General features: G+C 42.5%; 4 protein-coding genes across 7 annotated transcripts; 1 reads left to right on the top strand and 3 right to left on the bottom strand.

The window, feature by feature from the left end:
• Positions 1-45,262: 45,262 nt before the first annotated feature.
• rnf144aa (ring finger protein 144aa) lies at positions 45,263-98,577 on the bottom strand. 3 transcript variants are annotated; one of them, XM_036962722.1, is made up of 10 exons: positions 98,186-98,576; positions 97,854-98,045; positions 65,673-65,823; positions 60,067-60,171; positions 55,881-55,941; positions 51,975-52,194; positions 48,821-48,968; positions 48,081-48,179; positions 45,981-46,065; positions 45,263-45,830 (listed from the first exon to the last, which is right to left on the bottom strand). In XM_036962722.1, exons 3-10 carry the CDS (start codon positions 65,805-65,807, stop codon positions 45,754-45,756), a joined length of 930 nt encoding a protein of 309 aa, XP_036818617.1. In that variant the 5' UTR covers positions 65,808-65,823; positions 97,854-98,045; positions 98,186-98,576; the 3' UTR covers positions 45,263-45,753. The 3 variants fall into 3 exon arrangements, with proteins under 3 accessions (XP_036818617.1, XP_036818618.1, XP_036818619.1); XM_036962723.1 differs by having other exon boundaries at positions 48,090-48,179; XM_036962724.1 differs by lacking the exon at positions 60,067-60,171 and having other exon boundaries at positions 98,186-98,577.
• Positions 98,578-101,064: 2,487 nt separating this feature from the next.
• vig1 (viperin) lies at positions 101,065-106,446 on the bottom strand. 2 transcript variants are annotated; one of them, XM_021582972.2, is made up of 7 exons: positions 106,299-106,446; positions 103,731-104,037; positions 103,420-103,581; positions 102,789-103,018; positions 102,511-102,660; positions 102,170-102,202; positions 101,065-101,705 (listed from the first exon to the last, which is right to left on the bottom strand). In XM_021582972.2, the coding sequence occupies exons 1-7, from the start codon at positions 106,416-106,418 to the stop codon at positions 101,541-101,543; spliced, it is 1,167 nt and encodes a 388-aa protein (XP_021438647.2). In that variant the 5' UTR covers positions 106,419-106,446; the 3' UTR covers positions 101,065-101,540.
• A 5,215-nt stretch (positions 106,447-111,661) lies between these two features.
• Positions 111,662-113,241, bottom strand: LOC110504183 (radical S-adenosyl methionine domain-containing protein 2-like; the record flags this gene model as incomplete). Its single annotated transcript, XM_036962308.1, has 3 exons — positions 111,662-112,408; positions 112,700-112,837; positions 112,966-113,241. Coding segments are annotated over 3 exons (465 nt in total), but the record flags the coding sequence as incomplete, so codon positions are not given.
• Positions 113,242-114,838: 1,597 nt separating this feature from the next.
• Positions 114,839-127,315, top strand: cmpk2 (cytidine monophosphate (UMP-CMP) kinase 2, mitochondrial). Its single transcript, XM_021584478.2, has 5 exons — positions 114,839-115,473; positions 123,514-123,628; positions 123,813-124,014; positions 124,797-125,030; positions 126,543-127,315. Exons 1-5 carry the CDS (start codon positions 114,886-114,888, stop codon positions 126,661-126,663), a joined length of 1,260 nt encoding a protein of 419 aa, XP_021440153.2. The 5' UTR covers positions 114,839-114,885; the 3' UTR covers positions 126,664-127,315.
• Positions 127,316-144,179: the final 16,864 nt, after the last annotated feature.

The raw sequence follows: 144,179 nt of genomic DNA, 5'->3' as shown, positions 1-144,179 counted from the left end.
TTATAATCAATGTGATGAACAAAATATATTTTGAAATATGCTTAATTTTTACACCTAGCTTATAAAGAGTCATGACGAAAACTTTCTAGCCACCGCAAGTATAGATTGGGCTTGACAGTATTTTTAGGTCTCTCAAACATATTCTTTTTCTACATGTGCCAGAAGTCCTTTTCCATTCCTCATTGGACACTTGGTGCATGTATCCACTGCCCTGGCTCTTTCCCTTTAAACTGGCGTGCCAACTTCAGAGGACCCAGGTGTACCGGAGCCGTTATCAATTCCACTAACAAGCGTGCTTACTGGGATCACAGGACCCGTTGTGGGTAGCTTTAAAGTCCCCGTCTGGAGCCCAGGATGACCTGAATTGGAGACAAGCAACCCCCTACTGACACCAGCTAACCTCTGATGGGCACTCTTACTCAGAGACTTGGCCAGCGCTCTGCCTGGGAAAGAGAAAAAAATAACTCTTTGAAGATGAGTTCCATGAAGAATTGAGAAGCAGGACAAAAATCAAAAGGATTCTGATAGGGGGAAAAAAAGAAGGGAAAAAAGTGGGGTGTGAGGGGGAAAAAAAAGCATATGTCAGGTTGAGAATGTACTGTGAACAAAGAACGCATATACACTATTCCTGAACTATTGGTAGAAAGAAAACTTCTTGATCTCCATTTGACAAGTGTGTACTGTATAATATTCGTGCTTTTGAGGGAATGTGACGTCCCCCGTCCTTCTCACACCTCAAAGCAGACTAGGGTATGTATCGCATCAGGGTAACAACAACAAAATGGAGATGAAATTGCACACTGTCTCATCCTATGTGGTCGAGCCCTTTATCCCACCTGTACATGGTGGGTGTGCTACTCCTTGGTGTTCACATCAAAGCGACAGCAGAGGCCGGAGCTACCACACCGCCAGTACGCCTTTACCATTGAAATACCAGCGTCTGCTCTACCGGATGCTGAATCCATTTTGTGTCAGAAACAGATATCCTCGACGCCAGAGGTGGGGGCTTGAACAATGGCAGCGGTGCTTGGGAGATAAAAAAAAATAAAAAAAAGGGGGTTTAGAGGACTATTATGTCCAGGTGGCCAGGGTGATGCAAGAGGCTTCACTGAGAGCAACACAGCTGCCGGGACCCTCAGCATGTCAATTAGGAGGAAGAAGGGAGAAGTGTATTTGCAGCACACAAGGACATCCACAGCTCAAATGTATAATGCATGGATGTGGCATGGCAAGGTGGGATGGACTGTAAAGAAGCTTTACATTGGATCCAAAGCCTGCTGCAAAACGGTGTGCTGCAGTTCAAACCAGGAAACCGAGTACACACCATAGCTTTTCGTCACAGGCGGTGGATTCACAGTGAGGCTACTTGATACCATGATGTAATAATCTCTCTCTCATACACACACACACACACACACACACACACACACACACACACACACACACACACACACACACACACACACACACACACACACACACACACACACACACACACACACACACACAAACACACACACACACACAGCCTGACAAAGGGTAAACACTGAAATTGTTGTGACAGCCATTCATTCCCAATTGCTACCTCCAGTGCAATTCTCCTCAAACTAAAGCAATTTCTATGGTTTAATGGTGTGTCTGCAACGGTTCAGGCTGATAATGGAGACTTAAGCTGGTGAGCCAAGGTGCCCCGTCTATCTGCTTTTAATTCAGCCTAACTGGGAAACGTAAATTATAAACCTATATCCTTGCTAAACAGTGACATCAAGACAAAGTTTAGTTTCCTCAGTGCACAGCTAAGGTCAAAGTCACAGTGTATTGAGTTGCTAGGGCGGTAGTGGCATGTGCTGATTGCTCTCATGAAACTTGCATGTAGTGGGGTTGGGGGTCACGGGAGCTTAATTCTGTTTTCATGTAGCCTATCTCCCGAGCCAAGCTGTAGGCGTCTGCGTGCGAGCTGCCGCTCGCTATTGGCCTTGACAGCACACACTGTAATTGGCTCACTAAGGTGATACGGTAATCGTGTGAGTGGCATCTTCTCTGGGAAAGTTTGACACGGAAGGTGGAAGGGGATGTTCAGAGTTTTGTACCAAGGGGGCTGTAACCTTGTGCCAGGACTAAATTGAGTGCAGGTAGATATGGTGCACCACTTAATCCAATGCAAAATAACTGGAAGCCAATGAGACAAAGCATGTTTTCCCTGAAACAAAAGCATGTCCGCAAACACAATCCCGTGCATCCCTCTGAACCAGCGCTTTAGCATGCTTCAAGATCACACAGCATACTGTTGGCCCTAAGATGTCTTGCCTGAGAGCTGAGATTTGTGTGTGTGTGTGTGTTTATGGAAAGAGTCATCGTCCTCTCCTTCCCTGGCTTGTCCTCCCTGACTTGGCTCCTGGCGAGGAGGAAGGAGAGCTGTTCCTGTTCCTCAGGACTGTCCTCACGCCGCACACAGATGGTTATTATGGAGCTGCACATAAATTGATTATGTTGGAAATTAACTGTTGCTGTCAAAGGCAGCCGCCAACCTGTCCCAGTGTGTCCCTCTGCTTGCTGATGCATAGGATCCAGCTGATGAGCCAGATGTTGCACACCGCGCGGCTCATTTTAAGGTCAGCACAAAAGTGGTATGGGGGCTCCGACTCGCCGGCTTTGTAGTCAAGTGCGCCGCTCGCCCTCTTGCCATTTTGCGGGATGGTGATGTTTGATGTGTGTGAAGTTTTTTTGGTTTTATGCTGATGATTGGATGTTAGGGAGGGATGGCTGATGTCGTTTGTTCGATGAGGTCTTTCCTTTGTTGTCTTGACTGTTGCCAGCGCTTCGTGTTCAGGGTCAAGGGAAGATAATGGCTGTTGGAATCCCTTTTGACTTGACTTTCCTTATGATTCAGTTCCCCTCCGAGGGTCACCGAGGAAGGTTTTCTTGGGTCACTGGTGACTGTTTGCCTTGTCCATGTGCGTGGTCCAGAAAAAAACGTTTTCGCTAAATGACCTTTTCGCCCGTTGGAAAATGAAGCATTATTTTGTGACGTGCCAAACGACCATGTTGGAGTCCATTCCAGAATCTCATTATAGGTTTGCATGGATAAACATGGGTCGCTCCTGGTTCCTGTCTCTAGGGATAGGTGAGGAGATACCGATTCAGCACAAACTCAGGTCTTACGGGGGGATTGTACATTTTTATCCAGGACTACCTTGATTCCAGTCTCATCCCTGGATGTTTTCTTTATGCACGGCAGGGTAGGGGAGACAGGTTGGTTTTCACACTTTTTTTTTTTTTTTTTTTACTATCGTGGGTATTTCTCAGCACTAGTATATCTTACAAGACTCTTTTCAATATTAGGATAAATACCACATGTCTTGGGTTGAAATGGGGACCCACGTTTGGATGAGGTGTCCCTCTTCGAAGAGACATGCATCTGAATCAACAGCATGAATGCAACATGTCCAAATGACAGGAAATTCAAATACGAATGTTTGTGGAAAGCCCCGTTTTTTGGTGTCTTCGTTCGGCGTCGTTATTATTTTTGGTTACATCGTCCCCTACTTTTGCACGACACATATGCAGCATGTGAGTCCAACACGGGCCTTTAGTCAGAGCAAGCCGGTCAGATCCTGTTGCAGACATTAATATGAATGAGAGCAGGTGATAAAGTGTCGGTCTCTGGGATGTGTTGCTGACACATCCCCCTCACACCCCAGATGTACTGGAGCTAGGGAGGCTGTCACTCAATCTGGACACATCTGAGCAGCTAGAAGGGTCGCCGTCACAACACCGCCCAACTCTAACCAAGTGAGAGAGATGCGAAACGGAGGCAAATATGAATTCTTCAGCCTCCTTATGTGACAATGAAACTGCAACGCTGTTTTCAGATTTATTTCAATGTATGACCATTTATTTCAATGTATGACCATTTATTTCAATGTATGACCATTTATTTCAATGTATGACCATTTATTTCAATATATGACCATTTATTTCAATATATGACCATTTATTTCAATATATGACCATTTATTTCAATATATGACCATTTATTTCAATGTATGACTATTTATTTCAATGTATGACCATTTATTTCAATATATGACAATGCGGGTGTGTTTCAAATATTTCTGATTTCTGTGTATGTGCACATGTGTGCGGTGTGTATGTGTGAGAGAGGTGAGAGCACAGGGAGTCCTCTTTTGATATCTTACAAAGTCAACGAGGTATGGGTGTAAGCAATTCCACGCCCACTGATGCGATCAAAAACATGTATTTTTTTTCATTAACCCACATACTTTCACCTTAGCTTCCTGAAACATGTAATTATGGGAGGCATCAAAAGTAGGAAATGATCTGTTTATTGAATACACCATTGAGAATCATCTGCAATCTCTGTAATTAACATAAGAGTCAACCTTATTTACTTCACAGTGTCAAACCGTGCTTAGTCAACTGACATTATGTGATGTGACTATGTACTGTCGGTGCTTCTAAAAGGTGTTGTGTAAAGGGACGTGCACTTGTTTTGAAAAGCCGACAGCGGTTTTAAAAATGTCATGGTAATGACACCACACATGTTTGCAAAAGAACCGCATCGCTTTGCAAATGGAGTTGCACTGTTTATATTGGATGGTGAAGCCTCACACTCACAATATGTAAATGAGTTGCCTGCAACACAGAGAAAAAAATTAAGTAGAAGTAGATGATAGTTTGCATACCCAAAGGGGAATACTTTTCTTATTAAAAATGCTTGGGAATTTTAACATATTGAAGAATTACATGTTTATCTTCCTTTATAAAGGCTTTGCTTGAGAATATCTTTGAACATCCAGGCGGTGGGAAAAGAAAGCCAGGCAAAACAAGGTTTGTAGCAATGTGCGTTTATTGTTTCCCAATTTAGATTAAAAAAAAAAGAGAGGGGAGGATTTTTGGCGATTTACACACCTCCGTAAAATGGCAGAAATCTCTCTGCTGTTATATCAGGCTGGAACACCTTGGCAGATAGGGGCTCAGAGGTAGCACAGACCCAAATGAAATTTTCTGTGCTTAAAATGGGAAAAGGGGGGGGGGGGGGGGGGGATATTTTCCAATCACCGCTCCGCCGACTTCTCATTGTTCTGGGGAGCTGTTCTCCATTCTGCACGATTAACAGTATTATCTGTACCTGCCCGAGTCAGCCTGGCAGTCCCTGGGCCATTGTGTTCCCGTCAGGGGTGACTGCCTTGGGCCCGGCGTGTCACGCACGCTCCCCCCTTCACCCATCAGTGGGGACAGGCTTGGCTGGGTCCAGGTGGGACGTGCTGGCATTTGGGCTTTCGTCCGCAGCAGGAGGGAGTGGAAGGGACCGGGCCTCCACAACCTCCACAGCAGGCCGGTGCCACAGAGCAGGTTCTCTCTCCCCAGCCGTGGCAGCCCCAGACCAGGGGCGAGGCAGGGTGATGGGGGATGGGGGGTCCCCAGGGGCCACCTTTGCGTGCCCTGAGCACGGAGTCTCCATCTGGCCACTCTGCAGTGGAGAATGGCAGCGACATGGCATTCGCTCAAAAAATAAGTGTCTCTCTCTCTCTCGATTTTCTACTTTTGACTGTTTCTCTTTTTCGTTCTCTCTCACGCTCTCTCTCTGTCACACTCACAATGCAAGACACACTCACCATTACACCATCATCATGTGCATCTTTAAACATGTTTGACAGTGTACTCTATCATAAAACCATAATACATGCCACCCCTTAATGCTGTGGCCATGTATGAAAACAGCTGATAAATGCAATATGATGGTGGTACCATTTCACAAATAATCCCCTTCAAGCCTACATATTTGAATCATAGGTTTCAGGACACAGTTTGTTTGGGTTTTCCCCAATCCCCACAGAAGTAAATGGCAGATTAGCATGCCTGAGGTCCTATTTGATTAAAGATATTTCTCTCTCTCTCTCTCTCTCACACTCTCTCACACGCTCTCACACGCTCTCACACGCTCTCACACGCTCTCACACGCTCTCACACGCTCTCACACTCTCTCACACTCTCTCACACTCTTCTCCCCTCTTTCCGTCCATCCTCAATGCACCGGTGACCCAGGCCACCTCTGCCCCCAATGGAGGCTCCTTTGATGAAATCAAGAATTCATTGCCCAGGTGGCCAGCCCCTTCTATTCCTTTGGTCCTTTCTCTCCCTCTTCTGCCCCCTCACCCTTCTCCCCTATACTGAATAATTGACTCAGCTGCAGCCTTTGTGATATAATAACCCGTTTACTCCACAGAATGACATTTCACAGGCTCTGCGCCGGCATAAAGCTAATTGTTCTAGAGAGAGGGAGCAGTGTGTGTGCCGGCTAATGATAAGAGGAAGAGCGGGCGGCTGTGTCTGTGCTGCAGGCCTGCGGATAGGGTGGAAGTGACATTTATCTCCTGCACCGAGCCCCAGCCACAGTTAGGTCCTGTATCCAGCCTCACACACACACACACACACACACACACACACACACACACACACACACACACACACACACACACTGTGCTACACTGTTACTGTAGTTTTATTACTTTTCAATAACCAACCGTGTGTGTGTTTGTGTGTGTGTGTGTGTGTGTGTCTGGAGCTCAGTAGGCTGCCCTGCAGAGAACAGATAGGATGTTTAATTTCAGGGCGAAATTCCCATTTTCTCCTCTCTCTGTTCCTCACAATGAGAAAAAAAATAGGGAAAATGAGATATGGACAGATGAGGAGGAGGCAGTGGGGGTAGGGGGTGGGGGGTGTTTTTTTTTTTGTTTGATAAGTTTTGAGCTCTGTGTTGGTTACTTTTGTGTGTTGCTGTCTAGGCAACTTCTCCGTTTCTTTGTTTAAAGGACAATGTGGAAACATGTCGGATAAGATAGTCAGTCTAAAAAATATATATTCTCTTCTAAACAAGCAATAGCATGAATGAGATATTGGGGTTTTCTAGTGCAGAATCCACAAGATGATCCACTTAAAAATATTGATATTCTATATGTACTAATAAGATATACAATATACAATTATCATCAATTGTAGAAATGAAGCACAGCCTTCAGAAAAGCATAGACTTTTGACTGAGTATTGATTTAAACGTATCTCTGTTTGAATGACATTCCTAGATATTGATGTGGCCGGAGCCATACACACACTGAAGAAAAAATACAAACAACATGTAAAGTGTTGGTCCCATGTTTCACGAGCTGAAATAAAAGATCCCAGAAATGTTCCATACGCACAAAAAGCTTATCTGGGGAGGAGTAGTTGGCTTTGGGGATGACCAGTGAAATGTACCTGCTGGAGGGCGCGCTACAGGTGGGTGCTGCTATGGTGACCAGTGAGCTGAGATAAGGTGGGGCTTTACCTAGCAGAGACTTATAGATGACCTGGAGCCAGTGGGTTTGGCGACGGGTATGAAGCGAGGGCCAGCCAACGAGAGCATACAGGCCGCAGTGCTGAGTAGTATATGGAGGCTTTGGTGACAAAACGGATGACACTGTGATAGACTGCATCCAGTTTGCTGAGTAGAGTGTTGGAGGCTATTTTGTAAATGACATCGCCAAAGTCATGGATCGGTAGGATAGTCAGTTTTACGAGGGCATGTTTGGCAGCATGAGTGAAGGAGGCTCTGTTGCAAAATAGGAAGGCGATTCTTGATTTAATTTTGGATTGGAGATGCTTAATGTGAGTCTGGAAGGAGAGTTTACAGTCTATCCAGACTCCTAGGTATTTGTAGTTGTCCACATATTCTAAGTCAGAACTGTCCAGAGTAGTGATGCTAGACGGGCGGGCGGGTGCGGGCAGCGATCATTTGAAGAGCATGCATTTAATTTTACTTGCATTTAAGAGCAGACCATTGAAGACAGCCTGATCAACTCTATGCGAAGGAGATGTTTTAAGTTGCATGAGGTAAATGGTGATCACACCAGATACTGACTGGTTTTCTGATCCACACCCCTACTTTTTTTTAAAAGGTATCTCTGACCAACAGGTGCATATCTGTATAACCAGTCATGTGAAATCCATAGATTAGGCGCAGAATTTCCCAGACTCAGTTCTGGGGACCCGAAGGGGTGCACGTTTTGGTTTTTGCCCTAACACAACACAGCTGATTCAAATGATCAAAGCTTGAGGATTAGTTGATTCTTTGAATCAGCTGTGTAGTGCTAGGGCAAAAACCAAAACGTGCACCACGTGTTCCCGAGGACAGAGTTTGGGAAACCCTGGATTAGGGCCTATATGAACCATAACTCAGTAAAATCTTTGAGCATGTTGCATGTAGATTTTTGTTCAGTGTACATATTGTATGAGTACATGTATTTATTTTTGGGGTGGGTTTACATCTAAATATTGCTCCCAGCGTTGATCAAAGCTCAGAACACTTGATCTGACAGAGTTCTAATCGCGCCTGGCTCTTTGCGAATGAGCGGAATCATGAACAGTGGTTTGTTTGTTATGTTCGCCTCCGAGTCTTCTCAAGTAGGCAACTGCTGACAGTGTGTTTGCAAGACTCCGGACAAAAGGCCATTTTGAAACCGTCCCGAGACTACAGACATCCCCCCCAAACAAACAAAAAACAACTCTCTGTGAATGAGTGCACAACTCGTAAATAGTCGCTTATAGATATGTGCAGTAACGTTGAAGGGCTCTGGCTATTAGCCAGCTAGAAGGATGAAGTAAGAAGCTAATTTTAAAACAGAGCCTACCTCAGCAGGAGCAAAAAAAAAATATGCTACTAAATTCTCATAATAATGCTTTTCAGAGAGTAGGCTACTGAGACGGACCGTGATGTGGTGCTCAGTGGTGAGGTTAAAGCTGGTTGCAATGCACGCAGGAGGAAGCAGAGTGGATACATAGAGAGAGAGAGCGAGGAAGCAAGCGGAGAGAGAGGTTCGTACTGTGGTTCCCACACTTAGGGTCGGGGCCCCATGTGGGGTCCCCTGAGAAAATATGCACTAATCTTATCAAACAAGTTAGGAAGTAAATCAAATGAAGACACGTTTCAGTATGAACATCTCCACATGGCCCGTCTTCCCTATAGGCCTACATCACCATGCAAACAATACAGTTCAAAAAATGGCGTACGTATTCGTTTCTGTCGGCGGTTGTTCGCTCGTCTTATCTTGATCGCCCACTGGAGTTTATAGTTTACCCATTACAAGCTTATTTTTTTTTACTACTACGTTACTGATATTAATACAGAACCACAAGTAATATTCTAGTAATTAATGTGAATGGGATGATACGATCATCTGTGTGCTACATTGATGTCTGTTTGTGCGTAGCTTGATTAGTAATGCCTAACATGCTGACCAGACATGACGCGTGTGCGAGCGTCGCAAAATAAATGTAGAAATCCATGTTATTCAATTATTGCGCCAACGAGCGTCTGCGATGCCAAGGGCAAAAAGAAAAATAGAACTCCTTTCTATTTCTGACGCAGATCGCGCTGCAAGTCCTGCCTCTCCCATCTCCTCATTGGTTTATAGAAGCAGGTACCCACGTGCCATCTCCTCATTGGTTATACCCACGTGGGTGATTGAAAGACGAACTGTTTTGCCGGTAGTCGTGGTAATACAATGAAAGTTTAGATGCCGATCATCGTATAAGTTCAAAGATGAAAAAGCCTGGAAGGAGGAGAGATGACTAGAAACGATTGGGTTGGCCGTTTTATGTGTGGATTAATTGTCGGAGTACAGGACCTTGTGCATTTATATCCCAGGACAAATTAGCTAGCAACAGCAAGCTAGCTAAATAGGACAAATTAGCTAGCAAGTGCAAGCTAACTAGCTAAATTGCCATACATGTTTAATGCTTTTCGACCGGTCCCCAAATGAATGTCATTGGTTCAGAGTTTGCTTTGATATTTTAACCTGCGTGTCGTGATCGCGTTTAGTGTAGGGTTACAAAATAAATGTATGCACGATGGCGCACGTGCGCAGCCGGTTTGGGTCCCGTGTTAGAGAACGTATGTGAACGCAAATGTCATTTCAGAAATTAGATATCTATATAAAGAGTTGATGATTTTATGCAATTTCTCATTACAACCGACTGTCGCTGATACACTGACTGTACAACACATTAAGAACACCTGCTCTTACCATGACATGTAGACTGAGCAGGTGAATCCGGGTGAAGGCTATGATCTCTTATTGATGTAATTTGTTAAATCCACTTAAAAATCAGTGTAGATGAAGGGGATGAGTTAGGTTAAAGACGTATTTTTAAGCCTCGAGAATTGAGACATGGATTGTGTATGTGTGGAAGGAAACTGTTGAACCAGAACATTCATTGCATACTGCCTGTCTGGACATCTCAGTACAAGGTTAAGGTCTTTGAAGTCTCCCATCTTGTGATTGAATTACATTCTTTATATAGATCCAGATAACTCACTTAAGCAGGAGAAACTTTCTGCATGACATGTTTTCTATTGATCGCAGGTTTGTATAATTATAATGGTTCTGTCGAGAGCTTCAATCGAGAGGCTAGAGACGGGCAAAGGGAGGGAGGAGGGAAGGAGAAATAGAGGGAGGCAGAGAAAGAGCGAGGCAGCCTCAAAACAAGATCATGTATTGCTGATGGCTATGTCTTTCTTGTCGTCTCTGAAACACACTTAGACATTTAGAGAACGAGTGAAGGAATCTGTGAGCCGTCTTGAAATAGCTCGTGAGAAAATTACTTTAGTCTGGTGTCAATATTGCAGTTGATTTGAAACCCCAGGAAAAGGGTCGATTTGATTGAATACCATTTCAACTATATCCCCTGCCATTGGTAATGACATCAGAGGGAGAGAGCATGTCACTTCACCTTAGTCCTCTCAGATGTCAAAGTAGACATTAACAGACCAAGTCATGTGACCTCTATAGACACCATGAGAGGAGGTCTCGAAATGACCATATACGAAGGGACCATGAGTGTAATTTTAATGCATTTTGGTCTTAAAAATAATATAAATAGTTATAGTAACAGTATCTCCAAATACATTATCAATATCAACAAATGTTGAAATATTGTACATAAGGCCTATTAAATCAAATGTTGAAGATTTATGACAGTAATCTATGGTTTAATCAGCAGTATGTTGTCTGCAGCACCTTGCTCCTCCCAAGAGGCCCCGCAATCAAGAACCGACCAAGCAAGACCCTGCTTACTGTAGCCCCAGCTGGACTGTGTAGCAACAGACTTAAGAGCCTATTGCAATTTTAGCACCAATGAGTCTTTGGTATGATAAACAGTAGTAGAGTACTGACGAAAGCCTGCAAATGAGGGATTTACTGAGACCACAACCTTGCAACCTGAAACCCTGCTACCTACAAAAACACTTAAGAGAACAAATTAGTATGGGTAGAAAAAAAGTTCCAACTTTACCACGTTGAATAATTATGCCATCAGAAAAGAGCAGGCGTGAGGATAACCTCGGCGGTAAACCTCTGTGGAATTCTTATGACACTGCGCCTTGTATCTGTTTCTCATCCTAAATTGGTGTTTGAAGTGAGAACCGCACCTGCACATGAGCCCAGCAACAGCTGTGTACGGGGCGGTGCTTGCTCTGCAGTGTGGTGTGTCGCCACACACACACACACACACACAACCTTCCTTGAACAGGAAGGTTGGAATGCTAAACTGAAAGACACACCCACCGCACTTCTGAAGCCATCCACCTAGACAGGGAGAGATACAAAATCATGGGCATTAATATGGAGTTGGTCCCCCCTTTGCTGCTATAATAGCCTCCACTCTTCTGGGAAGGCTTTCCACCAGATGTTGGATCATTGCTGCGGGGACTTGATTCCATTTAGCCACAAGAGCATTAGTGAGGTCAGGCACTGATGTTGGGCGATTAGGCCTGGCTCACAGTCGGCGTTCCAATTCATCCCAAAAGTGTTTGATGGGGTTGAGATCAGGGCTCTGTGAAGGCCAGTCAAGTTCTTCCACACCTATCTTTACAAACCATTTCTGTATGGACCTCGCTTTGTGCATGGGGGCATTGTCATGCTGAAACAGGAAAGGGCCTTCCCCAAACTGTTGCCACAAAGATGGAAGCACAGAATCGGCTAGAATGTAATTGTATGCTGTAGTGTTAAGACTTCTCTTCCCTGGACCTCAGGGGCCTAGTCTGAACCATCAAAAACAGCCCCACATCATTATTCCTCCTCCACCAAACTTTACAGTTAGCACTATGCATTCGGGCAGGTAGTATTCTCCTGGCATCTGCCAAACCTAGATTAGTCCGTCTTACTGCCAGATGGTGAAGCATTATTCATCACTCCAGAGAACGTGTTTCCACTGCTCCAGAGTCCAATGGCGGCAAGCTTTACACCACTCCAGCAGACACTTGGCATTGTGTGTGGTGATCTTAGGCTTGTGTGCGGCTGCTCGGCCATGGAAACCCTTTTCTTGATGCTCCCGGCGAACAGTTCTTGTGCTGACATTGCTTCCAGAGGCAGTTTAGAAGTCAGTAGTGAGTGTTGCAACCGAGGACAGGCAATTTTTAAGTGCAAACGCGCCTCAGTACTCGCCGGTTCCGTTCTTTGAGTTTGTGTGGCCTACCACTTCGCGGCTGAGCCGTTGTTGCTCCTAGACGTTTCCACTTCACAATAACAACACTTACAGTTGACCGGGGTAGGTCTAGCAGGGCAGACATTTTATGAACTGACTTGTTTGGAAAGGTGGCATCCTATGACGTTGCCACATTGAAAGTCACTGAGCTCTTCAGTAAGGCCATTCTACTGCCAATGTTTGACTATGGAGATTAAACAGGCCTTGTTTCCGGCCTTGCCCTGAAAACTACACGTCACATCACTATGATCAGGTCTCAAAATCAAACCCCTGGTCACTTCACCATCAAGTGATACAGATTATTACACCACCTGTAAAACAAACTTCCTCTATGATTTTACGTGGGAGAGAACAGGAACAAGGGTTCTTGTACAAACACCACAGTCCACCTCGATCTGAAATGGCCTCTTTGTTTCCCACTCTGAAGTGGAGTGTTTCAGAGATGTATCAAGTCAAATGCCACCAAGCAGATGACTTGCATGTTATTACCATAATTTACCATGCTGCAGGCTGTTGTGTTGTACCATGGCCATGTATGCCTATGCTATTCTGTGAAACCTACAGTACTGACAGGCTTAAGAGCTCTCAGGCAGTTATGCACAGTAAAGTTTGTAGCAAGTCGTCAGCAAGGTTAGAGATTCGCACTAGCTCCACTTCTCTGGTGACAGCGGAGTTGATTTGAGTGGCGTGGCGTGCTGTGTGTGTGTCATTCTGTCCTCCTCCCATCATCCTCCCCGGCTGACAAGGCTTTCATGGGGCTGTAGAAAATCTGCTCGGCAGATGGGAGCTTCGCTTTTTACAGCTCACTTGAGGGACGCCCATGCGGGCGACGCAATCTGTGACCCACAATGCAGCACCCGTGGATCCAACGGAGAATCGATGCAGAGCCACGGCCCAGATTTCCTCAACAATCCCCTCTGTATCTCTAACCTGCCCGGCCCTGAAGAAGCGTCGCACTTTATTTATCTACTGGAAATAACGTGGGACCTTTCGAGCACACACATGCATAAACACAAAAACACACACACACAGAGCCTCCTTCTGTCTCTCAAAAGTCGACACTTATAGGGAGCGAGGGGAGGGACAATTGGGATTTGCATATGTCGTAGAGAAAGAACTACAAGTCCCAGCAGGCTCGGCGGTGGAAATGAACCAGCTGTCCATGGTTTGTAGATCAGATCCTATCCTCTTGGTTACGAAATCTTAAAATAATGAGGACCAAAGTGGTAGGCATGCCGTGTGTCTCTCCTTTGTTGTTTTCCTACGACAGAAGTTATTTTTCTTCCGTTGCCTCCGAGCTGGGTTCGGTTTGTGCCAATGTTTGCTGTGCTACATTTGCTCTCTCTCTCTCACACACACACACACACACACACACACACACACACACACACACACACACACACACAAACACACACACACACACACACACACACACACACACACACACAATAGTTGTGCCCTGCCCCTCTAAAGCTGTCATCCAACTCCCGCCATTTGTTTAATTTAGACTTGAGCGTGGTCCATAAATTGTCCTCACCAACTGGCTTTATCAAACATGCAAAGATCAGAGCGATCAGACACATATTGGGGTTTCAGGAACTTTTTTCCCATCCAAGTTTTGGTTGTGTGCTGACCCTATGGTTTGTTGGATTCCTTGATGTATCTTGCAGTGTACTCAATGTACTCCTAACAGGTAGGAAGTAGTTGAACTTCAATTTGATTATTGTTCCCACTCAACACTCAACACCACACTGGTACTTCTGAAATGTCATTAGAAAGAACATTCCATGCCAAATAGAGACTATTTTCAAAATACTACTACAAAAACACAGTGGGTATAGGAACACGTGTGCCTCACTTTCAGTGGGTTTAAACTAAAGGCCTGCTTGCTTTGTGTGTTTTGGTGAGAAGCATCTGTCTCCACAATTAAGAATAGCTCTCCTTGCAAAGACAAACATCTGTCAGGACTAAAAAAAATAAACACAAACAATGGCATAAAAGCTTAATTAAACAGATAAGGATTGAGGTTGTTATGGCAGCGGAGTCGAGTGGCAGGCAATGGGGATGGGAGGGGCCTCTAAATACACCAATACAGTGTGTGGGTTTGTGTATGATGTTGGGCTCAATATGTTTTATAGGCCCATGCTGAGGTGACTGTACACGTCTGTATACATCCAGCTGGCTGGTCATCTGTGAGGATGAAAACAGGTTATATTAGTGCATATGGGAAGTAATGTATTCTGCACCAATGATGGTGTCAATAGACTATAGGTCATTTTCACAGCCATATCTTTACCATATTCCTGGACTACATTGAACCTCTGAAAATGTTGACGTACAAACAGCGTGGGACATTTTGATAACATTTGGTAGAGAAGTTGATCAATTCGACTTGAACCTTCATTCACCCACTCAAAAAGACAGCCAGAGGTCCAGTCATCTAAATTCCAATGCAAAATGAATGTCTGATTATTGGTTTAGTTGTAATCTAAATGTGTTATCACTGAGCTTGCAACCATTTTGAACAATAACAACCGTCAAATGGGATTACAATGTCCGATATTTTGTATTTATTACAATTTAATGTGTTATCACTGTGCTTCATCTAATTGCACAACCAAATGACCTGGATTACAGTTGAGATTAGTGATCAATGCCGTTTAATCTGCCCAGATTACTATAGCAATGGTGAAGATCTCCACAGACCTGCGACCTTTGCAGGCCATCTTGAACATGCACGCTTTCTATCATTACATAAGAAGACATTTATAGTTACAGTCACCTCACAATGTAGTCATGGATGTGTTACTCATTTTAAGGTTGAATAAATACTGCTACATTAGTTTGATAGCCTTAACTTTAGGCTATTTTGTTTCATCTGATCGACTTGTTTAATTCTATTCTTTAACTTTTATTTTTGGTTAAGACGTGAATCCAACATATAATTGAAATTGTCGACAGGTTAATAGGCTATTTGCTGTATTTCAAAAGTGATATCCCACTGGGCACACACTGATAGAATCAACATTGTGGAATAGATGTTGGATTGACGTCTGTGCCCAGTGGGATTGAATGGTGTTTGGTTGTCAACACAACCAAATATCAACATTTGAAGGACATGTAACCTTTGTGCCACCATCTCGCTTTAATTCCAGTTTTTCTACAAATGAATGGTTGATTACATTGGATTCACATCACCATCTCAACCAAAATACTAGTTCAAGAATATAACTAAATGAAATCAAACTTTAAACGCACTTTAAATAAAGTTTGATTTGATTTAGTCCTACTCCTTCACTTAGATTTTTGGTTGAGATGGTGATGTGAATCCAACATATTTAATGATTAACTTGACGATTACATTTGAAAAATCAACCAGAGCTTGAAACCCTAGGCCTTTATGTATGGTCTAGTTTCAGTTGAACCCTGAGTTGAATTGAATCAATATCTGTTGATGACTTTGCAAATATACAGGCCTAAATACTCTCACTGATGATACATGACTTCGAAAGTGTGGATACATTTCATTTGCTCTGTTAAACCTACCCTTTGGAATGACTTTGATAGCAACTGTAAATATATTTAGTTATTAAGAGATCTCTCAATAAATCTTCCTCACCACAGTAGACCATGACAAAGCTAAGCAGGGCTGGGCTTGGTTAAAAACTCTGGACGGGAGACCAAATGAAGAGCTGTAGATGGATCCAATCTCCAGTAGAAAGTGTTGCATATCTCATTGTTGTTGTTTTTTTTGATAGTTGATATATCGTTGAAGATCTGACGTTGTTTAAAATAAGGTACAAATTGTAAAAAAAAAAGTACAAAAATAAAAATAGTCAAGGTCTGTCTATGTTGAAAATAGGTTACAATGAGGACATAACCCTGTGGTTGATTTAACCAGTTTATGCCCAATGGGTATTTATTCACAACGTCACAGCACCCCCTTCAGATTGTTTCTCTTTTTTCTCTCTGCATTGTTGGGAAGTGCCTGTAAGTAAACATTTCACTGTTAGTGAAACCTGTGCGTCGTAAACAACAGGTTTCACTAACAGTGAAATGTGACAAATAACATTTGATTTGACTTCACATTTGTTATGGCATTAGAGCTGGATAGAATGTTTTCAGATTGTTATTGTACTAGTAGCATGTTGTGGATAAAATCAAAGGGGAAGCCAAGACGGGGGGGGGGGGAGTAGCCATTTTACAACCTATGTATTGAGATAATTGCGTTGTTTGCTCTATAACCTGTTAGTTCATATGCCTTGCCACCGTGATATATAGGCCTAAACGGCAGAATAAATTCAACCACACCTTTGTTTCATCACGAAACCGGAGAGCAACATCTGCAAGTTAGCGTTTCTGACATTTTCGGAACACTAAACAACTATTGATTTAGAAGCACGAAGAGTTACCGCAAAGTCTCTAATAAAACAGGAGTCGCCTCCACTATTGCTCACCATTTCAATATCATCAAAACACCTCTGCCTAGTCCAATTCATTGTCAACTAAAAATACCCAAAAACGATTTAGTACAATCAACAGAAGCTAATATGATGTGGTTGTCCATAGTACTGATTTCTCTGTGTGTATGTGTGTGTGTGTGTGTGTGTAAGTAGAAAAAACATGTTGAATCACCCTACTCGTAGAGAAACGCCAATGCCATCCTCCTCTCTTTCATGTTGGTCAAACACTCTATGGGAATACGCCTTTCATATATGTTGGCCTAGGCTACCTGGCTAAAATGCTTGCTCGCTAGCCTAACTTCCTTTCATGGGCAATGATGTACCAGGCCAGCTAGTTAACATTAGCTTACGACATCTGGCTACACATTGAAATTCCACCCTCTCAGGCCAGGGGCATTGGCCTGTGCGTTGAAGTAAAACCACAAGTCCGAATCACCATCCATGACTAATTTAGAAAAGGGACAATTTTAGCTAGCTAGCTAGCCACCGGAGGATAGCGACACACAATTTAAGATTATTTCTGTATGATGTTTTGCTTCTGATGTGATTGGTGTGAAAAAAATTGACACTTTTTTTGGGGGTGTGACAGGACACAGTTGAGCTCACTCAGTTTAGCTCAAAGCTGATTGGCTATTATTGTATAAAAAAATTATTATCAAGGGAGGCCAATTGCTCGCTGGCTTCCCTGGCATTCAATGCTATGGGCAGCAACAATGTCATACTCTTTCTGACCAGACAGCATCAGATTGATGGGCTACACATACTGAGACAGAGGGGCGCTGTTTCGCTTACTCAGATGCTTTCTCTGGTGAGATACAGTGCATACAGAAAGTATTCAGACCCCTTGTTACGTTACACCGTTATTGTTAAAATTGTAGAATATATATTGATTTTTCAATCAATCTGCACACAATATCCCATAATGACAAAGCGAAAACATATATTTTTTTTTTAATGAAATAAAAAATACCTTATTTACATTAGCATTCAAACCCTTTTCTATCAGACTCAAAATTGAGCTCAGGTACATCCTGATTCCATTGATCATCCTTGAGATGTTTCTACAACTTGATTGGAGTCCACCTGTGGTAAATTCAAATGATTGGACATGATGTGGAAAGGCACACACGTCTATATAAGGTCCCACAGTTGACAGAGCATGTCAAAGCAAAAACAAAGCGAGGAGGTCGAAGGTATTGTCCGTAGATCTCTGAGACAGGATTGCGTAAAGGCACAGATCTGGGGAAGGCTACCAAAACATTTCTGCAACATTGAAAGTACCAAAGAACACAGTGGCCTCCATCATTCTTTAATAGAAAAATGGGAGAAACTCCCCAAATACAGGTGTGTCAAGCTTGTAGTGTCATACCCAAGAAGACTCGAGGCTGTAATCACTGCCAAAGGTGCTTCAACAAAGTACTGAGTAAAGTGTTTGAATACATATGTAAATGTGATCGTTTGTATTTTTAATACATTTACAAAAATTTCTAAAAACCTGTTTTTGCTTTTCCATTGTGGGGTATTGTGTGTAGATTGATGTAGGGGAAAAAAACGATTTACTCAATTTTAGAATAAGACTAGTGTAACAAAATGTGAAAAAAGTCAAGGGGTCTGAATACTTTCCGAATGCACTGTACATTTAGCCTCTTGTGAACTGAAGGACAATTATGAAACACATATCTATGTTTTTTTCTTGCAATTTTTTTGGGGAAGCCTGGCTTCTCTTGGCATACGTGAATACACATCACTATACAGGAATTAACTTGGACCAAGTTATGACTTTGGCAAGTTCAAGGTTGATATTATCATCAAATGATGCTTTTATTTTCCTGACATTCCATTTCACACATTCTATTTTCATACAACTGTGAGATGTACTGTATGATAATCATCAAAAATCAAACTTCTACCATCTTTCCATATTATGAGGAACACAAAATGAGCAAACTGCAAAATGTGGTTTGAATGTGCTGCAGGTGGGGGGAAAAAAACATGGAAAAAGCTGACACGTTAATACAGGATCCAAAAGGAGAGCGCAACCTGGCAGTCACTCAAATTCTGCACCTGCACCTATCCAAAACAAGCTCTCCTGTGTGATTCTCTGGCTCCCTTTCCCATTTCCATTCGCTTCCGTGTTCGGAGGCTAGGGAAATTGTCATATTTTTTGTGTGTTTTTTTGGGGGCGTTGCACTCCATGTGTGTTAATTGTGCCCTCCCTTATGAAGAGGACATGTTCGAGAGCAGTCGTGCCAGGTTCTATCGATGACACAGCATGGAGCTACAGACACCTGGTCTGCCTGAAGGGCAAGCGGAAGACTTCCTCCCTCTCCTCTCCTGCTCTCTATTCTCTCTCTTTCTCACTCCTGCTCTCTTTCACTCTTTTCGCTTGGAGAAAACAGCTGCTGTTCAGCCGCTCACACACAGCTATACCACCATACCAGCCTAACCCATCCCATCAATCACCACACCGCTGTGTAGAATGGGTGTGTGTGAGAGAGAGTATGTGTACCCCGCACTTTGTGTCAGATCAAATAAAACTTGGGTGAAAAGTCAATGCATTAACTAATATACAGAGAACTATTCCAGTACATTCAATTATTTTTGTGATTGAAGTTGAAAAGCCATGAGCAGATAGGTACAGTGATGAGTATTCATGGATGCCAAGGGAATCCAGGCTACCCCCAAAAATTGACCAAGAAAAAAAAAAACATACTAAATTTGTCATCTCTCTGTGTTTCATACATTCAGCCTTTTGCGAACTCAAGGAAATGTATCTCTTGTATATTGCCTCATTATTGTTATGTTATTGTGTTACTATTTTCCTTTAGTTTATTGAGCACGTTTGTATTACTTTTTGAAACTCTTCATTGTTGGCTATGGGCTCTTAAGTAAGCATTTCACAGTAAGGTTTACACCTGTTGTATTCGGTGCACGTGACAAATCAAATGTGATTTTATTTGATTGATTTGATCTCACCGGAGAAAGTATCCAAGAGAACTAAACAGCGCCCCCCTGTCTCAGAATGTGCGGTGTATCTATCTGATGCTATCTGGTCAAAAAGCACATTACATTGTTTTTGCCCGTAGCATTGAATGCAAGGGAAGCCAGCCAGCTTTGGCCTTCCTTTAATTAAAAAATAAATAAATAAAACAGTAGCCAATAAGCATTGAGCTAAACTGAGTGAGCTCAGCTGTGAATGGTCCTGGGTGCACTGAAAAAAAAAAAAAATCTAAAGGGAAGCCAGTTTGGATTTGGCTTAAGACCAATCACATCAGAAGCTAAACGTCATTGACATACTTTTTAAAATTGTTGCTTCTCGTTGTGTCATTGTCCTCTGGTGGCTAGCTATCTAGCTAAAATCAGCCCTTTCCTAGATTAGCCATAGATGGAGATGGAGATAGAGATTTGGACTTCTGGTTTTACGTAATTTTCCATACTGGCCAGTGATTATAATGGGGATTCGGATTCAACCTTAAATTCATACATTGTTTCCCTGGCCTGAGAGGATGGAAGTTCAACATGTAGCTAGATGTAGTAGGCTAATGTTAACTAGCTGGCCTGGCGCATCATAGCCCATGAAAAGAACTTAGGCTAGCAAGCAAGCATTTTACCAGGTAGCCTAGGACAACAAAAACTGTACTGAATGACAGAGTCCTAGGCCATTTAGGTAACGTGAAAAAAGAGGAGGATGGCATTGGTGTTTCTCTACAAGCGGTATGATTCAACATGTTTTTTTCTACTTGCGCGCGCACACACACACACACACACACACACACATCAGTACCATGGACAGCCACATCACACTTAGTTCACGTTGATTGGACTAAATACATTTTTGGTATCGTTTCGTTGTAACCGTATTAGACTAATCCTAGGTGATTTGGTGATGTTGACTGTTTTAAGATGAAATGGTGCTGGAAGAGTGGAGGGATGTGGTTCAAACGCAATAGTTGTTTAGTGGTCCGGAGATATTGGAAACATTTCCATGTTTGACCATGCTGTAGGTCATGCAACTGTTTGTTACATGCAATATGTTTTGTGGACTTCACATGGACGGATGTTGCTCTCCTGTTTTGTAATGAAACAAAAGGAGTGGTTGAATTTATTCTGCCACCGTCTACTTTTTTTTTTTATTTTTTTTATTTCACCTTTATTTAACCAGGTAGGCTAGTTGAGAACAAGTTCTCATTTGCAACTGCGACCTGGCCAAGATAAGGCATAGCAGTGTGAACAGACAACACAGAGTTACACATGGAGTAAACAATTAACAAGTCAATAACACAGTAGAAAAAAGGGGAGTCTATATATACATTGTGTGCAAAAGGCATGAGAAGGTAGGCAAATAATTACAATTATGCAGATTAACACTGGAGTGATAAATGATCAGATGGTTATGTACAGGTAGAGATTGGTGTGCAAAAGAGCAGAAAAATAAAAATAAATAAATAAAAACAGTATGGGGATGAGGTAGGTGAAAATGGGTGGGCTATTTACCAATAGACTATGTACAGCTGCAGCGATCGGTTAGCTGCTCGGATAGCAGATGTTTGAAGTTGGTGAGGGAGATAAAAGTCTCCAACTTCAGCGATTTTTGCAATTCGTTCCAGTCACAGGCAGCAGAGAACTGGAACGAAAGGCGGCCAAATGAGGTGTTGGCTTTAGGGATGATCAGTGAGATACACCTGCTGGAGCGCGTGCTACGGATGGGTGTTGCCATCGTAACCAGTGAACTGAGATAAGGCGGAGCTTTACCTAGCATGGACTTGTAGATGACCTGGAGCCAGTGGGTCTGGCGACGAATATGTAGCGAGGGCCAGCCGACTAGAGCATACAAGTCGCAGTGGTGGGTGGTATAAGGTGCTTTGGTGACAAAACGGATGGCACTGTGATAAACTGCATCCAGTTTGCTGAGTAGAGTGTTGGAAGCAATTTTGTAGATGACGTCGCCGAAGTCGAGGATCGGTAGGATAGTCAGTTTTACTAGGGTAAGTTTGGCGGCGTGAGTGAAGGAGGCTTTGTTGCGGAATAGAAAGCCGACTCTTGATTTGATTTTCGATTGGAGATGTTTGATATGGGTCTGGAAGGAGAGTTTAGAGTCTAGCCAGACACCTAGGTACTTATAGATGTCCACATATTCAAGGTCGGAACCATCCAGGGTGGTGATGCTGGTCAGGCGTGCGGGTGCAGGCAGCGAACGGTTGAAAAGCATGCATTTGGTTTTACTAGCGTTTAAGAGCAGTTGGAGGCCACGGAAGGAGTGCTGTATGGCATTGAAGCTCGTTTGGAGGTTAGATAGCACAGTGTCCAAGGACGGGCCGGAAGTATATAGAATGGTGTCGTCTGCGTAGAGGTGGATCAGGGAATCGCCCGCAGCATGAGAAACATCATTGATATATACAGAGAAAAGAGTCGGCCCGAGAATTGAACCCTGTGGCACCCCCATAGAGACTGCCAGAGGACCGGACAGCATGCCCTCCGATTTGACACACTGAACTCTGTCTGCAAAGTAATTGGTGAACCAGGCAAGGCAGTCATCCGAAAAACCGACTCTTACTGTCTCGGCCTTAGGCCTATACAGATATCACAGTATGAACTAACAGGTTATGGAGCAAACAAAGTAATTATCAAAACAAATACAGTATGGTAGATTGTAATATGGCTTATTTTTCTGGCCCTTGCTTCCCCGGTGATTTCAAATCTAATTTTACTGGTCACATACACATGATTAGCAGATGTTCTTGCAGGTGTAGCGAAATGCTTGTGCTCCTAGCTCCGACAGTGCAGTAATATCTAACAAGTAATATCCAACAAATTACACAACATATACCCAAAACACACAAATCTAAGTAGGAATGAATTAAGACTATATACTTATGGACGAGTGATGTCAGAGCGGAACGGACTAAGATACAGTAGAATAGTATAGAAAAACAGTATATACAGTGCCTTGCGAAAGTATTCGGCCCCCTTGAACTTTGCGACCTTTTGCCACATTTCAGGCTTCAAACAAAGATATAAAACTGTATTTTTTTGTGAAGAATCAACAACAAGTGGGACACAATCATGAAGTGGAACAACATTTATTGGATATTTCAAACTTTTTTAACAAATCAAAAACTGAAAAATTGGGCGTGCAAAATTATTCAGCCCCTTTACTTTCAGTGCAGCAAACTCTCTCCAGAAGTTCAGTGAGGATCTCTGAATGATCCAATGTTGACCTAAATGACTAATGATGATAAATACAATCCACCTGTGTGAAATCAAGTCTCCGTATAAATGCACCTGCACTGTGATAGTCTCAGAGGTCCGTTAAAAGCGCAGAGAGCATCATGAAGAACAAGGAACACACCAGGCAGGTCCGAGATACTGTTGTGAAGAAGTTTAAAGCCGGATTTGGATACAAAAAGATTTCCGAAGCTTTAAACATCCCAAGGAGCACTGTGCAAGCGATAATATACTCCTTCCATTTCAATCAGACCACTGCAAATCTACCAAGACCTGGCCGTCCCTCTAAACCTTCAGCTCATACAAGGAGAAGACTGATCAGAGATGCAGCCAAGAGGCCCATGATCACTCTGGATGAACTGCAGAGATCTACAGCTGAGGTGGGAGACTCTGTCCATAGGACAACAATCAGTCGTATATTGCACAAATCTGGCCTTTATGGAAAAGTGGCAAGAAGAAAGCCATTTCTTAAAGATATCCATAAAAAGTGTTGTTTAAAGTTTGCCACAAGCCACCTGGGAGACACACCAAACATGTGGAAGAAGGTGCTCTGGTCAGATGAAACCAAAATGGAACTTTTTGGCAACAATGCAAAACGTTATGTTTGGCGTAAAAGCAACACAGCTGAACACACCATCCCCACTGTCAAACATGGTGGTGGCAGCATCATGGTTTGGGCCTGCTTTTCTTCAGCAGGGACAGGGAAGATGGTTAAAATTGATGGGAAGATGGATGGAGCCAAATACAGGACCATTCTGGAAGAAAACCTGATGGAGTCTGCAAAAGACCTGAGACTGGGACGGAGATTTGTCTTCCAACAAGACAATGATCCAAAACATAAAGCAAAATCTACAATGGAATGGTTCAAAAATAAACATATCCAGGTGTTAGAATGGCCAAGTCAAAGTCCAGACCTGAATCCAATCGAGAATCTGTGGAAAGAACTGAAAACTGCTGTTCACAAATGCTCTCCATCCAACCTCACTGAGCTCGAGCTGTTTTGCAAGGAGGAATGGGAAAAAATTTCAGTCTCTCGATTTGCAAAACTGATAGAGACATACCCCAAGCGACATACAGCTGTAATCGCAGCAAAAGGTGGCGCTACAAAGTATTAACTTAAGGGGGCTGAATAATTTTGCACGCCCAATTTTTCAGTTTTTGATTTGTTAAAAAAGTTTGAAATATCCAATAAATGTCATTCCACTTAATGATTGTGTCCCACTTGTTGTTGATTCTTCATAAAAAAATACAGTTTTATATCTTTATGTTTGAAGCCTGAAATGTGGCAAAAGGTCGCAAAGTTCAAGGGGGCCGAATACTTTCGCAAGGCACTGTACATATGATATGAGTAACGCAAGATATGTAAGCATTATAAAGTGAATGAGATACTGTAAAATAGTATAGAAAAGAGTACATACACATGAGAGGAGTAATGCCAGATATGTAAACATTAAGTGACTAAGATACCGTAGAATAGTATAGAATACAGTATAAACAGTTGATGTCGGAAGTTTACATACACCTTAGCCAAATACATTTAAACTCAGTTTTCACATTTCCTGACATTTAACCCTAATGAAAATTCCCTGTTTTAGGTCAGTTAGGATCACCACTTTATTTTAAGAATGTGAAATGTCAGAATAATAGTAGAGAGAATGATTTATTTCACATTCCCAGTGGGTCATTCTGACCCATTCCCAGTAGGTCAGAAGTTTGCATACACTCAATTAGTATTTCGTAGCATTGCCTTACAATTGTTTAACTTGGGTCAAACGTTTTGGGAAGCCTTCCACAATACCCACAATAACTTGGGTGAATATTGGCACATTCCTCCTGACAGAACTGGTGTAACTGAGTCAGGTTTGTAGGCCTCCTTGCTCGCACACGCTTTTCAGTTCTGCCCACACATTTTCTATAGGATTGAGGTCAGGGCTTTGTGATGGCCACTCCAATACCTTGACTTTGTTGTCCTTAAGCCATTTTGCCATAACTTTGGAAGTATGCTTGGGGTCATTGTTCATTTGGGCCAAGCTTTAACTTCCCAACTGATGTCTTGAGATGTTGCTTCAATATATCCACATGATATTCCCCCCTCATGATGCCATCTATTTTGTGAAGTGCACCAGTCCCTCCTGCAGCAAAACACCCCCACAACATGATGATGCCACCCCCGTGCTTCACGGTTGGGATGGTAATTATTTGGCTTGCAAGCCTCCCCCTTTTTCCTCCAAACATAACGATGGTCATTATGGCCAAACAGTTATATTTTTGTTTCATCAGACCAGAGGACATTTCTCCAAAAAGTACGATCTTTGTCCCCATGTGCAGTTGCAAACCATAGTCTGACTTTTTTATGGCGGTTTTGGAGCAGTGGCTTGTTTCTTGCTAAGTGGTCGATATAAGACTCATTTTTACTGTGGATATAGATACTTTTGTACCCGTTTCCTCCAGCCTCTTCACAAGGTCCTTTGCTGTTGTTCTGGGATTGATTTGCACTTTTCGCACCAAAGTATGTTCATCTCTAGGAGACAGAACGTGTCTCCTTCCTGAGCGGTATGATGACTGCGTGGTCCCATGGTGTTTATACTTGTTCATCTGTACAAACAATAGTACACATGGTACCTTCAGGTGTTTGGAAATTGCTCCCAAGGATGAACCAGACTTGTGGAGGTCTGGAGACTTGTCTGAGTCCTTGAAATACATCCACAGGTACACCTCCAATTGACTCAAATTATGTCAATTAGCTTATCAGAAGCTTCTAAAGCCATTACATAATTTTCAGGAATTTTCCAAGCTGTTTAAAGGCACAGTCAACTTAGTGCATGTAAACTTTTAACCCACTGGAATTGTGATACAGTGAATTAAAAGTGAAATAATCTCTGTAAACAGTTGTTGGAAAAATTCCTTGTCATGCACAAAGTAGATGTTTTAACCGACTAACAAGAAATGTGTTGAGTGGTTGATAAACGAGTTAATGACTCCAACCCAATTGTATGTAAACTTCTGACTTCAACTGTACATACGAGATGAGTAATGCAAGATATGTAAACATTATTAAAATGGGGTGGCAGGTAGCCTAGTGGTTCGAGTATTGAGCCAGTAACCAAAAGGTTGCTAGATCGAATCCCTGAGCTGACAAGGTAAAAATCTGTCATTCTGCCCCTGAACAAGGCAGTTAACCCACAGTTCCTAGTTTGTCATTGTAAATAAGAATTTGTTCTTAACTGACTGGTCCAGTTAAATAAAGGACAAAACAAATGTAAGTGACTAGTCTTCCATTCCTTAAAGTGGCCAGTGATGCCTAGTCTATGCCTATAGGCAGCAGCCTCTAATGTGCTAGTGATGGCTGTTTAACCTCTTAGAGCTCTAGGGGCGCTATTTCATTTTTGGATAAAAAACGTTCCCGTTTTAAGCGCGATATTTTGTCACGAAAAGATGCTCGACTATGCATATTCTGACAGTTTTGGAAAGAAAACACTCTGAAGTTTCAGAATCTGCAAAGATTTTGTCTGTAAGTGCCCCAGAACTCATTCTACAGGCGAAACCAAGATGATGCATCACCCAGGAATTAGCAGAATTTCTGAAGCTCTGTTTTCCATTCTCTCCTTATATGGCTGTGATTGCGCAAGGAATGAGCCTACACTTTCTGTCGTTCGCCCAAGGTCTTAGCAGCATTGTGACGTATTTGTAGGCATATCATTGGAAGATTGGCCATAAGAGACTACATTTTCCAGAGGTCCGCCCGGTGTCCTTTGTCTAAATTTGTGCGTAATCTTCAGGTGCAGGCATTTTCTCCTGGGATTCAGGAGAGAAAGCATGTTTCCAAGAACGATGTATCAATGAAGAGATATGTGAAAAACACCTTGAGGATTGATTCTAAACAACGTTTGCCATGTTTTCAGTCGATATTATGGAGTTAATTTGGAAAAAAGTTTGCGTTTTGAGGACTGAATTTATGGATTTTTTTTGGTAGCCAAATGTGATGTATAAAACGGAGCTATTTCTAATACACAAGGAATCTTTTTGGAAAAACTGAGCATCTGCTATCTAACTGAGAGTATCCTCATTGAAAACATCAGAAGTTCTTCAAAGGTAAATGATTTTATTTGAAGGCTTTTATGTTTTTGTTAATGTTGCGTGCTGGATGCTAACGCTAATGCTAACGCTAAATGCTAACGCGAAATGCTAACTCTAGCTAGCTACTTTTACACAAATTATTGTTTTCCTATGGTTGAGAAGCATATTTTGAAAATCTGAGATGACAGTGTTGTTTACAAAAGGCTAAGCTTGAGAGATGGCATATTTATTTCATTTCATTTGCGATTTTCATAAATAGTTAACGTTGTGTTATGCTAATGAGCTTGCTGATAGATTTACACAATCCTGGATACAGGGGTTTTTTCATAGCTAAACGTGACGCAGAAAACGGAGCGATTTGTCCTAAACAAATAATCTTTCAGGAAAAACTGAACATTTGCTATCTGAGAGTCTCCTCATTGAAAACATCTGAAGTTCTTCAAAGGTAAATGATTTTTTTGAATGCTTTTCTGTTTTTTTGTGTAAATGTTGCCAGCTGAATGCTAATGCTAAATGCTACGTTAGCCATCAATACTGTTACACAAATGCTTGTTTTGCAATGGTTGAGAAGCATATTTTGAAAATCTGAGATGACAGTGTTGTTAACAAAAGGCTAAGCTTGAGAGCTAGCATATTTATTTCATTTCATTTGCGATTTTCATGAATAGTTAACGTTGCGTTATGGTAATGAGCTTGAGTCTGTATTCACGAACCCGGATCCGGGATGGGGAGATCAGAAAGGTTAACAGTCTGATGGCCTTGAGATAGAAGCTGTTTTTCAGTCTCTCGGTCCCTGCTTGGGTGCTTGATGTCCTTGATGTTCTTTTTGGCGGTAGGTGCTGTAGGTATCCTGTAGGGTGGGTAGTTTGCCCCCTGTAATGCGTTGTGCAGACCGGACCACCCTCTGGAGAGCCTCGCGGTTGCGGGCGGTGCAGTTGCTATACCAGGCGGTGATACAGCCGGACAGGATGCTTTTAATTGTGCATCTGTAAAAATGTGTGACGGGTTCAGGTGACAGGCCAAATTTCTTTAGCCTCCTGAGGTTGAAGAGGCTCTGTTGTGCCTTCTTCACCACACTGTCTGTGTGGGTGGTCCATTTCAGTTTGTCAGTGATTTGTACGCCACGGGAACTTGAAGCTTTCCATCTTCTTCACTTCGGTCCCGTCGATGTAGATAGACGGGTGCACCCTCTGCTGTTTCCCGAAGTCCACGATCATCTCCTTTGTTTTGTTGACGTTGAGTGAGTGGTTGTTTTCCAGGCACCACACTCCCAGAGCCCTCACCTCCACCCTGTATGCTGTCTCGTCATCGTTGGTATTGAAGTCTACTACTGCTGTGTCGTCTGCAAACTTGATGAGAGGTAGTGTAGAGGTAGTGGCGGAAGGACAGTGCACAGTCGTCATAACAGTCTCATCTGAACAGGTGTCAGGCAGGTGTGTCTCTTCCCATCATCCCAGATCACCGAATCTAGGATCAGCCATCCTTCCCCATATCCCAACCACAACCATTAGGTGAAAAATACCCTAAACTGACCTAAGATCAGTGTCTCAAGGCAACTTCATCCAACCTCATCAGACAAACATTCAGACTCAAGTCAAAACGCAACAGCTTGTCTCCTACTTTCAACTCCTACCTATTTTCCTCCAAAGCACATGGCCTTTCTAGATCAACTCCCGCCCATATGCGCACACGGAGGTTGAGCTCTGAGGAAAGTTGGACGTTACATATTCTGACATATTGAATAATGAAAAGTTGCTTGTGGAGTACTTGTGGGCAGAGCCAGTGACATACGGGCACAGGCACGTACACACACACACAACTTGGTCAGCACAGATGAGTTCTGGGAAAACAAGCAGCTGCAGGAGGAAGAATGGACCATAAGGCTGGACCGCTTGCCAAATTCCATCATCTATTATGGATTGCCTGAGAAGCACACTCCTCTGCGACCGGGGGCCATGTTTCTGAATCACATGCAATCTCAAATTTGCATACTTCACGCAGACACCAAACCTTTTTGGAACAAAATAATGCATTTTATTGTATTGCATTTCATATCGTGTTGTTTTATAAAGGAAGTGGACTATATTATGATGGATAAGTGGATTGCCAATGAAAAATAAATGACAGGGTATTAAACTGTGATGAAATTCTACCATTATAATCATAATGGATATTGAATCACAAATGTCAATTGGAGTGTATCATATTGAAAAAATAACAATCATAATGAAACCACGAATTCCCAACACAGATCACTTACAACACAATGCCAATTTCACATGAACGCCATTTCCGAGCCTAATATCAGGAGAAAGTTCATGGTAGACTTAGCGATAGGCGGAAAGTAAAAACGGCAGAGTGCGTCAATTACGGCGAGGCTCAACTTCTCCGTTTTGGTGACCTGGCTACAACGCTGTGAATAGCGTGACGCGAACCCGTGCACACGAGCAGATACTCTGTGTGTGCGCCTGTGTGATGGTGGTCTTTGTACTGGGTGTACCTTCACGATGGAAAAAGAAGTCGAAAAGTAGGTCCCAGGTAAGAAAAACACCAGAAGTGATACCTCTTATGTCCAGGATGAGGACACTCCAGCTATGATGCTGTAGATTCAAAGCATTCTTCTGAATAGGAGTAGAAGACAAACCCCAGTGTTTCTTGGGTTTGTAACATGTTTTCGGAGGAGAGCCTCTTTGGCAGGCACCATTACCACTCAATTGCCTTGTAAATTACAGGGCCCGGGTAATAAAACCAGATTTGTACATCACCAGGAGTGGAGACTGTGTCTGTCTTGTAAATTTAATTAAACAGCAGGTGCAAAAATCAGGTCATATGGCTTTGATGTGCCCCATGTGAGAATGACAAGCAGACAAAGATTCTAATATGGGCAGCATTTACATATTTTTGCATGCGCACGCTTGTACGTGGGGAGCTGCTATCACCTTGTAGAGTATTCAATTGCACCCAAATTAAAAGATGATTCAAATTAGCTGTCACCTTCAATTTTAATAGATTGGCGCCAAAATAAACGGTTAAGCTCTTCAAAAACAACCCCTGCTCGTTTAATGTGGCGTAAACGCCCCTATTACCAACAGCTCGTGGAGACGGGAAGGTTTGCACTAATTGCGTCTTAGCAATGTGCCCGTCTACTGTACATGGCAAAACCTACCTCTAAAATGCATTCAGAGTACTCCTTCAAAGTCCCGTAGACAACACTTGTCAACTAATGCCTACAGTACAGTATAATCCCATTCTATATTTTCCAAGCTATTACAGTCAGCCCTTAATATAGACTTCCACTGGGGAAGGAAGTGATGCGCAGTGAAGCTAGAAATCATCCTCTTACCGACGCGCATGACCTGTGACACCATTCGCTCGACCATCTCCGCGCGGCAGAAGGCCGCCATCGATTGGAGTTGACTAGCGAAATGTGTCAACCACCTGACCTGATGGCAACACCTTCACTTGTTTTTGGAAGGAAGTGGTTGATAATTACCACCTAGGATGTAGCCATCTGTGCTGCTCTTTCACGGCCTGTTAAACTTGCTTTTCAAAAAGTTTACTGGCGACAGAGGGTACGCCGTCGAAAAAAAGAGTGTACACTCAAGCATTATTAAAGCCAGAGCTAAGGAGCTCGTAGAAACATGGAATTACTGTGGTGGCTATAATACAGTAGACTGCTCTGAGAAACGTGAAATTACTCATAGGGAAATAGGAAGGCTGAAGAGAAAACATGTTATTTCTTAAAAAGGTGGATATTAATTTTGAGTAAAATGCTTACAAGTATAAGTATCTAATTTGCTTGAACAGAACAAAGTCCTCACCCAAAGCCAACAACCTAGTGTCACCATGACATGACAACAAGAATTCATCATCGTTTCCTTCATACATCTCCCACGCGTTGCCATTAGATTGACATCTACCCTGATTCCAGAAAAACAGTCAGTGACTATCAGCATTGTCAATTTACATCTGGGTTTTGTCCCTAGCCTGAGACACCGGTGTTTTCACAATAAGGCACCAGCTACCAACAACAAGCTGCTGGATGTCATCTGTCTGTCAGTTTGAGAGTCTTTGTGGGAAGCGTCACTCGTCGGGAACTATTTCGGTCAACTTTCGTCAGAGTTTTTAATGAGAAGCGCCAAGCCAAATCCACAAGCAACACGAGAGCAGGAGGAAGGAACAGGTGCATGGCTGGGAGCGCTGGTATAACTGAACATCCATCGGAGAGCTGTGCTACACATCTCTTCTGATTACTGCCACATCCAATCACACTAATCAAACACACATAAAAGAGAAGAAGTGATACAGATGTAGGATCTTACTTTGAGCCAGCTCGCTACAGCAGGAAAATAATCATCGCAGCAACAGGAAATGTGAATTATCATGTGGGTTATAATTATTGGACATTTTTGTAGGGGTTGATACATTTTTCGTAACGGGAAAATCAAGACATTTCAAAGTGGGAATGACAAACTTTAGAAGCCTTTTCAAACCTCAAATAAACCACAAGTTTCATATTTCCTGCATTCCACGAGAAATTCTCCTGCAACAGGGTGATCCTACAACTGCAGAGAGATGACTGAGTGACACAACTTAAAGACTGGTGCGGTGCAAAATCTGCCAAGTCTAGCCCTGGTGGTTTCAAAACAACGTGCCAAACTCATGTGAATCCAGGTTCTCTCTACTGCCCAAGGCTGTGCAGCAGTTTGAAGTCTAAAGACAAAATGTACACTTTGAACACTGGCAAATTCTTGGCAAACTGGAGGCCAATCTACTTAGATCCATAACCAGGGGTGGGGTATTGTGGAGTTCAGGGAAAGTGAAAGGCAGATAAATCCAATTAGCTTTTTTGTGTCTATGAACCTCAATATGTAATTGAGCTCTAAACTGTCATTTGACACCTATAAGGAAAACTATACAAAGAATGAGAACTTAAGTCACACAAAATTCTCATAATTTCAGTCATTTCCCTTATGACACATCCCGTCTCGTGTCCTGTGTTCTTATATAATCAATCTTCCCAAGACATAGATACGGGCGTTTGCAGATTGACTCGGTGATCTCCATTTCAAACATGTTTGTGCATCTGCATTTGCCTGCATTCACCACCAACAAATTCCTCTGGCATGCTCAGATCTGAGGGCGTGTCAGAACAGACACAGAGAAACAGGGTTTTTTGCCCGTGCGGCAGGGAACAACATTTCCACGGAAGCCGGCAGATATGTCAAAGAGAGAGAACGGCTGAGAAGTCTCAGGTGAATGACTGCAGGCGGCCTCAGAGGGAGAGGAGGAGGGTGGAGCCATGAGACATGTCAACACTATTGGCAGTTGTTACATAACAGCTTCTACTGTACTGTAGGTCCTACCTTTGGTATCATACCATTCACTGGAATGGTTCATCAATAAACACACTGTAGAACAATACTTACTGTATGTTGATATGAGGTTATTTGGGTTTAGCAAAAAGGGTTCCAAAAGGGTTATGCGGCTGAGAACCCTTTTCGGAGTCAGGTAGAACCCTTTTTGTTTCCAGCTCTTTTGGGTTCCCTCTATGGAAAGGGTTCTATATTGAACCCAAAAGAGTTCTATGTGGAACCAAAAGGAGTTATTCAAAGGGTTCTCCTATGGGGACAGAGTGTACATAAAGCAATGACTTGGAATGAAATGTATTCTGCCCGGGCATCCGAATGTTTATGGTCATCAATCAATCAATCAAATGGATTTATAAAGCCCTTCTCACATCAGCTGATGTCACAAAGCGCTGTAAAAGAAACTCAGCCTAAAACCCCAAACAGCAAGCAATGCAGGTGTAGAAGCACAGTGGCTAGGAAAATCTACTTAGAAAGGCCAGAACCTAGGAAGAAACCTAGAGAGGAACCAGGCTATGAGGGGTGACCAGTCCTCTTCTGGCTGTGCCGTCAGGAATATGGTGAGTTTAGAATTACTTCCATCTGTCAGAATTACTTCCATAGGAGTATGATGGTAATTTGCCTTATGCTATTCATTGATTTCAGAATGGATTTTATTGCCTCCCATATGTGTGTGACATCATGGGCAGAAAATCTTGTCAAAGGCGCGAGAAGACCTTTGGAAAGCCACCAATAAGGGAATCCTTTGTTGGTCGGAGGCCAACAAGCCTTTTCTTCTTCTGCTAATGTCACACAGCGCGAGAGGACCAAGGCCACGCCGAACCACAGGAAGTTAATAGGTGTCATGGGTGACATGGACAAAGAGCAGCACTGTAGCATGCTGGGAGAAAACTGATCAACATGTCATCTGATGGCAGTCACATGGCCTCCGGTCACAGCTTGAGTCACATCACCCTGCTCATTATTAACCTTTGACCTTTCGGGGGCGTGCCCAATGGCAACCTGTGTTTACTCCATTCATCTGTGTGTGGGAAACAAACAACCCCTGTCAACAGATCATAGCAGGCATGTGTGCCTTCACTGACCTCACAACAATCAACACTGTCAGCTATGGATATGATGCAATATATGGGCTACATTCAGGAAGGTTGAAGCGTTACATAATGTTTAAGAAAAAGAGGAATATGGTATAGAAAAGACAGCCCTCTGTCATGCAACCTATACGTTCCTGGTCCACATGCAACACTACATGTTGTTAAACTCTACTAAATAATTAACTTGAAGCACAACTTGTCATCATGTTGTGGCCAGAAGGTGACATACTCTAGGTTAGGTTAGCTCTATATTCAGGTTATCAGTCACATAATGTGTGTGTGTGTGTGTGTGGGGGGGGGGGGGGGGGGGGGGGGGGGGGCATGCCGTCTGTGTTGTAGATGTTAGCACTCTAGTTCCCTCTTCTGGCAAACTGATCTATAGCATTCACCTTGGCATTCTACATGGCATCCCTTACATTGCTCATATCCCTTGAATTAAGCCCCCTCATAGAAGCAAAGTTAACATCCTAGCACATTTATGAGGACCAGTGAGTTAAAGGAAATAACAGGAGATTAATATCGCACATTTAAATCCAGGTAGATAAAAACAACCAGGTCACTGGGCCAGTAAAATTGTGAAATTCAACACCATACATTTTCCAGATGATTGCGCGACACAGTTGATCAACAGGAAGTGATAATCATATTCTATTCATGTTGTATGCATTCCTTACAAATTCCTGCTGTGAATCTAATGTGTTGTAGGTGGTGGTGGAAAGAAGAACAGATACATGCTAACTGAAGCGAATTAGTTAGTGATAATGATACTATTCAAAGTTGAATACTTTAACTAAAAGGACTTTTAATTGCCACAGTGCTGCACTCCTTACATGTTTTTAAGTAAAAGTAGGAAGGACCAAAATAACCGCTTGCTACGTGTTAATCATATTATCATCTCAATTCAACACACATTATTGACAATTAACAAAAATTAAGAGCCAAAAATGGATCACCACCGACACCTTAAAAAGTTCGAACTTTTCAATATGGGCTAATTCATCTAACCATATGTGCCGTGTATATGAGGTGTGTGAAATGATTAACTACTTACATTGCAAAAGGTTAAGTCGAGCTTTACTGACACTGAAACCATTACATGAAGTTAAGGCATGAGTAAGTAATGAACCAATAAACTGTGGTCTGTGCCACTCATCACTGAAATACATTGTGTGACACTGGGGTGAACTGGCATTTGTCAATAACAATGCCACACCCTTATCTCAAGTTCCAACACAACTCCCCCACTGATGGACCAAAAGGAGCTCTTCGCTTGCAGCATTATCAAAGCAAATATGTGCATTTTCCCATAACGCGAATCAACGAAGCCCCGCTCATTTTCAATGGAGGGGAGTGAAGTGGGCGGGGGGGGGGGACGGGGACGACGACGGGGGGACGGGGACGACGACGACCAAACTTGGGGAAAACTGAACTTTATGCAAGTACACAGCAATATCGCGACGCTACTGACCAGTCGAAGCTCACTATAGCTCACTGGATTAGCTGTTGATACAGAGCCCTTCCTAGCCTGCTTGCTATCTCGCTAGCACCCACATGAGGGAAAAGGTGCGTGGCTATCCAAATGATTGTGTTATGTGGATAGGATCGGTCCAATACCGGCTGGGCCGCACCTGGGGCCTATTTTACAGTACCAAATCGCTTTGAGACAATTTATGGGCTATCCATCAAGTTGCCACTTAGAGATGATGAGAAATTCCAACCACATACCATCACCAGTCCAGTCCAGCCCAGTCTCTCCACAGCCAAGTTTACAGCTGCCTCCCTGCTCCTAGCAGCTTGTTACAAACCACAGAGACAGGAAGAGGACCTCTGAAAGAACAGGCAGGGTCTGCAGATATAGAACAGAGCAGAGTCCTATCTAAGGTAATATATAATTGTGACATTTTATATACAGTACCAGTCTAAAGTTTGGACACACCTACTCATTTCAGGGTTTTTCTTCATTAAAAAAAAAACAAAAAAAAACGATTTTCTACATTGTAGAATAATACTGAAGACATCAAAACTATGAGATAACCCATGGTATCATGTAACCAAAAAAGTGATCAACAAATTCAAATATATTTTATATTCTTCAAAGTAGCCACCCTTTGCCTTGATGACAGCTTTGCACACTGGAATGCATTTCAATTAACAGGTGTGCCTTGATACTTTGTGGAATTTCTTTCCTTCTTAAAGCATTTGAGCCAATCACTTGTGTTGTGACAAGGTAGGGTTGGTATACAGAAGATAGCCCTATTTGGTAAGAGACCAAGTCCATATTATGGCAAGAACAGCTCAAATAATCAAAGCGAAATGACAGTCCATCATTACTTTAAGACATGAAGGTCAGTCAATACGGAAAATATCAAGAACTTTGAAAGTTTCGTCAAGGGCAGTCGCAAAAACCATGAAGCGCTATGATGAAACTGGCTCTCATGAGGACCGCCACAGGAAAGGAAGACCCAGACCTCTGCTGCAGAGGATAAGTTCATTATCCTCTGCACCTCAGATTGCAGCCCAAATAAATGCTTCACAGAGTTCAAGTAACAGACACATCTCAACATCAACTGTTCAGAGGAGACAACGTGAAGCAGGCCTTCAGGGTCGAATTGCTGCAAAGAAACCACGACTAAAGGACACCAATGATAATAAGAGACTTGCTTGGGCCAAGAAACACGAGCAATAGACATTAGGCTGGTGGAAATCTGTCCTTTGGTCTAATGAGTCCAAATTTGAGATTTTTGGTTCTAACCGCTGTGTCTTTGTGAGACAAAGAGTAGGTGAACGGATAATCTCTACATGTGTGGTTCTCACGTGAAGCATGGAGGAAGAGGTGTGATGGTGCTTTGCTGGTGACACTGATTTATTTAGAATTCAAGGCACACTTAACCAGCATGGTTACCACAGCATTCTGCAGTGATACTCCATCCCATCTGGTTTGCACTTAATGAGACTATGATTTGTTTTTCAACAGGACAATGACCCCAAAGCACACCTCCAGGCTGTGTAAGGGCCATTTGACCAAGAAGGAGAGTAATGGAGTGCTGTATCAGATGACCTGGCCTCCTCAATCAGTCAACCTCAACACAATTAAGACGGTTTGGGATGAGTTGGAACGTAGAGTGAAGGAAAAGCAGACAACAAATGCTCAGCATATATGGAAACTCCTTCAAGACTGTTGGAAAAGCATTCCTCATGAAGCTGGTTGAGAGAATGTCAAGAGTGTGCAAAACTGTCACCAAGGCAAAGGGTGGCTACTTTGAAGAAACTAAAATATATTTTGATGTTTAACACTTTTTTGTTTAATACATGATTCCGTATTATTTCATAGTTTTAATGTCTTCACTATTATTGTACATTGTAGAAAATAGTACAAAATAAAGAAAAACCCTTGAATGAGTAGGTGTGTCCAAACTTTTGACTGGTACTGTGTGTATATCATGCGTATGAAGAGGGTGTGTTTGGGTAAGTACAGATAGAACTAAATCTTGTGTGTACATGAAAGATCAACCTAAAAGAAATGATGACCTACTCATGAACCTGTATATTTGCACAATCCAATTACTATGCAGGTCCACTCTAGAGACAGTACAGCAATTAGTGTGTGTAACATTTCACAGAAATACACCCTGGAAGACACAAGGAGAAAGAAGTAACCAAAGTATAAAGTACACTCTTTACCCCAATGGGTAAAGTACACGAGAGAGCAAAGGAAGGATTTGGCAGAGCAGTGGGTAAACCCAGCCCTGCGGCCGGGCACCCACACACGTGTGATTTCAGGACTTTGTGTACCCTACAGTGCAGGTGTGAGGGCCTGGTGCTGGCTTCCTATCCACTCTCCTTGCTTAATTCGCTCCAGATAACCCATCAGCCTCAGCACCCGCAACCCTGTCGCCATGGCGCCCACAGATGGCGCTTTCTGCGGCCGGGCCCTGCGATTGGTGGGGGCCTTCCAAACAGAGAACAGCTGCTGGGGGATGATATATCACGGAGTTGTTATTTGGCGTTAGCAATTGCATTTCAGGCTCGTCTGCTTGACACTTCCAGACCCACATCTGGCAGGAAATAGAAGCACAATGAAAGAAAGAGGGAGAGAAAAGAGAGAGTGATTAACAAAGGGCTGAAGAGCAGGTGTTGGTTTGACAGGGCCACACAGGACTACAATGTATGAGGAGAAATGGAGGTTGCTCGCAGAAGGCTTTTCAATAGCTTTAGTGAGCATGTATTCTATAGCTTCTTGATGCTCAAAAATTACTAGAGCTGCACCAGAGAGCAACCTGAACGGTTGCATCACCGCCTGGTATGGCAACTGCTCGGCATCTGACCAGAAGGCGCTACAGAGGGTGGTGCGTACGGCCCAGTACATCACTGGGGCCAAGCTTCCTACCATCCAGGACCTATATACTAGGCGGTGTCAGAGGAAGGCCCAAAACATTGTCAAAGACTCCAGTCACCCAAGTCATAGACTGTTCTCTCTGCTACCACACTGGAAGCGGTCCCGGAGCACCAAGTCTAGGACCAAAAGAGTCCTTAACAGCTTCTACCCCCAAGCCATAAAACTGTTGAACAATTAATCAAATGCGCTGATTTTGTACATTTGCCCACTGACAAAGAAATTAACAGTCTATAATTTTAATGGTAGGTTTATTTGAAGTGAGAGACAGAATAACAAAAAAATCCAGAAAAACTAATGTCAAAAATGTTATAAATTGATTTGCATTTTAATGAGGGAAATAAGTATTTGACCCCTCTGCAAAACATGACTTAGTACTTGATGACAAAGCCCTTGTTGGCAATCAGAGGTCAGAAGTTTCTTGAAGTTGGCCACCAGGTTTGCACACATCTCAGGAGGGATTTTGTCCCACTCCTCTTTGCAGATCTTCTCCAAGTCATTCAGGTTTCGAGGCTGATGTTTGGCAACTCGAACCTTCAGCTCCCTCCACAGATTTTCTATGGGATTAAGGTCTGGAGACTGGCTAGGCCACTCCAGGACCTTAATGTGCTTCTTCTTGAGCTACTCCTTTGATGCCTTGGCTGTGTGTTTTGGGTCATTGTCATGCTGGAATACCCATCACGACCCATTTTCAATGCCCTGGCTGAGGGAAGGAGGTTCTCACTCAAGATTTGACGGTACATGGCCCCGTCCATCGTCCCTTTGATGCGGTGAAGTTGTCCTGTCCCCTTAGCAGAAAAACACCCTTAAAGCATAATGTTTCCACCTCCATGTTTGACCTTGGGGATGGTGTTCATAGGCAGCATTCCTCCTCCTCCAAACACGGCGAGTTGAGTTGATGCCAAAGACCTCCATGTTGGTCTCATCTGACCGCAACACTTTCACCCAGTTGTCCTATGAATCATTCAGATGTTCATTGGCAAACTTCAGACGGGCATGTATATGTGCTTTCTTGAGCAGGGGGACCTTGCGGGCGCTGCAGGATTTCAGTCCTTCATGGCGTAGTGTGTTACCAATTGTTTTCTTGGTGACGATGGTCTCAGCTGCCTTGAGATCATTGACAAGATCCTCTCGTGTAGTTCTGGGCTGATTCCTCACCGTTCTCATGATCATTGCAACTCCACGAGGTGAGATCTTGCATGGAGCCCAGGCCGAGGGAGAGTGACGGTTCTTTTGTGTTTCTTTCATTTGCAAATAAATCACACCAACTGTTGTCACCTTCTCACCAAGCTGCCTGGCAATGGTCTTGTAGCCCATTCCAACCTTGTGTAGGTCTACAATATTGTCCCTGACATCCTTGGAGAGCTCTTTGGTCTTGACCATGTTGGAGAGTTTGGAATCTGATTGATTGATTGCTTCTGTGGACAGGTTTCTTTTATACAGGTAACAAACTGAGATTAGGAGCACTCCCTTTTCCCCCTCACGGTATATATTCACTTTACCCCTACCTACATGTACAAAATACTGTAACTTGACTAACCAGTACCCCCGCACATTGACTCAGTACCAGTACCACCTGTATATAACCTTGTTATTTCTATTTTTACTTTAGTTTATTTAGTAAATAAATAAAAATATTGTAACTCTTTCTTGAACTGCATTGTTGGTTAAGGGCTTCAACTCGGTATGTACAGTACTGAACCCCAAAGCTGTGCGAAAATAGTTTGAGACCAAAACAACACTGAATGGTACCACACAAACATATTACATTTATATGAATGTACTGCATTTATTTATTAAATATACCAGGAAATGAATGTTGACTATTCTTAATTCTCAGTAAGTCTTTGCTTATTCTGTTTCTGTGCAAAGATGATAACAGGAAGAAAAGAAAGGTCATCAGCTACACTATGAATAGACTTGAATGTCTCCCTCTCTTTCGCTCTCTCAAAAATAGAAGCGTAGCAACATTTGATTAGAGCCCGACCGATATGATCTTCCTATATATTGGCCTTTTAACGCTACATCGGTATCGGCCGATAACTCCACTGGGAATTATTCTCATGGTGTCATTGTCACAATGTAGGAAATCAACATTTGAAGCAACTTATGAGAATTCAGTGTGGAAAAATGTCACTTTAGCGATTTCCCTTCTGTAAAACGTCAGACCCCCCCCAAAAAAACATATTGGTAGGCATGCCTTCAAATAAGACAAGTACATTGATGGCTCTTGCTCACCTACTCAAAACGAATCTATATTCAGTGGCCTTTACATGACCCGAGCGCTGACTGGAAAGACAATGTCCCATCAAGTGTTGGCTGAGATATGAACATACCATCTTCCAACACCAGAGGGCACACTTGAACACGAGACTGCCAATGTGTTTGGAACTGATGACGGGGACCAGTGAGACATGTATTCCCTTATTCACGCCATACGGCCAAAACAGAGCCAAGCTGTACTGGTCTGGTTACACATCCACCACAGTTGCTGGGAAACGTGCCGGAGAGGACAAAGCAAAAAGAAAACCTGCGCCAGCACGGTACGATTCAGCTCGACCGATAGCGTGAACTAATGTCAATATGCTTGCAGCGTTTATGTCCAGAGGAGAGGCAAGTCACAAAAAAAACAACCACATTTATTCAATTTCACAGTGTCAGTGGAACAGTAGATACATGGGAGAAGCACAATGGCTGTCCACACATGCCCATTTACAAGGTTACATCTTTTGAAAAGTTGGAAATAGGAATCCTTCCACAGGTAACACAAATACAAGTCATTACAGTTTGCTTTACGGCATCAACGCCAACAGAACAAGTATAACACAAAGGCAAGTACGGTAGGCGTGACAGTCAAACTTAAAATCCAGGATAAAGGGTACGTCATGACCGAAACCGTCCAACGTTCTGTGTACACAATGTTGTTTCGGACTCCCTAAAATAAAGAGGCAGAGTTTGACCTCTTTAAAAAAAAAAATATATATATATATATATATATATATATATATATATATATAGCAAATGGTAGAGAGCAGAACATGCAATGTTAAAAACAAGAGCAGTGTCATCATCTGATATAACAGGTTGAAATATAGTTTAGAAGCCCAAAAGTGTGAACGAAGAGCAAAATAGGTTTGAAGCCATAGAATATAATTGTGCAACAGGCTTTGGTCTCACCTCGAGGTGAATGGGATTTATTCAAATGTTTTGTGTCCCCTTTGCTGCATAATGCCGAAAGAAACCAGATGATTGGCATACTGGAGAAATCAGTTGAGTCAGAGGACTTTGTGACAAGCCTTCAAGATTCTCTCAGCTCAAAGCCCCTCTAAGCCAAATGGATGACGATAACTTGTTTCCACTTCTCTTGAATGTACATTCCCCTATACTCACGCAATGCCATCCTCCACAAGTTTCGCAGTTATGAGGAAGCCTGAAAATAGAGGCTATATTTCTTAAAATTACAATCCGCGAACGAACCCCTTTAATAAGGACAACAAAAAGTGTCTGTGACAGCTTTACACATTTCTAGAGAGAATGGCAATATTTAATGAGCATACTGCATCTTGAAAACAAAAAACAATAGTACACCGTCATACTGTACAGTATTCAAAAACTTCCAACATTAACATCCCCCTGCCATCGGCAGGGACGGCTCTAGCCTTTTGGGGCCCTAAGCGAGATTTGGTTGAGGGACCAAATCCAACTAGCGGAAAAAAAACAATTTTAGTGGCCCCCATCTTGACGATGGGAAATTTCCTGCAGTTCTATACATTTTTCCAAGGGGTGTAGAATTGCCCAGTGCTGTCAACAAAAAAAATCCTCTCTGCACGCAGCTTTGAGTAACAATTGAAGGAAAACGTACAGAAAGTTGAACTATACACACATCCCCAGGCGTTTTTCTTTTAGATAACAGTTATTCTAGTTATGCTAATGTTAGCTAGCAAGCTGAACGCCTGTGACTGAATACCTCGATATAACTGCCGATTAATCACAATTCATTATTTTCATTGTTTGACAGACCTAATTTCCACACTATGGAGGTTAGAATAATACTGTGAAATTGTGAACATGATAATTCCCTTTTAGTGTTTAAGCTGTTTGAAAAGACTGACTGAAATGTCATCCTGTTTTCATGGAATGTTGTTTTGGCCTTCCATGGTGACAACACCATGCGGTAAATGAGTTAATAGACCAACAAGAAAGAGAGTTCCAAACCTTTTTTGCCAATAACAGCTACTTTTCAGTTTCCCCTTCCCCACTCAGACCACTCCCCAACAAAAGTGTTGCCTGAGAAATTGCTCTTAGCTAAGCCATCTTTGTTTATTTTTTACCATTTTAATTTAAAACAAATCACAGAAATTATTTGATATTCAGATAAAAATGGCTGCATTGGACCTTTAAAGCATGTTTTTTCCCTTCAATTCTACATACTTTGCCAAGAGTTGGAGAGAAAACATTTGAGTTTTACAGCCAATTTACTGCAATTCTACACATTTTCTAATGATGCCATGTTTATCTGATATCGGATTGAGAATGACCAACAAAATCTAAAACGGGGGCCCCCTGGAGGTCAGGGCCCCTGGGCACGTGCCATGCATGCCCGGTCGGTATGCGGCCATGATTACTAGGAGTTCAGATAGATGGCTAGACTAACTACCACTCTGAAAATTGTTAACTGACATTGCTAATTGACTGTCAGTGAGTGACAAAGAGAAAAACTGCTAATGCACAACCAAATTCCAAAATGGCACCTTGGTGTACTCTACTATTCTTACTCTCAATAGTAAGTTGAGACCCTGATTGGATTATGCCTGCAACTGGCACTGGCCATACAGACATAAGATCTCCACTTTTACTTTACAAACCTTAAAATGCTTGAAACTAGTCACTTACTCTCTAATCGCCACCCACAAGACTTGCTTGACATGATTGTCACACAAAGACACGGTCAGCTCAGTGGTCCACATGTTCAGTTGGGACCTTCGTATTCCCTACTGCCAGAAAATGAGGGTAAATTAGCTCAACTTTTTTTTTTTTAACTCGAGTCTTTGACAACTTGCATGCATCAAGGGTTAGCAGAAAAGGATGGGGCTAAAATGTACGAGGTACTTACAAGTTAAGGCTAATGTTTTCTTTGTGTGTGGTGGCTACCATGAGCTAGAGGTGAATGGCTAATGCTAGTTCCAGTAACTGCCATACCCACTCTTTGAATGCTACGTGGAGCCCAATACGGAAGAGCAACATTTTTTAAAAAATCAGGGATTTCTGAGAAGAGTATCTCAGTATTCTGTATGTAGTCTACAGTAGTCCCGGATTTGTTTGTGCTTTCCCCTAATCCATTGTCAAGACAGTTTTGCATGACAATTTCATACGGAGTTGGCAAGAGAGCAGAAACAGACTGGCACCCAGGATTTCCTGTATGTGTTCCAAAGTGGCTTATTGATGGCGGAACGCCAATGACTGATCTCTTGAGTTTAAATGCGTTTCAGAGTGAGAAATGGTGTAGCTACAGTAAATGCCCCCTCACCACAAGTTCTGAGGGAACAACTTAAGGGAAAATAATGATAGATAAAAAAGAAAAAAGAAAAAAAAAAAAAGAAACTATCTGTCTGATGTAAGTCAACCACCCTTTTGTGAAATTCTACTGTGTGACGTGATAATGGCACATGGAATCTGGTATAACATACTGGACCACTTGATATGACCACACTGTTAGCAAGACTAAGGTACTAAGATAGGAAATGTACAAACTTGCATAGATACAGTCATGTGTAGAGCAGTCTTCAGATGTGTCTAAAACAGTCCAGTGAAGTTCTTGACATTTTATATCCCTGCAAAGGTTGCAGTAGCTGCATGTAGTGAGAGCTCTCGACTGGCTCCCAACAAAAACGCTGACAACAATACCACTAACATTATGCAAGTTTGCCACGGACTCACACCATTAAAAAAAAAAAACATTATATAGGATTATTGTTCATTACAGAGGTTGGATATATGACCAACATCAGTGTAACATAGATCATATGAAGGGACATCTTTGTATCAGAGAGACAATTTCATTTCCTATGTTCCACCTGAAAATAGACAGGTTTTAATGAATGACTGACGCATTGAACAAATTCATTATTTAAGTGTGCTTTCACGAGGACGGAATTGGACAATGGCCATGTGTTTTTGTAGACAGTTTTTTTCCCCCTTCATCAGAATACTGGGAGGTGGCTTTTTTTGGCTTCGTTTCTTATTCATTTAAGGCCATTTGTTGCTATGTGGCTAAATATGATTCATATTTTAGTTGAGAGGAACTCAGAATGAACCCCATGACATCTATATTAAAGTATTCCATTCGACAACACAAGTCAGAACCAGTTCCAGACGGTTTGTTCACGTCTGTGTGGATGGGGAGACGAATGTTCAGGGCCCATGTTCACAAAGTGTCTTGAAGTAGGAGTACTGATATTGGATCAGTTTTGTCTCTGAGACTCTTTGTAAACACAGGACCAGGAGTCCTCTTTTTGGGCTGTGAGAAGGAGTTTGGGACACCCTCTCAAAAAGACACATAGACCTCCCGGGTGACACAGTGGTCTAAGGTCACCAGAGACTGTGGGTTCGAGCCCAGGCTCTGTCGCAGCAGGCCGCGACCGGGAGGTCCATCGGGTTAGGTAGGGTGTGGTCGGTAGGGATATCCTTGTCTCAGTAGCGACTCCTGTGGCAGCCCGGGCACAGTGCACACTGATCAGGTCACTGGGTGTACGGTGTTTCCTCCGACACATTGGTGCGGCTGGCTTCCAGGGTCGGATGCGCGCTGTGTTAAAGAAGCAGTGCGGCTTGGTTGAGTTGTGTTTCGGAGGACGCATGGCTCTCGACCTTCGTCTCTCCCGAGTCCGTACGGGGAGTTGTAGCGATGAGACAAGACAGTAACTACTAACAATTGGATACTACGAAATTGGGGAGTAAAAGGGGGTAAGAATATATATATATATACTTTTTTTAAAGACAGAAATAGGAGTTCAAATCCATTTTGTAAAAACAATAACTTCTTGCTGATAGTGGGAACAGAGCAAAAGATGACAGAAACACAGACATCACCAAGAGAACGTGCTGTACAGGGGAGTGAGAGACAGAAAACCTCCCGACTCCCGCCCTGGTACTTAAAGCGACAAACTGAGTGTCTTTAATGTGCAAACAGAGTAAACACAAAACACCAACTCCAGTGGTATTTCCTGTATGTTGAGAGATAAAAAGCGAGAGTAGAGGGGTGGGGGGAAAGCTTTGTGTTTTACAAACCAACAAAAACAAGAAACTCGACTTGAAACGAGTTAAGGTGAAGGTCCTCCAATAGTAGCAGCTCCTGCATGAAACTGTCTCCAACAAGAGGATTCAGACATCACATCTTTATCCCCCTTCTCTTGATAAAACATCCTCTTCGGTTCTGTACTACACCACTGCCTGTAGCTCACCTCAAGGCCTCAGCATGGCCCTGCTACAGTAAACGGACACATGGCCCCCAAGCCCACAGAGAGGCGCGTCGTTGTCGTCCACAAAGTCTGACCTCTGTGAACCCATCTTCCACCAGGCCAGGGAGCACAGGGTCAACACAACTCCTCCTCTCCCACCATGACACTGCGAGCGAGATGGATCGGGATGCGGCTGGGCCGAGACGGTGCAGCTTGGCCCCAGACCCGTTAAATGAAGCACCGCCAGAAGCGGAGGGAGAAAACGGAAGAAAGGGACGAAAAATAAATATGGCCGCCTGCTTAGCGAGGCGGGGTTTAGGTGGGCAGGGGGTCGTCGTCCCCTTTGCTGCACTTGCACTTACAGCAGAGGACAAAGGGCGTGGCCAGGAGGAGAAAGGGAGAGGCCACCAGCAGGAGAAGGCCGAAGCCAGCGAAGATCCCCACCACCTTGGAGAAAGAGAGAGAGGAGAGAAAGTAAGAGACTGCAAACAAGGCAGAGGCACAAGCTAATAAGACACCGTTTGTTTAGCTACACTGCAAAAATATCAGGAAGGACACAATTGGCACTATATAGAAAATACTTTAAAAAAAAACAGGACTAGCGTATGAGAGATCCCTTAACAAGATAATACACACCAAATAATTTCCACTTCCCTTCTCAAAACTTGCTCTCTTGTTTGACGTGGTCATAACCCACCATGCAAGTTATTTTCAATCTTTGTAGTGCAAGTCTCCCATCTCACCACATGGGGGCATCAGCTACAAGCAGAAACATCTCCTCAGCTACAAAACGGCCTTCGAAAGTAGCAATTACACGCAAACCTGCCTTAGAATAACCTAATGGACTTCTGCCGGTGTCAGAGTAGGAGAGTCATTTTGAGGATCACCCAGGGCGGGCCAATGAAGGACAAGACAGCAGAGAGTGGCAGCCTATGACAAAGACCTTTCGATAAAATAGCTCCATGCATGTATATACACATTGCTGATGCGATCCCTTCTCGTGTATTTCTGTCCACTTCCCTCTTTTCGGAGGTCTCCGTAATCACATTATTTACCCAGACGAGCACCCCATGAACCTTTAGTTACACCGGCATACCGGGGTTATCATGATATCCTATTCGCTCAGATCAACCAAACCCTTGACAAAGCTACCGTATAAAATAGACCATGTCTGGTCTGAGAACAGTAAGCGTCGAGAGAGGTGACCTTCATTCCTTCTACGGCGTCCCTAGCGGATGCAACCCCCTCAGCTCAAATCTCAAAACGGATTTGAAAATCAGATACAGAGGCGAAAACAGAAAACAGAGAGGCTGAGCTTTCTTTATCAAAAGGCAGGATATATTAGGGCCTTAATTCGGAAAATGTCTGAGTAGGAGTGCTGATCTAGGATCTGTTTTTGCCATAATGAATAAGATGACATTGACAGGCAGGACCTCATCCTAGATCAGCACTTCCTTTGTGAATAAGGGCCCCGGTGTCCTTTCTGTATGTGTTACGCGTTCATGAGGAGCTAAAGAGAGAGACTGGGCTTGGGGAGCAGTGAGGTTGCATGGGCTGGGTAAAGGAGGTGCAGTACCACAAGCTGTAATCATGCTCAAATGACTCAGCCTGTCCTACTGGGCAACAGATGTCAGTGTGTACGCTAGCGTTCACAACGCTCTGTTAAACCCGGGAAATGTGCTCGTCTATGACTAGATATGTGCTGGATGATAGCGAGAGCTGAACGTCGACTGGGTGAACAGGAAAATATAGAACGTCTACTCAATATTCTCATTCGATATTAGAATCAGAATTCTAAAAAGGATGTGTTGACTTTTATTACATAACGTGTGGCAAGCATTATGTGTGTTGCAACTGAACAGCTTAACAGTACCATCAAATAACATTGAGCAACCAGTGTTACATTTTACCAGGGGCGCAACTTTGGTTTTCATGAATATCATTCTTTATCCAGTCAACTCGGAGGCGTCCGCATGGTCCTAAAGCACACCGTTGCCTCGTTTTGGATCACATTCCAATGATAAAAGATGAAGAAAAAAAAAATGAAATTTCAGAATGTGCAGTGAAAGTTGCGCCCCTGCTTTTTACTTTAGAGACTGTGCCAGAGTAAAAGCATTACTCTAACCCATAAGTGACGTGCAAATGTCCACATATTATACGCAGAAAAAAAATCTGCTGTAAGAAAGCAATGCTGGAGACATGTTGACACAAACAACAACGGGCCAACACACAGAGCACAACGACCAAGCTGTGCTCTCCTACCGACTAGTGTTTTCACAGAGCACCATCCATGATTATTCACGTTAAACATGTGTGCGCGTGGAAGTGTTTGTGTGAGGGGAAAAGTGTGTTGCATGTGCCCTGCCACATGCTGCAGACATAGGGGAAGTCCAGTGTGTGTGTGTGTGTGTGTGTGTGTGAGAGACAGAGAGAGACAAAAGGAGGAAAGTGGGCGCACTAACTTTACTCACCTGTGTTCTGTGCCAGATGACAGACGCCCTGGAGTGGCCCAGTTTGTTTCGACAGGGCCCTTTGTCATAGTGGATCAGGAGGAAGTCATCCTGTGTGTCACACACACACAGACACACACACACACACACACACACAGACCCAGACACAGACAGACAGAGAGAAAGAGGAGAAAAGAATGATCTATGATTAGTACTGAGAGGTAGGGGCAGCTGCTTGGAGAAAATTGCTTTTAAATTACCAGTGTCGTGTAAAATCGCCTGTGGTCTGCAATTAGAATTGACTTAAGCCACTGCCAAAGTAAAGCCTCCTACAAGCCCAGATAAAATCCCTCCGTTTCAGTTCCATTGTCTTGTATCAAACGTCATAAAAACGGGTTTTGGATTTGGAAATCCATCCGCCTGCAGCCTTATCACACCTCCTGCAGTGCTGTTATTCCCTGATAACACATTGGATCACTGCTCACACCAGACATGCGAAATCTACACAGAGTGAATTCTATGCACATTTCAGACTGCTGTACTGAAGTCAGGACCAACATGCTGAAAAGGGAAATTAAAACTCATTTGCAAAGATACGTGTGTATTATTCTATGCGAACATGTTGCAGCAGCACAGATGTGGGGAGGTGTTTTGGGGAAACATTGGGACAAGGTTCTACTCATATCCAGGGGCTCCAGAATGTACCACTAGAAAGGGGTGTGTGTTCGCGTGCGACAAGGTTCTCTACTCACGTCCAGTGACTCCAGACAGTACCAGCAGAAGGCGTGTTTGCAGTTCTTGCACATCATCTGGGCACAGCCCTCGTCCCTCTCGATGTACACCTTACACTTGGGACAGCGCTTGATGGGACCATCGTCATCGTCACTCTTGTAGAAGGAGCTGAGGAGACACGGTGAGCGCGCGAGAGAGAGAGAGAGAGAGCGAGAGCAATGTTCAGTGTGTTACGTTTCTTAAACAAATGTTGGTTGAAACAATTGTTTTTGCTGAATGACGCTAAAGAACAAAGACCATGATATATCAGAGATCCAGAATGCCACGAGAGATTACCCACTCATACAGTTTATCATGCCACAGATCTTGAACAGCCTTTGTTAATGTACAATAGATCTAAGCTTGCAATAAACATCAACAGAATTTTCTCCTAACACCTGAAATGCAAACGAAATGAGAGAATGTAAAGTGTGCTCGTCACAGCCTTTTTTTCCGCACTCCTTTCAGGCTTTTCTTTCTTCTATTCATCTTAAAGGCAGGTCTTTTGTGTCCTTTTCCCACCTGAGTGCTGCTGACTCTTGAAGGCCAGAAAGGAGAGCAGGTGATGCTGTCGGCTGTCCTCTCAAGTGTCAGAGAGGCGGACAGGGAACAAGCACATTCATTTTTCTGAGCCAATTCTCCGGCTATTGATCGCATCTGGCCAGAGTGAATTAATGCACACCTTTCATGTCCTACTTCATTTGACACCCTGGCAGTCATTTTGTAACTCTTCAGGACTTTCGGATTCTAGCTTTTACTCTGGAAGGAACGGGATTCCATTCCTGAATGTAATGGAATACAGGCTAAAGATCGGAAGGTAAAATACCTGGATCAGTGTGAGGATTAAGGAGAGAGTGTCTTTCTCCTGAATGCTGGCTGTTATGTCAGAGGAATGTCATGGGAGAAATGTGAAAAAAAAAAATGGTATCAGCAAAAGGCAGCAAGATCCAGGCAAAATGGGAATGGTCCACAGAGTAATACATTTGCCCTTTGCGGTAATTGCTGCATATGTCAGCTGGGCGCAGATCGGGCTAATAGTGTACGTGGAGTCCATTCGAATTAGGACACTAATTTCCCACACTCTTGAAAGGCGAGAGAGGAGAAGAACGTACTCCAGAGCTCATTGTTTAGATAAGTGCAGTATGTACAGTAATCACAGTAAGAGCCATACAAGCCATACTTGGAGTCCTGACAGGGGGTAGAGAGAGTGAGAGGAGGCGGCAGAGTTTAAAGGGGAAGTTCAGGATTTTACAACTTGATGTTAGATGGTTGCGCAAGCTAAAAATAGTCTATGGGCCTGGAAAAACTGTAATCCATGGCTCAAGTTAGATGAAGTTTGTTGTGGCTGTTTAGAGAAAACAACTATGGATTACAGTTTCTTCTGGCCCATAGACTTCTTTTTCAGGGTGAGGAACCATCTAACATTAAGTTGTAAAGTCCAAAACCTTCCCTTTAAACCACTGTGGCCTTTCGTGACATCTGTGGACAACTCCACAACCCTCTCGCTTGATTTTTTGTTATACTATATATACACACACAACACACACACAAACATATCTGTACACCCCTTCAAATGAGTGGATTTGGCTATTTCAGCCACACCCGTGGCTGACAGGTGTATAAAATCGAGCACAAAGTCATGCAATCTCCATAGACAAACACTGACAGTAGAATGGCCTTACTGAAGAGCTCAGGGACTTTCAACGTGGCACCGTCATAGGATGCCACCTTTCCAACAAGTCAGTTTGTCAAACTTCTGCTGTTATTGTGAAGTGGAAACGTCTAGGAGCAACAACAGCTCAGCCACCAAGTGGTAGGCCATTCACAGAACGGGACTGCGGAGTGCTAAAGCGCATGGCGCATAAAAACAGTCTGTCCTTGGTTGCAACACTCACTACCGAGTTCCAAATTGCCTCTGGAAGCAACGTCAGCACAAGAACTGTCCATCGGGAGCTTCATGAAATGGGTTTCCGTGGCCGAGCAGCCGCACACTAGCCTAAGATCGCCATGCGCGATGCCAAACGTCTGCTGGAGTGGTGTAAAGCTCGGCGCCATTGGACTCTGGAGTCGACAGACAAATCTCGGTTTGACTCGTGGCTAAATGGAAGCCAGTCCCCGCAGCAATGTTTCAACATCTAGTGGAAAGTCTTCCCAGAAGAGTGGAGGCTGTTGTAGCAGCAGAGCCCATGATTTATGAATGAGACGTTCAACGAGCAGATGTCCACATACTTTTGGTCATGTAGTGTATCCTTGCCACTGGGCCACCACATTCGAGTTTTAAGTAGACAAATAGTCCAAATGCAGGTTGGCTAAGAGTTGCAGCCTTGACTTCTATTGGCTCCTTATATTGACACATTATGACTTCCTCTGTGACCTTGGTCAACCCCGGCTAGCCTTATCTGAGCCCATGGGTCCCAGCACTATCACCAGGCAACCTGCTCCATCCAATGCACTCAGTCATATTAAATATGCACTAGAAGGCACTAGATGACTAGCGCCTGGATGGTTATGCATGAGAGCAGCTGGCTTCATGGAGACATCAACACAGCGGTAGCTAGGCTGGTATCCAGGGTGGTAAATACAGGTTCCCACGGGGACCAGAGGCTGTGTCCTCACAGTGTCCTCAGTAGAGGGGTGAGAGCAGGTGAGGGCAGATCATCAACCACATTAGGAGAAAACAACTACGAGCCGTTTGTGTGTGTGTGTGTGTGTGTGTGTGTGTGTGTGTGTGTGTCGGCGCGCGAGCGTGTGAGTGTACGTGTGTGCGGATAATGGGACCAGGGTTTCCGGGATAAGGACATTATTCCTGTCAAACGTGCGACTTTACGGTCTCAACAACGCCGTGTTTACAGTGTGGCTCATTGCGGAAAGCCAGTTACAATGACTGATAGAATGAGAACCTATGCTTCTTGGGACGAAATGTCATTCAACGGTCACGGAGTCTAACCTCTGTCAACTAGCTCGCGGAGGTGATGGGGAGGAGAGTGCGATTGAGATGGTGAAGACAAGAGGAGGAAGAAGAGGAAAAACCCCAGCTCCATCTATACCTGGTCTCTACGGATATCAAAGATATTGATGAGGTGGAGAGGAAGTGATTGATACGATGAAGGAAGAAGAGACGGTTCAGTTCCATACCTGGTCTCTCCGGGGAGGAAAGCGGTGATGGGCAGGTTGTTCTCCTGGGGTGGGCAGACCTGCCCGGGGTGCCAGTTAGCCTTGCAGGCCGAGCAGAACTCCAGGGTGCACACGGCACACTTCACCAGCTGGGGCTGCGCCACCTCCATCTCCTTCAGCTGGCACACTGCCTGGCACAACGACGATGGGCACCACGTCCGGCACGGGTCCATAAGCACCTCTGTGGTGGCACAAAACCAGGTGTCACCACCAACAGTACTGCATACAGTGACTGCTTCCAAAGCATGGTGACAGGTCATGAGGAGACAGGAGGTCACGAGGTGATTGTCTCTGTGTTCAAACACACTTTCAGATGGATATCCATCTGTAATCTGTGCAAAAAGCCAAATCAGAAATAGTGAATGTGTGTTAACACAGAGACATAGGTGTGCCAGATGTGGTTTACTACTTTACTGTTGATTGTTGTCTTGTTTCCTGTCTATTAATAAAACATATTTTTATTTCATGTTTTTGACCTATGCACAAGTACACACACAGTGCCTTGCGAAAGTATTCGGCCCCCTTGAACTTTGCGACCTTTTGCCACATTTCAGGCTTCAAACATAAAGATATAAAACTGTATTTTTTTGTGAAGAATCAACAACAAGTGGGACACAATCATGAAGTGGAACAACATTTATTGGATATTTCAAACTTTTTTAACAAATCAAAAACTGAAAAATTGGGCGTGCAATATTATTCAGCCCCTTTACTTTCAGAGCAGCAAACTCTCTCCAGAAGTTCAGTGAGGATCTCTGAATGATCCAATGTTGACCTAAATGACTAATGATGATAAATACAATCCACCTGTGTGTAATCAAGTCTCCGTATAAATGCACCTGCACTGTGATAGTTTCAGTGGTCCGTTAAAAGCGCAGAGAGCATCATGAAGAACAAGGAACACACCAGGCAGGTCCGAGATACTGTTGTGAAGAAGTTTAAAGCCGGATTTGGATACAAAAATATTTCCCAAGCTTTAAACATCCCAAGGAGCACTGTGCAAGCGATAATATTGAAATGGAAGGAGTATCAGACCACTGCAAATCTACCAATACCTGGCCGTCCCTCTAAACTTTCAGCTCATACAAGGAGAAGACTGATCAGAGATGCAGCCAAGAGGCCCATGATCACTCTGGATGAACTGCAGAGATCTACAGCTGAGGTGGGAGACTCTGTCCATAGGACAACAATCAGTCGTATATTGCACAAATCTGGCCTTTATGGAAGAGTGGCAAGAAGAAAGCCATTTCTTAAAGATATCCATAAAAAGTGTCGTTTAAAGTTTGCCACAAGCCACCTGGGAGACACACCAAACATGTGGAAGAAGGTGCTCTGGTCAGATGAAACCAAAATTGAACTTTTTGGCAACAATGCAAAACCTTATGTTTGGCGTAAAAGCAACACAGCTGAACACACCATCCCCACTGTCAAACATGGTGGTGGCAGCATCATGATTTGGGCCTGCTTTTCTTCAGCAGGGACAGGGAAGATGGTTAAAATTGATTGGAAGATGGAAGGAGCCAAATACAGAACCATTCTGGAAGAAAACCTGATGGAGTCTGCAAAAGACCTGAGACTGGGACGGAGAGTTGTCTTCCAACAAGACAATGATCCAAAACATAAAGCAAAATCTACAATGGAATGGTTCAAAAATAAACATATCCAGGTGTTAGAATGGCCAAGTCCAGACCTGAATCCAATCGAGAATCTGTGGAAAGAACTGAAAACTGCTGTTCACAAATGCTCTCCATCCAACCTCACTGAGCTCGAGCTGTTTTGCAAGGAGGAATGGGAAAAAATGTCAGTCTCGATGTGCAAAACTGATAGAGACATACCCCAAGCGACTTACAGCTGTAATCGCAGCAAAAGGTGGCGCTACAAAGTATTAACTTAAGGGGGCTGAATAATTTTGCACGCCCAATTTTTCAGTTTTTGATTTGTTAAAAAAGTTTGAAATATCCAATAAATGTCGTTCCACTTCATGATTGTGTCCCACTTGTTGTTGATTCTTCACAAAAAAATACAGTTTTATATCTTTATGTTTGAAGCCTGAAATGTGGCAAAAGGTCGCAAAGTTCAAGGGGGCCGAATACTTTCGCAAGGCACTGTACTCTCGCAAGCACAAGTATCATTTGACATATGCACACACAGATCAGTTGGTGCTCCCTAACACAGCAGCTAAATCAACATCTATTTTTCTCCAATCACCCTATTTAAATGTGCTTCTACCAAACTAAAACAAAGTTGGCAGACGCTCAATATTTGGTCTGTGGCTACAAAACAAGTCCAACCATCCAGTCCCAATGACTAACACACACTGCTTGCCACCACATGGCTCTGTTCTGTTGACTCTCGCATGTTCCTCAGTCTGTTGCTGTTGAACCAAAATGGCAGCCCCCTGCCTCCCTGTCTGTGCGACTCTCCATCCCTGTGTGTCCACAATGTGTGTCTGTGTTTGTGCCTTTGGGTGGGTGGAGTACCTTCGAGGCACATGCCATATAGAGTGGGTGTTCAAGTCTGGCTGAGGTTAGCGTGGGAACCCCATGTCACAGATTAGCACATATCATAATCACAATATTATTCACATTTTTGATGGTATTTGAGGTTTGTTAATAATAAAAGTTATAAATGTGCTTTATGAGTAGCGTATGACCCTAGGGTGGCAACACATACATTCTAAGTGTTGTTGTTGTTGTTTTTTTAAATGGGGCTTTGTCCATTCTGATTGTTTTATACTGTTCAATGAAACTTCAAACAAAAGTTGGAATATAATAGGCACTTTGAATAGTGAAAAAAAACAAAGCTATTGGGACAGGGAAGGAACCAAAGTGTTGGTCAGTGTTTCCCAGTCGACCATAATGAATGCTACATAAAATAAATGGTATCTTACTGTTGCTTTGATGTAGCTAAAATGTCCATGCTTTGCCTATTCCTCTCTTATTTAGAATATACCATTGTGCAAACATGCTGATGTAGGTCTACAACGGCACTGGTATCATTGCTCTGACTAAGTACATTTAGCTAGCTGACTAGCCAGATCTGCAGCATTGACCATGAAGACTGACTGCGAGTGGTTGTTGCGACTCGTGGTAGCGCAAAAACTGCTCTCCTTGAATGACAGGGGGCGGGGAATGGTGTGTGTGGAAGGAAAGAGACGACTCAAGTAGCAAACGGAGGAAACAACAAAAACGGACATTATTTCACCATCGAAGAGCCGGGCGTTAAAACATTTAACAAACCAAACATTGAAATATCGTTATACAAGATAAAGTAAAAACACAAACCGGTTCGTGCATCAATACCGGTCTACAGTACATTTAGGTATACCGCCCAGCCATGCGCCATTCACAGCAGAAAGGCACCCCCTAACACTCCTCAGTGAGACTTTTACGACCTTATTAAATATACAGACAGACAACCACAGATGATGAATTCATAACTGAACACAGGGACTGAATATTAAAGGCTTTGAATTAGGACATTTAGACAGACATACTGTACATTCCCCAGCCAGACACAGTGTAGGTCATGATATAGCACTACCTATCCAATTAACATCACTTTAAATGTACCTGAAAAGGCTTTCCCCTCATGCATCTTTGATGGTGGCCGTGTTAAACTTTGATACAGAATGTAGGCTAAATCAGAACACAATAAGAAAAGGTAGAGGGCTGTCATTGTCCTCCAGGTCAAATTGATATTGGACCCCAGGAAGAGTAGTTTCTGCCCTGGCAGCAGCTAATGGGGATCCCTAATAAATACTAAATGGTGTGGGGAGACAAGGGAGCCAGGTGGGAGCTCAATTACCTACACTCCCCACACGTCTATGAGCAGTGATGCAGTCAGTGCGGTTACTCTCCCACTTACCCCTCTCAAACTGCAGCTTCTTGTATCTCTGCATAATCGCTGTAGCCACTATGCACTCAATCTGCAGGAGAAAGAAGAGGGAGAGTTAGGAACATAATGCCCTTGTGATAGCTTACCAAACGAATACAGGACATGATGCTTTCAGCCACACTACAGTCTGAAGATGATCAATTACAAAACCCCACTCAATTTCAGCATAATTAGGACTAGCCGACCGGTTTTATTCACATGTTCCGTGAGAGGTATATTTGCATACTGGCTACATATACTAAAAGGTTAAATGTAGTCATTATGCAATGATGAAAATAACATTCGGGGGGGGGGGGGGTTGAGTGTGAGAACTGTCAATTATGAGTCAAAGACTTATCTGTCGCAGCGGCTGGATGAGAGACGCCTCGTCTCTGACTGGTGTGACAAACCGGGTCCCAGTAAAAGGCCAGTGACTTTGATTGATTGGAAACATACGGCCATGCCGCAAGCCTCCGAAACAGAGAGTGAGAGGTGACGCGCAGTGACCTCGGATTGACCTCAAATCGGGGACGGACACAGACGAGCGGGGCCGTCCACTCTGTATAAAACACGCCGACACGTCTCGAAGGTGGGCCAGAGCTGAGACGGAGCTAAGCCAGACTGGTTTGTGCAGGTGGTTTTGGAAAAGACGGAGAGCGATATTCACAGAGAGGGCTAATGTCTGCTCGGCAAGGGACCCCAATTAAAAACACGGTCCTTCTGCAGCCTCAGAGGCCTCTGGAATGGATGTGGAGGTCTTTGAGGCCGTGTTAGGAGATTTCTTTCATCTAAATAAAGCACATTACCTATATGTTCATAGTCACATTATCTATATGTTCATAGTCACATTACCTATATGTTCATAGTCATTTAATATGTTCAAAATGTCCTAAATATCAATAAAAAGTAAATAAAGTATATAGGGCCAGGAAAGACACTAATCCCTGATATATTTTTTTTATGTCTTTCAAATCCACGACGGCCACTTGAAATTCATTGGTTTTGGTCATCAATGCTAATATTAGCAGTTGATAGCAGCGGCTTAGTAAATAAATCTGAAGAGTGGATTAATCTAAATTAATCTTGGCCCATACAAGTTTAAAGGTAAGGAGACTATTTCTGTAACTATCCCTTTAAAGTGGAACTTTCCACTTCCCCCGCATGTGTAAATAACTACCGTACTAACTGTAAATATGGAGGAAAAGAAAATACTTAAATATGTATTATTTTTACCTAAAGTACATTCGGAGAGTATTCACACCCCTTGACTTTTTCCCCCATTATATAACGTTACAGCTGTATTCTAAAACAAATCAAATGGAAACAAAAATATCAATCTACACACGATACCTCATAATGACAGTGAAAAAAATACATTTTTAGAAATACATTATTGACATAGGTATTCAAACTCTTTGCTATGAGACTGAAACTTGAGCTCCGGTGTGTCCTGTTTCCATTGATCATCCTTGAGAGGTTTCTACAACATGATTGGAGTCCACCTGTGGTAAATTCAATTGATTGAACATGATTTGGAAAGGCACACACCTGCCTATACAAGGTCCCATAGTTGACAGTGCATGTCAGGGGAAAAAAACAAGGTCGAAGGAATTGTCCGTAGAGCTGTCTGCAGAAATGAAGGTCCCCAAGAATACAGTGGCCTCCATCATTCTTAAATAGAAGAAGTATGCAACCACCAAGACTATTCCTAGAGCTGGCCGCCCAGCCAAACTGAGCAATGGCATTGGTCAGGGAAGTGACCAAGAACCCAAATGGTCACTCAGACAGAGCTCCAGAGTTCCTCTTTTGAGATGGGAGAACCTTCCAGAAGAACCATCTCTGCAGCACTCCACCAATCAGGCCTTTATGGTAGAGTGACCAGACGGAAGCCACTCCTCAGTAAAAGGCAAGACAGCCCGCTTGGAGTTTGCCAAAAGGCACCTAAAATAGTCTCAGATCATGAGAAACAAGATTCTCTGGGTCTCATGAAACCAAGATTAAACTCATTGGCCTGAATGCTAAGGGTCGCGTCTGGAGGAAACCTGGCATTATCCCTACAGTGAAGCATGGTGGTGGCAGCATCATGCTGTGGGGGTGTTTTTCAGCGGCAGGTACTGGGAGACTAGTCAGGATTGAGGGAAAGATAAATTGAGCAAAGTACTAAGAGATCCTAGATGAAAACCTGCTCCAGAATGCTCAAGACCTCAGAATGGGGCAAAGGTTCACCTTCCAACAGGACAACAACCCTAAGCACACAGCTAAGACAACGCAGGAGTGGCTTCGGGACAAGTCTCTGAATGTCCTTGAGTGGTCAGAGCCCGAACTTGAACCCGATCGAACATCTATGGAGAGACCTGAAAATAACTGTTAAGCGACGCTCCCCATCCAACCTGACAGAGCTTGAGATGATCTGCAGAGAAGACTGGGAGAAATTCCCCAAACACAAGCTTGTGCCAAGCTTGTAACGTAATACCCAAGATGACTCAAGGCTGTAATCTCTGCCAAAGGTGCTTCAACAACGTAGTAGTAAAGGGTCTGAGTACTTATGCAAATGTGATATTTAATTGGACTTTTTCTAAAATAACAGTTTTTGCTTTGTCATTATGGGGTATTGTCTGTAGATTGAAGAGGATCATCTGTCTGTGCTGAACAAGGGGGGAGCCCCATACGCACTGAGCCTGGCCAACCATCTGTAAGGAGAGCAGTCTTATCAGTTTGCTGAGGCTTTCCTCAGTGAAAGCAAGAAGTACTACGGTGCTGAGTTGGAGGCCCAGTGCAGAGGCTGCAAAGGGGGGGTAGGTATGAAGCTGGGTGGAGAAATAGAGTGTAAAATGAATTACCTGACGCGAGGGGACTTTCAACTACTTCAACAAAACTAGAGTTGGTGACTGCAATCTACTTCAAGGGCAAGTGGAGAGAGGCATTTGAGGAGTCCAATGACGGAGAAGATCAGGTTCAAAGTGAGCAAGATTTAGAAACTGCCTGTGGAAAATACGAAAATGACAATCAACGTCCACTTTCAGATTCTGGAGATGCCCTATGAAGGAACCAAGGTGAAAATGCTCATTATGCTCCCTGACGAGGGCTGGAGAAGCTGGACTTCACCACTGGGCTGGAGAAGCAGCTCACATGAGAGAACTTTGCGACGCGGACGGGGCCAGTAAGGATCCAGTACATGGAGGCACGAGCGTAACATCCACAATGAAAGTTGGATGAGACCTACAACCTGAATGACATTTTGTCTAAGACGGGCATAGTTGACACCTTAGACTGGTCTAGCGACTTCTCAGGCACGTCGCCCGATGACGACCTGCAGTTGGCTGGAGTGGTGAAAAAGGCCTTTGTAGACGTGAACGAGCAGTGCAGAAAGGCCCGCTGCCATCACCGCTAGCTTGTTTGAATAGTATGACTTATTTTCTTCTTTTTGGAAACCTAAAGTACACACCTTCAAAGCCGACCGCCCCTTTTTGTTCTTCATCCGCCACAACGACACACAGAAAAAATCCTCTTCTGTGGTGACTAGTGTTCCCTTAAGGCTTTACCAAAGAATGGAGAAGTTGAGGGGCTTTGGTCACATGGTTTTCCTTGATGATCTGATGGTATACATGCAATGCATTGTGCCTCACTATGAACTAGTCAGAGCCAGGTCCCGGATCTGTTTGTTCTTGCCAACTCCATTGCTCAATGTCAAGCCGATCAATGGCATGACAATGAATGACAAGAAGTTAATGTGATAGCACAAACCAGACTGGCCCTCAGGCTAGTTTCCCCATCCTCGATCATGACTGTTGTGTTGTGTCTGTGTAACCTCCCTGTTGTCGTCTTGATACGAACACATTTTATGAAAGAAACGTCTGTCGATTCTGCATGGATTCTGTTTTGTTGCTGTAAAACGCAAGCATCAAGTCCAGTAAAATCATATGCAATTATCCTCCAACTTGCCACAACTTTGTGTATTGTGATCACACTCACATGAATTATGAAGATGTGTATGTGCGTGTTCTGTGTAAGAGAGGTTTTACTACAATTAAGCAACTGTTCACTGGAAATAAGCGCCAGCTGAAGTGTGAGGGTACAATAACGTGACTTTTTCTCGTTCAATGTATCAATATCATAATTGTATCTTCCCCTCAAATCAAAGGATTAACAGTAAAATACAAATAGTTGGAAATAATACCTCATTTTCCAACAAGTGTCCTCGTTTTGGACAGGCAGAGTCTGGACAGCTAATTGCAGTTTCAAGGCCCTCTTTGATCAGGAGTTCCACATACTGCTTCAGGCACTGAAAGGAAAAGGGGGGGGGGGCATAACATTGACCTCATTCTATGGCCATGCAGTCAATCAGAAAATGTGTAGGCATATTGTGTGGTGCGATGACAAACTCCACTGTGCCTCTCCCTCTCTGAAACCCGTAGTAGATGTTCTCTGCTTTTGGCATTGACTATTCATTCTGCTATCCATTTCTTTATTTACAACAGTGTCTGCTTAGCTGAAGAGAAGCATGCTAACCACATAACATCCTAATGAAAGTATTTTTAAATGAATGAGATAACGATAGAGGGACTTCTAAACTAAGGCTCCTCTCAGCTACAAGATGTACGCTTGCATTGTGGTACAAATTCTGTCCATTCCCTATAAGCAACTGCAGTGAACATTAGTTTACTCCCAAACTAAAAGCCATTGCTCTTTTCATAGCTATGATTGAGCTCCAGTGAACAGGAACGGTATAATCAGAATTTGTTAATGGCGCGATGCTTCACTGTTCAAATAGGCCATTGTCGTAAAACAAGTACAGCACACCTGATATTTATCACTGAGTTATTGACTTTTTATGCCTCATTATTTTTATGGTTCGGAAAACAAAATGGTTTTTCATGTTTTGTATTTCTCCCACTCTCCAAACAACTGAGTGGCGAGAAAAATAGCATGATTCATATTAAGGCGGAGGATAAGAGGGGCTGAGTTTTCAAGCATGTTTAGACATTTCCCATGCTGGCAGAGTCATGGCTGTGGTACCAGCTTGTTTGTCAGGTCAAATGTCCATTTGCCTCTCTGAACTCATGCAACCGGACATCAGTCCAGATTGACTGCAGGAGAAATGGTAGTTCAGTGTAGTTTAATGGCATGTAAACACTGGAAGATACAAGTTATATTTCTGTACATGCAATGCAAACAAAATAGCAGGATCAGGAAGTCGAGAAGGGATTTAAAGTTGCAGTGAGATTTCAGATTTACCCTGGTAGGCGGACCATGCACTTACGTGTGTAGGAGTTGCTCACTCCCAATAGGTCCTAGATCTAAGTATTAACTAAGTATGTGAGGTACAGTGGGGTCCGGAATGATTGGATCCTTTGTTAAAGATGAGCAAAAAAGAATGCATAAAATAAATAATACTAATACTGAGATGCATTGTATTGTATGCACATTATTTTATATTAATACAATTGCTCAGAGAAAGAGATTGGTTAAAAAGTATTATCAAAATGATTGGATCGCCTGTTTCTAATACTCCAGCAGCCTCACCCTGTGAGGATAAAGACACTGAGCCTTGAATATATTTTATATGACATACATGATTTTTGTTAACTAGTAAATAGTAGCCTACAGCAAAGTGTGTTTAAATCATTTCTAACTTGTTAACAATGTCTGCTAATTATTTTTTGCTACCATGTGGGTTTTAGCTTGCTTGAGCCTGCTAACTGAGGAGTGTTAATTGGACCTGTTTCCATAAATGTTTTTTTTCTAATCTTAACATGAAAATGCCACGGGCACCATCTGATGTGTGGAGACATTTCACTGCAGCTAATGTAGAAGGAAAAGCTTTGTACATTTGCAAATACTGTGCCAAATCATATGAAGAATGGAACAAAGCTGCAGAATCATCTGGCCAAGTGCATAAAGTTGCCTCAGCGGTCACAACTAGCAACCTCTGACAAAAGTCCATCTACTTCTATTCGAGGTGAAAAGGATGAATCAGACACCTTTTCGACAGCAACAGCTCATGGTCCTCCTGGAATCAGAAGTTATTTTGACTCAATGGAGGAACGCAGTCAGAGAAATGCTGATGAATGTCTTACTCGAGCTGTGTATGCAACTGGTTCACCTCTGATGCTCACAGGCAATGTGTATTGGTAGAGATTTCTGAATGTTCTTCGCTCAGCATAAACCCCTCCAACCAGACATGCTTTATCTACTCATTTGCTGGATGCAGAGTTCAAGTAAAGGTCAAGAAAATCATAGAGAAAGTAGACTATTGCAGTCATCTCTGATGGGTGGGCAAGGAATAATTAACTACATAATTTCCACCCCTCAACCAGTATTCTACAAGAGCACAGTCACAAGGGACAACAGACACACCAGTCTCTACATTGCAGATGAGCTGAAGGCAGTCATCAATGACCTTGGACCACAGAAGGTATTTGTACTGGTGACAGACAATGCTGCGAACATGAAGGCTGCTTGGTCTCAAGTGGAAGAGTCCTACCCTCACATCACACCCATTGGCTGTGCTGTTCATGCATTGAATCTGCTCCTCTTGGACATCGTGGTACTGAAAACAATGGCTACACTCTACAAGAGAGCCAAGGAAATGGTTAGGTATGTGAAGGGTCATCAAGTTATAGCAGCAATCTACCCCACCAAGCAAAGTGAGAAGAATAAGAGCACCACATTGAAGCTGCCCAGCAACACCCGTCGGGATGGTGTTGTCGTCATCATGTTTGACAGTCTCCTGGAGGGGAAGGAGTCTCTCCTAGAAATGGCCATATAACAGTCTGCCGATATGGACAGCCCCATCAAGAGGATCCTCCTGGATGATGTATTATGGGAGAGTGGTAAGCAGCCTGAAACCTATAGCAGTAGCCATTGCATGGACTGAGGGAGACAATGCTATCCTGTCTGATGTTCAGACTCTGCTTGGAGATGTAAGAGAAGAAATCCATACTGCCCTGCCCACTCCACTGTTGCTCCAAGCAGAGGAAACTGCAGTTCTGAAATACATCAAAAAGCGTGAAGACTTCTGCCTGAAGCCCATATAAGCCACAATGTACATGTTGGACCCCAAGTATGCTGGCAAGAGCATCCTGTCTGGTGCAGAGATCAACAAGGCATATGGTGTCATTACTACCGTGTCTCTCCACCTAGGCCTGGAAGAGGGCAAGGTTCTTGGCAGTCTGGCAAAGTACACTTCCAAGCAAAGGCTTTGGGATGGAGATGTAATATGGCAGTCATGCCAACATATCTCATCAGCCACCTGATGGAAGGGACTGTGTGGATCTGAGGCTCTTTCCCCTGTTACCTCCATCATCCTCCAAATCCCACCAACGTCAGCCACCTCAGAGCGCAACTGGTCCTTGTTTGGGAACACACACACCAAAGCACGCAACAGGTTGACAACAGGGTTTAAAAATTGGTGGCCATCCGGGCAAATTTATGGCTTTTTGAGCCTGACAACGAGCCATCCTCAACTAGGTTGGAAAGTGACAGTGAAGATGAGGCCTCAGAGTCTGATGTTCAAGGAGGTGGACATTGAGGAGGTCCAGGGAGAAGACATGGAAGCCTGAGAGGAAGACAACCAAAGTATCATTTTACAGATGTATGTTGAAAACGTTTTGGGGAGATGCGACGGATCTTTGGGGATCATTCAATATACACTTTCTTTTGTTGTTCAGTGAAATCATCTCATGTGAAGAGTCAACTCATTGAATTAAAGTTCAATTCGTCACTAAATTGTTTAAAAATATATATATTGGAAGGATTTAATCATTTGCAATTATGTCTACTTAAGGTAAAAAGGTTTATGTTTCTGTCTCCATATGATATGGTAAATATATCTAATGCAAAAACATAATATTTACTAACTTAATATTAATTTGCATATATTTCCATGGAAAGTTTACACCTCTGAATATTCCCCAAAATGTGCAACCTGAGCTGCATGTGGGACATAACTCCACCAGTCATATTTATGATATAAATTATGAAGATTAAACCGTTTTTTATTATTTTTTTTTTCATTTTTTTTCTTCAATTAGTACATTTGAGTTTAACCACAATATATATTGTATTATTTGTTCGGTCCTTTCTCGTTGATTAAATTGAAATCTCAACAAACTGTCTATGGCTTGTTTTAAAAATAGCGATATTTGGGAGATTATTTCCTTTTCAAATAACTGAAAGTGAGAGGTTGTAATCTGAATAAAGGGGAAAAAGCCATTCTTGAACATGGGGTGAGATATTCTTACTAATTTGCTATACAGAATCTTTCCAGATCCTTGATATCCTTCATCTGTGTTAATGGAGTGCCCTCTTCAACATTTTTTATTTTAAAAACAGGTTTTCAATGGGGTTCAAGTCCAGAGACTGATTTTGTGGTCAATTAACCATTTCTTTGTGGATTTTGATGTGTGCTTTGAGTTAATGTCTTGCGGCCAAGCTTCAGCCCACCCACCCACCCACACAGTGCATTGGGAAAGTATTCAGACCCCTTGATTTTTTCCACGTTACAGCCTTATTCTAAAATTTATAAAATTATGATTTTTTTCCCTTCAATCTACACATAATACCTCATAATGAAAAAAGCAAAAACAGGTTTTTAGAAATACCTAGTATTCAGACCCTTTGCTATGAGACTTGAAATTGAGCTCAGGTGCATCCTGTTTCCATTGATCAGCCTTGAGAGGTTTCTACAACATGATTGGAGTCCACCTGTGGTAAACTCAATTGATTGGACATGACATGGAAAGACACACCTGTCTATATAAGGTCCCACAGTTGACAGTGCATGTCAGAGAAAAAGCCAAGCCATGAGGTTGATGGAATTGTCCGTTGAGCTCTGAGACAGGATTGTGTCAAGGCACAGATCTGCAGAAGGCTACCAAAAATGTATGCAGCACTGAAGGTTCCCAAGAACAATGATTGTTCCCAAGAATAATCATTATTAAATGGAAGAAGTTTAGAAACGCCAAAACTTGTCCTAAAGCTGGCCTTGGTCAGGGAGGTGACCAAGAACCCAATGGTCACTCTGAATTCCTCTGTGGAGATGAGAACCTTCCAGAAGGACAACCATCTCTGCAGCACTCCACCAAATCAGGCCTTGGTAGAGTGGCCAGACAGAAGCCACTCCTCAGTAAAAGGCAAACGACAGCCCGCTTGGAGTTTGTCAAAAGGCATGTAGAGGACTCTCAAACCATGGAAAACAAGATTCTCTGGTCTGATGAAACCAAGATTGAACTCTTTGGCCTGAATGCCAAGCATCACATTTGGTGGAAACCTGGCACCAGCCCTATGGTGAAGCATGGTGGTGGCAGTATCATGCTGTGGGGATGTTTTTCAGCGGCAAATAAACTCCCTAAATACAGGTGCGCCAAGCTTGTAGCATCATCCCAAAGAAGATTTGTGGCTGTAATTGCTGCCAAAGGTGCTTCAACAAAGTACTGAGTAGAGGGTCTGAATACTTGTGTAAATGTGATCAGTTTTTCTTTTTAATACATTTGCAAAATGTCTAAAAACCTGTTTTTGCTTTGTGACTAGTTAACTGACTAGTTTTGCAACTCTGCATCCTTATATGGGTTGATGGATGTAAACCAGGCTCACTTTTTTTACTCCGTTTGTTGACTTTTACATTTTTTTTTATGACATTTTCTAATCCATAAAAACAGTTCTGGCGATTATTTAATTTTGATGACGGTCTTCATCCATAAATCGGCGGTTACACGATTACTGAGCCAGACCTAATGCATACATTTTGACAAGATGGGTAAAAGACGATGAAAGGGCACTCACTAGTGTACAGAAGACACACTGGCACTGAGTAATGGTGGTCATCTGCTCCAGCGGGAACTCTCCAAGGCAGAGTTTGCAGGAGACCAGCGGGTCCAGTGCCAGGTCCCAGGTGGGCCGATACCTGGCTGTGGTCATCTTGCCTGGCACAGAGCTGACAGAGAGAGAGAGAGAGAGAGAGAGAGAGAGAGCGAGAGAGAGAGAGAGAGAGAGCGAGAACGAAGGGAGTTAAAGATGTAGGTTGGCTAATGTTTGTTGTTTCACAGACAACAAAAAGGACACGGACATGATATTCACGAGGTGTGAATGAAGCTAGCTCAATATGAGCATGTATACATGATCTGTCCCTAATCCAAGTCATGCACATATTTTGCTGTGATAATATGCATTGGCCAAAAAGGCTTACTGAGTTGTGTCCAAGTGAGGACACATTAGAGACCCAGGTCAATGCAGAGTGACACAAGCTCTTTGCCTAAATGTCCCTGGTGAGTAACTATCATTTCCGTTCTGTTCTGGTTGCTCAGACAGAGAATCCATTTAGGGCCCTTTAAAATGTGTGATGCGGAGAACACGGACAGAATCACGGAATCCAGACATTAAAACGGAATTCAACAATAGCATTGAACTTAGTAGGGAATCAACTAAATGCATTGAAAATGTAGGGAAACAGGGATACCTAGTCAGTTGTACAACTGAACGCATTCAACTGAAATGTGTTTCCGCAAAAATGTATTACATTTGCCCAAGTTTATCATAAAATATGAACAGTGATTCAAATTTCCTGCAACTTTCTGAAGAGGCAACGAGAATCCCCCCTCGGGGGCAGTGTATGTAAGAGCGCACATCTACCACTTTGTGTAGCCGTTAGCGATGATGCTAATGAAAATTCTTCTGGTAGATGGAAAGGCTTTCCCAAAAAACCTTCTTAATTGAATGTTAACTATAAAGTAGACTATGCCTACCTGGCATAATAATATCATGATTATTTGCCTCAATCCAATGGGTATTTTGTTTTGAAAAGTCTACCATCACATACAAAACATCAAAACAACAGCCCCTTGCTAGGGAATTAAAGGGTAACTACACCCAAAAATCTAAATTTCTCAGTTCTCCCAGACCTCAAAAGTGTTCTCCTGAAGTGGTTTAAGCTTGGTTGTAGACTTAGAACATCCAATTTAAATCAATTTTCTATTAAAAATGGTGATTTTCAGGAAACAGAAACCTGGGAAAACGAAACGGAGAAATTTGAATTTTGGGAAAAACTAAACGTAATTAGTAAAAAAAAAAAAAGCATTTTATAGAGCTTTAAATAAATACATCTCAAAACAAACAGTCCTGCAGCAAGCGTCTTGTTCCCCCATACGATAAAAGCATTCATATTAAAATAACACTTTCCCTTTCCAGTCATGTCCTTTCTATTTGGAGAAAGGGGTTTATTTTGGGCCACCTCAACTCTGACTCCCACTGCCTTTCTTCCACCGTGGATGAGAGCGGAGGCGGCGAGATAGAGAGACACAGAAAGAGAGGGAGAGCGAGCACAGAGTGGCTTAATGTCTCTGAGTGTTTACAGGAAGTGCCCCCATGCAGGCAACGTCAACACTGTCAAACTCTCCCATTGCTGCTAGGCAACTGGGGGGAGAGACGAGGGAGATTAGGAGGGGCCGACCAAATAAATAGTAGTTACTGCTTAGGCAAGTGAAAGCTATCAGAATAGTGTCCCTCTCAGAAACCTAAAAGGGGAAGGAGGTGGAGTAGGAGGGAAAGGGGGAGGGGCTGCTGTGGGGGATGGGAATGAGTAAAGCCAGCCCAACGCTGTCTACATGTGCTGCGGGGAGATAACTTGTCCTGACCTGTGCTAGGGGCTGACTGACAACACACTGGCCAGTGTGAGTTGCCCACAGGAACAGTGTGCTGGTATTGTAGGTGTGTGTCAACAAGGTCAACACGCTGCATGGGAAGTCACCAAAACCACCCTGTTTCTACTAGGCAAAAACATGGAGACAACACAGACAATATGAAGAGTTGTGGGAATCATTATGTGATAAATTATTATACTAATGATATAGCAAGCAACTGAAATGGGCACTTCCTAATTAAAAAGTGATTCCCCTTGATTTGTGGACTCTGGTCTTCCCTTCAGCTCAGTGGAGGCAACCAGGTTGTGTGTGCGTGTGTGTGAGAGAGAGAGTGTGAGTGTGTGAGAGGGAAAGAGAGCTTGAGGAGAGCCTCCCCTCTATCCATTAGCGTAGTACACTGGGCCTGCTTTCATCAGGACAGGCAGCGAGGCTAGCCAGGAGCTCTAAAAGCCAGTACTCTACACAGAATCAGACCGGCGGTGTCAAGAGAAGACCCACTGGCTGCTCAGTGAATACCTGCCAGGGCCAGCTGAGACGGCAGCAAGTGGGAGCGGAATCCCATTAGCACTATAGATAGCCATATCATTGACGAAATGCTACATGCATTATACGGCAGTCTTTACAGCGAGAGCCTCACTGAAGAGGTTGTGTGGTCTGTTACGGTAGTACCAGGTAGATGGACGGCCATAATACAGTACCATAAATCACAGTACTATAAAGCTTCCTCCTCCTTTGTTTCCTCCACCATCTCTGTATTGCTTAGGCTTAGGTTCACAAGGAGAGTCAAGAAGGACAAAGGAGCGTTTCCTAAGGCGAGCCAGACGAGTGGAAAAGAGCAGAATTTTCTTGACAAAAAGGTGGTGCAATGCGAAAGGGAGCACTCCCACCGCTGCATTATTTACAAGGAGGTCCATTATCGCTCAGTAAGAAGAAAAACACACACACACCAAATTCATGATCTCGGCTCCCTGTTTTATGAAACGCATGTCTGGCAGGTCACATGTCGGCACCAAATCAATGGTGCCATAAGTGAACCACTGCTAGACGAGGAAGTTACCAGTCTTATCATATAGATGAACTAAACAGAGTGGGAGTGAAGAGTCTGGTGTAGCAGTCTAAGCTTCCAATCACATCTGCCCCCTGGCAACAGGGGTTAGCGCCTGCAAAAAAATACACAAAGGGGGGGGGGGAGTGGTCAGAATTCTGACAACAGAGTGTGATTTTGTGCGTGTGTCTCTACATTTTGTAGTGTCCCAGGGGGGTTTGAGGGAAGTTCTATCATTCTGTTACTATTACTGCACAGAATGTGTATCTCTGTCTCTGTCAGCGTTAAACTCTTCCATAACATATTACGTGAGCAGCCTAGATAGTGAATGTATACAGTAGAGAGTAGGGCTGTATGGAAAGTGGAGCAGTGGGCCTTTCTGAGATGAGCGAGCCAAGTAGGCCATCTATAAGTGGACGTATCCTGTACAGTTTATAATGAGCTACAGTATCCCTACGGTCTCTACACAATTCACCTTCAGTCAGAGGAAAATGGGTCATCTTCAAAATGGATAGTCCATGACCCGAGTTATGATATGTAGAAACACCTGACACTTCATCATATAGGCCTCGTCGAACCTTCCTTTCGTTCTCAACCCGTCTGTCACTGCCCTCTGCCATTGAGACCACGGAATAGCCGAGCTCTGCATTAGAATCGATGCGATACGGCGCTGTCATCGCTCGTTAATATCAATATTAAAACGCCAACTCGGCCGCGATGCAGACGGAGACTGGTCAAGAACGGCTCTCATGTGAACCTAGCAGCTTTCTCTGTAATTACATAATGTCATATCAAACTGGGTTGCATAAGGTCTATTTATACTCTACCTAGGCTAATGTGAGAGAATGCTTATGACTGCAGCCTCCCAGAGCGGATGCACTCTGTGTTCCACACTCCAAACGCAGGTTCACTTTTGTGAAATGGCCAAGCCACAAGCCGTCGTTGTGCATTTGTGCAAAATGCAGGGGCTTCGATGGTGGATAGGGGTACTTTCTCAAAGAGACCAAAGCGCTGTTAAACAACTGATGACCTGCCCCTGGTCAATTCAACATTTGAAGGACAAAAATAAATAAAACAAAAATTGAAAAAAAACACATGCAAAAATGTCTTAGAGATGGAATCAAATTATTTGTCACATGCACTGAATACAACAGGTGTAGACCCTATATGAAATGCTTACTTACCAACAATGCAGTTACGAAAAATAAGAGTTTGGAAAATATTTACTAAATAAAGTTAAAAATATATATATTTTTAAAATCACAAATAAGTAACACAATGAGGCTATATACAGGGAGTACAGGTTAGTCTAAGTAATTGAGTTAATATGTACATGTAGGTAGAGGTAAAGCAACAATGCATAGATGTTAAAATGCGAGTAGCAGTAGCATAAAAAAAATCTATATAGTCTGGGTAGCCATTTGATTACCTGTTCAGTTCAGCAGGCTTATGGCTTGGGGGTAGAAGCTGTTAAGGAGCATTTTGGACCTAGACTTGACACTCTGGTACCGCTTGCCGTGTGGTAGCAGAGAGAACAGTCTATGACTAAGGTGGCTGAATATGGTGGCCATATTTAGGGCCTTCCTCTGACACTGCTTGGCATAGAGGTCCTGGATGGTCCAGGAAGCTTGGCCCCAGTGATGTACTGGACCGTACAACCTACCCTCTGTAGCACCTTTCGGCCGAGCAGGTGCCATACCAGGAGATGATGCAACCAGTCAGTATGCTCTCAATGGTGGAGTTGAAGAACTTTGAGGATCTGAGGACCCATGTCAAATATGTTCAGTCTCCTGAGGGGGAATAGGTGTTGTCGTGCCTTCTTCATAACTGTCTTGGTGTATGATAGTTTGATGGTGATGTGGACACCAAGGAACTTGAAGCTCTCAACCTGCTCCACTACAGCCCCGTCAATGTGAATGGGGATGTGCTCAGCAATCCTTTTCCTGTAGTCCACGATCAGCTCTTTTGTCTTCATCACGTTGAGGGAGAGGATGTTGTCCTGGCAACACACTGCCAGCTCTCTGACCTCCTCCCCATAGGCGGTCTCATTGTTGTCAGTGATCAGGACTACCAACGTTGTGTCATCTGCAAACTTGATGGTGTTGGATTCGTGCTTGGTCACACAGTTGTGGGTGAACAAGGAGTATAGGAGGGGACTAAGTACACACGCCTGAGAGGCCACCATGTTGAGGATCAGCCTGGCAGACGTGTTGTTGCCTACCCTTACCAGCTGGGGGCAGCCCGTCAGGAAGTTCAGGATCACGTTGCAGAGGGAGGTATTTAGTCCCAGGGTCCTTAGCTTAGTGATGAGCTTTGAGGGCACTATGGTGTTGAACGCTGAGCTTTAGTCAAAGAACAGCATTCTCACGCAGGTGTTCCTTTTGTCCAGGTAGGAAAGGGCAGTGTGGAGTGCAATAAAGATTGCATCATCTGTGGATCTGTTGGAGCGGTATGCGAATTGGCGTACACGTCCTGGTAATCCGTCTGGTGAATGTTGACCTGTTTAAATGTTCTTACTCACATAGGGTACGGAGAGTATGATCACACAGTTGTCCGGAACAGCTGGTTCTCTGATGCATGCTTCAGTGTTGCATGCCTCGAAGCACGTATAGAAGTAATTTAGCTCGTCTAGTAGGCTCGTGTCACTGGGCAGCTTGCGTCTGGGCTTCCCTTTTTAGTCCATAATAGTTTGCAAGCCCTGCCACATCCGACGAGCATCAGAGCCGGTTTAGTAGGATTCAATCTTAGTCCTGTATTGACGCTTTGCCTGTTTGATGGTTCATCGGAGGGCATAGTGAAATTTCTTAAACGTCCGGGTTAGTGTCCCACTCCATGAAAGCGGCAGCTCTACCCTTTAGCTCAATGCCGATTTTGCCTGTAATTCATGGCTTCTGGTTGGGGTATGCATGTGCGGACACTCTGGGGACGACGTCATCGATGCACTTATTGATGAAGCTGGTGACCGATGTGGTGTACTCCTCAATGCCATCAGATGAATCCAGGAACATATTCCAGTCTGTGCTAGCAAAACAGTCCTTAGCTTAGAATCTGCCCAGTTCCGTATTGAACGAGTCACTGGTACTTCCTTCTTTAGTTTTTGCCTGTAAGTAGGAATCAGGAGGATAGAATTATGGTCAGATTTGCCAAATGGAGGGCGAGGGAGAGCTTTGTACGGGTCTCAGTTTTTTCCTTTGGTTGCACGTGACATGCTGGTAGAAATGAGGTCAAACGGATGTAAATTGTCCTGTATTAAAGACCCTAGCCACTAGGAGTGCCACCTCTGGATGAGCATTTTCTAGTTTGCTTATGATCTACAGCTCATTGAGTGTAGTCTTAGTGCCAACATCGGTTTGTTGTGGTAGACAGCTACAAAAAATATATAGATGTGATACAATTACTGCTGAAAGTGCTCGTTTCCTACTGAAGTGAACACTCTGGAGCAGTGCATAAAAGGAAAGCTGTCATTCTGAGGAGAGTTATCCATTGTCTTCCACTGCGGAGGGAATGTGAAAAGAAACAACAAGGTTGGTGTGCATTCTGCCAGAGGGGGAATGAATGGCAGTTGAGATGGTTGGAACCATGCTTATGATGTAACCTTCAGGGAAATGGATTCTGGGTTTATCACGCAGTGAAATGAAAAGTATTTTTTTGCTCTCGCAAATGGCTGTATCAATGAAGTGCAGATAGGAACATAGAGGCTGCCACTAAGAGCTGCCACTAATCTCATTGAACATTTAGCCTCTGTAAGCTCCCACTTACTGGAAGTTCCTCAACACCAAACACATATTAGGTCGTGATCATAGTGAGAGTCCTAAACTCGTTAGAGTCCAAACCACAAAACTAAAATGACAAACAGGCTAGGTTCATTCTTAAAAGTCTAAACTGACATATGGAATTGTTTTAAGATGGTCATACTATGGATCACTTAGTAATTTCATGTAGAATTTTAGGACCCCTTTAGGTATCAAAAAGGTTTCATCAGTCGCTATCGACAAAGGTCAGTAGGGAAAAAGTTGTGATGGTGTCACGACTTCGACCGAAGGGGGCTCCCCTTCCCGTTCGAATGGCGCTCGTCGTCGCCGGCCTACAAGCTGCCACTGATTCTTTCCTCCCCCTCCTTATGTGTTTATTGGTATCACCTGTTTTAGTTTGTTGTAATTAGTTGGGCTTTATTAGTCAGCCGGCACGCCCGTTTCTTTGTGCGGGATTAATTATTGTAACCTTTGTGTTTGGTGTAGACGATCGTGTTGGTTTATGTTTGTGGAGTTTGCTGGACAGTTTTCGTCCCCCGTGTCTGGGGCATTTGTTATGAGCACCCAGTGTTTCATGGGGTGGCCGTTGTTCACCGTGTGTGCATCAAAAGAGCACTATATTGAACTCTCGGTTTCCTGCGCCTGACTTCCCACTCACGACACCCAGAATGATACAGAATCCCGCACCGGTAAATGGAGTCAGTAGGAGCAGCGGCCAACCCTCTCCCATCGATGGAGGAACGGGTTCTCCACCATACCACCGTCCTCCATCGGATCGGCTATGGATCAAATGATGGCGAGAATGGACCGATGGGAGAGGAGTGGTCTCCTCGTCCTTGCGCCTCGTCCTCCGGGTCGACCTCGAGGCCGGTGTCGGCGCGCTGCTGGAGGGGGGGGGGGGGGGGTACTGTCACGACTTCGACCGAAGGTGGCTCCCCTTCCCGTTCGGGTGGCGCTCAGCGGTCGTCGTTGCCGGCCTACTAGCTGCCACTGATTATTTCCTCCCCCTCCTTATGTGTTTATTGGTATCACCTGTTTTAGTTTGTTGTAATTAGTTGGGCTTTATTAGTCAGCCGGCCCGCCCGTTTCTTTGTGCAGGATTCATTATTGTAACCTTTGTGTTTGGTGTAGACGATCGTGTTGGTTTATGTTTGTGGAGTTTGCTGGACAGTTTTCGTCCCCAGTGTCTGGGGCATTTGTTATGAGCACCCAGTGTTTCATGGGGTGGCCGTTGTTCACTATGTGTGCATTAAAAGAGGACTATATTGAACTCTCTGTTTCCTGCGCCTGACTTCCCACTCACGACACCCAGAACGCTACAGATGGACAACTTTCAGGAGGACGATCGTACCATGCTGACTCTCTGACTCTGAAAATGAGGAAATCCCTGATTTTGGTAAAAACATTTTAATTGAAGAAGACATTGTAGAGTCTTCTGATGACAGTGATGGGGAAGAAACAGCGATAAACATCATTGTCACAGAAGAAATTGATAGAGTTTGGAAATCAGTGGAATGTCTGGTAGAAGCATAATATGGAGATTAATTCAATTCTGGCATTTGACTGCAAATGCAGAGGGATTCGAAAAGGGAACACAGAAGGCTGTTGTATAAAACACCTGTCTCCAGATTACATCTTCAAACTATGGGCAACCATGGCATCCATGACAGAGAGGGAGAAATATTTTATGATTCTTATGGCATTGCACACAATCAGTGTGAACCAGAGTGACTTGGCACAACGGGCCAAGCAAGCTGTACAAACAAAATGGAACACAGGACGTCTTATTTAATGAAAGGGGTTGCGGTTTGCCGTGAAGCATTCATCCATGTCTACGGGTAAGAGTCGAGCTACAGTTTCAGATATTATACAATTCAAATTTTGTCAGAAAGTTGTTTTCATTTCAAGTTAAATCTTACTGTTAGCTAGCTAGCTGATGTTGAGTGGCTGGCTCACTAGCTAACATTAGCGTTAAGTGTATGATCTGTGTAGTAATATTGTCTCAGAAAGTCATTTGCATTGCTAGTAAAAGCCTAATGTTAGCTAGCTAACATTGAACCTATTTGGTTAACTTTAGCTAGCTATGACAATCAGTTTGTTTTGCTAGTACTCCATGGATTGGGATTATGGTTCATTGTTACATGTTCATTTCTTACTGTTAGCGAGCTAGCTACATGTCTAAACAAAAATACCAAGTTAAAGCACACTGTTAGCTAGCTAGCTGACATTAGATGGCTGGCTCGCTAGCTAACATTATGTGTATGACCTGTAGTTATATTATAACAGCAAACCATTTGCATTGCTAATTATAGCCTAATGTTAGCTGGGGGAAGTTCAGTCATCAGCACTATCTGCAGTGCCTCTATGCACATTCACATAACTCACATAACTCTCTCCTAACATTCGTTACCGCTACCATAAATTTTTATATCCTAATGTGGGTATGGACAAAAGAGCTCTCCAGTGGGTGTACCAAAACATTCAATGGTCATTTTCTCAAAGTGGTGTTACAAGTTTATCATCAACTTTCAAAGCAGAATTACTTTCCCATTGTTCCTCAAATGCAGTGCATGATATATAATTTTATCCAATGTAAAAACAGTCAAAAAAGAAACCATTAGAAACAAGGTTTTAAAGTGTTTGTCCTTTATCTAGGAGATATAAGAAAAGGTCAGGAAATATTTAACCCCTTTTTTGGGTAAGCGCAAAACAATTTTCATACTTCCATTCATTTTTAAAACCGGAAACATGTTACCTTCAGATGGGTCCCGTGACACTTTTGGGGGTCGTAAAGAAAAACGCATTTGTGAGAATCTCCCCTTTCCATAGAGTGGTCATAATAGCTTTGTAGGTCAAACCGTTCGGACGCTACAGACGTTTAGTGAGAATAGCTATTTTTCAGGATGTCTCATGGTCTGACAAACACCGCTCCGGTAGCGGTGCACTGAGGAAGCCAGAGGGGGAAACCGGTGTGTGATAGTTCATATGCCTTGCCAATGTGATATATAGGTCTAAAGGCCCAGACAATAAGACAGAGTGGCAGTATAAATTCAATCACACCTTTGTTTCATCACAAAACCTGAGAGCAACCTCTGTCTGGTGAAGTCCACAAAGCATTTAGCATGTAACAACCAGTTACATGACCTACAGCATGGTCAAGCAGGCTAATGCCTCCGATATTTTCGGACCACTAAACAACCATTGATTTAGAACCACGGAGAGTTCAGAACCATGTATGCTCTCGATGCAAAGTGATTGGAGTTGGCGTCACTCCAAACTGGCTTCCCTTGACACTTTTTTTTATTTAGGTGCGCCAGGACCAATCACAGATGAGCTCACTCAGTTTAGCGCAACGCTGATGGGCTATTGCTTTATACTTTTTTTTTGTTATCAAGGGAGGTCTAATGCTCGCTGGATCCCCTTACATTCAATGCTACGGGTGGCAACAATGTCAATATTTTTGAGCAGACAGCATCAGATAGATGGCCTACACATACAAAGACAGAGTGGCGGTGTTTCTCTTGCTTGGATGCTGTCACCGGTGAGATATATAACTTTCAATTCAATTCCCCCTTTGGTAGGTCCCCGGATCAATTCCAACCCCCCCCCCCCCCCCCCGCCCCAATAACTCCGTTGGGTATTTAAATACTGTGTTAGAATATACAAGATGCAATTTCGAAATTTGGTTTAGCAGTAGAGATATTACTCTTGTTATGTCAGTCAGTCAACGAGCCAACGTCAGCTAAGTATTTTTAGATTGGTAAGTTAGCTGGCTAGACTCTAAAATTGTAGTAATCATGGTCGAATTTAAAACTGGGGGGGCCAGATTGATTTTGTTAGTCAGTCACTCTCACCAATACACTACATGGCCGGAAGTACGTGGACACCTGCTAGATGAATATCTCACTCCAAAATCATGAGCATTAATATGGAGATGGGTCCCACCTTTTCTGCTATAACAGCCTCCACTCTTCTGGAAAGGCTTTCCATGAGAGATGTTGGGAAATTGTTGCGGGTACTGATGTTGGGCAATTAGGCCAGGTCGCAGTCTGCGTTCCAATTCATCCAAAGGTGTTCCATGGGGTTGAGGTTAAGGCTCTGTGCAGGCCAGTCAAGTTCTTTCATACACCGATCTCGACAAACCATTTCTGTATGGACCTCGCTTTGTGCACAGGGGCATTGTCATGTTGAAACAGGAAAGGTTATTCTCCAAACTGTTGCCACAAAGTTGGAAGCACAGAATCATCTAGAATGTCATTGTATACTGTAGCGTTAAGACTTCCCTTCACCGGAACTAAGGGGCCATAGCCCAAAACATGAGAACAGTCCCAGCCTGAACAGTCCCAGACCCTTATTCCTCCCCCACCAAATGTTATAATTGGAACTACGCAGGTAGCGTTCTCCTGGCAAACACAGATTAGTCTGTCGGACTGCCAGCTGGTGGAACGTGATTCATCACTCCAGAGAAGGCATTTCCACTGCTCAAGTCCAACGGCGGCGAGCTTTACACCACTCCAGCCGATGCTTGGCATTGCTCATGCTGAGCTTGTGTGGCCTATGACTTTTCTGCTCCTAGATGTTCACACTTCACAATAACAGCACTTTCAATTGACCGGGGCAGCTCTAGCAGGGCAGACATTTGACGAACATGCCATGTAGTGTATCATATAAAAAACTGCAAACATTTTGTCTGGCAAAATCTGCTGTAAAACCTGAGTATTTCTTTCTCCGTCCAATGGCAAAATGAGTAGAATTGCAGCAAACTTGCTTTAAAACTGCAAAATGTTCTCTACGCTCCATGGCAAAATGTGTAGAATTGCAGGAAATTTACAATAAAATCAGTCTGCTTTCAAGACGGGGTGGGCCACTAACATTTTTTGTCTCGCAAGGTATGGCCCCCACTTATGGCCCCAAAAGAACTAGGGCTGGCTCTAACTGCATGTGTGCTTATGGATGTGGGTATGCAGACCCACGAGCCACTGCAGCCCCTAATGAGGAGTTCAGATTTTTGTGGCCCCCACCCCATCAAAGTTGCCCATTCCTGCTCTAGACAGATAAGGAGAAACTGTGGTGCTCATGTGTGTCAAATTGTCCTCTAAAATCATCTTTGATTGACCTTATTTTAAATCAACACTCCCACGTCGTTTTAATGCTTCTGTTGGTTTTGCTAATTATACAAGTGATCACTATGCAGTTTCTTGTGTAAGGGATGGTACAATTCCTAAACTACCTCCACGTACCATCATGAAGAGAAACTGGAGGCACTTTGATATTCATTTCCTTGAATGGAGTTGAATTCATCCCTGATGTTGAATTAGCATTTTCTTACTTCCATAAAGCATTCCAGGATATATGCACAAGCATGCCCCTTTCAAACAACACAGAGTTAAGGGCAGCGACAACACTTAACATGCTGTCTAGACTGGACACGTGCATGTTGATTTTTGTACATCCACACCAGAAGGCAATGCAAGACAGACACGCAGGTTGAAATATCAAAACGAACTCTGAACCAACTATATTACATTTGGGGACAGGTCAAAACACATGAAACATTCATGGACATTTAGCTAGCTTGCTGTTGCTAGCTAATTTGTCCTGGGATATAAAACATTGGGTTGTTATTTTTAGCTGAACTGCACAAGGTCATTTCTTTCTGGATCTTGGAGGAATTTTGTTCTCTACTCTGACATTTAATCCACAGATAACAGGGGGAGCTTAGTTAGTTTCTAGTACTGTAATCTCTCCTTCAGTAGTAGTCGTCGTCTTCTTCTGTAGACTTTATATGTCGGTTGGCAACCAATTTTAAGGTGCATTACCACTACGAACTGGACTGGAGTGTGGACCTCAGTTCATCTTTCAATCACCCACATGGGTATATGCTCATAAAAACCAATGAGATGGGAGAGTCGGGACTTGCAACACGCCAAGCATTCAAAATACAACTATGTTTTACTTTAGTGCCTGGCTATACAGACGCTCGTTGACCCACGAGAGCAGTTTAGATTAAATGATTGAATAACATTTGTCAATGTATTTAGCAACGCAAGCTGTGTGATCAGCACGTCATTCTCAGATGAACTAGCTGAAGTCATAAGGAAACAGAATGCTACGTGGGCTAAAGCAGCAAGGTCTGACTCAGCTGGTGATTGGATGGAATCATGGTGTGGCTATGACCCGAAAGCAGACCACTACCTCAAATCAAATTGTATGTATCACATGCGCCGAATACAACAGGTGTACACTTTACAGTGAAACGCTTGCACACAAACCTTTCCCAACAATGCCGTTAAAAATAACACAAAATAGTAACTAACACAAGAGGAATACAATAAAATACACAAGAACGGAGCTTTAATACAGGGAGTACCAGTACCAGACCTCGAATCTTCTGCTGATAATCTGAATAATCCTTCAACATTTTGGCAAGTAAACCCACACGTAGAGCCCAAAACATATGCACAGCTCCCTAAACAACTGTGGGTTGACTTCAGGTGGCAACTGAGAAACCTCTATTCTGAACATCTTTAACCTTACCATAGAATCAAATGAGATCCCCATGTGGTAGAAATCATCATTTGCCCTACTATACCCCTTTTGAAAGGAAGTACTCTACTGAATAACTAAAATCGGCCAAACTAAGTGGTCTATCCTGGCAAAGGCATTGGAGTCCCTAGTCAATAAGCAGGGCCTACCTCCAGGAAAACAATATTTTGAGTGGTATACAATTAGGTTTCAGGTCAGCACTGTCACAGCAACTTTAAAAAGGTTTTGAATGATGTTGACTGAGCCCTGGACAGGAAGCTGCATCGTGTATCTGTTTTCATGGACACGTCAAAGGCGTTTGACACGGTCTTGGTGCAGAGATTGAAGTGTGTTGGGAATACTGGTCATGCTCTGGGGTGGTTTGTGTGAATTACCTGTGTGAATTACCTGTCAAATCGAACGTAGTGTGTTAAAGCAGCTGGGTGCCTCGAGGATACATTTTATGCCCCCTGTTGATTATTATCTATATCAACAACATTGGGAGACAAGAGTGAGACAGCTGATGTACATTTTTATGTACATTTTAATGTCATTCAACAGAATCTGTATGATTTGAAGCCTGTTCAGAATTCCTCTAAAAACAAAATGCATGGTCTTTTCCAATCTTAAAACACTCTGAAAACCATGTAATTAGTACATTGGAAAATGTACAAATATATCTTGGAGTTTGGGTGGATGACAAGTTGAGCTTCACCACCCGTGTAGAGAACCTTATCAAGAAACGCAAGCCTGCGTATTGGGTTTTATTACCGGCACAAAGCTCGTTTTTTCTTTGCCGCCAGAAAATAGTTCATTCATTGTACTTATCTCTATTGGACTATAGTGATACTACATACAGTATGTGCAAGCGACAAGCTCTACATTGAAGGTTCTTGTCTCTACATCACGCAGCCCTTCGTTTTGTCACCAATCAGATGTGTAACCGACCATTTATCTCCACAGTGCTGTCAGGTAGATATCCCTAGCAACACGCAGGCTCAAACACTGGTACAGCGTTATTTATAAAGCCATTTTTAGGAAAACTGGCATTTTATATCCATCTTCTCTTCTAGCTCAAAATGAAAACATATACACGCTCAGATCTCAAGGTTGTTTTATGCTACGAGTCCTGAAAATTAAAACGGAGCATGGAAAAAGGACCTTTCATTTTGTCTCTTCCCGTCATTGTAAATACAAATTTGTTCTTAATTGACTCTTTCCTGGTTAAATAACATTTTAAGAATTCATCCTTAGCGTCCAGTTTTTATGTCTAGTCCTGGCCATCTGCCAATACCCTCAGTCTCCCGGGTCACCTGGTTTTCGGCAGCGTTGCCTGTTTTCCCGGGACACCTTGCTGTGTAGCTCTCACTGGGCATACGTTGTACAACACGAGCACAGACATACCTCTGTTTGCGGTCAAGCCCTTCAAGCAAGGGGAGGGGGGTCTATCTAGTTATGAAGTCAGACAGTGTATCTATGTACAAATTAATTAAACCAACAGAGGATTTGAAGCCTGCATGTACTTCAACGTGTGGCTGTGAACATTTCCTGAGAGTTTTCCTGTTGTTTATAAAAAACGAAATTGCCATAAATGACATATTGTATTGTATAGAGGTATTGGAATAGGGAAAGGATACAACAAGTCACTGCAATCTCTTGGAATCATAAAAGAGAACAAGATGACAACAGCGTTGACATGTTGAAGTGGAACGACGCCGTCTCTGAGAGGCAGTCGGAGTACGACATCCTTGATGTTGCAAGCCAGACAAAGGACAAGTCAATGCTATTTCATTGTCTTTGCCAAGGGTTGTATTATATGCAGAGATCGGGGATTTAAAGCATAATCCCAACGGAACATGAGAAACTTGTCTCTTCATTTCAAGCCTGGTTGTACTCCAAAAGAAAATATGGAATCTTCGCTCAACTACATCAACCGCAATACATTTTGACAGGAACCACAAGTTGCACCACAAACAAAAGAAAGGACACAGTATATTTCCAGATGGTGATCTGGTGCATCCCACTTGTGCTTACCGTGCTCCATGCTATCTTAACTCGTTCACCAGTACAAGCAGATAAAGATGAACTCAAATCCGGAGAGCATTCAATCAAATGCACCACAACATAGAGGCCTTATTCCCATCCAGCCTGCATGTTTGGCTGTGTGTGTGTGTGTGTGTGTGTGTGTGTCAGGCTGGTCTGAGGGCCGCCGATATGGTGGACTCGGTGTGGAGTCAACCTGCTCCTAATTTGTCCGTCTCTGTAAAAAGGTCACCCCTGGCCCTGTGCCAAGAACACGACGACTCATTAACTTCTGGTTGCCATGGAAGTCATGCTTTCATCGTTTCAGAAGGAGTGGAAGACTGTGGGTAGGAGCAGGTGCACGTTGCAATGTGCGACAGTAACACCGCTGTGACAGTTTCGGTTCTAAATGCAGCTGGGCTTTAGATAGACGTTCTCATTATTCCTGAAGCGGTCATTGATTTGCGAATTGAGGAAAATAGGTGCTGTGGTTGTAAGTCAATCCCTCGACCCATCTCACCCTCCCCTAAACATAGGCTCAAGGCACACACAAATGGCACACATTATTCAACACAGAACATTATGAAAACAATAAGAGAATTCAAAGAATAGAACACTGTTTTTGCTATAGCGATATATGAATTCAGCATAATACATTTGAATGTGCTGGGCCTGGCCATTATCGTAAGAAAATGCTGTGACTGAGATGTTTCAAGCCGCATACTTAATGTCTCTCACACACACACACACACACACACACACTTCGCCCCTTTCCACCACCCTCCAGCCCCAGCCAACTGACCCAAATGTATTACCCAGAGGGATCCAGTGGTCCTTTATTTTGGTTTCTCTTTTTTCCCTTAATGAGGATCTCGGAGTTGACATGACATGCATGCAGAGTGTAGTATAGTACCGGGCGGGCCCAGACATTGAACAATTGGCTTTCTGTCCTTGATGAGGTGGGGGGACTGAACCAACTTAGTTGAGTGTGACAGTAGAGGTCTATTTATTCCATAGCTGGAGGAGTTAGGTACACATCAGAGTTGTAGATTTGATGGAAGGGTATATACAGTGTTGTACTGTTTGGGATTGAGGTAATCATTCAGACAGGCCAATGGACAGACAGTGGCCATGCCCTGGTAACTAGGACACAACCATTCTCATGCCTATTGGGCACGTCACCATCCCAGTGCAGGCCTTGTGCTGCTTTCTCTAATTCTGAGGAGAGGAGGGAGGGATGGCAGGAGGAAAAGGGGTGGCGGTAATGAATGCTGCCGTAGGCCCCAGTCCACTTTCTACACCTTGATAAGTCTCCTAATGTGCCATTAGCCAAACGACCCAGGGTTTAGGTAGAGCTTAATGAATCAGCGTAAATATTCATGAGATTTTGTGCTGCTTTAAGTGGGTCTCCATTTATTCCTTTCCGATCCCCAAAAACACAGAGGCAGGGACAAGACCCATCTTTCATCTGCTGTGTCTGATTGAAATCCCTCTTGGTTTTGGTTGGCAGTGTGCAATTGTGGCTCAAAACGCATCCATCCCCCCCCCCTTACTAAGCGCACACACACAAACTAGAAGGCACTGTTACCGTCAGTGCTAGTCTTGAACTCATCCATACTACTATGTCAACAACAGTCAGCTTGACAACAGTGTTGTTGCCACAGAGGCATTTTGAATGCTGTACACATACAGCATTGGACATAAAGAATTCTAAATGGCTTCACACAGCCCAAAAGAGAATGACAACCACAGACTAAACAAAAGCCTGGGTTGTTTTGATTTTGAGTAGGACGAGGTCACCCTAAGACGAGATGACTCATTCCAAAGCAACGTTTGAAGAGCCACAATGACGAATTGGCTTGAAAGAAAAAAAGTGATCTGGCTTACTACAGTTTCTTCATTGTGTCGACCCAAACACAGTAACACACTGACATTGGTCCACACTGAGTAGCAATGGTCATGAAAATGGATTAACAAAAAAAAAAGTACAAAATAGAGTTCAGATAAATGTAACAGCTGGATAATGGAGTAATATACTCAACTCTTTTAGAATTTTTAATCCACCAAATATACTGCATACTATAGCACAAACCATGAGACAGAAAAACAACAGAATCCAGACATTTTGGAAGAACTTCTGGTGGAAGTTCAATGGGAATGTCAAATTTGTTTTTCTTTAAAAATACATATGCCAAGCATGTTAATCCACATATGCCCTTGTTATATTTTTTGTTATTATGTTGCAGAACAAATAACATTAATTAGCATTTAAATACATTTACATTAAAATATTCTATCCAACCAGCTCTTTCTAAGGTACCGCCAAGTGATGAGGGAAAACATCAATAGTTACATAGAGATATTATTTTTGACGATACATCGTATTGACAATATCGCAATAGTATTTTTGCGCTAGTTGGCTGTACCTGCAACAAAACTCCAGCATTCTTCTTTTAAATGGGGCGGCAGGGTAGCCTAGTGGTTAGAGCGTTGGACTAGTAACCGGAAGGTTGTGAGTTCAAACCCCCGAGCTGACAAGGTACAAATCTGTCGTTCTGCCCCGAACAGGCAGTTAACCCACTGTTCCCAGGCCGTCATTGAAAATAAGAATTTGTTCTTAACTGACTTGCCTGGTTAAATAAAATAAAAAATTAAAAAAAATAGGGAGCCAATTTGTTTAGAGCACTTTTATTTCCATGATTGATCAAAATTTGTTCTCACAGGGGTTCCCCCTCACAATCTCCAGTCAACTTTCACCATGGCTTTTACTCAAACACCTGCGGCATTACTTATTCATGATTGATGTCATCTGGAATATAAAACACGAGGTGGAAATGTTCCGTACCAAATTAGCATAGACCTGTTGTGAACATCGATATACACTGCTCAAAAAAATAAAGGGAACACTAAAATAACACATCCTAGATCTGAATGAATTAAATATTCTTATTAAATACTTTTTTCTTTACATAGTTGAATGTGCTGACAACAAAATCACACAAAAATGATCAATGGAAATCAAATGTATCAACCCATGGAGGTCTGGATTTGGAGTCACACCCAAAATTAAAAGTGGAAAACCACACTACAGGCTGATCCAACTTTGATGTAATGTCCTTAAAACAAGTAAAAATGAGGCTCAGTAGTGTGTGTGGCCTCCACGTGCCTGTATAACCTCCCTACAATGCCTGGGCATGCTCCTGATGAGGTGGCGGATGGTGTCCTGAGGGATCTCCTCCCAGACCTGGACTAAAGCATCCGCCAACTCCTGGACAGTCTGTGGTGCAATGTGGCGTTGGTGGATGGAGCGAGACATGATGTCCCAGATGTGCTCAATTGGATTCAGGTCTGGGGAACGGGCGGGCCAGTCCATAGCATCAATGCCTTCCTCTTCCAGGAACTGCTGACACACTCCAGCCACATGAGGTCTAGCATTGTCTTGCATTAGGAGGAACCCAGGGCTAACCGCACCAGCATAGGGTCTCACAAGGGGTCTGAGGATCTCATCTCGGTACCTAATGGCAGTCAGGCTACCTCTGGCGAGCACATGGAGGGCTGTGTGGCCCCCCAAAGAAATGTCACCCCACACCATGACTGACCCACCGCCAAACCGGTCATGCTGGAGGATGTTGCAGGCAGCAGAACGTTCTCCACGGCGTCTCCAGACTGTCACGTCTGTCACATGTGCTCAGTGTGAACCTGCTTTCATCTGTGAAGAGCACAGGGCGCCAGTGGCGAATTTGCCAATCTTGGTGTCCTGCACGGTGTTGGGCTGTAAGCACAACCCCCACCTTGGGACGTCGGGCCCTCGTACCACCCTCATGGAGTCTGTTTCTGACCGTTTGAGCAGACACATGCACATTTGTGGCCTGCTGGAGGTCAATTTGCAGGGCTCTGACAGTGCTCCTCCTGCTCCTCCTTGCACAAAGGCGGAGGTAGCGGTCCTGCTGCTGGGTTGTTGCCCTCCTACGGCCGCCTCCACGTCTCCTGATGTACTGGCCTGTCTCCTGGTAGCGCCTCCATGCTCTGGACACTACGCTGACAGACACAGCAAACCTTCTTGCCACAGCTCACATTGATGTGCTATCCTGGATGAGCTGCACTACCTGAGCCACTTGTGTGGGTTGTAGACTCCGTCTCATACTACCACTAGAGTGAAAGCACCGCCAGCATTCAAAAGTGACCAAAACATCAGCCAGGAAGCATAGGAACTGAGAAGTGGTCTGTGGTTATCACCTGCAGAACCACTCCTTTATTGGAGGTGTCTTGCTAATTGCTTATAATTTCCACCTGTTGTCTATTCCATTTGCACAACAGCATTAGTAACGGACTTGCCTATTTAAATAAATAAAAAAGGAAAATCATGTAGTTGACGTGTCAGTGCGTTTAAAAATCTGTAACAATTTACTTGACACAGGAATAGCCACGTCAAAATACTGACCCATATATTTACACTGGTTGTGACAAATTGCATTATTTTATGGCTGGTTAAAACATCTACATAAGTGTCAAAACCCACTTTTATACAAATGAGTTATTTCCCTGCCAGGAAATTTCCTTTCTTTTGAAAGTTTGTTTCTTAAGTAAATTGTTGTAAAAAATTCTTTAGTCATCTTTTTTTCATATTTTAAATAACATCGTCAAGAAGCATTATGACCATCCTGTGTCACTCCTCTCACTCTCGTCCTCTCACTGTCAACTGCGTTTATTTTCAGCAAACTTAACATGTAACCATTTGAATGAACATAAGATTCAACAGACATAAACTGAACAAGTTCTACAGACATGTGACGAACAGAAATTGAATAATGTGTCCCTGAACAGGGGTGGGGGGTCAAAAGTATACAGTCAGTATCTGGTGTGGCCACCAGCTGCGTTAAAGCACTGCAGTGCATCTCCACCTCATGGGCTGAACCAGACTTGCCAGTTCTTTCTGTGAGATGTTACCCCACTCTTCCACCAAGGCACCTGCAAGTTCCCGGACATTTCTGGGGGGAATGGCCCTAGCCCTCACCCGCCGATCCAACAGGTTACAGATGTGCTCAATGGGAGCAGACGGGCCTTATTCTGACATTTCACATTCTTAAAATAAAGTGGTGATCCTAACTGACCTAAGACAGGGAATTTTTACTAAGATTAAATGTCAGGAATTGTGAAAAACTGAGTTTAAATGTATTTGGCTAAGGTGTATGTAAACTTCCGACGTCAACTGCACATACAAGCATACTGTTGACATGTAGGCTATGGTGTAGAGGTCGACCGATTAATCGGAATGGCCGATTAATTAGGGCCGATTTCACGTTTTCATTACAATCGGAAATCAGTATTTTGGGGCGCCGATTTCCGATTATATATAAAAAAAAAAAATGTATACCTTTTATTTAACTAGGCAGGTCAGTTAAGAACACATTCTTATTTTCAATGACTGCCTAGGAACTGTGGGTTAACTGCTTTGTTCAGGGGCAGAACGACAGATTTTCACCTTGTCAGCTCAGGGGTTCCAATCTTGCAACCGCACAGTTAACTAGTCCAATGCTCTAACCATTGCAGTCCACGAGTAGCCTGCCTATTACGCGAATGTAGTAGAAGCCAAGGTAAATTGCTAGCTAGTATTAAACTTATCTTATAAAAAACAATCAATCATAATCACTAGTTATAACTACTGATCCAGTTAAGCAGGCAATATTAACCATTTCCGTTCATTGCACGCAGAGTCAGGGTATATGCAACAGTTTGGGATGCCTGGCTCATTGCGAACTAATTTGCCAGAATTTTACATAATTAGGACACACATTGAAGGTTGTGCAATGTAACAAGAATATTTAGACTTAGGGATGCCACCCGTTAGATAAAATACCGAACGGTTCCGTATTTCACTGAAATGAAACATGTGAAATGGCTAGCTAGTTAGCTGGGTGTGCGCTAATACTGTTTCAAACGTCACTCGCTTTTAGATTTGGAGTAGTTATTCCCCTAGCGCTGCAAGGGCCGCGACTTTTGTGGAGCGATGGGTAACGATGCTTCGAGTGTGGCTGTTGTCTATGTCTTCCTGGTTCGAGCCCAGCTAGGGGCAAGGAGGGGGACGGAAGCTATACTGTTACACTGGCAATACTAGAGTGCCTATAAGAACATCCAATAGTCAAAGGTATATGAAATACAAATGGTATAGAGAGAAATAGTCCTATAAATAATATATTAACTACAACCTAAAACCTCTTACCTTGGAATATTGAAGTCTCATGTTAAAAAGGAATCACCAACTTTCATATGTTCTGAGCAAGGAACTTAAATGTTAGCTTTTTTACATGGCACATATTTTACATGGCACATATTACTTTCTTCTCCAACACTTTGTTTTTGCATTATTTAAACCAAATTGAACATGTTTATTTATTTGAGGCTAAATTGATTTTGTTGAGGTTTTATATTAAGTTAAAATAAGTGTTAATTCAGTATTGTTGTAATTGTCATTATTACAAATATATATATGGTTTTTTATTTATTTTTAAATCGGCCGATTAAATTGGTATCGGCTTTATCGGTCCTCCAATAATCGGTATCAGTATCGGCGTTGAAAAATCATAGCCGGTCGACCTCTACTATGGTGTAATGGAATGTTTTGCCTTGTGTAGTAGGTTTTAACACTTATGTACAGTAGGTGACATAACCAGCCATAAAGTAATGCAACAGGTGTAAATATACTGTATGTGTCATGATAGTGTTATGACATTATTACAACAGCTTATGTCAGCTGTTATGACATACATGGTCATGACCATGTCATAACATGTTGTGGAGCTGGGTGTCAAGTAAAGTGTTACCGTTTTATCCCCATCGATATATCAATTTTGATAAACACGTGGGTCAAAACTGTTTGTCCCATGTCTACAATTTCCCACAAAACTCCAATCCTTCTGAGACTGTTCCCCAATAGCAAAGTTCAGGAGAAAAGGTGGTTTGCACAGTTAACCGTATGAACATTGTCAGTTTCTGTTTTGAAAGCAAATCGGTGACATGACAATTAGTAGACAAATAGATTATCCACTTCTCAAACACAGCCAAATGACAACTGAACAGAGGTGTAATCTCAAGGGGGCATGACTTGAGCCTTGCACACACATACAGAGAGAGAGAGAGAGAGAGAGAGCACGAGAGAGAAGAAAGCATTTGCTGTGCCGTCTTTCCACAGAGGACAAACTGCCACAGTGAATAATGAGATCTTAGAAACAAACAAGAGATGGCAACATTTGTGTCTTGGTAAACTGCATCAGGATAAATAAAATCAGTCTTGCCACAATCTTAAAAAAAACGGAGCGCAGAGCAGCTAGAGGAGACGTCCTCTCCCCCCCAAAAAGCCTCTTGGCAAATATGAATGTCTGAAAAGCTAAGAGGAGACGACGTGTGCGCTCCAACGTGCATATTCTTATTGACAGACGCAGAGAGCAAAGGCCCAGGGTTGAATGTGTCCACAATCTGTTGTCTCTCACGCCTCTCTGTGCTCGACTTCTTATAACGGCTCAAGTCACATCACAATATATTCACAGTCATCATCAGACAGAGAAAGTGCTTTATAGTGTAATTCCGGTTCAAAATATTATAGGTAGGTAGATAGGTATATAGAACACAGTTGACGCCAGAAGTTTACATACACCTTAGTCAAATACATTTAAACTCAGTTTTCACAATTCCTGAGATTTCATCCTAGTAAAAATTCCCCGTCTTAGGTCAGTTAGGATCAGCACTTTATTTTAAGAATGTGAAATGTCAGAATAATAGTAGAGATAATGATTTATTTCAGCTTTTATTTCTTTCATCACATTCCCAGTGGGTCAGAAGTTTACATACACTCAATGAGTATTTGGTAGCATTGCCTTTAAATTGTGTAACTTGGGTCAAACGCGTCAGGTAGCCGTCCACAAGCTTCCGACAATAAGTTGGGTGAATTTTGGCCCATTCCTCCTGACAGAGCTGGTGTAACTGAGTCAGGTTTGTAGGCCTCCTTGCTTGCACATGCTTTTTCAGTTCGGCCCACAAATTTTCTATAGGATTGAGGTCAGGACTTTGTGATGGCCATTTGGAAGACCAATTTGCGACCAGGCTCTAACTTCCTGAATAATGTCTTAAGATGTTGCTTCACTATATCCACATACTTTTCCCTCCTCATGATGCCATCTATTTTGTGAAGAGCACCAGTCCCTCCAGGAGCAAAGCACCCCCACAACATGATGCTGCTACCCCCATGCTTCACGGTTGGGATGGTGTTCTTCGGCTTGCAAGCATCACCCCTTTTCCTCCAAACATAACGATGGTCATTATGGCCAAACAGTTCTATTTTTGTTTCATCAGACTGGAGGACATTTCTCTAAAAAGTACAATCTTTGTCACCATCTGCAGTTGCAAACTGTCATCTGGTTTTTTTATGGCTGTTTTGGAGCAGTGGCTTCTTCCTTGCCGAGAGGCCTTTCAGGTTAAGTCGATATGGGACTCGTTTTACTGTGGAAATAGATACTTTTGTAACTGTTTACTCCCATCCCATCTTCACAAGGTCCTTTGCTGTTGTTCTGGGATTGTGCCCGCATTTTCAAATCCTTTCAAAAACACTCCACAAGGATACATTCTAAGTACATATATACAAAATAGGTTCACTTCCTTTCTTTTGGGGGACCTTTTGTAAACAGATGTTGTTTTCCATTACATGACTCAATCAGAGAGCCTGCCATAACTGTTAACTCGTTCGTAATGCACATTTAACCCTGTGGGCACAGTCACAATGCTTCTGCCCCGAGTGCCTACTCACCCCTGTTGTGTTGACTTGTGCGTGCCTTGTCGGTCATCACCCACACCGGCTAGCACATAGTATGTTCACACACAGCGCTCGATGCTCTCACACACAGAAGCTCACTCACAGTACGACACACACTCCACGGACCAGAGCATCCAGCGTGTGACTGGCCTTGCTTCCCCTTTGCCTCCAGACTCCGTGTCCTCAACGCCCTCACAGACGTCAGCCGATTCACACTCTCCTAGAGCCCTGGGACGGACGCACGCACGCACGCACACACACAGACGCTGGAAGAGCCAATACACTACAGCTACGCTAGGCCACATGTTGACGCTAGGGACAAGAGCTGGATGAGACCGGATCTACAAGGGTAAAAATACATAAAAGCATGATTCAAGATAACATACCATATATGTGTGAAGACAAAATGTACTGAAATATAGAATGGAAATGTAAAACCTAAGCATACTTGGTCCAGCTAATCAGAACCTCCATATTTGAGATGAAAGTGGAGGTCAAATCTAACTCATTCTAACACCAATGTCAACACTAAAGCCGATTGTGTGCATTCTCTCCCATTGCACCAAAAAACCCAGGGCATAAATGGTACAGCAGATTGTCACACCCTTACTGTTTTGCCAGACATGACACCCTTGTTCTTTTCACTTTAAAATGTATTTCAAACAAAAGGCAAATGATTGCCAAGTAAAACAAACCATACACATCTATGCACAATAACTACTATTAACAATTTCCACTGAACATTTGACAGAAACACATTTACTTGAAGAACAGTGCAGATGCAAAGTTGGGTAACAGAATGACAGTTAATGCTGTTTGTGCCGTCATTCTGTAAAACTCGTCATACCGGAACCATTTCTGCCTGCTTGAACGGTAAATAGCTCAGATACACATGAAAATATGAAAAACATGAATCTCTGAGCGATAGACAAAATAAAACAAACCAATATAACATTCAAAATTGTTGAATATTTCCTTTCAGGGGCTCCTAAGAGGGAGGCTCTCATCCTAACTGGGCTCAGAGACCGAGACGGTTACATCATCATCACCTGCATTCCACAAGTGCCTGGGCAGGCGGGACACCATGCCATTTTACCACAGAGAGAGATATATAGGGGGGAGACAGAGAGAGACAGACAGAGACAGAGAGAGGTGCAGATAAAGTGGGAATAAGAGAGAGAGACATATATATATATAGATACACACAGAGACAAAAACAGAGACAAAGAGAAACAGAGAGAGAGACAAGGAGAAACAGATAGAGACAGAGACAAAGAGAGAGAGAGTGAGTGAGTGTGTGTGAGAGAGACAGACACACAGTGAGAGAGAGAGAGAGAAAAATATACAGAAAGAGGGAGAGAGAGAAAAAGAGACAGAAACAGAGGGAGAGAGACACAGATAGAGAAACAGAGAGAGATTATTGTGTTAATTATCTACTTCACTTGCTTTGGCAATGTTAACATATGTTTCCCATGCCAATAAAGCCCTTAAATTGAATGACACACAGAGGGGGAGAGACAGGGGGGGGGGGGGGGGAGAGAGACAGTTTAATCCAAAGGACATGGCACAGGGTTATTTTCTCATGCGTAATGCAGTTTGGTAAATTGACAGGAATTTCAAAACTTCTAACCGTTAAAAGAAAATGCAGTGACAGTGAAAGCTCTCTTTAACAAAAGGACAAAGTCACAGATAAAAGACGTCCTTTGTGTCATCCCGGCAGCCGTACCACGGGACTGACACGTTGAAGGCACTTTCTGATTCTCGCAACACAGCACTTCACGGATAATCAAGTGGGAAGACTGACTGAGTGGGCACTGAGTCTCACTGAGCCGCCACCCCCCAATCCATCCTGCTATAACCCTTCCACGTGGCTTGAATGAGCTCCAGCAAGGCCACACTGGGCCATCCCAACAACCTAGCAGTTCACAAAACAGTAAACGCAACAGCAGAGTAAAAGGTCTTTCAGATGGAATTCAATCTCTATTTGTATACTATTGTCTTTTAAAACGGATGCTCGCTCTACTGATAATGTTGTACATACTGAAAGGCCTTATGACATACTGGTAAATACAATGCTGCTAAACATGCTCCCCTAGTCTGTGGAAACACATTTGCTGTTGTCTGACATTGATAAAAATGTACTTCTCCTTAACTCTCTCCCTATGGGGCTAGACAGCCTTACGCAGCATTTTGGCTCACATCTCCCCACACCCTATTTCAGAATCCAAGTCCGAAAAAAAAATGATGAACCAGCACATTGTACTTCTCATCTCCCCCTTTGCCCAGACTAGTTCTGCGGGGCCCTCTCTGGTGTCGACCGCAGACTGACTTAACGGCCTGGGTCATAATCATTAGGCACCAAACGGAAGACAAAAACTGACTGAAACAAGGAGGGCTAGAGAAGGAGAGGAAGTGAAAAGTACCTAAGGAAACAAAATTGAGCCTGTAGATAGACAGAACACACTCGCTTCAAGGAAGGAACACTCAAAAGAGAAAGGTCTCCGACTTACCATATCAAAAAAGGGAGAGACAAAACACCATGGTGACTGACTTAATAGGGAGGGAGTGTGGGCTCTAAGCGCGGTTACGACTAACGCATTCATTTACCTGATCAAAGCATTCCCCATTTTCTCCAGTGGAATTACATAAGCGTACGATATATGCTGCTCACTTTAACGGTCCTTTGTCGTAGCCTACCGAGCAAGCCTATTGCCTTTTCCTATAAACATCGCACACAAATCAAAGCCCAGGCATACGGGCATCATGTTCGAAAGGTTCAGGTTTGTAGTTCTCCTGAAAATGTGTGAAGTGTGTATCCATTGTAAGGGTGTACTACTACTTTAAACTCCACCGCAGCAGTGTAAGTGTACACTCCACTACGTGTTTATTTGGACACTAAAGCTAGATCTTTTGATTTGGGTTTATACCCCAGTATTTTGGATTTGAGATCCAATGTGTCAAGTGAGGTGACAGTACAGAATGTCACCTTTTATTTTAAGGTATTTTCATACATATCTGTTTTACCGTTTGAAATGAAAGCACTTTATGAATCTAGTCCCCCATTTGAAGGTGTCATAAATATTTGGACAAATTCACTTCTGGTGTATTAAAGTAGTCAAAAGTTTTTGGTCGTATATTCCTAGCACAGAATGACTACATCTAGCATGTGACTGACTACATCTAGCATGTGACTGACTACATCTAGCTTGTGACTGACTACATCTAGCTTGTGACTGACTACATCTAGCATGTGACTGACTACATCTAGCTTGTGACTGACTACATCTAGCTTGTGACTGACTACATCTAGCTTGTGACTGACTACATCTAGCTTGTGACTGACTACATCTAGCTTGTGACTGACTACATCTAGCTTGTGACTGACTACATCTAGCATGTGACTGACTACATCTAGCATGTGACTGACTACATCTAGCTTGTGACTGACTACATCTAGCTTGTGACTGACTACATCTAGCTTGTGACTGACTACATCTAGCATGTGACTGACTACATCTAGCATGTGACTGACTACATCTAGCTTGTGACTGACTACATCTAGCTTGTGACTGACTACATCTAGCATGTGACTGACTACATCTAGCATGTGACTGACTACATCTAGCTTGTGACTGACTACATCTAGCTTGTGACTGACTACATCTAGCTTGTGACTATATTTGTGGTTTGTTTTGGTTGTGTTTCAGATTATGTTGTGCCCAATAGAAATGAATGGTAAATAATGTAGGGTCATTTTGGAGTAACTTTCATTGTAGATAAGAACAGAATATGTTTAACACTTCGACATTAAATGTGGATCCTACAATGATTACGAATAATCATGAATGAATTGTGAATAGTGATGAGTGAGAAAGATACAGAGGCAAAGATAATACCCCCAAAACATGCTAACCTCTCACCATTACCAATAACAAAAATGCTAATAAGGTTAGCATTTTTGTGGGGGTGTGATAGTTATGCCTCTAACTTTCTCTCCCAGCCGGCCTAAAAGCATTTACAAGATAATGGCCTAAAATTAGGCCCTGCTCAAAAGATGCTAACCTCCTGTTATAGGTAATGGTGAGAGGTTAGCATGAGTGTAAGAATGTCTAATTCACCAGCCATGTTGCAGGGTGGTCAGTCAGGGCTCTACAGTGCAAACATTTCATTTTTTTTTAAACTGTCAAAACTCAAGTATAAGCAGTCACGTGCAAGTTGTGATTATGAGCAACATAATTGCTGCAGTAGCAATGTCTTCCATTTTGTTTCGTGTTTCATGTCTGGTAATGCATAAAGAAATGCACATCCTAACATTGTATCCCACCTTGTGTAGCAACACAACACACAAAAACTCAGTTTTAAGCCCTGGTAATGAACATCGGAAGGTAATTAGGCATTTATTAGCCGGTAAATGCTTCCGTTTAAACTGAACGTCTGTCACATTTCTGGAATGCATGCCGTCATGCATTCCAGTATTTCAAGCAAATACTTTTAACATTTGCCACTTGAGGAACAGTGCAGATAAAGTTCGGTAACAGAAAGACAGAAAAATCTCGGGCAGATCTTTTAGGTCGACCGCGTTTTCCAAAAACTCCAATTCACATACCGCCCCAACAGATCTACAAACGACGCAATCTCTATTCAACTCCATACAGCCCTCTCCCACCTGGACAAGAGGAACACCTACGTGAGAATGCTGTTCATTGACTATAGCTCAGTGTTCAACTGACTCAATCGGGACCCCTGGGACTGAACACCTACATCTGCAACTAGATCCTGGACCACCCCAGGTGGTGAGAGTAGGAAAACAACCCATTCGCCACACTAACCCTCAACACGGGGGCCACCCATGACTGCATGGCCGCGCACGACTGTAACACCATCATTAAGTTTGCCGACGACACGACGGTGGTTGGCCTGACCACCGATGACGATGAGACAGCCTACAGAGAGGAGGTCAGTGACCTGGCAGTGTGGTGCTAACCTCTCCCTCAATGTCAGCAAGACAAAGGAGCTGATCGTGGACTACAGGAAACAGAGGGCTGAGCACGCCTCCATCCACGCCGACGGGCCTGTAGTGGATCGGGACGAGAGCCTCAAGTTCTTCGGTGTCCGCATCACTAAGGAATTATCATGGTACTCACACACACCAGAGTCGTGAAGAAGGCATGAAAACGCCTCTTCCCCCACAGGTGGCAGAAAATAATATTGCTATTGGCCCTCAGGTCCTAAAAAAGGTCTACAGCGGCACCATGGAGAGCATCTTGACGTGCTGCGCCACTGCTTGGTATGGCAACAGCTTGGCATCCGACCGCAAGGCGCTACAGAGGGTAGTGCGTACGGCCCAGTACATCACTGAGGCCGAGCTCCCTGCCATCCAGGACCTCTACACCAGGCGGTGTCCGAGGAAGGCCCTAAATACTATTAGACTCCAGCCACCAAAGCCATAGACCGTTCTCTCTGCTACCGTACGGCAAGCGGCAACAATGGAGCAAGTCTGGAAGCAACAGGACTCTGAACAGCTTCTACGCCCAAGCCATAAGACTACGAAACAGTTAGTGAAATATTTGTTACATTTACAGAAGGCAAATAATGTTGATATTAGTTGGCAGGGGGCTTTACTTAAACATGACTGATTGCGTTTTGATTTCCTACACCTTTTTAGACGTTTTCTAGTAGATGTTTTTTTTAAAAGACCCCTTTTCCGTCTGTGTGACAAGAAATCAAAGCTGCTTATTCAAAATGTTTACGATGACAATTGGTTGAAAAACAGATCTATGCCTTAATTTCACCCACAGATAGACTCTTAGCTTTCATTTGACACTAACTGTGATATGTTCCTTTAAAACTTCATGTTGGTGCTCATGGGTCCTTTCACATGGAAATTTACGTCATCAATTCACAAGTCTTCTAAAAACGACAGCTGTTCACGTTACACGCCAAGCCAAGGTCAACGGCCATGAAATGCTTGGACGCACATTGCGAAATGCCCATGTACTGTACTACTGAAAAGGAGGCTTGTGCTGTTTGAAGCCAACATAACACACACCCTCCCACACCCAGGTACACATGCAGTGCCTGTTTAAATGAAAAGGAATACACAAGGCTGCAGTCAGTCAGTTTCATTCACCTGGGCTTTCTGCTGGTAAAGGTGGATGCTCGAGGCAGGACTCACTGTTCTGAGGGATTGGGGAGTGCAATGTTGACTGTGTTCCCAAGAGTCTGGCAGGTACAGTGGGTTCTCAGCCTGCCTCTCATAACCAGCATATCGCATCCATTGAAAAACACATCCATCTTCCTCTCATGCAAATCCCCCCGACACACACCCCCCTGAGAGTGGCTTGTCACTCGGTGAATGCATTTCAATACAACCATTCTTCTCAGAACAATCATTTTTCTTAATGAGAAAAACCTTTGGCCTTGGAGTTGGATGTGTTTTGTTCCCTAATGGGAATGCCTGCCTCCTTCGACTAGGAATAAGAAAAATGGAAACTCCATCACCTTGCACGCCTGTCTGCGAGGCTGTATTTACTTAGCCTTTGAAGTGTTTGATACAACGCAGAATCATTTAAGGGAAACAGAATCAATTGTAGAGCATTGGGCCAGATAAGAGCAGTGACGGTGAGAGAGAAATGGGCATGCATGTATAACAGTATAACAATGTGTTCTCAGCCTCGACTGTGACTGTGCAGACATGCTCTTTGTTCAGTAGCAGGATTTCTAGGCCTAATCTTGACCACTGAGGTTATCTAGCCGATTTAAAGATGCACTATGCATAAATCACACCACTATTTCCCGGTTGCTAAAATTCTAATAGTTTGCCTAATTTCAGTTTATGTGACAAAATAAGCAGTACCATTGTACCATCTAAACTAAACCACTGTAAAATATATTTTCCATAAACAAAAATGATGTATATTCAGCTGCTTGAAGCTGGTGTACAAAACCAAAAGAAAAATATGCAAAAATGTAACTTCTAAACAGGAAGCATAGAAATGACACACAAAACAGATCTACCTCTTCTTAGACTTGCTTTCAACAGGAATGAAAGATCTATAACTCATATTTCTATGTGAATTTGGTCAGGTAGTCCAAAAAGTTAGATATTGTACATTTGAATGGAAATGCCATGGCAAGGCACAATCTGACATTTTGGTGCCCACAAAGAGCAGTCAACCAGTCTAAACAACACAGGTTGAGATTAATATTGAAATGAACCTCTGAGGTGTTACTGTGTCATCAATTATCTTTTGTGTTTCAATATGTTTACCTTGAAGAATATCACGGATTAACTTTATCTAGAATCTTTGATATTCATTTTTATAGTATCACTATATAGCATTTAATGTTACCTTATTCTGGGTGATGACACTCACTAGAACAATAACCCAGCAACCTATCGGATATCAGCACTGTATCGGTCTCATGGTTGCTGAGGAGCGCTGTGCTTGGATAATGATAATGTGGCTGCAGTGTCAACAACAGAGAGCAGCAGCTCATAAAATCATAACAGTTGTCACCACCTGAGTGGATCAACAAATGGAGTCTTGGCTAAATGAATTGGAGAGCTCGGAGTATAGACAAGACAAGCAAATGCCAAATGCAAAAGAGCTTCCTAAACAACAGGTAATTGCAGAACAAAAGCCAATCCTAATGTTGGCACCCTCTCAGTTCATTTTCAATAGGCCTAATTTTATAACAAAAAGGCCTACAATAGGCTGCAACACTATTTTACTGCACCAAGAGTATCCCACTGGGCACATATGTCAATTCAACGTCTAGTTTTGTTGTCAACTAGTGTGAATTCAACAACAACAAAAATGTACCATGTCATTGAAGTTGTTGATGACTTTTTGTAAATCCAATCAGTTTTCCACGTTGATTCAACGTCATCAATGAAATGACCTGGAAACAACGTTGATTCAAGCAGTTTTTACCCAGTGGGATGCTACTGTAATCTACCTGTACAGTGTAAAAGGTGAGGGGTATTTCAGCTGGAATTGCGATGACAATGTAAGCCTATATTTGCTAAGCAAATTCGTTCAAAATTGTCCCTCGGCTTACTACAAGATAATGTTACGAAAACAGTGTAGCCTCGCCTGTACGAGAAACACCGCGCAGGCAGAACTGTCGTGTGAACATTACATATCGGTGCACATGTTGGAAATAAACCAATATTACCTGGCCTTTTGTGACAGCACAGTCTTCTTGGTTAGGAAATTACTTCAGGAGCGATGAAAGCAGAACTTCAATGGTTATCTCCTGGAAAGATGTCGGTGGCTTGAAAGGCAGGTTACAGAGTATCGTTTTTGGTGGTGACTGACATTCTAAATAAATCCATGAATGTATCTGAAAGATTCGACCGTGTATCACCTGGAAAGAAACGAATATGATATTCAATGCAACCAACGAGTACCGTTATGTGGGTAACGAAAGCGGCACCACAGCTGACAAGCACTATCGACTGACAGCTACAGTATAGTAGCTGCATGGGGAAAATACTGAGGACTCACTTGCAACGTCCAGTACGTCCTCTTTACCCGCCTCGAAACCGTTTGCTCACATAACACAAACCGAGCCTATCTCTGCACATAATATTGTGAATGTCACAAGGTGATGTGCCTACCTTGAAAATGCCCTGCAGCACTACACAAATCGTTACCAAAGCCATAAACCCCGCCCAATTCTACAATTTATATTCTAAAAATGTGATTTTGAACCTAACCATAACCACACTGCTAACCTCATACCTATCACTAAACTGTATTAAATTATGGCCAAAAACATCATTGTTGTCTTCGTGATTTTCGCGGCCGACGCACTGGAATGACTGTAAATGCCTGTGAATGTGACGGTTCTGTTGACTTCTTCTTCGTGTGTCTTTCCGGCAGACTAGACGCTGTGTTGCGTGTTGCTTGCAGCCTTTCACAGATCGTGCGCATTGCACGTTTCGGAAACAACACATATGGAATCATGTAGTAACCAAAAAAGTGATAAACAAATCAAAATATATTTTATATTTGAGATTCTTCAATGTAGCCACCCTTTGCCTTGATGACCCCTTTGTACTCTGTTGGCATTCTCTCAACCAGCTTTCCCTGGAATGCTTTTTTAACAGTCTTGGTGGCCTACAAACCTGACTCAGTTACACCAGCTCTGTCAGGAGGAATGGGCCAAAATTCACCCAACTTATTGTGGGACGCTTGTCGAAGGTTACCCGAAATGTTTGACCCAAGGTAAAAAAAATGTAAAGGCAATGCTACCAAATACTAATTGAGTGTATGTAAACTTCTGATCCATTGGGAATGTGATGAAATATATTAAAGCTGAAATAAATAATTCTCTCTACTATTATTCTGACATTTCACATTCTTAAAATAAAGTGATGATCCTAACTGACCTAAAACAAATAATTTTTACTGGGATTAAATGTAAGGAATTGTGAAAAAACGAAGTTGAAATGTATTTGGCTAAGGTGTATGTAAACTTCCGACTTCAACTGTATAGAATGACATTTCAATAGAAAACAGGTCAAACAAAATGCTGATAGTTTGCAGTCTTTCCAGCTTCAGTTTGAAGCTATTGTGTTAGCTGTATTAATGGCTAGCTTCTCTGAAAAACAGTGAGCAGAATTTCTATGCCAGGCAAAAAAATGTGCATCGTTAGCGCATTGTTATGGATGTATCCAAATAAATGTCACTAGAAAACAGCTTAACCAAATGCAAATGCGGCAGCTTTGATGTTATTCTGGCTGCACTGTTTGACGTAACTGTAAGTTGGCTAGCTAGCAAGGAGGAGATAAGAATGTTCCCAGCCGATTTGGCAATTGAACATTTAGAACGAACAACTGGGTCGCGGTCATGCATACTGTGTAGAACCAAAAATACTTAATGACTGGGTTGCGTCTCGATAGAACGAACGACCAGCCGGCTTGCGTAACAACCTTAGATTTGTGTTGGGACTATATCTCGTGAAAGGATTAAATAAATTATGAATAAATTATTTTTTATGAAAATAATGTCAATCATCATTTATACATGTTGGTAACCCATTGTATAAATGTGATAATGCACTTGAAGCCGGTGTTTGGAGGAAGTATTGGCACGGTTTGCCAGCCCTCAGTTTTGTCTCGGGCCTAACATAACCCGTACCAATATATCCTCCAAACACCGGCTTCTAGGGCAATATCACTTAAATAAACTGGTTTTCAACGCAATTAAAACAGTAAACAAGTAATTTTGCATCATACCCGTGTTATATTGTCTGATATACCACAGCTTTCAGCCAACCAGCATCCAGGACCCAAACGCCCTGGTTAATCAATAGCTACTGTGTTTAAATTGTTTTTAAATGACGGATGGAATTTTGCTTTCAGTGTCGATGGCGCATTATGAATACGTAGGATTACCCAACTGAGTACATTTCACTATAAAATGTTCACTCATCAACAGCCTGGTTGGAGATTAAATCATTTTATATTGCAATTTCTGAATTACAGTTCATATTGATTGGCCTATTATAAAATTGAATCAGTGACTGTGTCAAATTCCATTCTGGTCAGGCGATTTATTTCAGAATTGTATTTTTATTTTGTTTTGCTATATTATGGACCAATATCAATAAATGGAAAAAAAAATGTGTTTATTGTAGGAGAGCACTAACATTGATCAGCATAGCACTCGTAAGGAAGGAAATATCTAATGTTTTAGAACAGAAAGAAGAATATGAAGAAAGGAAAACAAGGAAAGAAAATGAAGCTTTACTTGATGCAGGTATTCAGCTTCAGTAGCAACAGAGGTAAGCCTATAGGTCTGCTTAATATAATAGGTTTTTATCAAGGGACTAACTATTGTCCCATTAAGAGTCTCCAGATCTGATGAGACAAAAATCAATAAATGATTGCAACATACTGTAGTAAACAGAGACATCATGTCAGTCCCAAGGGAACCCATCCTCATAGTGATCCAGTGAGCAATCTTATCAGGGGTGGGGATTTGAGTTATCCCAATACACATTTACTGCACATTTAGGCTACAGTAGAACTACAACCACTGGGGCAGCAGGTAGCCTAGTGGTTAGAGCATTGGGCCAGTAACCGAAAGGTTGCTAGATTGAATCCCCGAGCTGACAAGGTAAAATTCTGTAATTCTGAACAAGGCCACTGTTTCTAGGCCGTCATTGTAAATAAGAATTTGTTCTTAACTGACTTGCCTAGTTAAATAAGGGTAAAACCCTCCAAAAATAACATTTACAGCAAACTGAAATGCATGCATATAACTTTAAGCTACAGTAGTTGCCTCTTAAAATTGGAATAGTTGAATGACAACAAACCTGATCCAGATACTGAATAAATGTGCTTCCTGTAAATAGATTGTGATTAACAAACATCATTCTGTATCATGCAAAGTCATCGTTTTGTATTTATTTGAGATACATTACAAACACAGAGAGATGTAACACACTGCAATTCATACATTTCCTACACTTCAATCAAAGTGCTAAATTCCAAATGCTACATGAAAGTGCAAATAAGCCTCTTGGTTGGTGAATAGAAACAAATTTGGATAACAGGGTATATAAGAAAATTCAAACAAAACGGGGCACACAAAAAGTTATTATCTTGTGGGATAGTGAGTGATTAAATAGTTGTCCGTGTAGAGTAGCTGTGTTGTGTAATTTTACTACTAATTAAAGGTACAGTACACAAACGCCTCAAGGTATGGCAGTAAAAGATTCCAACATAACTTTTACAATATCATAAATATTTAAGTGTAAAGTGCAGTTATACAGGCGGAAACAATTTTTTTATAAAAAAACATACAGAAAATACATACAGAAGTGTAGCAATAACTGATTATAATGTGTGGATCACCACTCGAGCCGCATGTCAGCTTTGCTCCACACATATTTCCCTCCTCTCTTTAGGAACATCTTCTCGTCAAAGCCACTGAACTGAATGGCCTCTTCCACGCCAACATCAAGGATGGACTTGGATGGATCTTTCCTCCCCTCTCGGCAATCCAGGAAACGCATCTAAAAAAGCATTTAAAAAAAAAATCTAATTCATAAGCATTTAGAACATGAGGAATCATTTATAAAGAATTGTATAAGCATTTATAAAGGCTTAATCATGAAAGTTGTTATAAAGTGTTAACAACTGGTCATAGAAGAGCCTTTTGACAATCTAGTCCATTATCGAAATATCAATGCTATGAAACCTCATACCTAATTCTAATAAAAAATAAAATATCGACAAAACAGCATCTCATTTCATCCTTCTCAAAGCCTGTAAATCCCCTCTGATCAAGATTGAAGCCACACATTACTCTGGGACTTACTATGTGAAGGTACATGTCTATAAATCTCAATCGATGAGAAGCATTTAGACAGCTGTTCAATAGTTCTGATGGATGAGGACTGTCTCCTTTAAAGGGCATGCTAAGACTGAATGTAGAGTGAGTATCATGTAAAATAACGGATTGAAAAAAAGGACTTACATATTCATCCAGAATGAGGTAGGAATCTCTCATCTGACAAGAGAAGACAACAAGGAAACATGTTAATGTCAAAACTAATTTTGTATTACAATATTGTCCACAGAGGGTTCTACATGCAACCCAAAATATTGTTCTACCTGGAACCAAAATGGCTTCTCCTATAGGGACAGCAGAAGAACCCTTTTGGAACCCTTTTTTCTAATAGTGTACTTTAAACCTTAGTAGCATTTGGAAACAACTTAAATAGAGTAGTAGTTGTTGAATCATCATAATATACTGTATATAACGGACAATAAAAAATATAATATTGTGTTCTCTTTGTCTTAAGTACAGTCCCGTACCTTCTGATTGGACTCTGGTACCAGGCAGCTGATGCTGCTGTGCCTTTCCAGGAAGTCCTGAAACTGCTGATCACTGATGAGAAACCTCTCTGCCTCCCTCAGACTGTTCTCCCCAGCGTTCTCGCCATCGATCAGCAGACACTGGAACACCTATACAGCACACACAGTGAAGTCAAGGCCATACAACTCATTTGTTACATCTATGGTATGAGAAGACACCTCTATTCACAGATACAGCATTACTGGTGTGTAATGTTAATGCTTTGGAACACCCTAACCTTCCAGCGTACAGGGTTGAGTTCTGTGATGTTTTCTCTCATGTCTTCATCCACATTGAAGGTGTTGATCACAGAGTTGATTTTGAACGCCACTTTGTACTTCCGGCACCAGTCACGGACCTTGAAGAGGTTGTCCAGGTGGCTCTTCCTGCCCTGGGCTCTGCCAATAGTCTGGTTGGTGTCCTCGTCAAAGCTGTCACAAGAAATGGCCAGAATGTCCAGGTATTCGCCTGTGAGGACAAGGAGAGTTTTTGACATCATCTCAAACAATTGTATTTTGAAACCCCAATGTATTGTAAATGTATCCACACATTCACGTGACAGTATAGATTTATTGAGATAAAATATCAACAAGTATTTTTTTAAACAATTTGATGATCAAAGGATGCCTTTTATGATGAGTCCTACATTTTGTAAGGAGTCAACTGTGAAGCTTTTCAAATAAAACGTGTGAAATGCTTCTCTGAGTTTACATTTTGTGACCTTATATCAAAAACTTACTCAGTGCTGACATCTAGTGTCAATCAAATGACCTTTTTTTTCTGACCGCATGAGAATAATGAGGATTGTTTGTTTATGATGGGTGCTTTATTTTATTTTAACACAGAAATGAAAATGAAAACCATCTTACCATATGTTTGGAACCACTTTTCTCTGATCATGCTGCCATTGCTGACAATACTGACACTTGGGAGCTGGAGGTCGTGTTTGCAGTATTGGACTAATTTCCCCAAGAAATCTCCTCTGTCGTGTATGAAAGGCTCTCCGCCAGAAAAGTTTATTTTTTCCAGTCCTGCAAAAAATAATGAAATTCTGAATTGTAAACACTGAATATAACATTAAATGACATAGCAATAGGCTATAATAATACTGTCATAACATACCATGTGAATTTAAATATGGATTTGAAATAGCATAAATATAATATTTGGGCAAACTTACCTGATTCCTTCAGAAGCTGTAAACCTCTCTTTGCTTCCTCAATAGGTAGGACAAAAGACGTTTTTGCAGTGTGGAAACAAAAACCGCACTTATAATTGCACTGTCGGGTAAAATGATAATTGACACTGCTTGGAGTTGCCGAAGCTTGAGAAATAACATTGTTCACCACCTTGATTGTAGCTGGATTGACTTTTCCTGTAGAAGAGAACTGTGATGCGCCGTGCACCTGCTGTCCTCGCACACCGATCCAGGCCAGAACAGCTGCAAAGATGCACTGGAGGAAACTCATGCAGCGCTGTAGGAACATCTTCACAAACACGATTTGGGTAGAGAACAATATTACTAGTCTTCACCTGGCCTGTCGAGTTGAAACGTCTGATGCAGGGCTCACTTGACTCTATGTATACCGCGATACACGACGCGTCGCCTGGCGTTGTAAAGTAACTTACGTTTCATCAAAACATCATCTGGGTTTCTATTTGCTAATAAGGAAACCGAAATGTCCACATTTGAACAGATCGAAAACAGGTTCAATCAACGTTGTTTCAACCCCCCGAAATGTAACGTGATTATGTTGAATCAACGTGGATAACTGATTGGATTTGTAAAACGTGTTTTGTTGTTGTCGATTTCACATGTAATTCACGTTTGTTGACAACTCAACCAAATGTAGGCTAAACCAAACTAAACATTGAACTGACATCTGTGCCCAATGGCTACCAACTGTATGAGTAGTGGTGCAATTACGCTTAATGGCCATCATTGCAGTGCTCTAAAAACTTGAAAATAAAAGTATGCCTTGATTCAAATGCAGTCCTATTACACGCCTACATGCTTAAGCGCTTTGAATAGGCCTTCATACCCTAATAGTGCCATGCAAATTAGCTGACTCACTAGCGTAATTTAGGTGAGGACATGGGACAGGTAGTAACAGCCATATTATGATAGGCCCACCTCTGCATTCCAAACGCTTAAAAGACACCCTATCCCGGCAGCCCTCAAATTAAGTGAACACTTCTGATGACGTCTCATGACGTCTGACGAGAATACAGTACACTTGCAGGGCGAGGGAGGAAGGAAGTAAATATTGTGAAATGTACCGCCCTTGCATGGAAATTCGTCACTTATTCATCCCGCGATGATTGTGTTTTCAGCCACAGGTAGCTTGTGTGTGCTTTATATGCGCTACAGTCAATTATGATTGCATGTCTACCTATATTAACTATATAATGATTAATATACGCCTACTGTGTGATAGCTAGCAAATTAATTAGCTACCTAACGTTAGCCTGTCTGGCTGGAACTTCTGAAGAAGGAACATTTTTTATTTCTACAATTTCCAAAAGCTAACCAAACAAAACATAATTACTTTTACAAGACTGTTTGTGCCATCGTTTGCATTAGTAGCACAATTTCTAAACTTTTTACGGTCGTTATTTTTACTTACACTTGCATATTGACGTATACATATTGATGTTAAGGTTTTATGTTTCGGCTGACTTTTCTTAGTAGATGTACAATCATCATGAGTTGAATTATGTGCTGTTTCAGGCCCGAAGTTAACATAATTGTACACTCGCAAACTCAATCAAAAACGAGGGCTGAGGAGCTTACATTGCGAACTTCCCTTGTTTGGCTAATCGTTTGGACCGATGTCCAAGATGGTGACAGGGATTCCCCCAAGGGCATAAGGCGAGGGTAAGGGGACGAGGGTGTGTCTTATAGAGATTGAAACGCAGCCCTTATCTCAGACAGTCAGGTGCACATTGCATCACTTTCGTTTTTGGTAATATGGCTAAAGTTTTGGTTTGCTTGTCAAGTGCGCCATAAGTTTCGTTTTCTCCTCAGTTTCCCAAATCAGGCGTGCTATTTTGTGATTTTAAACCTACATTGAACCACACTGCTAACCTTATGCCTATTTTATTTACATTCTGACCAAAAAGCTAATTGTTATAAATTGTATTTTAATGTTTAAGGACTCTTGGAAGATTAGTCCAAATGAGGACTAAAAGCGATCCTAATAAAATACGCAGTGACACATTGGAATGACCTAATTTGTCGGTGAATGTCTCTGGCTGCTTTCCAAACACTTAAAATACACACCTTATCCCCTCAGCCCTCAAATTAAGTGGACACTTCTGATGACGTATCATGACGTCTGACGAGTATACACTTGCAGGACAAGGGGCGACAGAGGAAGGAATGATTTTTAAATGGACTGCCCTTGCCCGGAAATTCGTCACTCGTTCATCCCTCGATGATTGTGTTTTCAGCCACCGGTAGCTTGTGCCTTATATGCTCTACAGTCAATTATGATTGCATATATACTTATATTAACTATATAATATATATATATTATTAATATATGCCTACTGTCTGATAGCTAGCAAATTAATTAGCTAATTAACGTTAGCCTGCCTAGCTGGAACTTCTGAATAAATATTTTTTTTTATTTCTACAATTTCCAAAAGCTAACCAAACAAAAACATTACTTTTATGAGACGTGTTTGTGCTGTCATTTGCGTTAGAAGCACAATTTCTAATCTTTTTACAGTTGTTTTTACTTACACTTGTATGTTGACTTATCCATATTGATGTTGAGGTTTGAAGTTTTGGCAGACTTTTCTTAGCGGATGCACAATCATTGCTAATTGAATTATGGGGCGTTTCAGGCTCCGAACTGAACATAACTGTACACTTGCAAACTCCATTAAAAACGAGGACTGAGGGGCTTACGTTGCTTGGCTAATCATTTGGACCGACGACAAATATGACCGCGGGGATTCCCCCAAGGACATACTGCAAGGGTAAGAAGACGAGGGTGTGTCTTTTATGACTTTGAAATGCAGCCTCTGTTGACTTCTTCTACTTCTTCTTCATGTGTCTTTCCGGCAGACTAGACACTGTGTGGCGTATTGCTGCCTTTCGCAGATCATGCGAATTGCACATTTTGGGACCCACCGAAAAAAGGGACAAGGGGAATGTGAAAAACTTATATTGCACCATCTCACCCTGCTCCTATACATTATTTCCCAAAACCCACCACCTCATCCCACTACTTTTAGGGTGTAGGCTCCCCATATATATATATATATATATATATATATATATATATATATATATATATATATATATATATATATATATATATATATATACAGTATAATACATATATATATATATATATATATATATTCAGTGACAGTTAAAAGTTTGGACACCAAGTGTATAGGTCTAACTTAATTTGATTATATTTAAGCAATAAGGCCCAAGGAGTTGTGGTATATCGCCAATATACCAAGGCTAAGGGTTGTCCTTATGCACAACGCAACATGAAGTCCCTGGATACAGCCCTTAGCAGTGGTATATTGGCTATATACAACAAACCCCAGAGGTGCCTTATTGCTATTTAATATAATGGTTGGGTCTAATCCTGGATGCTGATTGGTTAAAACTGCATTCCAGCCAGTCTCTATTCCACAAACTATGACATTGACATGCCTATTTACTCTGTTCCATCTAACTGCTCAATCCAATGTATGAACTTGATCTCCACTATAAAAAGCATCTAGACATTATTTCCCATTTCTTTTTTACTTGCATTTGGTTTCCAACAGCAGAGATTTGTATTTAACCTTTCTGCCTGTCTCTCCGATATTTGTAACATCGTTTCAATATGGAAATTCGATCTCCAGCTGTCCCATAGTAATGAACGTGTCGGGACAATACAGGCAGGCAGACAACTTTTCTCAGCCAGTCAAAATCATGAATCAGCTGGCATCATTTTTATGGATATACATAAAGAAATGTCAATAGAAAACAGCTTAAACAAACGCAAATGCAGCTAATTTGCTGTTATTCTGGCTGCACTGTTTGATGTAACTGTATGTTAGCTGTAGTTGGCTAGTTAGCAAGCAAGGGATAAGAACGTTGCCAGCCAGCATGGGCAATGGAACATTTAGAATGAAAAGCTGATACTGAACAAAAATACCTAATGACTAGGTCGCGTCTCTGGCAATCAAACTGATAGAACGAACGACCAGCCAGTTTGGGTAGCACCCTTAGATTTGTGTTGGGTCTATATCTCATGAAAGGATGAAATAGTATGAATAAATTCAACAAAATAATGTTTTTTTATGAAAATGTGTCAATCGTTATTTGAATATGTTGGTGACCAGTTGTATAAAAGTGATAATGCCCTCAAAGCCGATGTTTGGAGGATATATTGGAACGGTTTGCCAGCCCTCAAACACCCATGCCAATATATCCTCCAAACTCCGACTTTGCGGGCATTTTCACTTGAAGAAAACTGGTTATCAATGCAATTGAAACAGTAAACAAGTAATGTTGCATCATATCCGCGTGTCTGATACACCACAACTTTCAGCCAACCAGCATCCAGGACCCAAACTACCCAGTTTATCAATAGCTACTGTGTTTAACTTTATCTAAATGACGAAAGGCGTCACTGGCATTTTGCTTTCAATGTCGATGGTGCATTATGGAGAGGATTACCCAACTGAGCAAATTTCACTATCAAATGTTCACTCGTCATCGGCCTGGTCGGAAATGAACTTATTGTATAATGCAATTTCTGAATTACATTTCCTATTGATTGGCCTATTACATTTTGAAGCAAATTACATTTTGATGTCTAATTCCATTGTGGTCAGGAGATTCATTTCAGACTTGTTTTTTCTTTCTTTTTTCTCAGCGATTCGTTGCACTCACCTGGACTTCAACACCTGTGTCATTACCTCCCCTATATTTGTCTGTTCCCCATCTCTGTTCCGCACTTCCGCATTGATTGTCGTATGTCGTTTTGTTCCCCCGGTTCTGGAACTATTCCTGTCCTGTGCAAGATTAAAATGTTCACTCTCCGTACTTGCTTCTCATCATCAGCGTCGGTTCTTACAGAATGCGGAAGCCACCAAATGAAGCATCGGGGAGTGTTGGCTTTTCGGTGCCTTAGTTGGCTCGTTGGGCTTCCACACCCTAGCTGGCTCGAGAGGTTTTCTTGCCCGGTTGGCTCGGCAGGCACCCATCCCACGTCAGGCCTCCGCCGAATCATCAGGCTCCCACTTCTCAGCTGGTTCATCAGGCTCCCACGTCCCAGCGGGATCATCAGGCTGTCACACCTCAACCAGATCGTCAGGCTGCCACACTTCTATGCTTTCAGCCAGCTGGTCCAGCGCCCTGCCTCGGCCGGCCCGTCAGGCTCGTCCAAGTGGGATGCCAGGTGGCACCCCTAGAGGGGGGGGGGGACTGTCATGCCTGCTCCCACTCACCCTCCCTGGCTGCCCAGTACTACGCACTCCTGCCACCATCATTGCGCACACCTGCTTCCCTCGTCCCGTGCATCTGTGAGTCATTGCACTCACCTGGACTTAATCACCTGTGTCATTACTTCCCCTATATCTGTCTGTTCCCCAGCTCTGTTCCCCGCTTCCGCATTGGTTGTCGTATCTCGTTTTGTTCCCCCGGTTCTGACGCTTTTCCTGTCCTGCTCCATGTCTGTGCAAGATTAAATGTTCACTCTCCTTACCTGCTTCTCATCATCAGCGTTGGTTCTTACAGGAAGGAAATATCTCAGGGTTAGAACAGACAGAAGAACATGAAGGAAAACAAGGAAAGAAAATGAAGCATTACTTGATGCATGTATTCAGCTTCAGTAGCAATAGATGAAGGCTTATAGGCCTGCTTATTAATATAAGGGGGACTGACTATTGTCCCATTAAGAATCTCCAGATATGATGAGACAAAGATCAAGACCTGATTACATCATACTGTAGTAAACAGAGACATTATGTCAGTCCCAAGGGAACCCATCCTCATAGTGATCCAGTGAGCAATCTTATCAGGGGTGGGGATTTGAGTTATCCCAATAGACATGTACTGCACATTTAGGCTACAGTAGAACTACAACCACTGAAATGGATGGAGAACAATAGCATATAACTTTAAGCTACAGTAGTTGCCTCTTAAAATTGGAATGGTTGTATGGCAACAAACCTGATCCAGATACTGAATAAATGTGCTTCCTGTAAATTGATTGTGATTAACAAATATCATTCTTTATCATGCAATGTCATCTTTATTATTATTATTTTTTTGCGATACATTACATACAGAGACAGATGTAACACACTGCAAATAGTAGTAACTGTATTCATAAATTCCCCACATTTCAATCAAAGTGCTAAATTCCAAATACTACACGAAAGTGCAAATAAGCCTCTTGGATGGTGAACAGAACATGTAAAAAATTGGATAACAGGACATATAAGGAAAAACTAACAAATCTGGACATACAAAAAGCAAGTTATTATTATCCGGTGAGTGATTAAATAGTCCCTGTAGAGTAGCTGTGTTGTGTAATTTTACTACTAATTAAAGGTACAGTACACAAACGCCTCAAGGTATACAGTGGGGCAAAAAAGTATTTAGTCAGCCACGAATTGTGAAAGTTCCCCCACTTAAAAAGATGAGAGAGGCCTGTAATTTCATCATAGGTACACTTCAACTATGACAGACAATATGAGTAAAAAAAATCCAGAAAATCACATTGTAGGATTTTTTATGAATTTATTTGCAAATTATGGTGGAAAATAAGTATTTGGTCACCTACAAACAAGCAGGATTTCTGGCTCTCACAGACCTGTAACTTCTTCTTTAAGAGGCTCCTCTGTCCTCCTGTATTAATGGCACCTGTTTGAACTTGTTATCAGTATAAAAGACACCTGTCCACAACCTCAAACAGTCACACTCCAAACTCCACTATGGCCAAGACCAAAGAGCTGTCAAAGGACACCAGAAACAAAATTGTGGACCTGCACCAGGCTGGGAAGACTGAATCTGCAATAGGTAAGCAGCTTGGTTTGAAGAAATCAACTGTGGGAGCAATTATTAGGAAATGGAAGACATACAAGACCACTGATAATCTCTCTCGATCTGAGGCTCCACGCAAGATCTCACCCCGTGGGGTCAAAATGATCACAAGAATGGTGAAAAAATCCCAGAACCACACAGGGGGACCTAGTGAATGACCTGCTGAGAGCTGGGACCAAAGTAACAAAGCCTACCATCAGTAACACACCTTGCCGCCAGGGACTCAAATCCTGCAGTGCCAGACATGTCCCCCTGCTTAAGCCAGTATATGTCCAGGCCCGTCTGAAGTTTGCTGGAGAGCATTTGGATGATCGAGAAGAAGATTGGGAGAATGTCATATGGTCAGATGAAACTAAAATAGAACGTTTTGGTAAAAACTCAACTTGTCGTGTTTGGAGGACAAAGAATGCTGAGTTGCATCCAAAGAACATCATACCTACTGTGAAGCATGGGGGTGGAAACATCATGCTTTGGGGCTGTTTTTCTGCAAAGGGACCAGGAAGACTGATCCATGTAAAGGAAAAAATGAATGGGGCCATGTATCGTGAGATTTTGAGTGAAAACCTCCTTCTATCAGCAATGGAATTGAAGATGAAACGTGGCTGGGTCTTTCAGCATGACAATGATCCCAAACACACCGCCCGGGCAACGAAGGAGTGGCTTCATAAGAAGCATTTTAAGGTCCTGGAGTGGCCTAGCCAGTCTCCAGATCTCAACCCCATAGAAAATCTTTGGAGGGAGTTGAAAGTCTGTGTTGCCCAGCAACAGCCCGAAAACATCACTGCTCTAGAGGAGATCTGCATGGAGGAATGGGCCAAAATACCAGCAATAGTGTGTGAAAACCTTGTGAAGACTAACAGAAAACGTTTGACCTCTGTCATTGCCAACAAAGGGTATATAACAAAGTATTGAGATAAACTTTTGTTATTGACCAAATACTTTTTCCACATTTTGTCTGTCATAGTTGAAGTGTACCTATGATGAAAATTACAGGCCTCTCTCATCTTTTTAAGTGGGAGAACTTGCACAATTGGTGGATGACTAAATACTTTTTTGCCCCACTATAGCAGTAAAAGATTCCAACATAACTTTTACAATATCATAAATATTTAAGTGTAAAGTGCAGTTATACAGGCGGAAACTATTTTTTTTATAAAAAAACATACAGAAAATACATACAGAAGTGTAGCAATAACTGATTATAATGTGTGGATCACCACTCAAGCCGCATGTCAGCTTTGCTCCACACATATTTCCCTCCTCTCTTTAGGAACATCTTCTCGTCAAAGCCACTGAACTGAATGGCCTCTTCCACGCCAACATCAAAGATGGACTTGGATGGATCTTTCCTCCCCTCTCGGCAATCCAGGAAACGCATAAGCATTTAGAACATGAAGAATCATTTATAAAGAATTGTATAAGCATTTAGAAAGGCTTAATCATGAAAGTTATTATAAAGGGTCACCAACTGGTCATAGAAGAGCTTCTTGACAATCTAGTCCATTATCAAAATATCACTGCTATAAAACCTCATACCTAATACATAAATATAAAATATATGCAAAACGGCATCTTATTCCACCCTTCTTAGAGCCTGTAAATCCACTCTGATCAAGGTACATGTCTATACAACTCAAAGCATTTAGACAGCTGTTCAATAGTTCTGATGGATGAGGACTGTCTCCTTTAAAGGGCATGCTAAGACTGAATGTAGAGTGAGTATCATGTAAAATAACAGATTAATAAAAAGGCCTGACATATTCATCCAGAATGAGGTAGGAAGCTCTCATCTGACAAGACAGGACAAAAAGGAAACGTTTTAATGTCACAACTATGTTGTATTACAATGTTGTCCATAGAGGGTACTACATGCAACCTAAAGAAGGTTCTACCTGGAACCAAAAATGGTTCTCCTATAGGGACAGCAGAAGAACCCTTTTGGAACCCTTTTTTCTAATATTGTACTTTAAACCTTAGTAGCATTTGGAAACAAATTTAATGGAGTAGTAGTTGTTGAACCATCATAATATCTATAACGGACAATAAAAAAATATAATATTGTCTTAAGTCCAGTCCCATACCTTCTGATTGGCCTCTGGTACCAGGCAGCTAATGCTGCTGTGCCTTTCCAGGAAGACCTGAAAATGCTGGTCGCTGATGAGAAACCTCTCTGCCTCCCTCAGACTGTTCTCGCCATCGATCAGCAGACACTGGAACACCTATACAGCACACACAGTGAAGTCAAGGCCATACAACTCATTTGTTACATCTATGGTATGAGAAGACACCTCTATTCACAGATACAGCATTACTGGTGTGCAATGTTAATGCTTTGGAACACCCTAACCTTCCAGCGTACAGGGTTGAGTTCTGTGATGTTTTCTCTCATGTCTTCATCCACATTGAAGGTGTTGATCACAGAGTTGATTTTGAACGCCACTTTGTACTTCTGGCACCACTCACAGACCTTGAAGAGGTTGTCCAGGTGGCTCTTCCTGCCCTGGGCTCTGCCAAATGTCTGGTTGGTGTCCTTGTCAAAGCTGTCACAGGAAATGGCCAGAATGTCCTGGTATTCGCCAAGGAGAGTTTTGGTGATAAAACTGACATCATCTCTCAAAGAATGTTATTTTGAAACACCAATGAATTCAAAATGTATTCATATCCAGACATCCATGTGATAGTTTATATTTATTGAAGTGAAAATATCAACAAGTCGTTTTTAAAAACACTTTGATGGTCAACTGCGAGGCCTTTCAAATAAAAAGTGTGAAATGCTTCTCTGAGTTCACTTTTTGTGACCTCATATCAAAACTAACCCAGTGCTGACATCTAGTGTAAATAACATTAACTTGTTTTTTTCCCTGAGGATAACGTGGTTTGTTTGTTTATGATGGGTGCTTTATGATATAATGAAGATCACCGGGGTAACGTTGGTTGGCCTACCATGTTTTATTTTAACACAGAACCTAAAATGAAAACCATCGTTTGGAACCACTTCTTTGTGATCATGCTGCCATTGCTGACAATACTGACACTTGGGAGCTGGAGTTCATGTTTGCACTATTGGACTAATTTCCCCAAGAAATCATCTCTATCGTGTATGACATTAATAAACACTGAATATAATATTAAATTAGATAGAAATAGGCTGTAATACTAATCTAATAACATATAATGTGAATTGAAATAGGGAATTTTAAAATGCATAAATATAATCTTGGGGAAAATTTACCAGATTCATTGAGAAGCTGTAAAACTATCTTTGCTTCCTCAATGAGTAGGACCAAATATAATTGACACTTGGGTTGATTTCCCCTGTAGAAGAGAACTGTGATGCGACGTGCACCTGCTGTCCTCGCACATTGATCCATGCCAGGCCAGGACAATTGCAAAGATGCACTGGAGGAAACTTATGCAGAACTGTAGGAACATCTTCACAAACACGACTTGAGTAGAGAACAATATTACTAGTCTTCAAGCTGTCCTGTCCTGTTGAAACTTCTGATGTAGGGCTAACACAACTCCGCAATAAATGAAGCGTCTCCTAGCGTTGTAATGTAACTGATCTTCATAACGTCACCTGAGCAGTTTCTATTCCAAAATTGAATAGGCCTCCCACAAAAACGGGTTGAATCCACGCCATTTCAACCAAACAATTAAATGTGATCATGTTGAATCAACGTGGATAACTGGTTGGATTTTCAAAAATTGCTTTGAACCTAAATCCAATGTCATGGTCATTTTTTGTTGTCGATTTCACTTTTAATTCACCTTTGACGACTCAACCAAATGTAGGCTAAATCAAAACTAGACGTTGACTGACGTCTGTGCCCAGTGGGCTACCTACTGTATGAGTAGTGGTGCACTCGGCTAAATGACCACCACTGCAGCGCTCTAAAAACTTGAAAATAAAATGAACAATAATGTATTTATTCAAATGCAGTCCTATTACATGCCTACATACGTTAGTGCTTATAATAAAAAGCCTGCGCTTTGAATAGGCCTTCATACCGTAATAGTGCTAAGCAAATTTGCTGACTCATTTGTGTCATTTAGGTGAGGCCATGGGACAGTAAGTAACAGCCATATTATGATAGGCACACCTTATCACTTTCGTTTTTGGTATTATCAAGTGGCTCGAGTTTCGGTTTGCTTGTCAAGCGCCATAAGTTTCGTTTCCCCCCCACCCCCCCCAGTTTCCCAAATCATGCGTGCCTGTCAGTTGTGATTCAGCTGAAAGTGCATTTCGTTCGTGGTTTGATTCAAGATGGCAAGACGCATGATGTCCCGGTTGGGCCAGTGGTCTTCTTATGTTTTTGCAGTGGACTTCGATACGAACTCTGACCCAATCTACTTCGCCCTAGCAAGCAAGCAGAGCGAGCGGCCACAAGTGTTCAGAAATGTCCTCGCTGATGAAAAGTGCTACTCGCTCCATGTGCAGAGCGATGACAAAATTGAAAGAGCAAAGTTTTATGGAGGACTGAAAAAAAAACTTTCAAAAGAGTTACCTCCAGAATGTACGATTTTGGAAATGTCCATATTTCAGCCAAATGTCAAAGATTCTGTCATCAAAGGATATTTTCTAAAAGACGCATCTAAGTCCTCAGCGACTGAACGAGTATTAGGCGAGTTGCTTCGCAATGACCCAGTCTATGTATGCTCCTACTTGTGCGGGGGAGAGGACAGACAGTGGTCGCAACACCTGTGGTCCAATACAGAAGACGGTTGGGTGGAGGTGTTGGAGAAATACTGCGTGGTACCTGCTGAAAAGCCAGTGCATCATCCTTCAACTCTCAGCATTATCAACTATGACGTATTCTATAGTTTTGAGGATGCCTACAAAGTTCTGCAACAGGTTTGAATAGTGACACTTTTATGTGTCAAATCAGTTGACACATGTTGCCGTGTATTTGTGCAGTTGTCATTATGTGTATAGAGCTGGCCGGTTTGTAATCCTAAAACCCTCGAAATTAGTTACATCTGGTTTGCGTAGGATTTTGGGTAGTGATGCACCAATTTGACATTTTGGGCCAATACTGTTATCCGTTATTTTCCTTGTATAAAAATAGACACCAATAACCGGTATTTACAATTTTAGCGGCTTTTTAAGCATTCTAGTACAGTTAAATAGTTAACACACACACATGGACGCAGCAGTCTAAGGCACTGCATCTCAGTGCAAGAGGCGTCACTACAGTCCCTGTTTCGTATTCAGTCTTTTTTTTTCTCAACCAGGATTTCTATGGGATGCCGTTTGGGTCTTTGCTAAGGAACTCTGTTTAGGTCTTTGCGTGTCAAAAATAAAACAATGACCAGGCGATAACACTATTTGACATGTCAAATAAGCTTGTTGACCAATCAGGACCTGAATATGACTGCACGTCACATAATAATTTAACGCATTCATACATTTTTTACATAGTTATTACACATTGATTACACTACGATTCATCGATACGAATGCTATGATGCTGGTAAAGTTGTCTTGCTCACCTACAGTGCTGTTTCAGTAGCTATAGTTAGCTAGCTAACTATATAGCTAGGTGTCATCTAAAATAACCCTAATTTATAAAACAGTTTGTATTTGAATGATGGGGGTCGGACCCATCTATGTGAAGCTAGCCACAATAAGGATTAGCCACAATAGTGGACTTAACGGTTAGTCTTTTTTTTTTTTAAGTATGGCATAATTATACTAATTGTATTAAATTGCATCGCTGTCAATGACACTTTTATTTTGAAGGCAAACCCCAAATTCTACTATTGTGCCTAATCTTTATTGTGGCTAGCTTCACAACACATAACCAACTCCGGTCGAGCCTCATTAGCCAGATGAAGCTAGCTGGCTGTTCATAACGTTAGCTTTGGGCAACAGGGTTAAGTAGCTGGCTAGCTATTTATTTTCATGAACTGAAGCTCAATTTCAATAGGCGAACAACAAGTGGCAACCTAGCTAATACTTACTCACAAGGATTCCTAAGAACAATGACTGCAGTTTATACTGGTCTTTGTTTACAGGCTGGTTGTATTGGTTCTAGCTAGGTACCAAGCTAAAGCTAGCTACCCCAGAAGTTGCTGTTGAGCAAATTAGGCTTTATTACCAATGCAGTATTGTAAACACATCGTTCGTGGCCGGTGTTTGCTTGTTTGCACACTTTTTGTACAGCTTTTTGTACAGCTTTCTACTGTATCTTTTTGACATGCGAAGATCCAAATGGCGTTCCATAGTATGTATGTCTTGAAGCTAATAGCAGTGACGCTATTACTGTGTAACTTCGGTAGGGTAACATCTGAAAAATTGCACATTTGGTAGTATGTACCGGTGCCGACCAGTTGGACAAAGCCAACATCACCCATGACAGAGAACGATTGGGCAGTGAATCCCATTATCTCGGCTTTAATGGATTTTGTATTTTGAGTTGTCTCGCTGAAATTTTCTTACTCTTTCAAATGACTGCTCGACTTGTTGACTGCTTGATCCACACAGCAGACATTGTGGGCTGGGCTATGAATGTTGTGTTGCACGTGTAGCTCAAAATTATACGTGGCGTCATTACGGCATGTATCTACGTTATATAGGTACGCCCGTCAGCTTTGACATCGGTTTTGCACATCTGCATTAACCTAGACATACCGATGGTGGCATTTTTAGCTAATATCGTCCAATTCCGATATGTTCACCGATATATCGTGCATCCCTAGTTTTGGGATAAATGCTGAAAATATGTGCTTTCGTAAATTCTCTCTGGGTATCTACTCCGATTTCAGAGCACTCTCGACTGAGTGTGCCAGAGCACAGAATAACTGATGACTATACGAACGCACAACGAACTGTGTCAGTAAACATCTCCAAAAAAACACCAGAGTGAATTTACAAAAGTAAATTCAGTTTGGCTATGTACCAGTTTCAGAGCAGTCTCTCATTTGAGTGTGCCGGAGCTCAGAATAACTGATTAATGAATGAATGTGCAACACCCGTTGAATATGACAGGTGTCAGTAAAGGTTGACAACAAAATAAAATAATTCAGTTGTTGCTAGTGTAACCGGTGTGAAATGGCTAGCTAGTTAGTGGGGTGCGCACTAATAGCGTTTCAATCGGTGACGTTACTCGCACTGAGACCTTGAAGTAGTTGTTTCTCTTGCTCTGCAAGGGCCGTGTTTTTTGTGCAGCAATGGGTAACGGTGCTTCGAGGATGACTGTTGTCGATGTATGCAGAGGGTCCCTGGTTTGAGCCCGGGTAGGGGCGAGGAGAGAGATTGAAGCAACACTGTTACATTGGTGCCGTGACCCGGATCACTGGTTGCTGCAGAAAAGGAGGTCAAAAGGGGGTTGAGTTACATGCGTAACCCTTGTGAAATGGCTAGCTAGTTAGCGGGGTGTGTACTAATAGCGTTTCAATCGGTGACGTCACTCGCTCTGAGACCTTGAAGTAGTTGTTTCCCTAGCTCTGCAAGGCCGCTTTTTTTGTGGAGCGGTGGATAATGGTGCTTCGAGGGTGACTGTTGTCGATGTGTGCAGAGGGTCCCTGGTTCAAGCCCGGGAAGGGGCGAGAAGAGGGACGGAAGCAACACTGTTACACTTATATATCCGTGAACATATCGGATGTCTAGTTTAAAGCCGATGTCAAAAACCGATGTCAAAGCTACCGTGCATACCTATATAACGTAGGTACATGACATAATAACGCCATGTAAAATGTTGCGCTAGACGTGCAACACAGCATTTCTAACCTAGCCCACACAATGTCTGCTGTGTGGATCGAGCAGTCAACAGGTCGAGCAGTCATTTGAAAGAGTAAGAACATTTCAGAGACTCAACTTAAAGGCAAAATCAATCAAAGTGAAGATACTGGAATTCATTGCCCTTGACAATCAATCATTCTCTGTTGTTGGTGATGTTGGCTTTCGCCGACTGGTCGAGCACCGGTTAACACTACCAAGTCCGCTATTTTTCAGATGTTGCCCTACTGGAGTTACTACTGGAGTTACACAGTAATACCATCACTGCAATTAGCTTCAAGACATACATGCTATGGAACGCCAATTGGGTCTTTGCACGTCAAAAAATATATAGTAGCACTGTCAAAGCTGTACAAAAACGTCTGCAAACAAGCAAACACCGGCCACGAATGGTGTGTTTACAATACTGCATTGGTAATAAAGCATAATTTATTCGACCGCAACTTCTGGGGTAACTAGCTTTAGCTTGCTACCTAGCTAGCACCAATACAACCAGCCTGAAAACAATAACCAGTTGAAACTTTAGTCATTTTCCTTATTCTTAGCAATGTATTTCACTGAAAGAATAAACGTTTTGTTTTCTAAATTATAGTTTCCAGATAGTTTCCTCGTATTTATGTGTGTTTATTATACTATAATTAAGTCTTTGATTTCATATTTGATAGAGCAGTCTGACTGAGTGGTGGTAGGCAGCAGCAGGCTCGTAAGCATTCATTCAAACAGCACTTTCCTGCGTTTGCCAGCAGCTCTTCGCTGTACTTCAAGCATTGCGTTGTTTATGACTTCAAGCCTATCAACTCCTGAGATTAGGCTGGCAATACTATAGTGCCTATAAGAACATCCAATGGTCAAAGGTATATGAAATACAAATGATGTAGAGAGAAATAGTCCTATAATTCCTATAATAACTACAACCTAAAACTTCTTAACTGGGAATATTGAAGACTCATGTTGCTCATGTTCTGAGCAAGGAACTTAAACGTTTTTACATGGCACGTATTGCACTTTTACTTTCTTCTCCAACACTGTGTTTTTGCATTATTTAAACCAAATTGACCATGTTCATTATTTATTTGCAACTAAATAGATTTTATTTATGTTTTATATTAAGTTAAAATAAAAGTGTTCATTCAGTATTGTTGTAATTGTCATTATTACAAATATATGTATAAAAATCGGCTGATTAATCGGTATCAGATTTTTTTGGTACTCCAATAATCGGTATCAGTATCGGCATTGAAAAATCATAATCGGTCGACCTCTAATAGAAATCCTGGTTGAGAAGGAAACGACTGAAATGAACAATGAAACAGCACAGCAAGTAAGTGAAAGAAATAGGTTTTGATTATGTTTTACTGGTAATGGGGACATACGTAAATGCCACCAAAATATTTTTTGGGTCAGTGTGTGTGTGTGTGTGTAACCTTTATTTAACTAAGCAAGTCAGTTAAGAACAAATTCTTATTTACAATGACGGCCCGGACGACGCTGGGCCAATTGTGCGCCGCCCTATGGGACTCCCAATCACGGCCGGAGGTGATACAGCCTGGATTCGAATCAGGGACTATAGTGACGCCTCTTGCACTGAGATGCAGTGCCTTAGACTGCTGCATCCATGTGTGCATGTTAACTATTTAACTGTACTAGAATGCTAAAAAGGCAGCAAAAATGTTGAATATCAGATATCAGTATTGGCCAAAAGTTTAATGTCAGTACATCACTAGTTACACTAGCAGCACAGTTACAGTCACTAACACGCTACTATGAAAACAGTCTTAACCAGCTCTGCTAGTTTGAGTAAAATAGTCAGAGTAAGTAAAATAGTCAGAGTGAGGTTTTCTCTCATTTGTGTCTGGAAGTAACTAGCAAGCTAGCCAACTTTAACCAGTTAGCTTTGGTGCTTGACTGCTGTTGTGAGGTCAGAACGCTCGGATCAACCCTACTCCTCGACCAGAGTCCAGTGTGTGCTCTGAAGGCTCCAAGAGAGAAATGCTCTGAATTTATGAACTGACAATCTGACAACGCTCTGAATTTACAGACAGGGCCAGCACTGGACATTCTGCCGCACTGCAGCCCCCTCTCCTATCCCAGCTAAACTGTGTACAGCAGGGGTCGGCAATAGGTTTTGCTTTGGCCCAACTTTTTTCTCAGCTGAAAGTCTCAGGAACTGAGCATAATAGCGTCCCAATTCATAGGCGTATGCTGCAAATTAAATACGATTTTTAACACATCTGATTAATAGGCTATGTAACCAGTTAAATGTCAATGACATAGCCTAATATAGATTACGTTGATGAAATCACCAATGACTCTATTAAAATCATTTTGTATATTTCTATGTGTGTTGATTAGGGAAAAACCTGCTTGCAATCAAGAGAAAATGCTGCGCTGAAAAAGTCTCAAAAGAAAGGTGGATAGTGAAAATGGGGAAGAACGGACAGAGAAATAGGCATTCTTACCATATATTTCCCATGTCAAACCAGAGTGTCTTGTTTGCAATGCTGTTTTTCAAATAATTAATTCTTAGACATCCTTATGAATCTAAGCATGGCACTTTCAAAAGTTACCTCTCCACCCAGACAGAGGCTCTATCGATGCAGAAAAATGGAAGCTTCAACTGCTGGCTACTTGTCTATTGCATAACCCAGCAACAGAAGTGCTTCCCTAAAAGCTTCCTGGGTTTAAGCAAACATCTTCTCTTTTCAGAAAGTGAAAAGCTCAATTAATAGGGACAGAATAGCAAAGTCATTTAAAACAAAAAATCTCCTCGAATATTATAAGCTGCAGCTCAGCCTCAGAATGTCATAGAGAGTCATCAATATATCCCTTTTTGCATCGGAGTCACGTCCTTCGCGGCCATTTTAAAACTCGTTTCTACCATAAGGCATCATCGAGTTAAGCATTGTTATAGAACGCTTTATTTAATCTGGATACTTTTTATGTATTTATTTCAAAATATAAAGCAAACAATAGATATCCTTTTTGCTCTTTTCCTTAACAAAGGGTATGGGATACCCTCACTCAATTCGAGCCCTGGTTTTTAAGGATTGCATGTGACAGTATTGGAGGATTTGGCTATACCGACATCTATGGATATCATAACTGTGTCTGTTAAAAAGGTAGGCCCACCACGTATTTTTTTTAATAGAAAGACATAGGCTCCAATTATCTATGTAATTCTATGATTAGCCTGGTAGAAAATGTGGGTGCGCGCGTGCACATATAGGAGGTCCCTTACCGGGCAGAAGGGAAATTTTACTTTAACATCTGCAGTGGAGAGTTACAATGTTGCAATAACTATGCAGCCAGCTGCCTATAGTAGGAAACAGAGTTTCTTACTAATAATATGCCAGCTGTTATCTATCACACATGGTACCATCCCACAATTGTTACAATTACAATAAAAATAACACTTTTATTCAACGTATAGTTTAATATTCCTGTAGAACTGTAAAAAGAGTGAGATCATTTGAGCTTTGATAAATGCGTGGCGGGCCTCGTTTCATTGGAGCAGTGTTAAATAAGGCCTGTGTTATTGACCCAGGCTTAACTCATTTTGTTTGTTTACATCTCGAATTTGATTGTCCAACATTAGTTTCAGCATTTATTTATTTCGTGGCCCGCCTAGAGTGGCCTCTTTTCTCTGCAATGGTGCTGCATTGCGGTCAGCAATGTTTTCTCTCTGTTTATTCATTTATTAAATTCTACATTTAGAAATTGCCTAGTTAAATAAAGGTTCCATTTTTGTGATGTGACGTGAAGCTTCAGCTGGACATTTGTAGTTCTGTATGATAGCCACATTATCAGCTAATTAGCATTTCATGATTGGGTGGTAAATACAGGCGAATGAATTGATAAAAGTCACCTTGTCTGAGGCCTCCAGAGTGGCGCAGCGGTCTAAGGCACTGCACCGCAGTACTGCCGCGTCATTACAGCCTGGGATTGAACCAAGGCAGTGTCACAACCAGCCATGACTGGGAGTCCCATAGGGCGGCGCACAATTGGCCCAGTGCCGTCCGGGTTAGGGGAGGGTTTGGCCGGGGGGCTTTACCTGGCTCATTGTGCTCTAGCAACTTCTTGTGGCGGGCCGGGAGCCTGCAGGCTGACATCGGTTGTTAGTTAAACGGTGTATCCTCCGACACATTGGTGCGGCTGGCTTCCAGGTTAAGCAAGCGGGTGTTAAGGAGCGTGGCTTGGCGGGTCATGTTTCGGAGGAGGCATGACTCGACCTTCTCCTCTCGGCAGCCCGTGGTGGAGTTCCAGCGACGAGACAAGATCATTATCACGAAAAAGGGGGTAAAAATGTCACCTTGTCCGATAGGGATTTACACGGTAATCAAAATGTCACCTTGTCTGAGAGGGATTTACACGGTTATCAAAATGTCACCTTGTCCGAGAGGGATTTACACGGTTATCAAAATGTCACCTTGTCCGAGAGGGATTTACACGGTTATCAAAATGTCACCTTGTCTGAGAGGGATTTACACGGTTATCAAAATGTCACCTTGTCCGAGAGGGATTTACACGGTTATCAAAATGTCTTGTCACCTTGTCCGAGAGGGATTTACACGGTTATCAAAATGTCACCTTGTCCGAGATGGATTTACACGGTTATCAAAATGTCACCTTGTCCGAGAGGGATTTACACGGTTATCAAAATGTCACCTTGTCCGAGAGGGATTTACACGGTTATCAAAATGTCACCTTGTCTGAGAGGGATTTACACGGTTATCAAAATGTCACCTTGTCCGAGAGGGATTTACACGGTTATCAAAATGTCTTGTCACCTTGTCCGAGAGGGATTTACACGGTTATCAAAATGTCACCTTGTCCGAGATGGATTTACACGGTTATCAAAATGTCGCGCCAGGGTAAACCTACACGAAACACAGCTTATTTGAAGTGTTTCTAAAATCCACAATGGATAAAATGAATGGTGGAAAAACTATTGGAACCATTTCCGTGTTTGAGTATGGGTATTATGACTCATGCTGTGGTAAACTATATAAGCCTGCGTAATACTGTGTGCAGTCAGGGACAAAATAAAAACCTAGCAATGTCACACTCCAGTGGTGGAGAAAGGAATAACATGATATTCACACAGGCCAACTACAACCTTATCTCATCTCCATCTACTTTGCTCCTCATCTGTAGTGTGTTGACATCATCCCGGAGTCCAAGGCAGTGCTGGAGCTTGTGGACCAGCGACTCGAGTCTAAGGAGAAAACGGACTTTCCTGTTATTGTCATAGAGGGATTGGATGCTACAGGTTAACACCATTACTACTTCACTATTGTCCTTGCCAATTCAATGTGGCCGATTGTATACGGCCAGGAGTTTTCCTTTCCTTTCGATCAGGAAAAACTCAGGTCATACAAAACTGAATGCTCTTTCAGTCAGTTACAATGCTTTTTTTCCTTCTCTAATTTCTCTCTATTCCCACTACTGCTCAGGGAAAACCACTCTGACTGAGTCCCTGACGGAGGCACTGGGGGCCACTCTCCTGAAGTCCCCTCCGCAGTGTCTGTCCCCATGGAGGGCCCGCTTCGACACTGAGCCCCCCCTCATCCGCAGGGCCTTCTACGCCCTTGGGAATTACCTGACAGCAGGACAGATAGGCCAGGAGGCCAGACAAGCACCTGTCATTGTAGACAGGTAAGGGCAGGATGAAATAGCTTTGGTGTTGTAGCAAGTTTGATGAGTTGGGATATGTCATCTCTTCTGAATGTATGGCTGTGTCTGAAATCTGTTTTGCCTACTTCTTACTAAAACGACACATCGTGTACTAACCCTCAGTGGCTGTCGGTGCCGTTTAAGATGAGGGAGGAAAATCGTATTTTTTTTAGGAGCATGAACTTGTTTTTATTACAGCATATTGGATGATTCATATTCCATTCACCCAGCTCACTGTAACATCCATAGGTTTAGGCTGCTACATGATACTCAACTTCTCCCTATACCAATCATGAGGGGACTGCAACCTAGCCTACGAATGAAAGTTCATAATTGTTATTTTTCATTTTTATGAGCGTTTACCGTATGCTTACACCAGAGATCTGTATATAATGATGAGATGCACGCCTCCGCCCTAACAATGGGAGTCGTTGTCCCAAAGACGGGGAGGCAGGCGACAAGCTTCGGTCCAAAATAAATATCCCATGCTATAAAACGTTCTATTTTCACATACCCAAACAGCCTACTGTTTAGAAAGCAAGTAGAGGTATTCGGACACGGCATTGTATGGTGAAAATCGTATGTGTAACTGCCTTAGTAGGCTATGCCACTTTAATGTCATAAAAAAAAAAGCACAGCAAAGGTTCCAATTTTCAACATAGCTGTGAATGAACCACCAAACAACACCAGTAGACCAGACATAGTCTCTGGTCTTTGAGGCTCACAACAACCCACTATCTCCCTATACTCTCCATTCCTCCCAGGTACTGGCACAGCACAGCAGCCTACGCCATTGCCACGGCGGTGGGTGGTAAGCTGGGTAACCTGCCCCAGGCTGGCAGTGAGGTGTATGGCTGGCCAGGGGACCTCCTGAGGCCCAGCCTGGTGCTGATGCTCAGCCTCAGCTCACAGGAGAGGATGAGGAGACTACAGGTCAGAGGTCAGGACAAGACCATGGAGGAGGAGGAGCTGGAGGCCAATCACCTGTTCAGACAGAAGTAAGATTTCTTGTGCAGAGCCTGTGGTCTAGTGGGAACACACCTGTCTCAAGCGCACATGTCGACCGCAGAGGCCGAGGTTTGATCTCTGTGTCCAACCTTCCTACAGTGTCTCCCCTTCATCTATCCCCCCTCTACTTTAACCAAAAAAGTAAGATGACTGAAATTCAGACGAAACTATACTTCAAGTTTACCACTGTATTAGAATGTGATACAGCTCCCAATACTGAAGTGAGTAGATATATAGTAGTACATATTACATGTTCTACTCCAACATATTGACAGCACCTACTGTTTCGGTGTATGTATAAAGATGTGGGGAACTCACACACTTTGCAGCGGTTTATTAACAGACCTTACACACTGCTGAATTGAAGTGGTCAGATGAGCATCACTAACTGTGATCTGCACGCACACACACACACACACAGTCTTGTTTAACCAACCTAGGGGGCACATACAATTGATTCCCATTGAAAATCCTACTTTCCTGAACCTAACTTCTAATTCTAACCATAAACCCCCTAGAATGAACCCTTTTCCTTGTGGGGACTGACAAAATGTCCCCAGTTGGTTAAATTTTGGTTTGTTTACTATTCTGGTTCCCACAAGTTTAGTTAAACATGTCCACACCCTATACACACACACAGACACACACACACACACACACACACACACACACACACACACACACACACACTACTGTACCTAATTGAGTGGACATCAGGTCCTACTCCGTCTTAGTCTGACCCATCAAACACTTAACAATCAGTTCCCATCCCGAGGGGAACCATCTGATGAGGAAAAAACAAGTGATTTGTTGCTGAGTTGGTCTACTCCATTACGCACTGCTAGTAGTCAGACTGGTCGATGGCAACTTTCGTTCATTCTACCCGCTGACATCCTGGGCTTTGTCCCAAATGGCACCCTATTCCCTACATAGTGCACTACCTTTGACCTCGGCCTTTTGGGCTCTGGTCAAAAGTAGTGCCCCATATAGGGAATAGGGTGCCATTTGGGATGAATGCTTTTCACATGGACTCACCAGATATTCAATGAGCAGTCATTATCCTCAAGGAAGACAGCTGTTGATCACTGTTGACAGTCTGGACTCTGGCTCTCAGTCCATCACCTGTCCAAACCTCTGGCATGATGATTGTGTGCTGTCAGTTGTTGTTTTTTAATCTTCTAGACCATTGTTCTTACTATTGCTCAATGTCCACTATGGCCGTATGTTTTGGTACTTATTATGTGAAATATATTACGGTATATGGATGAACCAGGCAAAGGCATAGCAATTTGCAGTCTAAATTGACATACAACTATCAAAAACCATTGTGATCATTATTTTATAGCTTTACTCATCCTTATGGCCCTTAGCTTTTTCCTGGTTAGTTCATGTGATCAGGAAAAGCAATTAATTTGGTATACCATCTCAAAGGTACTGCTGACCCAGATTTTAAGTGCTTTGTTAATTTGTGGGACATAATTACTTATTCTCTTTGTCTGCAGAGTGGAGGAGGCTTACCAGCGGATTGAGGGCCCGGCCTGCATCACTGTGGATGCCAGTCCTTCTCCAGACCAAGTGCTCCAACAAGTGCTACTTTTAATTAGGGAAAAATGCCACTTGTAAACAGCTCCTCTCCTCCTCTCCCAGTCTTGCCCCAGATGGCTAATATTCCGTTGTGGTCCACTAGGTGGTAGTAGAGTGCCATTGATTTGACAGAGGCAGGGCTAGTGAGAAGAGGGCAGGGTGTAGTAGAGGATCTGGACTGTGGATAAGCCTCATATGGCAAAGGGCCAGTACTACACACTCACACACACACACACAATCATGCCTGCACACAGTAGCACACAGTCTCTCTCCTTCACACACACACGCACACAGATAGAACCAAGACCCCGACCAGTGCATGTCACAACATGCCCTATTCTGTATGACTGCCATCAGTGAGATGAGGAGAAACGTTATTATGAATGCCATTGTGTTCTGTCAGTAGTGATACTTAGGGATATGCAGCCAGACAGCCCGCGGTGACAACCATTTTTATTAGGCCTGAGATTCAGGAAATGAAAGGGAGGGTTTGTATAGCCATCAGTCACTTCTATTTCATTGAAACGTATGGGCCAGCAGCTAACTCTACATTTTCCTTTTGAAGTAGCTATATGGACCCAGGGATTAAAACGCACACACAGAGCAATATGATACATTTCACATTACAATAACACTGCTCATTTGTTTGAGTACTATTTCAAATTAAAGGAAACATATTGAATATACCAGGCATCTGGCTCTGAGCTGTTCTTGTCCGAGTGTCTTATATAAGGAGTATTATACAGTGCAATGTCAGTGTTTTCTTTATGCACAGGTACTCTGATGCTTTGATGCAGGTCGTTGTCAACTACAATGTAAGTGAGTGAGCTGTGCATTTGAAAAGCACACCTCACCTCTGTGACAGATGCCATGTATTGCGCCACTGAGCATGACTGCATATGAGGCAGTGAAAGCAGTGTACATTATGTGCTTATGAAAATGCAAACTGTGCACTCATGCACATACACACATGTGCACACACACACACAATGTACACAAAAACATATGCACACAAACACTCTTTCTCTCCTCTCCCTCTTCGCTCTCTGTATCTCTCCCTTCCCTCTATCACCAATGCACACACACACCCACACTTGAACATATACAGTAACTAATTTATGTTGTAGGAAGCTGTATTTGGTCAGTGATGGGAAGATTAATTAAGAGGTTTTAGTTCATATGATCTTGGCAAGACTGTGGGCCGGAGAAGACAGAGTGACCCATCTCTTTTACAGTGATGCATCAGCAGAGGCAACCTCTTCTTCCAATTACCGCGCTCAGTGTTTTCAATGGCCGGAGAGATGCTATCATTTTGAATACTAACATCCAGAATTATTTTTGTAACATATATTCCTGGGAATTATATTATGTTTGTTGAAATTATTCAGGTAGGGCAAGTCTGTGCAGTATAGTCCGAAACAATTGGTGTTACAAGGAGTGAAAATTGTATCAGCCTCCAGGCATTTTATACGTTTCCAGGGCGGCGTTTCCAATTGTTTACTGCAAGTCTGACTAAAAATGTATTGGATTTCAGCAGTTACTCAGAGAAAAAGCTCTGCTCATGTTTATAGATATTCCTTTCAAATCTAAAATGTAAAACTGAGTAGCACAGCTTCTGTCTCAAGAGTACACTAAAGTTCTGCGGTGGGAGAGCAGAACAGCTGGAGCCAGTAATGCCACAGGCCAATCGACTTTGGCGTCGTGTGTCATAGGCTCAAGGCAGAACTGTATAGTTATGTGGTAGTAGCATGATGTCGAACACATTTCGTAGATGTTGTTCATTTCTCGTCATTCTTGGCTGCAGAACATTCAACAGTGATGTTACTGAATGTTCCACCCCAAGGCTTAATGTAGTCCTGAGCAATGTACGTTACATCCAAACAAGATGGCGCTATCACACAAAGATCCAACTTTTGTTTTCGGGAAGAAAAAAAAGCGAATAACTAAATTCAAGGGAACATTTCAGTCCATAAACGTACACTTTTGGAAATATAGGTTTAGTTTTGTTCCAAAACGGGGTACAACTGCTTGTCATTAGCGTGCTACACTGTAAGGTCCTTCTTTTTACTTTTAGTTATAGATACATAATTGTACCCCAGGTCATACCTCAGATAGTACCTTTCTCCACAGGTACAAAAGCATCATTTTTGCTTTTATATAGTACCACCACAGTAACAAAGCCATTTGTTCCTTGTAAGTGGCAAACATCTACCGTGGACCACTTAAATTGGTACAACACTGCTTACCCCTCCCGTTTCCAGGAATTTCCCAACTAGGATTTTGCAACCCTTACTGCTTAGGCTTGCAAAACAACCCTAACAACCCTAACCCTAACCAGGTCTGTGCTGCCAATGACTGGAACGAAATGCCAAAATCACTGAAGTTGGAGACTTGTATCTCCCCGACTAACTTCAAGCATCAGAGCAGCTTACCGATCGCTGCAGGTGTACACAGCCCATCTGTAAATAGCCCATCCAACCAACTACCTACCTCATCCCCATATTTGTTTTTGTTTTTCTGCTCTTTTGCACACCAGTATTTCTACTTGCACATCCTCATCCGCACATCTATCACTCCAGTGGTAATTGCTAAATTGTAATTACTTCGCCACTATGGCCTATTTTATTGCCTTACCTCCTTACTTAATTTGCACACACTGTATACAGATTTTTCTATTGTGTTATTGACTGTACGTTTGTTTATCCCATATGTAACACTGTGTTGTTGTTTTTGTCGCACTGCTATGCTTTATCTTGGCCAGGTCGCAGTTGTAAATGAGAACTTGTTCTCAACTAGCCTACCTGGTTAAATAAAGATGGGAGAAAAAAAACCTAACTGCAAGTCACATTATGCTGGCTTGCTAAGTGATTTGTAATTCCTATTGGAATACAGCCAGAGTTAGCATATCCAACAGTCTGAATTTTATTCAACCGCAACCTGCATTCATAATGACTGTCAGGGCTAGAAACATTGTGTGGAGACTACCTAAGCCATTTAAAGTGGAACAACCATTTCCATAATGGGTACAAAAATATCTAACTAACCAATTGGATTTGTTTAGAAAAACGTATGTTATTTATCTTTGTGTAGCATAAGATAAATCAATCAATCAATGTAGGTGTCACACCCTGACCTTAGTATTCTTTGTTTTCCTTGTTATTTTGGTTAGGTCAGGGTGTGACAAGGGTGATGTACGTGTTTTTTGTCTTATCTAGGGGTTTTGTATGTTTATGGGGCTGTTTCCGTTCTAGGTAAACTGTATGTCTACGGTTGCCTAGATTGGTTCTCAATTAGAGGCAGCTGTCTATCGTTGTCTCTGATTGGGAACCATATTTAGGCAGCCATATTCTGTGGGTACTTGGTGGGTGATTATCTATGTCTGTGTCAGTTGCTTGTGTCAGCACAGTTCTTATGGCTTCACGGTCGTTTATTGTTTTGTATTCAGTGTTCAGTGCTTTCTTTAATTAAGATATCATCATGAACACATACCACACTGCATTTTGGTCCGCTTCTTACGACGATCGTGACAGTAGGTCTACATGCAAAAAAACACATATTAAAAACTCAACAACAACAAAAAATCTACCTGTTAGAGGATACTGGGAAATATGATGATGATGATAATAATTATGGTACAAATTTGCCTTTTTAGGGTACCGCCCCAGTGATGAAGCCATTCGTTTTAGGTGACAAATATGAATAATTGTTGAAATTAAGGATATTGAGGATACACTAAATGCATTGGTACCCTGGGAAACAGAAATATACCTTCACATTGTACCCCTTTTCTTGAGAGTGAGAGTGTGATGATTGTACCTACGGACGTGGATGTCGATTAAGGCAGGCCCCCCCCCCCTGCACCTCTCTGACTCAGACGGGCTGGGTTAAATGTGCAAGACACATTTCAGTTGAACGCATTCAGTTGGACAACTGACTAGGTGTCCACCTTCCCTTTCCTTTCCCTTACAGTATATATTCAAAATATGGAGTGCAAAAATGTAGGATCATTCTCTTTATCCACACATGTACCCTAAAAGATAGTGCCATGTGAGTGTATTACGTTGTACCTCTGAGTGTACTTTGTGCATTGTGATTATTTTGTACCCCAGGGGATGACACCGTACCCTTACTTCCAAGAGTGTAGCACACTGAAGGTTCAGGAAAAAAAAAGAGTCAAACCCAGTGCCCTGCTGGATAAAGGAAGGAGTGGTCTGTCTGAGAAGAACAGGTATAGTCCAGCAATGGGGACCCTTTCCACTACACTACTCCCGTTAACATCTCATCAGCACAACAGAGACCCAGCCGTAGAAAAAAACTCCATTCAAATGACGAAAGATCCAGGCAGCAGCAAAGCAACCCCGGTCCCGTTATAAGTAATAGATCAAATGAAAGCTGTCCCTCAGAACATGAATAATGAGCGTGGTGTGGAGAGGAGGGATGGGGACCGTGATGTGAGGGGAGTGGTGAGGGCATGGGGGGTGGGGGTGGGGATGGTAGTAGGGGAGGGAGAGGGGGGAGTCTGGTGCCCTGGCATGGACCCTTCCACCGGGCTTGGCTGCCAGATATAGCAGTATGGGGACTGACTCATTTGGTGGTGGTGGTGGGGCCGAGTTGGCCCGTGCAGACAGGCAGGGATGGGTTCTGTCTGTCTGGGTAAGGGGAGGCTGGGACAAGGAGGGGGAGATTCCTTGGGCCCCATCATGGCCCTTCAGTGGCTGCACAATCCTTCAGCCCTCCTCAGAATCCTCCAGCTGGCAGGTAGGCCCTGCCTCCCCCTTCCTCCTCCGCTCTGCCCTCTAGACACAGTGGGAGGGTGGCAGCAGCCCCCCACTGGCCCAGCACCATCATCATCTCGGAGGAGGATTAGTGGGGGAGAAACTTCAGTTTTCGATCTGGAGAAGACAACAGTGAGGAACGGGTTTAATTTGATCAAGGGACAGTGTTTTGACATTGATGTATACAGGGGATAGAAGGATTAAAATAAGTGCGTCTTGATATTGTACTGTAAATGACAGAATTATCTTGATTTTCTAGATTCTGGTCACACTTTACATTCATAGACTCTTTATGACATTGTACTAACACTGTAGATAGTCAATATTTAGGGTAATATTCAGTGAACTGTCCTTTTCAAATCAAATCAAATTGTATTTGTCACATGCACCGAATACAACAGGTACCTTACAGTGAAATGCTTACTTACAAGCCCTTAACCAACAAAACAGTTTTAAGAAAAATAAGTGTTAGGAAGGTATTTACTAAAATAAACAGAAATAAAATAATTAAAAAATAAAATAGAAAATAAGAAAATAGAAAAATGACATAACTAAAGAGCAACAATAAAATAACAGTAGCGAGGCTGCAGTATATACAGAGTCAATGTGGCTAGTTAATGCACAGGCTAGTTAAGGTAATTGAGGTAATATGTACATATAGGTAGAGAGAGGTAAAGTGACTATGAATAGATAATAAACAGAGAGTAGCAGCAGCGTAAAAATGTGTGTGCGTGGGGGGAGGGGTGGGGTAGCCATTTGATTAGCTGTTCAGGAGTAGAAGCTGTGAAGAAGCCTTTTGGACCCGGGCCAAATCTTTACAGTCTCCTAAGGGGGAATATTCAGTGAACTTTACAATACAGAATCTTTATGACACTGTAGATAGTTTTTAGGGACATCTTCTGTGAAGAGTAGGACATTAAGTAGGCCACTAAACATGTATTGTAAATGTTTATCAGCACAGCATTATGACAGCATTTTCTAAACTGCAGATGGGGTTCTTGCTATTATTTTGTAGGTTTCCTATACCATTATCTTCTGTAGAATGCATTTATTAAACCCCTCTTCATCAACATTTGAATACCTTTCAATTTAAAAAGCTAATTTGATATTTCTGAATGCATAATTCATCACTTTACTTAAAGCTCTGTGTACATATCATTTCTCAGGTAGAGGGTTGGTGCATATGATAAATACCAATCTCATTTCCAGACGTAGTCTAGTCTAGTTTTGATATTTCGGGGGGGATGGATGATGCGGGGTGATGGAATGAAACCTCCCCGGTTGGCTTCCCTGGCGGCTGTCAGAAAGGCTACACCAGGCATTGTTAAATATTTAAACACGCTGTGAGATCTCATTAAAAGCGGCACAACGGCCCACGTTAAGCCCGACACACACAGCGTTCCCTCACACACACACAAATACATGCATCCTAGTGCCTAGTTCAATAAAGGTTCAATAAAAATATATAAAATAAATATAGACATGCACACACGGCTCACACACATACACACACACACAGATAGACAGGAAGACATAAACACCCAAACACACAGACATAGACACACACCCGCACACACACGCGCACACACACACACAAACACACACTGAAACCCAGTCATAACTCAGTGGAGTGTGACAAAACACTTATTGCCTATTGCCGTCTCTTGCTCGTGATAAATCCTCATTTCCTGTCAAATAAGGCAGTCTTCAACTGTTCGTCATCATATCTGCGAGATGATTGAGCTTCAGCGGAGCTCTGACAGTGGCAGACAATAAGAAAAACACAAGCCCAAAACATGACAGGCCGACTAGACTAATATTTCCATAACACCGACACAAAAACAAGACGGTAGAACAAACTTTGGCTCTCTGGGGTCTTCTCTCACTCTCTCTACAAAATCTGGGCAATTAATTCTGTGTATAGTTAGGGACTCCCTATTTTTATTCCGGGCTGCCCTCTCAAATAAATTGATTTCCTGTGGTGAGCTTAGAATGTTCCTTGTGTGCTGTGGACTTTTTTTTTCTCCTTTCCACACATGCATACCATACTGCCTGTCCCTGAGGGATAAATCAAAGACAACGCTGCTGACTTCTTTCCTCCGCAGCTGTGTGTGTGTGTGTCTCGATTTATACTTGGAGATGGTTTATTTTTGTTTCAGTGCCATTAATGCTTAGGCAACTTCATCAGTGTCACCCGTCACCAGGAAGCAGAGGAGCTCGCTACTTGTTTGGATAGTGTTCATCCTTTTCATTCTCTTAAAAAAAAAAAAAAAAAAAGAGGTTTCTTTTCCACTTCTCTCTCTCTCTCTCTCTCTCTCTCTCTCTCTGTGTGTGTCTGTGAGACAAGCCACGCTGCTTTTAGTTTCGTGCTCCCTGTCACAGAACTGATGGCGAGGTCAAAACAAACTAAGGTCTCAGATAGCGAAAATATTTAAACATCCATTGCTACACAAATAAAAGTTGAGCAACTTCATCCCATATTCGTGTAACAGTGTCAGGGGAGAGACTCGTCTTTGATGAACACTACCAAAGAGAGACGCTGATACTACCACAGTGGTAGGGGGGCCAGACTCTGATTTCAGGAAGAGAGGAGAAGAAATTAGAATGCACAGTGTGTCAAAGATCCAGAGAATAGTGCAGAATATGAATCATTGACTAGAGCTAATGTTTGCTCGACTTCACGAAGACCACACAGCAAAACTTCACTACATAATCAAACTCATCTTAATTATTACACTGTTACTTCCATACGGTGAGGCAGCATGTTTACTGGCTGCCGAGGTGCTGAGCTGCGTGTCAATGTTTCATGAGTACAATTCCTCATTCCAAATGACCTGGGATTGTGCGTATAGATCACATTTCCATCTCGCTCTCTCACCACCTTTATTTGTGGAATGTGGAAACTGCGAGAGAGAGAGAGAGTGAGCACAAGAGAGAGAGAGAGAGAGAGAGAGAGAGAGAGAGAGTGAGCGCGAGAGTCTCAAATAGAAAACTGAAGAAAATGAACAACAATGACAAATGGTTTGATGAAGAATGCAAAAATCTAAGAAAGAAATTTAGAAACCTGTCCAACCAAAAACATAGAGACCCGGAAAACCTGAGTCTACGCCTTCACTATGGTGAATCACTAAAACAATACAGAAAGAAGAAGGAACAGCACGTCAGAAATCAGCTCAATGTAATTGAAGAATCCATAGACTAACCACTTCTGGGAAAATTGGAAAACACTAAACAAACAACAACACGAATAATTATCTATCCAAAATGGAGATGTATGAGTAAACCACTTCTCCAATCTTTTTGGCTCTATAACAAAGAATAAAGAGCAAAAACATATACATGATCAAATACAAATCTTAGAATCAACTATTAAAGACTACCAGAACCCACTGGATTCTCCAATTACCTTGAATGAGTTACAAACATCAGCGCCACAGGTAACTTCCACAAAGCTGTGAACAATCTGAGAGACAAGGCAAGAAGGGCATTCTATGCCATCAAAAGGAACATAAATTTCAACATACCAATTAGGATCTGGCTAAAAATACTTGAATCAGTCATAGAGCCCATTGCCCTTTATGGTTGTGAGGTCTGGGGTCCGCTCACCAACCAAGACTTCACAAAATGGGACAAACACCAAATTGAGACTCTGCATGCAGAATTCTGCAAAAATATCCTCTGTGTACAACGTAGAACACCAAATAATGCATCAGAGCAGAATTAGGCCGATACCCACTAATTATCAAAATCCAGAAAAGAGCCTTTAAATTCTACAACCACTTAAAAGGAAGGGATTCCCAAACCTTCCATAACAAAGCCATCACCTACAGAGAGATGAACCTGGAGAAGAGTCCCCTAAGCAAGCTGGTCCAGGACAACAGCACAATTAGACCCAACCAAATCATGAGAAAACAACAAGATAATAACTTGACACATTGGAAAGAATTAACAAAAAAACAGAGCAAACTAGAATGCTATTTGGCCTTAAACAGAGAGTGCACAGTACAGAATACCTGACCACTGTGACTGACCCAAACTTAAGGAAAGCTTTGACTATGTACAGACTTAGTGAGCATAGCCTTGCTATTGAGAAAGGCCGCTGTAGGCAGACATGGCTCTCAAGAGAAGACAGGCTATGTGCTCACTGCCCACAAAATGAGGTGGAAACTGAGCTGCACTTCCTAACCTCCTGCCTAATGTATGACCATATTAGAGAGACATATTTCCCTCAGATTACACAGATCCACAAAGAATTTGAAAACAAATCCAATTTTGATAAACTCCCATATCTACTGGGTGAAATTCCACAGTGTGCCATCACAGCAGCAAGATTTGTGACCTGTTGCCACAAGAAAAGGGCAACCAGTGAAGAACAAACACCATTGTAAATACAACCCATATTTATGCTTATTTATTTTCCCTTGTGTACTTTAACCATTTGTACATTGTTACAACACTGTATATATATATATATGACATTTGTAATGTCTTTATTGTTGTGAAACTTCTGTATGTGTAATGTTTACTGTTCATTTTTATTGTTTATTTCACTTTTGTATATTATATACCTCACTTGCTTTGGCAATGTTAACACATGTTTCCCATGCCAGTAAAGCTCCTTGAATTTAATTGAATTGAGAGGGAGGGAGGGACGGAGGGAGGGAGGGAGGGAGGGAGAGAGAGAGAGAGAGAGAGAGAGAGAGAGAGAGAGAGAAGCCCCAGGGTTGTGGAGTGAAGAAAAACTTGACTGCTAGATCCTAGTTCCTTAACCTAACTAACCCATATGAATCCACTACACCCATTTGACTGGCTCGCTCTGTGGCAGTGGTGGAAAAAGTATTCAAAAGGGGATTACCTTAACAGAAAAGGACAAGTAAAAGTGAAAGTCACCCAGTAGAATATTACTTGAAAAGTCTAAAAGTATCTGGTTTGAAAGGTACTTAAGTACCGCCTGGCAGAGAGTGAAAAAAGTACTTAATTGTCATACTAGAGTAAAAGAAAAAAGTAAAAGTAAATGCTATACATCACAGATATACAACAGATTCACAAGGCAGAAATCCCTCTGCCATTTCCTAATTTCAGATTATGTGACAAAACAAGCAAGTACAATGTAGACAATAATTGTACCATCTAAACCGCTATGAAATATATTTTCTATAAACAAAAATATTGTATTTTCAGCTGTTTGAAGCTGGTGTACAAAACCAAAAGTAAAAGATGCGAAGATGACATTTAAGAACGGGAAGCTGATGAATAGCACACATAGAATAGATCTACTAGATCTTAGACTTGCTTTTAATGAGAATGACAGATCGAAAACACATTTCTATGTGAATTTGGTCGTGTCACCCCAAAAGTTATAAATTGCTGCTTTAAGCAAACCAGATGCCACAATTTGTATTATTATTTTTTTTAAATTACGGACAGATAGGGACACACTCCCACACTCAGACACAATTCACAATTTACAAACGCAGTATTTTTGTTTAGTGAGTCTGCCAGATCAGAGGCAGTAGGAATGACTACACGTTGTATTGATAGGTACACAATATAATGAGTTACATTTTTCACAACTCCACTACATTCCGAAAGAAAATAATGTACTTTTTACTCCATACATTTCCCCTGACACCCACAAGTACTCGTTACATTTTAAATGCTCAGGCATAACAGGAAATGTTCCAATACACGCACCTATCAATGTAACACTTGTATTGGAACATTTCCTGTTATGCCTGAGCATTTAAAATGTAACAAGTACTTTTGGGTGTCAGGGTAAATGTATGGAGTAAAAAGTACATTATTTTCTTTTGGAATGTAGTGGAGTAAAAGTTGAAAAAAATATAAATAGTAAATACTAAAGTACAAATAGTAAAGTACATATACCCCAAAAAACGACTATTTTCATCTAAGTACTTCACACCACTGCTCTGTGGCTCTCCGGCGCAAGAAAGCAGCTGTTTTCCTACTTCAGAGTCCTCTCACCTTTGCTATAAAAATATTGAGTTGATAGTGGTTAATCTCAATAATCAACAGCTCTATGTACCCGCTAGCCTTTACATCTGGGAGCTTCGTCAAAATAATCAGTTTCCCCCTACTCTTCCTGACTCACAAGTCATCGGGTTTTCAGAAGCAACAGTCAAGAAGTGAACAGCTCGTAGAGGTGTTCTAGGTGTTCTCGAAAAATATACCTCCCCGACTCTAACTCCCTCTGTGCATTGCGATGAGTCCTGTCAATACATTAATTTCTCAGATAAGCCTGTAGCCCAAAACAACCTAGAATAACAAACAAGAGCTATCAACCTGGTATTACACTGTAAATCTCATAAACACAGTAGCTTTTCATGCAACAGCCAACACATGGACTTCAATAACACCTGCTACAGTGTTCACCCGTAAAAAATAAAATAAAAACTCCCCAACTTGCCTTCCAAACATCCTCTAACATCAGTGATAGAGCGTTTATCCACATCGCCTCACCAGTGCCCTGTCAGAGTTACAGAGATACTGCACGCGCCCGTGGCAGGTGTAATCAATATGGATTCCGGTGGGAGATTGTGTACCAGAGGCAAGTCGTTTCCTCGATCACCGGCTGGCTCTCCAGGGTATAATGCCAGTCAGGCAGGCAGGGTTTGTCTGATGTCTCCTGGCAGAGCTATCCCATGCCAAGCCCACTGATTAATCTTACTGTGAAATAATGCATAATGCAGCATCATGTTTATATTATAGGAGCTGTACTACTATATCAGGCTGGGATGGTTCATTGTTGTGTTAGAGAAAGAGAAAGGGGAATCAGATTGGTGTGTGGGTGTGTACAATTACCTGAGAAGGAAAAGCAGAGCCCAAGGTTTTTAGAAGTTGGTGAAGTTATTAGCCACTTATGTGTTACTACACTGGGAAAAAATGATGATTCTTAAATGGTTCTTCCTCAGCTCTGAAGGTTCCTTGGAGAACTCTTCCCCGATAAAGAACCTTTGAGTTAAGTGTGGGTTTCGCGACGTGGCATCTACGGTTCTTCAGAATTCTAAAAGTTTATTGAAATGTATGGAACCCTGCAAATGTGTCCCTTTCATAGCACACAGCAAATTGGCCCGTGTTAACTAGTGTTGATTTTTCACTATAAAACTTCTAGTGTTGATTCAAGACTTAAATGAATTCTTAGGTGCTAGCATGCACTAATCCTAGTTAGCATTGGCTCACAAAACTACCTCTAACTTCCTTCACACTCGACACAGAGACAGACAAATTCACAGGTTCATATGACTCTGGGAAGGTAGATTGCCAAAATCCTGAAGTGTCGCTTTAATAACCAGAGCTTGAATTGTTTGTTTCAATATCTATGTTTTTGCGTGCACATTGTTTGTAACATTCTCTGTTGCACAGAAACATGGCTCACTCCGGATATGTCGTCAGAGTCGGTACAGCCACCTGGTTTCTTCATGCTTCGCACCGACAGAAACAAACATCTCTCTGGTACGAAGAAGGGCGGGTGTCACGTTCTGACCATAGTTCTTTTGTGTTTTCTTTGTTGTAGTGTTGGTCAGGACGTGAGCTGAGTGGGCATTCTATGTTGTGTGACTAGTTTTCCCGTTTCTATGTTTGGCCTGATATGGTTCTCAATCAGAGGCAGGTGTTAGTCATTGTCTCTGATTGGGAACCATATTTAGGTAGCCTGTTTTGTGTTAGGTTTTGTGGGTGGTTGTTTCCTGTCTTCTGTCTTTGTGTCTATGCACCAGATAGGACTGTTTCGGTTTTTCACATGTGTTGTTTTGTATTTTGTAGTGTTCACATTTATCGTCTTTATTAAACATGTTGAACACTAACCACGCTGCGCTTTGGTCCGATCCTTCGTCCACAGAAGAAAGCCGTTACAGCGGGGGTGTATGCCTTATGATTAACGACTCATGGTGTAATCATAACAACATACAGGAACTAAAGTCCTTTTGTTCACCTGACCTAGATTTCCTTACAATCAAATGCCGACAGCATTATCTTCCTAGAGAACTCTCTTCGATTATAGTCACAGCTGTCCAACCCAAGCAGATACCGCGACAGCCCTGAAAGAACTTCACTGGATTCTATGGAAACTGGAAACAATATAAGCTGAGGCTGCATTTATTGTAGCTGGGGATTTTAGCAAAGCTAATCTGAGAATAATTCTTCCTAAATTCTATCAGCATATTGAATGCGCAACACGATTTGGTAGCACTCTGGATCACTGCTACTCTAACTTCCGCGATGCATACAAAGCCTTCCACCATCCTCCATTTCGCAAATCTGATCATGACTCCATTTATTTCTCCCCTGCTATAAGCAAAAGCTAAAAGAGGAAACGCCTGTGCTCAGGTCCATCCAACGCTGGTCTGACCAAATGGATTCCACGCTATACCAGTCACGTGGACTGGTATATGTTCTGCATAGCCTTGGAAAATAATATTGATGTGTATGCTGACTCGGTGAGCGAGTTTATTAGCAAGTGCATCAGAGATGTGGTACCCACTCTGACTAAAATGTTTCCTAACCAGAAACCGTGGATTGATGACAGCATTCGCGCTAAACTGAAAGCGCGAACCACCGCTTTTAAACAAGGCAAGGCGACTGGAAACATGATAGAATACAAAGAGTGTAGCTATTCCCTTCGCAAGGCAATCAAACAAGCAAAGCGTCAGTATAGTCAAAGTAGAGTCTCAATTCAACGTCTCAAATACGAGATGTACGTGGCAAGGTCTACAGTCAATCACGGGTTACAAAAAGATAAACAGCCCTGCCGTGGACACCAACGTCTTGCCCCCAGACAAATTAAACAACATCTTTGCTCGCTTTGAGGACAATACAGTGCCACTGACACGGCCTGCTACCAAAGCCTGTGGGCTCTCCTTCTCCGTGGCCAACGTGAGTAAAACATTTAAACGAGTTAACACTCACAAGGCCGCCGGACCAGACGGCATCCCTAGCCGCGTCCTCAAAGCATGCGCAGACCAGCTGGCTGATGTGTTTCAGGACATATTCAACCAATCCCTATCCCAGTCTACTGTCCCCACATGCTTCAAGATGGCCACCATTGTTACTGTTCCCAAGAAAGCTCAGGTAACTGATCTAAATGATAATCGCCCCGTTGCACTCACCTCTGTCATCATGAAGTGCTTTGAGAGACTAGTCAAGGATCACATCACTTCCACCTAACCTGATACCCTAGACCCAATAGGTCCACTGATGATGCAATCGCCATCACACTGTACACTGCCCTATCTCATCTGGACAAGAGGAATACCTACGTAAGAATGCTGTTCATTGACTACAGCTCAGCATTTAACATCATAGTACCCTCCAAACTCATCATTAAGCTCGAGACCCTGGGTCTCGACCCCGCCCTGTGCAACTGGGTCATGGACTTTCTAACGCGCCGCCCCCAGGTGGTGAAGGTAGGAAACAATATCTCCACCCCGTTGATCCTCAACACTGGGGCCCCACAAGGGTGCGTTCTCAGCCCTCTCCTATACTGTGAGTGACCATGCACGCTTCCAACTCAATCATCAAGTTTGCAGATGACACCACAGTGGTAGGCTTGATTACCAACAACAACGAGACGGCCTACAGGGAGGCGGTGAGGTGTCAGAAAAGCACCCCCCCCCCCCCCCTCATCCACATCGACGGGACAGTAGTGGAGAAGGTGGAAAGTTTTCAATTCATTGGCGTACCCATCACAGACAAATTGAAATGGTCCACCCACATAGACAGCGTGGTGAGGAAGGCGCAACAGCGCCTATTCAACCTCAGGAGGCTGAAGAAATTTGTCTTGTCATTTAAATCACTCCCAAACTTTTACAGATGCACAATTGAGAGCATCCTGTCGGGCTGTATCACCACCTGGAATGGCAACTGCACTGCCCTTAACTGCAAGGCTCTCCAGAGGGTAGTGTGGTCTGCACAACACATCATGGGGACAAACTACCTGCCCTCCAGGAAATCTACAGCACCCGATGTCACAGGAAGGCCAAAAAAGATAATCAAGGACATCAACTGCCTGTTCACCCCGCTATCACCCAGAAGGCAAGGTCAGTACAGGTGCATCAAAGCTGAGAGACTGAAAAGACTGAAAAACAGCTTCTATCTCAAGGCCATCAGACTGTTAAACAGCCACCATTAACATAGAGGCTGCTGCCAACATACAGACTCAAATCTCTGGCCACTTAATAATGGTATCACAAGTCACTTTAAATGACGCCACTTCAATAACGTGTAAATATCCTACAGTACTCATCTCATATGTATATACTGTATTCTACACCATCTACTGCTTCTTGCCTATGCCGCACGGCCATCGCTCATCCATATATTTATACGTACATATTCTTATTAATCCCTTTACAATTGTGTGTATAAGGTAGTTGTTCTGAATTTGTTTGATTACTTATTAGATATTACTGCATTGTTGGAACCAGAAGCACAAGCATTTCGCTACACTCACATTAACATTTGCTAACCATGTGTATGTGACCAATAAAATTTGATTTGATTTGATTGATTCATCTAATGCTACTCAAATATAAATAATATACATTTTTCTAAACTATTCCAATTTGTTACTTGGACTTATTGCAACCGGTCCTGAAATGGTTGTTCCAGTTTAGATGTTTAAGTTAGTTTCAGTTACTGAATTGGTTGTTCGAGTTTAGATGTTTAAGGTAGTCTCATATTTCAGTCTTCCCAACCATGGCAGTCACTCTAAATGCAGGTTGCCGTGAATAAGAATTCAAAATGTTGGATACACTCACTCTGCCTGAATTCTTATAAGAATTTCACATCACTTTGCAAGGCAGCACAATGTGACTCACAGGCCTGAATCCACTGTATTAGGGTAAAAGTAGACCCTCAAAAGAAGGCCTTATGAAATATGTACACTGAATGTACAAAACATTAAGACCAACTGCTCTTTACATGACATAGACTGACCAGGTGAATCCAGGTGAACGCTGTGATCCCTTATTGATGTCAGTCAGTGTAGATGAAGGGGGGAGACAGGTTAAATAAGGATTTTTATGCTTTGAGAAAACTGAGACATGGATTGTTTGTGTGCCATTCAGAGGGTGAATGTGCAAGACAAAACATTTAAGTGCCTTTGAACGGGGTATGGTAGTAAGTCTGTGGCCGTCACCAAGTGAGACCCTAATTGAATATTTTATACAATACACTGAGTGTAAGAAACATTAAGAACCCCACCCCATTTGTCAGGGTATGGACTTGTCAGGGTAAGGTGTCGAAAGCATTCCACAGGGATGCTGGCCCATGTTTTTGACACAAGGCACCGGTTTGTGTCAAAAACTGAAAAGCAGCTGGGTTTTTCTCTGTGTGTATCAAGAATGGTCCACCGTCCATCAAGGACATCCAGTCAACTTGACACAACTGTGGGATGCATTGGAGTCAACGTGGGCCAGCATCCCCGTGGAACGCTTTCGACAACGGTTCTATTTCTAAATCCTTTTTCTAAATCCTATTTATTGTTCTTCAGAGACCCTAAAATGATTCCTCAATGGCGTCGCTCTCAAGAACCTTATTTGGTTCCAACTTGCACCTTTATTTTAAAAAATGTACGTGGACTACATGAATCTTGTGTGAGTAACCCAGTGGTAATGATGTTAAACGGGCTTTGCACACACTCTACTCACCCCCGTGGGTGTACACTTCCTCATGTCATTTAAAAGAACCTGCGAGCATAGCAATAGAAGAACAAATAAACAGCCAATGGAAGATAATCTCCTATTTTAATGACTTGTTGTTTTGAAATGTTTTAAGGGTATTTGTGGAGAGGTAATTCAAATGCTGAGATAACGTTTGCCTCCGAACTGAGAATGACATGCGTTTGCATGGTGCACAGTAATAGCAGTATAATGGCGAATTGATAAGCTTGAAAAAGTTGGAATTTGTTTTTATGATTCGATTCAAACCTCAATGACAAAGGGACATTGCAGTTTGTCTCAAACTGCTTTTTGACTTTGATTTACCTTCATGTTCGGAAGCATGACATGAGAATATATTGTCTGAACGACGTGGACACAATCTTGAACATTCCATATACTTTACATCCTGTTGAGATAACTATAATCAACTGATAACCATTCATTCACAGTATTTCTCAGCTGATGCGTTCACAGCCACTCTCCCCCCAAAAAGAGACACCCCAACTGGCAAATCTCAAAAACACCTGACAAACTGTGACCCATAGATCCCCTCCTTAAGAAGAGTAGGAGACAAAAGCTGCACATGTAATTACAAGGTTATCCTACACAGCACTTATGAGTCAGTGGGAGCCCCACACAAACCATGACATCAATAACATTCTTGAGACTGAGTGAGGAGGTAAAGAAGTACAAAGACAATATAAGAGCTGAGCTCCCCAAACACAAGCGCCACTTGAGTGGAATAGTTGGCTGACTTGTGTGATGAATATGTGCAGTGTAACATTGTAATGTGAGAAGTCAACTCGGCTCTACCTACGGCACGCTGTTCTGTTGGCCTATCTCTGTTACACTGACTGACTTTTCCCGGGACAACACTGCTCTCAGAGAATCTGACACTGCATTTCTGGCCAAGACACGCTGTGGCTCTCTCTCTCTTCTCTCTTTTCCCTTTTTTTCAAAACTCTGTCTCTTCTCTCTTTTTCACCTTTTCTCTATTCTCTCTCTTTTTTCTCTCTCTGTCTTTAATTGTCTCCTATTCCCCTCCCTCTCCTCTTTTCTCTCCTCTCTCTCTCCGCTGTGCGAGCTCGTGAAGGTGTCAGCA

This window comes from Oncorhynchus mykiss, chromosome 25, assembly GCF_013265735.2.
Source record: "Oncorhynchus mykiss isolate Arlee chromosome 25, USDA_OmykA_1.1, whole genome shotgun sequence".
Taxonomy (NCBI): Eukaryota; Metazoa; Chordata; class Actinopteri; order Salmoniformes; family Salmonidae; genus Oncorhynchus; species Oncorhynchus mykiss.
Note: the sequence above shows the minus strand (reverse complement) of the source record. Positions and strands in the feature narration are given on the sequence as shown.

What these genes read in the sequence shown, in the direction of transcription:
- rnf144aa (XM_036962722.1), bottom strand. Translation starts at nt 65,807, where the DNA reads ATGACCACAGCCAGGTATCGGCCCACCTGGGACCTGGCACTGGACCCG. An exon ending in AGTGTGTCTTCTGTACACTA is followed by an intron (nt 60,172 to 65,672) that starts GTGAGTGCCCTT and finishes TTTTCCTTTCAG; the next exon opens with TGCCTGAAGCAGTATGTGGA. An exon ending in TTCCTCCCCGGAGAGACCAG is followed by an intron (nt 48,969 to 51,974) that starts GTATGGAACTGA and finishes GTGTCTCCTCAG; the next exon opens with CTCCTTCTACAAGAGTGACG.
- vig1 (XM_021582972.2), bottom strand. Translation starts at nt 106,418, where the DNA reads ATGTTCAGTTCGGAGCCTGAAACGCCCCATAATTCAATTAGCAATGAT. An exon ending in AAAGTGGTTCCAAACATATG is followed by an intron (nt 103,019 to 103,419) that starts GTAAGATGGTTT and finishes TTGTCCTCACAG; the next exon opens with GCGAATACCTGGACATTCTG. An exon ending in ACCTCATTCTGGATGAATAT is followed by an intron (nt 101,706 to 102,169) that starts GTAAGTCCTTTT and finishes ATGCTTTTTTAG; the next exon opens with ATGCGTTTCCTGGATTGCCG.
- cmpk2 (XM_021584478.2), top strand. Translation starts at nt 114,886, where the DNA reads ATGGCAAGACGCATGATGTCCCGGTTGGGCCAGTGGTCTTCTTATGTT. An exon ending in AGAGGGATTGGATGCTACAG is followed by an intron (nt 123,629 to 123,812) that starts GTTAACACCATT and finishes ACTACTGCTCAG; the next exon opens with GGAAAACCACTCTGACTGAG. An exon ending in AATCACCTGTTCAGACAGAA is followed by an intron (nt 125,031 to 126,542) that starts GTAAGATTTCTT and finishes CTTTGTCTGCAG; the next exon opens with AGTGGAGGAGGCTTACCAGC.